Here is a 144,179-nt window from a genome sequence, read left to right as displayed (position 1 = left end):
TTATTTCCTTTGTCACACATTGGTTTATGATGGAGATATTGAAAGTCTAATCACATTCTTGATTAGTAAAACCTGTATTTTACCTTCTAAGTAAGAGGAAATATGATATCCTTATTCAAACTTAAGTTTAGAATCCGGAATATTACTGTTGCGCTTTTTGGTATCCTGAGTTTCCATAGGGAGCTATTGGGTTTAAAGTCACTGTTAGAACTACACTGTGTGATCTTATAAGCTTATGTTCCCTGGCTATCACATTCTTGGCTCAGAACAGTATTCCCCATTACTATCTTAAGAATTAAGGCATTCATGGCTCACGCCTGTAATCCCAACACTTTGGGAAGCCAAGGTGGGTGGATCACGAGGTCAGAGTTCAAGACCAGCCAGACCAAGTTGGTGAAACCCCGTCTCTACTAAAAATACAAAAATTAGGTGGGTGTGGTGGTGGGTGCCTGTAATCCCAGCTACTCGGGAGACTGAGGCAGAGAATTGCTTGAACACAGGGGGCAAAGGTTGCAGTGAGCCAAGATTGTACTGCTGCACTCCAGCCTGGGTGACAGAGCAAGATTTCATCTCAAAAAAAAAAAAAAATTAAGGCATTCATACAATTTAGTGATTTTATTTAGTAGTCGGCTATCAATTGCTTTCAAATATAACACATTGCTGAAATCAGCAGTGTGACTTACCTTACTATTGTTAAAATGTTACACAAAACAACATGACAGATGCTACTGTCATTTTTTTGCTGTAATTCACCAATAACAATCAAGCATGCTAACCCATATGGAATGATATTTACTTGTAGATATTTCTTCCTCTCCTTGAAATTCTCCTTTCTGTGGAAAGCAGATGAATCCAAGAAACGGATGGGAAATGTGGAATGCTCATGCAGATTTAGCTCTGAAGGCATATTTAATAACTAGTATGTCTTGACAACAGTTTTAGATTAAAAAGAATTTTCATGAAAACATTTAACAGAAAGAACTAGTAAAAAGAAACTTTGGGTTAGTCCAGGCTTAATGTGCAATACTGACTCTATACTGATCATAATTTATTTATGTGATTATATTAAGGCATCTAATTTCCATAAAACAGGTAGAAGATTTTTCAAAAGAAAGATGATGTTTCAAAGTTGGTCTGCCATTCCAGAGGAGCCTCCTTGTTTATTCAAGTTCCAGTAGGTGTTCAAATGTTAAATGTTAAACGTAGGTCATCTTTGCTTCTGCAGGGTTTCATCTTGCATGTTTAAGAGAACTTTGCTTTATTTTGAGCGATTAATTCTCTGCGGATCATTCTTAAAATATAAGCCTTAAATCACTAATTTTGGTAGCAATAAATGTTAAAATTGAAATGGTGTCCTTGAAATTTCTATAAGCTCACTATAACTTTGGAACAAATAAAGCAGCAACATTTGTTCACAAGATGATGCAAGTTTAAGAAACACACTCTGCTTGTCAGGAATTAGCATTTGCGCCAGCTGTGGCCGTGGTGGCTCACACCTGTAATCCCAGCACTTTGAGAGGCCGAGGCGGGCGGATCACTTGAGGTCAGGAGTTTAAGACCAACCTGGCCAACATGGTGAAACCCCATCTCTACTAAAAATACAAAAATTAGCCAGACATGGTGGCGGGTGCCTGTAGTCCCAACTACACGGGAGGCTGAGGCACGAGAATCACTTGAACCGGGGAGGCGAGACGGAGGTTGCAGTGAGCCGAGATCGCACCAATGCACTCCAACCTTGGCAATGAGACTCTGACTCAAAAAAAAAAAAAAAAAAAAAAAAGAATTAGCATTTGAGTGCACCCTAGCATGAGAAGCCTTAGGAATTTGAGTTCTGGAACTATCAATATTGTTGCAGGCTAATGGTGTGACTGAGTCAAATTCCTTCTCATACATAGACTAAAATGTATCATTTTATTAATTTTTGGACAGTGTATCCTTTTGAGAATCTGATTAAAATGCTTAGTATGACATACAGCACATCCCTACAATTTTGGGGAACCTAGAAACACACTCCAAAAAGAAGCACACTTGTTTAAGAACCTCTAAACAAAATGGCTATTGCTATATGTGTTTCTACTCGTACACCTCTTTTCTTTCTCTTGTCTGTTTTTTTTTTTTTTTTTTTTTTCCCCTGAGACAGGGTCTTCCAGCCACACTGGGATGCAGTGATGCGATCTCAGTTCACTGCAACCTCCACCTCCTGAACTCAGGTGATCCTCCCATCTCAGCCTACCAAGTAACTGGGACTACAGGCACAGGCCACCACACCTAGCCAATTTTTTTATTTTTAGTAGAGACAGGGTTTTCACAATGTTGACCAGGCTGGTCTCAAACTACTGGGCTTAAGTGATCTTCCCACCTTGGCTTCTCAAAGTGCTGGGATTACAGGTGTGAGCCACCACTCCTGGCCCAAACTACCAATTTCTATAGGATTATACCAAGACATTTATTTTGTGGACAAGGGCGTTCTCTTTATATGTTACCAAACAGATAATTCAGTAGGACTTTCCATCGGTTTTTAATCTTGCTGTATCACCTGATTTATGCAAGGGAAGACTATCATTTTTACATATAAATAATTCTTAAAAACTATGATTCATATGCACACACACTCATACATATACACTACATAAATCTATACATATACGTACATACATTTGGGACTTCATTTTCTTTTTTAAAAATTTCAAGTTAAAAGTGAAATGCTTGATAGTTCTTCATTCAGTGACTTTAAAATGCCAATTGGGTGACTATGGTAGTCTAGGCATTTAAAACAATAGCGTAAAAGCAATGTAGACAAGGAACAGGCTGAATCAATTTAATCTACACAGCCATGTGATTTATAAACCCACAAATCGGTGTTTACTTGGAGCATTCACAGCAGGTGATGGATTTAAATTATGAGCCGTTGTTAAAGAGATTCACTGGCGGCAAATGGACTGTTGTCATTAATAGATAATGCTAGTGATGAAGAATATTCATTATATAAAAGAGAAGAAATTTTAAGAAAAAATGTTCTGTTTCTTAAGGACGGTTAAGCTAGCCAAAAAGTGAATTTTCTAAACAAACCCAGGGGAAAATTTTTAAGTTGCTATTCACTTTAAGAAGTTTCCTTTTCTTGTGCTAACTAGGACTTTTTCCCTACACAGTTATATTCCTGAAAATAAAATACTGAAAGTAGAAGTAGTCTTATTTTACAATTGGGAAAACTAAGGATCAAAATTGCTACAAGTCATCCATTGAGTTTGTAGCAGAGCTGAGCCTGGAATTCAATTTCTTTTTCTTTTTTTTCTTTTTTTCTTTTTTTTTTTTTTTTGGGATGGAATCTCACACTGTCGCCCAGGCTGGAGTGCAGTGGTGTGATCTAGGCTCATGCAAGCTCCGCCTTCCAGACCCACACCATTCTCCTTCCTCAGCCTCCCGAGAAGCTGGGACTACAGGTGCCCACCACCACGCCTGGCTAATTTTTGGTATTTATTTATTTATTTTTTTAGTAGGGACAGGGTTTCACTGTGTTAGCCAGGATGATCTCGATCTGCTGACCTTGTGATCTGCCTGCCTCGGCCTCCCAAAGTTTTGGGATTACAGGCGTGAGCCACTGCACCCGGCCTGGAGTTCAATTTTTCAAATCTCTTCTACTGAAAGGCTCTTCACCTCCCCATGAAATCTTCATCTAATAAAAATATTTTGCACTGTGAGTTTGAATCTCCCAGTTAAACCCGATTTAGTGTCATGTGGAAAATAAGACACTGAGTGTTAATTCCAGATTCAGATTCAGAAAATTATACTCTTCTGATGAATCTATCTTCTTATTCTAAATGTGTTAGTCTTATATGTTTTGCTAACATTTTCATATGCCTGTTTTAAGTATGATAATTGTGATAAAGGGATTGTGTTCTCCAGAGTTTTGCATTGGAGAAATCTGTAATGTAGTTTCTAGGAAATGCTAATATTATAATTTTAAATTCAAGTTCATAGATGAAAATCATAACTTCACCAGGTTTCTAACCACCCAGGAAACGCTGGTATCAAAACAAATGACTATTATTCACTACTCACATGACCATAACTCACTTTTTGTCCAGGAGAAAAGAGTCAGCATTTTGTAAACTAGTGAGACAGGAAATAAATGAAATCAAATGTAATGAGATTGACATTTACTTCAGCCACCTCAGGACAATGAGAACTCACTGTTATTTCTCTTCTAAATATCCTCTCTATTGCACTAACTTTATTATTCTATTCTGTAAGACTCTTTATTCTATTCTATACTATTATGTTCTTTATTCTCAAAGGACACAATTGCAGAGACTAGTAAAACTAAATTTTCTAAAGAGAAAAAGCAGAAAACATCTAATAATTAGCAAATAGGGGTTTATTGTAAGAGAAAAAAAGGTCATGTGGATCTTTTATAAAAATGAACAGAAAGCTTAATGTTGCTTTAGAACAGAGACCAACAACCTGATGCAAAGTGTTAAAATTCACATTTCAGAACTAGGAAGGGCAAGAAATGTCTCATAGGAGGAATAAAACTTGTCAGAGAAAGCAAAATCATTGAATACATCAGGACATAATAATGTTTTTCCTTTTATATCTCAAAAGATGCTCAAATACTTGGTAAACTGGCTATTTCTCTGGTTTGGAAGAATATAAAAGAATGTGATGTATGGCTAGATTTTAGGGAACCTTTCACATTTTCACTGACATTAGATTTTTAGCAACAAGCTTTATCTTAGATTAAAATTATATCTAGGTTCTTTAAGAAATAAAGCATTGATGAGCTGCTGTTTGACCTAGAGAAGACCCCGACACTTAGATGAGAGCCAGCACTGCAAAATACTTTAATATGTATGGCAATAAAGAAGGCCAGGATGCCATGCACTGCTTTAGTCACATACACAATGCATTAAAATTCTGTCATTGCAAGGTCATATTTCACAACCCTTATCCTTCCACCCAGGGAATGAAAACCTTCTTAACAATTGCAGACATTGAGAAACATACATTATCTCTGTTGTAACATAAAAGTATATATATTTACTTATATCAGCATATTCACTTGAACCTAGCATCAATTTTGTATGACTATGTAACTCATTTTAGTGGTGAGAAATATTCACAGTGCATCAAACAGGAGCTTTGCTTACTTGCTTAAAAATTTACTTCAGCCAACACATTGGCTAAAGACAAAGCCATTAAATTTTCTAGGCTTTTGTCTGCAGCTGAACCTCAAAGGAATGTAAAATACCTTATTGCACCTGTGTTGGAACATGGCCTGGGACATACCCTACACTCTGTGATTAGATGTGCTGCGCAGTTTATTCTTTAGGTTCCCAGGGACTAACAGGTTTAGGAAAATACAATCTCTTGAGTCAGCATGGAATCTTTAATGGCAGAACTGGGTGCCCACCAGATGCAATTACACCTTTGTTTAAATAAAACAATTATCTGTTTACCGAAAGGCATTAGCAGGAGATTATATGTTTTTTCTCTTTTCATTAAAATTTGTTTTAAGTCCAGGCAAGGTGGCTCACACCTGTAATCCCAGCACTTTGGGAGGCCAAGGCAGGCAGATCACCTGAGGTCAGGAGTTTGAGACCAGCCTGGCCAACATGGTGAAACCCTGTCTCTACTAAAAACACAAAAGTCAGCCAGGCATGTTGGCGGGCACCTGTAATCTCAGCTATTCAGGAGGCTGAGGCAAGAGAATCCCTTGAACCTGGGAGGCGGAGGTTGCGGTGAGCCAAGATTGTGCCGTTGCACTCCAGCCTGGGGGACAGGAGCGAGACTTGGTCTCAAAAAATAAAAATAAAATAAAAAATAAATTAAATTAGAGATGGGAAAAGTAGAAATCACTTTAAAAATTAAGCATACAATTGGATGACAAGCTGTTCTACCCTGAGAGCGTGCCAGTGTTACCACTGTATTCAGCCACATTCAATGGTTATGAAGAAAACAGGCTTCTGAGAGAGAAATCAGAAAATTTGGAGCCTTCATCCATGAAATATATTAGACCACTTACGTAAAAATGGGAATAATATCTACCTCTGCTTAATTGACAGGGATATAGTGTGGCAAAAATGTGGAAGAAGGGAGGAGAAGTATGGTGAAGAGAGAGATTTCCTAGGCAAATCTCCCTTAGTAGGCTTTTGATAACAGAGTAAATATCAAACACTGTTGTAAGAAAGTAAAATTCAGACTTTTATGAGTTGCAGTCCATTGTACCCGAGAGATTGATTATTTAATTTTGTTTTCTGGACAAGTAGGGAAACACCCACAGCAAACCAGCACCACTATCTGTCTTTGTTCCGCTCTCCACAAAGAAAGTCTTTTGTTAAATCTAGTATATGTTTTCTGAATTCCTCTTAGCTGGTTTTGGCCAGGCCCAGTGTGGCTAGAGATAGTTGTATTCACTTACGAAAATTAAGTTAAGAATTGCAGATGGTAGCATGAGTTATCCCACTTATTTAGGATTTGATGGAGGAAAATTTCAGTGTTTATGAGATATTCTACTGAATTAAATTCAAGACCTATGTCTTAGCACTAGAAATCCTTCTATTTACAAAAATTGCAAGACATTTTATCTGCTTTTTCTTTAGATGGGAATAAAGTAAATGTATAGCTTTCTTACTCTCACTGGAGATATTTTACATTGTGGGTTTTCCTCAAAGCTCATGGTATTTTCTAGATTTTTATATTTAAATAATGTGTGTATGTGCATGTGTGTATTTTTATGGTGGATTATTAAAAAAATCTCTTGAGTGAAAATGAAATTCTGGAATAATGTGTAGCAACACCCTTCAGCTTTCATAGCATTCAACAATTTCAGGTTTGCAATTAGAGAAAGTATAGTCCTCCCATCCAATTGTGAGATGCTCAGCAATCCAAGTTTGGCATTTGATCCTTGTTATCTAGTTAAATGGAAGTGTGGCATGATACAGTGCTGAAGAGAAAGCACTAAATCAAATTCAATATTCATAAATAATTGAAAATATGCATACATTTATATATAATTTTATTGCTATAAAGTCATAGTACGTAGGAAAACCTTTATTGTTTTGGAACATGACACAGTGCTTACAATTGAAACAAATAAAATTTGTTCAAACATACTTAAAATCTCTTTTCATTGGGAATTATGCGCTTTTGGCAATAATAATCAAGAATTTTCTCTAGGATTTTAAGAACAGCATAGTGTTGTTTTCATACTAAAGAAGGACCAGTCTTACATGTGAAGATAATAAAAAAGTAGTATCTAAGGACTGCTCCTTTGAAACACTTTGAAAATATTCTAATTTCCAAGCCACTCAACACTTTTGTGATTTTCCTTACAGCAGGACATGTAATTCGGAATGATAGAATTCTGATATTTAAATTTAACATGCTGGATTTGGGATTTGGGTTTTATTTTTGGTTTGTTTTTTGTTATTATTTTTAAATCTCGTAATTGTACCCAGTAAGATTGGAACATTAAATATTCATATAATTTTAAAATATTAAAATATCTATATATTTGCACAGAAAATTAATAAAATGTAATATGTTCATTACGAAGTTTAAATGTTGAGTTTTTATGTTTGATCATTGGGGAGTCAATTTTACCTAAACATTGAGTATACTGTACATATTTACACACATGTAAAAACTCCTGCTTGTAGATTTTTGTTTATTTTATCCAGCACATCACAATCTCCCTTTTTTGAAATCTTCAAATTATGCAAAATAAAGAATAATAGTAAAGTTACTGTCAGGTGTGCCTGACATTTCCTAAGGTGGGATATGAGCCATTTGCCATCAGCCCTGTCCTAGAGACCAGTGTTCTGATACCATCTGAAAACTGCTTTCCCCATCAGTAAAATGCGGATCAGACTTTTTTCTAAAAATGCTCTCTGAGAATCATTATATCTTGTGTTTCTATGTTGACTTTGACTCTCTGTAGAATTGATGATTTTATAGTGGATAGGATGAGTAAAAATGCTTCAGTATATATGACTGTGATCACTTTTAGGTCCTAAGATATGCCTAGGCTATACCAAGTTGAAATGCGTTCCTGCATCAGCAGTATGAAAATGTATTTGCTGACTGGGCATGGTGGTTCATGACTGTAATCTCAGCACTTTGGGAGGCCGAGGTGGGTGGATCACCTAAGGTCAGGCATTCAAGACCAGCCTGGCCAACATTGTGAAACCCGATCTGTACTAAAAATACAAAAATTAGCCAGGCATGGTGGTTCACGCTTGTAATCCCAGCTACTCAGGAGGCTGAGGCAGGGGAATCACTTGAACCTGGGAGGTGGAGGTTGCAGTGAGCTAAGACTGTGCCATTGCACTCCAGCCTGGGCGACAAGAGCAAAACTCCGTCTGAAAAAAAAAAAAGAAAGAAAGAAAAAAGAAAAAGAAAAAGAAAATATATTTGCTTCAGAATACAAGACATTTTATTATTGATGTTTCTAAATCTATGCTCTTTACATTAAATTATTAGTCATTATTTTCTTTAAGAGTCATTCATGGATTAAATTAGATGCCACTGAGCTCTAACTTATATAGCTTTTAGAAGTAGTGACTTGTTTTGTAGGGTTTAAGCAGGTTAGTTCACTATGTGGTACTGTATTTTTCTTAATCAATTCCTACCACGTTGCAGTCCTTCAAGTGATTTATTTTCAAAGAGTCTGCTTTCCTGAGATGGTGTCTTGCCCCCTGTATTTGTCCAAGCTGTCATACATTCTGTAATGGGCATTTCAACAGGTCAAGTTCAAATGCATTTAAAGGGCAAGATTAACAGTTGTGTGCTTGCATTTGCTATGTGCACTATTTGCTTTGTGTCACAATGGGGTCATGAGTACATGCTTTAATAGCACTAGTGTTGTAAAATTACTCATCAGCAGCAGCCAGCGAGAGAAGAACACAAAAGATAATTGAGGAAAAAAATACTTGAAGGATGCACAAATCAGTGAGTCATTGATGCAAATCTCAATTCTGAAGACCAAAAGTTTCTATGAAATGTCTTCCCTTATTCGTATTGATTCACCTGTCAGAATGTGTTTGCTAGGGCTAAAAAATATGAAAATATGTGACAGTAAAAGTTTCTCATCAGACTTTTTATTAGGCAAGAAAACTCTGAGAAATCTTTTCAAGTAGCTTGTGTTGCAGAGGCCACGTTTGTAGCTTGCTGATAAATGTGTAATCAACTGGGAGATGTAAGCATACATACCAGAACTGACTTTATCATTTTAGATATAGAACCAACGTATTGTGTGAAAAAATACACTTAGAGTAACTACTAATTATGACAGATTTTATATGCACATGCATTTTGACAAGGTGATTTCTGAAATTAAATTTGTGTTTTATTTTGATAAAAGATAAATGGAGGTGTTGACTGGTAAATAAACTCAGATTCAAGATTTTTAAATAGCAGTCCCTGTGCCTTGGTTTTCTGTTATACCGATGGTAGGAAGTGATTAGTTTAGTTATTTATTTTAAATATCTAATGGGACACTTGGGAAATACTGAGGACATAGTTACCTTGCACCTGTCTTCCAAAGCAGATTGAAACGAAATATCTAGTAATATATATTATAACCATGTGGGCATTGTTAAGCCCTCTCTTTTGGGGCGGTTGCCCCTTCCCTCTAACCCATATCTGCCAGTCATAAGAAGAGTGCTTCAAATTAAGAGCCAACAGACAGCCAGAGAGCCCTCAGAGCCACAGTTATACCCTGAAGTTGTACTATGACTACATCTTTTCTTTTGTTTTCTGATATAAACTCTTTTCCTCACCTATTTCCTTGAACCTAACTTTAAACTTGAACCTTGTTTTTCCCTGTTGGTTAATAACCCACCTACAGGCTTTAAGACCCAAAGTTCAATGCCACACTTGGCAAAAGTCTATTTGTTTGGGTTTTTGGATTAATCCAAGCTCTGAGTTTGTTCCCAATTCAGTGCCTGAATTAGCCTATTATCCTTGATTCCGAGTTTTTCTCTGCCCCAGGGCTCAGAGGAGTCATTGAGGCACTGGCCCTTCCCCGTCACAGCCCCTTCTGTGCCCATGGTTGCTATAGCTCCCTGACATACACAATGTGCTGCGGAACCCGGTGACTTTATGGTAGATAGAGGTTCTTTGTGTATGAAGTGATGTTTGAAGGGGAGTCAATTCTCGTTATTTATGGTAGTTTTGTTCTACAAAGTTGCCACACAGACTGATTTAGTGAATAGCAAACCATTACTCTCAGATAGGTTCCCATGAGCCTCTGATCAAATTTCCATCAACCTTTAATATATAACATTATATATGTGTGTTTCTTTTTAAAGACACCTTATTTAATATATATTGTTGATTCATTAATATTGAACTCATCCCTGAATAAAGCTTATCTACTATATACATCTTTATCTATATCTATATCTAAATCTAATCCACAAGACAAGAAGACAGACTTTTGGTTTTATTCTGACAAAAGACTTTAATTGGAGGTCCTTAGGAACTCTAAACAAAACTTCACTACACTTGGGGCTCAGCTGGGAATGTCGACCTGGAGAGACAAATGTTTGACTGCTCTGCTCGTGACTGCAAAAAACTATGAAAGTGCAGCAGGTATTAATTTGGGGGTCACAAAACTTTTTAGCAAGCAGGTGATTTGCAAATATGGAATCTGCATATAATGAGGCTTGACAATACCTATTTTTTCTGGGTGTGGTAAATGGGAAGGAAGATTCTGTGACTTTTTATATTTTTAGTTTTTATTCTTCACTTACTGGTTTTGAACCAACTTGGGCATTTCTGTAGGAGACAGAGATGCTTTTCTATTTTGATTGGTCAGCTTTTATTATCATCCCTTTCTTTCTTCTGCCTTCAAGAATAGAGAAGAGAGGATAATAATTTAGACAGAGTGTGAAATTTTTATTGGTCCACATTTATTAAGGGCTATGATTCTTGAGTGTAAAGGATTATGCATATATCTGTGTGCAGAAAAAAAGTTAATATACCAGGCCTGAGACTGATATCCTTCTTAGAAAAGTATGCTTGCAAGCTTGTCTCTTGGCTGGCATTTGGGAACTTGAAATTTCAGGACTATTCTCACTGTCCTAATTGATAACAATGACTGAATGTTACAACACTTTTGTGCAAGCAATAAGATTTATACTGAACACATGCTTTTTTTTCTGGGACTCTGGAATTGCGATAAGTGCTAGGCAAGATGACTATGCGATCAACCTACAATGCAAACCTTGGGCACTGAGTGTCTAAAAAACTTCCTTTGTAGACAACACTTCATGCAAGTCACAGCTTGTTGCTGGAGGAATTAAGTGTATCCTGTGTGACTCCACTGAAGAGGACTTTTGGAAGCTTGTGCCTGATTTCCCCTGGACTTCACCCCACACACTTTATCCCTTTGCTGATTTTGCTTTGTATTCTTTCATTGTAGTAAATCATTGCTGTGAGTAAAACTATACTGAGACCTTGAGTATCCTTAGAGAATTAATAAACCTAGGTGATACTGAGCACCCTTGACACGATTTGCATGCCCCTTAGTACTTTGATCTCTCATTGTCTTTTGTTCCTGGGAGAAAAGTGGATGCAGGACCTTATCCCACATTCTCATTCTCTCTTCCATTTCTTCTATGCCATACATATACTAGAATGTCAATGAGGTTGCTGTCATCTTTGTTGTGCTTCTTTTCTCTCCTTGCCTTCCTTTCTCAATTTGATAGACTAAGGGTGGTAAGTGCCCCAGATTTGGAGTCATTTTTTTCTAACCATTGAAAGTTTCACTTGAGACTATTGCTTAAGTCTTGTGCACCAACCTAGCTTTAGCAGAGAACCCCAAACTGGAGTTAGTCACTGATATCGCTGTTAATAGAACCTTCTCTCCCCTTTGCATATCGTTTATTGTATATTCCTCTGTCAGTTCCCTAACACAAAACAGAGGTGATTGGCAGGGCAGAATTAAAACATTATATCACCAAAGCCCTAATATTCCTTGCTTTTTTATCTCTTCCTTTTTGTTTTTGTTTTTTTTTTTAATTATTATTATACTGCTTGAGTTAAAATCCTGCCTCCACCAGTGTGAGCTCTGTTACCTTGCACGATGTTTTAAAAATGATTATCAGCTTTAGTATTTTTATCTACATAATGAGGGTTACATGAGTCAATAATATGTAAGGTGTCTAGGGTCACAAAGTAAATTATAAATGCTATTAATAAAAATGATAACTTTACTAATTAGACAAAGATGAATTTGAAAGTCAAGGAAATAGTATGGATAGCAGGAAGGATGAAGTTGTAAAATCAGGAATGTATGAATAAAAGTCCTGGTCTCTCTATTTTACCAGTTGTGTGACTTTGGGAAGTTCTCTGTTCTTCAAGTGTCCTCCTCATTAAAATTGAAATAACATACTCATGTCCAGGGTGTATATGACAACTATATGGAAATTATATAGTAATAGTGTTTGAATCATGTCTAACATAGAAAAGATAGAAAGGAATCTATTATAGTAATTATGAAAGAAATTGGACCAACCGGAAGAAATAAGATAATAAACTATGGATAGTTTGTTATTTTTTCTATATTATAAACTTATTTACAAAAGTGTGTTTTTAAAATATTTTTCAGAAGTGATTACATTTTCATTACAATTTCATGGGTATTTATCAGCTTGCCTGTCACCTCCAGTAAGTGTGGATTTCTTCAAAGTAGCACATGGTTTTATAGTCTTAATCATCTTCTCACCCCTGGGTCCTAGCAAAATTTCTGATTTTCAATAAGTTCTCAGTAACTGGTAAATTAAATTTAATTCTCATTGTGTTGTTATGCCTAAAAGCCACGTCTAATAGGAAATATTGAGTATTGTTAGGAGTACTTAGAACCATAAAAATAATCTTAATAGTTTTCCTTAAAAATATTATAAAGAAAAACTAAAAGGAAACAATTATGTATATGATCAACACATTACATTTTAGTACTTAGAATTTAGGTATTAGTGTAGTTAGAGAAAGAACATTAGTTATTAGTCTAGTTAGAAAAAAAGGAAAAGTTAGGAAAAAACAGACTTTCAAGTTGAATGTGAATTTTGATTTTTCCTCTCTATTATTTATGTTACTAAGTCCTCTTAATTTTATCATTTTGAGGCTTCTCACATCTGTCCTTTTCTCCTTCCATGTCCACCATCCTAGTTTTAGAGATAGTTTAACACCAGCTAGTTAATTCATTTTCTAATATAGGGTAACATTAAATTCAAGACTACTAACATTAGACTACTAGCAATAAAAACTGTTTTTTCCATGTGTACTTGAAAACGTTTTTCATAAAAATTTTAGTATCTATAGCTCATGGTCTTCTTTTTTACTTAATGTCTGTGCCTACACTCAAAAATTTTTTAGACATCAACTAAGTATGTACCAAAATGAAGTTTTAGAAGATGCACACCCCGGTGACCTGTAGTTGTTGTTTGAAGGGCAGGAGAGCTGGTTTGTTTTTTTTGTTTTTTTCCCTAGAAAAGCTACATTTTTACCAAAGGACACGAACTTAAAATTCTCAACACACTCTTTTGGTATTGGTCTTCAAACCTTGATTTAAGATGCACCAGTCATTTGAATAACCAGAAAGATCAGTTTAAATGTAATTACTTCCTTGATTTTTCCTTGATGCTACTACCAGGTATGTATACACACATCAAACAATCACACACACCTGGCAGTAAGCTATACCAACATGGTATGTTGGAAAATTTATCAGCTTTGAGTTAAGCCTTAGGTTTGGATCTCAATTTCATCATGGCAGCATGACTTTGGGCATGCTACTAAGCCTCTTAGTGTATCAGTTTCCTTATCTTGCAAGTGATGATAATAATACATTCACAAAATTTTAGTGACAATGCAATGATATCAAATATGTAAAATACCCAGATCTTGACATATATTATAAAATCCTCCCAAAGTATTAAGTCTATAAAATCTTTCATCTTGCATAACTCTTCTTCTATAGCCCTAAGCCAAATCTATCATATTTTTATAGCTTGGGAGTATAAATATTTATTATATTCTTCCTGGGCTGAAACCATCTTAAGGGCAGAGCTTCTTTCTAGCTACTTCTGTAGCCCCACATAACCTGGTATTCTAATTTCAACTCATGTTTCATCCATTGATACCTGAAAAGATTTTTTTTGAATGAAGCTATTTTTAGGAATTATTCCAGTATTGCCTATTATTAATAACTTTTCTTTATGATCTGTCATGCTATGGAAGGTCTGATGGAAATGTTCACCATCTGCATCTAAGAACATTGTCTTTTAGAGTCACTGGAAGATTTACCACATCAGGATGCCTTCAACTCATACTGAGGACTTTTCTATAAGTAGCTCCCACTTCTCAGTGTCACTATGTTTACCAATTTGGGTTCTCTATTTCCTTTTAGTTGAAGTATTACCTAGTTTAATGCAACCTGGACTTCTTTCAGAACTATAAGCAATCTTCACTTTTTGGAAGTCCTTGAAATACTGAAGTGAGGGCTAGATCTTACTGTTTTTTAAGCATAAAGTATGTTTATTCTGTTTTTACTTTTCTCTATTTGCTTAGATTTAATTTTTAATGAGTTTCACTTTCATTCTTCCATTTAATATTTATCCTATTCTTACTAGGGATCAGACATTGGGAATATAATTTCTCAAAATTAATGCAGAATTTGTCTTCATGAAATTTATTATCTAGTGGAAACAGATGCATTGAATTTACTTGCCAAAGTACTGAAAGTAAGGTGCAGAATAGCATGAAATAAAACTGGAAAGGCAGGCAGGGGCTAAAAAAGGAGGTCTTCGCTGAGGACTTAGAATTTAACTGGAGAGAAATGTTAAGCTTCTGAAGTGTTATAAGCATCCTTTTAAATGGTCACTTTAATTGCTATGTGGATTAGAAGATAGCAAGTGAGGGGGTTAGAATTAAGTCAAGTGGCTATTGCAGTAGTTTCAACAACAGAAGATTATGACTTAGTCTAGAACTGAAATAGAGAGATTGCTGTGATGTGACAGTGAGGTCATGTTAGAATGAAGTGGAGACATGCCAAAGTCATTGCATGTTTTAGGCAGAAATAGGACTACTGCAAATAGATTAGATGTGGGGGAAACTATATCAGAGAAGACTTCCAAGTTTATTTCGTGAGAAATAACTTGGGTACAGGTGCCATTTATTAAGTTGTGGAAGTTTGGAGGAGAAACTATTTTTTTTTCAATAATTTTAGGGGTACAGTAGTTTTTGGTTATATGGATAAATTGTATAATGGTGAAGTCTGGGTTCTAAGTGTACCCCTCACCCAAATAGTATACATTATACCCAACAGATAACTTTTTTATCCCTCATCCTGTTCCCATCCTCCCACCTTCTGAGTCTCCAATTGTCCATTATACCACTCTATATGCTTTTGCATAGCATATGGCTTAGCTCTCATTTATTAGTGAGAGCATATGGTATTTGGTTTGTTCCTGAGTTATTTCATATAAGATAATAACCTCCATCCATTTGCTACAGAAGACATTATTTCACTGGGAATTGATTTTTAGAATGATAGTAAGAGTTCACTTTTAGATTCATTCAATTTTAATTCTTGTAAAATATTTAAGTAAATTTTAAAATGAGCAATTGGATATATCAATTAGAAGCTCTAAGATGAAGCTTGGACTAGAGATGTAAGCTTGGGAGTCATCAACAATTCTGGAATTTTAGAAAAGGAGACTTAAGTAGGGAGTAGAATGAAAAGATGAGAGTGATAAAATCATCCACGTGTAGTGGATGCTCTGCTGTATTGAACAGATTGTTCCTTAAGGACAACAGCATTCATTTCCCCCAGCTACTATTAGTGTTGGCTGCTGATTGCTCATAGCTGAGTCCCTCTTCAGGAACTGTGTTCACAGAAGGCAGTCTCTTGCCTGAGTCTCTTGTCTGGGGCAGCTTATATGCAATGACTGGACAATGTGGGAAAACAAATACTGAAGCTTCCTGCTTTGATGTGGGACAGTTCTGAAAGACCATCCCAGCTGCAGATAGCTGTCAGATCACCTGAGTCTTCTGGGGACCCTGAAGACTACCAGTGCCAAAAGTCGTCTTAGAAAGAAGTCTCTAAAATAGGATTTTGCTGCTGGATAATCCACCAGTTACTCGGCAATGAAAACTCCATCACTAGTAGTAGTTGGAATATGGATAGCTCCTAGCATGCTGTAGTGGGCAATTGTTAAAAACTTTACAGTATTAACTGGAATGAGCTTATAGAAGAATTGAATGCACCTGTAACTAAAGTATATTTAGGGGTTTGGGAAGTTCAAAGGAAGTGGCTCTTGTTGAGTGCTATTGATACATTGATGCTGAAAAATGACAATGAAAGTTTAGGGATCACTAAAATGAATTGTAAACCCAAGAGATCTACAATTTAAGCTGAAATCTGGAGCTTAATCCATTGGAAAGTCTTTTAAAAAGGGGTTTGGCCTTTCTTTGTCAAAGAAACTCTCACCTGTGCATTAGCTCATGTCCTTGAGGTTCCAGTTTCAGTCAGCTTATCTTCCCTTCCTGTTTGTCTACAAAGTTCAGACTGGTTTAGTCAACCCCTATAATTGTGTGAGGCAAATTTCTTATAAAAAGTTTATACGTATGTTTATACATATGTTTATATGTTTGTATATATATTCATATTTCTCCTAGCTGCAGAGCTCCCTGAAGGGTTGGCTGAAGTCTCTATTACATTGCTTTTTCTCTTCCTTCCACTCCATACTTCTCTTAATCCATTAGAGATATTAGTTCTGCAAGCATTTTACCTTTTCTTCTTTTATTATTTCCTTTTGCATTTGAAATTTTGTTTATTTATAATCATGGGATACAAGTGCAATTTTTGCTACATTTGACATATTTCATTGTGAAGTCAGAGCCTTCATTGCATCCATTACTGGAGCAATGTGCACTGTACCCACCAAGAAACCTGCCATTATCCACCTCCTCCCACTCCTCAACCCCGTGGATTCCTCATTGTCCATCATTCCAAACTCTGCGTCCATATGTACACATTATTTAGCTCCTACTTATGAGTGAGAATAAATTTTACAAACACTTTCTAAATACCACCTCCATGCAAACATCTGCCTTAGAGAACCCCAACTAAGAAAACATCAATGTTTAGAGACAGAAGAGTTGAATCTTTTGGAAATGCCAAGAAGGAAAAAGCGGAAAGGAAGAAAACACCAACAGGTGAGTTACTGCTCAGAAACCATAAGGAAAGAGTGTTTAAGTAGAAGAGAGAATCAAGTTAAATGAGTACCAAAAATGTCATCTAATTTGTCAATATGGACAGCTTTGGTGACCATGGTAAGGAAAGTTTCCATAGAGAAGCAGAACAGAAAACAAATTGAAGTATGTTAAGTAGTCAGTAAGAGACATAGCAGTAAATACCACAAATATAAATAGCCTTATTAAGAAGCTTGGCTATCGAAAGAAATAGGGCAAAAGCTGAGTGAAAACGCAGCTTTTTTAATTTTGGCATTTCTTGGTCAAAGAAACTCTCACCTGTGCATACCTCATTTTAGCTCATGTGCTATTAATGGAGAGTGATTTTCTTTTTTAACTTAAGCATATCTGAATGCTGAAGTGTTAAGGACCCTACAGTATGGGAAGGGTTGAAGACACGGGGAAGAATGAGGAAAACTAATCAAATAAAAACTCAAGAATTTCAGAAGGGTTGGGTTCCTAAGGTTACAAAGAGATGGGTGCTCCATAGGAAGGACACTTAATGGCAACAATAAGTGATATGGTTTGGCTGTGTCCCCACCCAAATCTCATCTTGAATTCCCACGTTTTGTGGGAGGGACTGGTGGAAGGTAATTGAATCATGGGGGCAGGTCTTTCCCATGCTGTTCTCGTGATAGTGAATAAGTCTCATGAGATCTGATGGCTTCATGTGGTGGAGATCCCCTGCACGAATTCTCTCTTCCTGCCGCCATCCATGTAAGATGTGATTTGTTCCTCCCTGCCTTCCTCCAACATTGTGAGGCCTCCCCAGCCACATGCAACTGTGAGTCCAATTAAACCTCTTTCTTTTGTAAATTGCCAACTCTCGGTATGTCTTTATCAGGAGTGTGAAAATTGACTAATACAGTAGGGAATAAAAAAGAAGATGAATAAAACAAACATCTCGGAAGTGTGTAGATTTGCTGGCAGAAAAATATTTAAAATCCCACATTCCTTATTCATATTATTCAGTGTGTGTCTGTGTGTGTGTGTATATCTGTTACCGTATCTGTATCTACATATCTGCACCAAAGCACTTTATATCTTTAAAATAAACCGGCAAATCAATAGAATAACAAAAACCCTAATCAACTATTGTTGTCTCAAATGTTAAGGTGAAGTTCTCTTTCATGATTTTTTACCTACGTTGATCTGTCTTCACCTAATCTGAATTTTTCTGATTTGGTTTATGCCAGGGGTCAGCAGACATTTTCAATCAAAGGCAAGTTAGTAAATACTGTAGGCTTTGGGCCATATGGTTGCTATTGCAACTACTTAGCTCTACCATTGTAGCATTAAAACATCAATAGACGATAAGTAATGTAAATGAATGAGTTTGGTTGTGTTTCAACAAAGCTTCATTTACAAAAACAACTGGCAGGCAGGAGTTAGCCCATTAGCCATAGCTTGTCGGCACTTACCTTTGCTCATGTTATCATTTTGCTCAGATGATTGATCACCTTGTCTACCTGGTGAACTTCTGGGAATACAATTCAATTGTTAGCTTTTCTTTGAAATCTTCTATAGCTCCCCTGATGATATTGTACCCCTGCAGTATCAATTGCATTACTTCAATAAGACATGGATTATTCCTTTATGATGGTATTTATAATTTTGCAATGATTTTCTCAGAGGCTTGTCTCTCAGAGTACTGTGATTTCACTGTGAATAGAGACTAAATCTTATTAACATTCGTATCTGTAGCAAAGTGCCAGTACAGAGTAGGTGTTTTATGAAGACTTGTTCCTTGAATAAATGAGTGAATGATTTAAACTGAACCAACACTCTTTAGCTCAGAAGAGTTTATCCTGCTAGGGACTGTTGGCCTAGGATGTGCATTAGGTTCAAGCCCAGTACCACATCATAGATGCTTTAATAGCCAACTTTTGTTTAGGAGCTAGAAGTCTATTACTTGAATGATTAATATTTCTATGCCCCAAATGTTTCTCTGTCTTAAAAGTACATTTATCATAATATCATTTTATTACATAGGTACATTACTCTTCATGGTTTTGCAAAATTATTATTGAAAAACAAAATGTGTGGTTATATTTTTATCTTTCTTTCTTAAAACAGGTAACATGCTGAGTTAACATACTCTATGAGAACTTGTGAAATAATAATGAGTATTTATGCACTACTGTAAAGTCTTTAGATTTACTCTTCAGGACATGTTGAGGAAAGTACTATTATTACATGCATTTTAACAATGATAAAACTGAGGCACACAGAGGTAAGATAACTCACACAAGGTTATACAGCTAGTGAGAGATTGCACCAGGAATCAAATTCATAGAGTCTGACTTGAGATCCCAGACATGTTAAAAATTTTCTCAAATCTTTAATGCACTTACTATCACAGCCTATGCCATGTTAAATTCACATGAAGTTAAGGCTCTAACTTAAATAAGGCTCTTCAGTTCACCTTCAAAGAGAATTGCAGTATGTCTTCTTTCTTCTAAGTTCTTTACCTGTTAATTTTCTCATTTATTCTTTCTGTTGTCCTTTTTTTTAGACTCTTTTCTTTGCATTTTTAAGTCTACACAACCCTTTCCAAAAGTGCTGTGGCAGTCCATTAGAAAAGTTATAAAAATATTCATGTGCTTTGACCCAGAGAACCTACTCCTGGAAAATAATTTAAGATAAATAAAGTGGTATATGAACCAAGATTTGCGTTACAATATTAAACAAAACGATAACAACAAAAGCTAAATCAAAACTATTTAGTAGCAAGGAGTTGGTTATTACACTTCAACATAATTGAGTAAAATATAACGATTAAATTTATAATAAGAATCATCTAGGAATAACTAAACTCAAATCCAAGATAAATTACCTAAACTACTGAGCAGGCACGTAAACTTGGGAAGGTGTTCACCCTATTTCAACCAGTTTCCTCCCTTGACAATATGAATAATACTTATTCTCATATTGGTAACATGTAGATTATTAAATGAGTTAACATACATGAAAGTGCCTAGCACAGTTCTTTGAATATCACAACTACAGACTAAATTGTAACATCTTTGTTATTTTTAATTGAAAAACTAGAAATCATAAGAATATGCCGTATAATCATGATTATGAAACATAAAAATTGGAAGATGAACATGAAGTCATAAGAATAATTTCTTACATTGCTATTAAGAAAAGAACTCATAAAACAAGAAAAAGATGAACAATATAAGTTTTAGTAAGGCTTTCTTTAAAAAAAATACTTAAATTCTTCCCATATTGTTTTAAATAGCTGAACAATTTGAAAGCTCTTGAGGTCTAAGTGATTTCCATAGCCAATTTTAATTTTCATTACATTGTACAAAATGGCAAATGATTTTCAAAATAAGCAATAAAAAGTTTATTAAGAAACAAAAACAAAACTCTTTTCACATTTGCATTTCAGCAGCTTTCAGAAGGCATCTAATCAGAGGGGGCATGGAACTTTGTTCTACTGGCATGCCCTCCGAAACAAGCTCACAATAGGTGGCTCCAGTAAGGCCCTTTTTAGGATGACAAAGAAACCCCACAAAATCAAAGCCTACACAAACAAGGAAAAAGCTAAAAACATCCGCCACTAATGCCGGTTGTTAGCCTGCTGGAGACACTGGCTGAAATGACTTGTGCCAATTGTAAATGTAATTTCTACAGATGGAGAATTATATATTTGACTTGTTGGAAAGGTCGGATACTAAAAATACTTTTTTTTTTTTTTACAAAACACAGAAAGATTAAAAAAGAGTGACAGCTGCTTATTTTATATTTTTTTCAACAGAATGTGGCTTATAATGTAGCAATGGAAAATGATCAGAGCGGAAGCATAAAATGAAGCAATTTATAAAGGTCTCAGTAAAAAACAAAGCTATAGAATATAATGTTGATTATAATTTAATGGACCTGTCAGTTTGATGTATCAGTCATGTAATTTCTATGCCATATTGAGAAAACCATGGAATTAAAGTGATGATGGTTTTATCATAGATGCTACTTCTATACAAACAGACACCTCAAGCCTCTAGAGAAACAAAACGATGTTCTATATTGAGGTGCACTGATGGAGGGAATTACCTGTGAAAAAGGAAAAAAATGACTTTATATGGCTCCCTCTCAGTAACAATGACAATTTCTTAAGTGGACTTTTATTCAAAATGCGTTGCAAAAATGATTTAAACGTATGACCCCGGACTAAAATCTTGCCTTCAAATCAATCCTAAATAAGTGACCCACACATGGTTGTTTTGTGGTGTCCACAACACCTTGGCCCCTGTTAGGTAAGCCATACCCACCCACATGTGTGATCTGTGACTAAAAGTGTCCCCCAATCACTGTTACTCCTTCTTCAGAATCTTCTACAGACTATTGTGCAAATTTCTTTTCCCATTCCTTCTTCTTCTTCATTTAACTAGCTTCAATTCACATCTATAATTGACTCTAATCCTCAGACACCATTGTGAATGATCTGTTTGAAATCTTTTTTGCTGATTATGTACTAAGTTGAGGATATACTCCCTGGTATTTATCGTTTCCTCCCACAGACTTCCACTGTGTCCACGTGTGCTGCTCCCCACTTCTTGCCAGAGTTTCCTCCAGTCGGTATCAGAAATTAGACATGCTAGCTTAAGTTTGACAACTAATGGGAGTCAGAAGATGACTGCTGCTCTATTACCAAGTTTAGTAATGGTTAGGAATTTCTGATAATTAATACAATAACTTTAGAAATAATTGTAAATTTTTACTTATTATAGATTTTAAAATTAACCACAATGTATGGTTAGGACATGTGTGTTGTTAGGACCTGTGTAAAGCAGGATGATTTTTGCCTCTCTTTGAAATCTAAAATGGGACTAAATGAAAAGTAATCATTTGAAAATTATGCGGTCTTGATTTTAGGTCAGTCTTATACAGATAAAGGTGTTTTCAAGAACTCAAATTTTTCAGCCAATTTATTTTTAAATGCATTTATAAACTATCAGAATGTATGCTTCAGACCTTTTAGTAGTTACAGAATCTTGTGACGGAAAGGAACCCATAAAAACCCGTGTGTCTCATCTTAACTACCTTCCCAGAGATGTAGGGCTCAGATGCCAGACCCAGAGGGGTTTCTAGGAGCCTGGATTGAGTAGATCTGCCTTTAATATGCCACCAACGGACAGAGAAAGTATGGTGTTCAAAGATGACACTGGAAACAAAAGCAGTCAAACTGAAATACTATTTGAAAATCCTAAGCAGACAAGCACAGCTAGGTATAAGGAAACTGAAGAGCTGGGAACACCTGGACAAAGTAAATAAATTTGGTTGGAAGGCTGGAAGAAAGAATGGTGAAACACCCTGAAATAATGTGGAAGAGTACCAGGGACTTTTTATAGAGCATGGTTAGCTTTGGTTTACAGTGGGGAGAGAGTTGGCAAGAACCCTGAGCCAATTTAAATGACTCACTGCTTAAATTTTCTCTATAGATTAGCCACCCAATCTAGTATGTGAAGACGTCCAGTGGTAACCACTTATTATTGTCCAAAGATGTCCATTTTGATTTTGGAACTCTGAGTATTGAACAGTGTTTCCTCTTATTGAACTAAAATTGGGCCCACTATAAATTCTACCCACTGGTCCTCATCTTTTATGCTATATATAGCCATAATACAAATGTAATATCAATTGTACATTTTTTTTTTTTGGAAATCAATAGGGCCCCAAAATTTAAGTAGTAGGATTATCTGAACATCCTAATTTGAAATCTTAATAAGCAAGGAAAATGGAAATGAGTTATTTTACTAGAACTGCAGAAAGGCTGATAGTCAGAGAGTTGTTCAAACTTCAAATGTTTGATTGCATTTTAAACTTTCTCTAATAAAATACTTTTAGAAGGTGAAAATATGTTAATATAATTATCATCATTAACATATTTAATGGACACATCTCGAGACAGGCATTTAGCTGGATGTGTTGTTGAGGCTGGGCCCTTGTTCTCAGTGACCTTGAAAAATATCGTCAGAGCTATGACAGGAAAGAGCTAAAGGTTGTTTTCTATTTGAAGTTTATAATATATTTTGGAGCAGAAATGTAAAATATAGGGGAATATCATACTTTCTGAAGAAAAAAAATGTGTTTCTGAAGCCTAAAGGAGTCAGTTAATGTAGATTTGTCACTGTTTTATTAAAATAAAAAAGGAACCAATAAAACATATATATAAATAATCAGAAGGCAAAAATCAAAATTATTTCCTTTTTGTAAAATAAGAGCACTTTAATTCAGATACAAATAACAGTTCCTCATTACCAAATAGCATCATTTCCTTAGACATGTGGGCTTAGGGGAAAATGTTAAAAGGGCTGAGTGAAAACAGCAAGACAAAGACAGGCATGTTCTACCTGAGCTGGAAGAAGGGTACACTTTGTATTAGCTTGCAATTTTGCAAATGATCTTTACAGAAAAATATCAGCAGATATTCTGTGGGAACCTGGACATTACTTTGAGTTAGAGTGAGGTCACTCTAACTTTTGACCCTACTCTATTGCCTAAGCCTTTTATAAATGGCTCTGATACAACAAGTTGTGGTAATCCTCTTTCTCCATGAGGAGTGGCTGCCTTTCTTCAGCAAGCTGCTTTCTCTTGTGACCACACAGCAAGCTCACAAGCCCTGCCAGCAGGGCAGTGAGGGCGGCTCCTACCATCGCCGCCCCAAGGAGCCATGACCAGATCCGACCGGCTTGTTCCAGATAGGACTTAATGTAGTCTTGAAAAGAGTCTGAGTCTGAAATAGAAAGACATCCCATTGTTTTTATTGTTACCACCATTGTTACGATCACCATCATCTTCAACCTTTCACAGTCCTTTGAAGGCCAGTTCTACTACTTATTAGCTGTAAGAGCTTGGGAAAGTTATACCTAATACTCCAAAGCCTCAGTTTCTTCATCAGAAAAATAGGAAAATAATACCCCCATTGTTGGAACGTTTGAATTTTATAGATAACATCCGCAAGTGATTCAGAGCCTAGTATATAGTGTGTACTCAATTAAATGTTAGCTGTGATTTTTCCATCTTTTTCTGTAAAAGGATCTTGTAACTATTCCAATTATCAATAGAACACTGTTACATCATTAATCATTCACTAATCCAGTCTTTTAATTATTTGACAAACATTAATAGTAATGTTGGCAAATGCTCCGTAATCTTAGAAGCCTCCTAAGAACCCCAGGGCATTTGAACAATCTCTATATTCACAGAGGTCACAGTCTTAAATCTTGAAACAGATTTTGGCTCATAGGGTTGTCCCTCTGTCCCAAGGCTTCGGTGGTGGGGGTCGCTCTTGGTTACCGGGCCGCAGGGGCACAGGAGCGGGCCCCGTGCCGCGGTACCCTGGAGCGCCCACACTCTGGGCCTTTGTTTCTCCTCGGAGATGCGCGGACCAAGAACCCTGCGCTCCCTGGTGGAGGACGGGAGCCTGGCCTTGATAGGCCTCAGGACGCTGAAAGTAAAGCCTGGAGGGGCGGGGCTTAGGGGAGCTGATATCTGTATGAATAATGGCCCTTCAGGTGTGCCGAAATCAAACAACAACCAAAACAAGCAAAAAAAAAAACAAAAACAAAAAAAAAAAAAAAACAAAAAACAAAAAACCTCAAAAGCCTTAAATGAAACTACATTGCAAAAAATAAAAACAAATTTTTTAAAAAGGGAGGAAAAAGAAAAAAAAAAACAGAATGAAAAGAGTAAAAAAGTCGAAGAGGCAGAGCCTGAAGAATCTGTGGAAAAACTACTGGATCCAATTGTAGCAAAAGGGAAGGTGGAGCATTTCCTGAAGTGGAAAGGATGTCAGATGTTGACAGTACTTGGGAACCCGCAAAAAATTTAGATTGTCCAGAGTTAATTGAAACATTTCTTAATTCTCAAAAAGCTGGTTTAAAAAAAAAAAAAAAAAGGTACAAAAATAAAGAAAGTCTTTATCTGACAGTGAATCTAATGACATCAAATCAAAGAAGAAAAGAGGTGCTGCCGACAAACCAAGAAGCTTCACCAGAGATCTTGATCCTGAAAGAATAATTGGTGCCACAGGCAGCAGTGGAGAATGGATGTTTCTCCTGAAATGGGAATATTCACATCAGGCCTACTTGGTGCTAGCAAAAGAAGCAAATATGAAGTTTCTTGAAATTGTAATTGCTTTTTACAAAGAGATAGTAAGTTGGCATTTTTGTCCAGATGATGAAGCTTAATTGTTTGTACTGCAAGATATATATATATATATAAAAAATATAAATATACACATAAATATATATATAAATATATACATAAATCTGGGTCTTGGCTTTTAATTAACTAGTGTGGAAAAATAACTACATTCTAATGAAAATCAGTTTTGATATGTTCATTTTAAAAGTAGTATTGGGAGAGTTGAGTTTTTTTGGTGTGTGTGTGTTTTTTTTTTCATCAATACCATTGGTTACTTTGAATAAATAAAAGCTTTCTGTAATTGCTTCCTTTATCATAAAAGAACGTTTGATATCATGATGTATTATTTCCTCTGCATTAGAGAACAGCATTTCTAAATGTCGCGGAAAATTTCCATAGCCATTACTCAATCAGAACTTGTGTTCAGCCTAAGGAACACTCTGGGTTGTGTGTGTCTGTGTGTGTGTGTGCGTGCATAAAATGCATGCGTAAATGGCTTTTTGTGTTGTTTTTAAACATTCACCAAAACAAAAATCATGGGTAAGCACATGTTTTTGAGATGCCATCATTCTGAGCAACCTAAGAAATAAATCACATCAAATTAAATTCAAAATTTTCCTGAAGCCATACATTTCAAATACAACAGATGATTCTATAATTAGTTGGATAATTTAAATGAATCATTTAAAAGCAGTCATATAAGAATCCCTATCTACACCCTTGGTCATATAAATGAACAGGCTGTTTGCAAAATTCCTAAAAGGAATAATTTTATTACTACCAACAACCTCCCCAACCAGATGAGGGGACTAGACAGATCCTGCTGTGTTTTAATTATCTAAACAAGACTTAGTTTAATGGACATTTAAATATTCCTCTAGCAAGCCATTCCTTTACAAAAAAGTTGAAATCCCTGTGCTATATTAACTAAAAGGTCATGATTCATGGTATGTCTAAGATGTGGCTTATAGGAACCCAATCAGATGGTTGGAGATTTGGCAGTTTAGAATCTGCTGCCATAAATGGATGAACAACTTTTATAATGTATTGACTTGGATATTTTTTCTTCACCTTATCTCATTCCTTACATGTAGACTCAGTCTTTTCAAAATTCGATTTGCTGGTTCAGCAGAAACCAGGATAAACAATAACTTTGTAGTAATCAGAATGTTATCCAATTGTATACTGATTCCTTTATTGTAAATAAAGGTGAATAGTGGTGAATAGTTTTACATTACTTTAAAAAGCAACAACAGATTTTGACCATATATATTTTAAAAATAAATCTGAACAAGGAAAAGTCTTTAGCCTCCTGATTATTTATATTCCTCAAACCACCATAAGAACATGGCACTGGGGAGAGACAGCATCCAATATGTTACTGGCTTAGCATTTCCTCTATTATCACACCCATCACATTATATTCCAGCTATCTATTACATGAATATATTTTTTTCTATTAAAATGGTTCCTTGAAGGCCAATAGTATGTTTTCATCATTGATATAATTCTAGAATCTGATACAGTATCTGAAACACATATGAGAGAATGAACATGTTTACTGAATGACTGAATGTGTTATTGTACCCAGAAGATATGGTGAAGGAATGTCCCTGAATGGCAGGTGTGGAATGAGAAGGGGAGACCTACACAAAGGATGTCACCCAGGTGAAAAATGTATAAATTGCCCATATTTCACTCTGTTATGAAGTGGTATTTACAGTTCCTTTTAAAATTTGGTATAAACAGTGATGGGTGCTTTAAAATCAAAAAGATAAAAGTCTTAATTCCAATAGAATTGGAATTAGGAATGTAGGAAAACAAATGTAATCATAGCATACTATTTGGTTGAATTGTAAATAATATTGTAGTAGTGAAAACAATACAATTCCTAGATGTGGATTTGCCCCCAAATATGATAATACTATACTGAGAAGTTGAATGAAAGAACAGGGAAGCTGTAAGTGAGTTAAAATCATTATTTAAATATGAGGAACTCTAGAGATAAACTTGATGAATTAACAGATAGTAATATTTGCCTATTATTTAGAAATACAGAGCAAAATAGCAGAATAAATAGCTAAAAGGGTTACAGTAGCTGATATAGGGGCATAAGTCTTTTGTTATACGTCTTGGATCACTCTTTGGCTTGTAAAATAGCATGCATATATTATTCAATAAAATTAAATTAATTAAAACATATGCTTAACACCTTATGTGTATGTGGAAAAAAGTATAAGAAAAAGTACAATGGAGACTAAAACAACACAAGTGATCAATCTAACAATAAGATTATAGGTGATTTTTATTTTTGTTTTATTCTATTATTATTTTTCCAAAATAAAAAATGAATGTCTTTTTACTGATACAAGTAGAAAGCATGCTACTAAAAGTACCTGAGGCAATTAATAAATGATATAACTATAGGAAATCCATCATCAGATAATGCATATTAAAAAAAAATAGCATACTGCTAGATAAGGATTACATAGATTAAACTTCCCTGTGCATCAACAATTAACCTAAAAATAAATATAATGAAAAACAAATCTCATTATCAAAATCAACTGCATATTAAAGGCACATAGTAGTTAAGGAGGAATGTTTAAATTTTATGTAAATATAACTATAGAATCTATTTAGGAGACTATAAGATTTGAGTAAATGAGGAAGTTTATACTGAATATCTGTTCAGTAAGAGCAAATGGATTCTTTCTAACAAAACAATTCCTCTATAGAAGTTGCTCTCTATAATGCATATAGAAGATATGTATGTAGAACATACACAGAAGATACTACAAATTTACTTTTTGACATAGCAGAAAGAAGAGAGTGCATCCGGGGCTTACCTTGCAGCAAGTCATGGCTATGTGACTCAAGTCTAGAGCAAAAATATATGTATAACTTTGGGGGAAGTTCCCTTAAAAAGAAAAAATATATCTTTGACCATTTACCTTTTCCTTTCTGACTAGCTATAATATAGATGGGTTGTTGGTGAACCATCATGGAATCTATAATCCAGGGTAAACCCTAGACCTTGAAAGTTACTGTTTTTAATATATATTAAAATTATTTTGAAAATGGGACTACAATACCTAGCTTAGATTGCTGTTAGTGGCTTCAATACACAGTACACTTACAATGTCCAAAAAAGGCAGGATACATAGAGGCTATATAATAAATATTTTCTTTTTTTTAAAGACTCAGCTCAAGTGTTTTCACAGCTTTTAAACACTATTTCTATGTCAGTTCTGTTCTCCAGCTTCTCTTATTATTGCTCCACTTCAATTCATTCCAAGTGGTCTCAATATTTACTGTCACCAAGGGACTATCTTTGAAACACTTTTACTTCTCAATGTCTTTAAACTAAAATTCAGACTTTCTTTCTAAGCTATCTGCTTTTGAGCCCCAATAGTGCACCTTTTTGTTCTTTTCCAATGTCATAATTTTTTTATCATCTTTCTCTATGTGAAGTCCTATTTTTCTTGTCATCCATTCTTTTCAGAATAATTATGTAGATTTTTGTTTTATGTGCTGTCATTTCCAAAGTGCATTAACATGCCCATTTATTCACAAAACAAACACATGAAGTAGTTAGGGGCCATTACTCTAATGAATTAGGAATCTGCCTGGAGCTATTAAACCAGACAATGTATATATAACCATTGGTACAATGTCTACCATATAGAAAACAATTTACAACTGCTGTTGATTCTTATCATGATAAAATAATAATTTCATCAATATTTCAACTAAATCAGCTTACAATAGGAGTTTTTCTTTCCAAACTTGCTTCAACTGCTGACTCAGCTCCATTCTCTCTTCTGGATTCTCAAACTAGTTTCTTTGCTGCCTTGTGACATTTGGCACAAATGTCCATTTATTATGATTATATCTATTTATATATATCTTACTTTTCAAGCTTGTCACAAACTCTCAAGAACAAGTATTATGTCTTACATGTTTTATCTTTCATTCTTCTATTCATTTATTTAAAAAATCACATATTCATTGAGATACACTACCTGTCAGGGGACACTCTGTCTCATTTACCTTTTCACCCTCAGCACCTGGCAGGTAAACAAATCATTTCGAGAGTAATGTTCTGATGAAGATACAAAGGGATCATGGAGAAGAGACCTCCTACATCTCTCTGTGAAGTCAGGGAAGGCACCAAGAAGACTGTCCCACTGAGTAAAAGAATGAGTTAGACTCTGAGCATATAATGTTGATGGCAATCCATCCTAGGCAGAAAGGAACAGCATGCACAGAGGTGTACACATAGCCAAAAAGAGCTATTGAACAAATTCACAAATGATAGAAGTGTCATCAAATTCCATTGGCAGAATGGGGCACTGCAGTTACTATGAGCATTGTTTCCCCTTCTCATTTTTGAAACCAAATTTCCAGGTCTTTTGTAATGTATGGGAAGAAAGATGCTCTCAACAGAGAACTTTTCTGCTACCCAGAAAGCAAGATTACATTTATCAACAACATTGAGGATATAACCCTTCATTGCCAAAGCTTTTTGGCCTCACCTTGTAAATTAGTTATACATACAAGAAAATTACCTGCTACTCAATTTTCTAAAGAATCACTAAATTTAATTATAAGAGAATGTTTTATAAATGGCAGAAATCAGCTGCCCTTTTACAGAAATCACTTAAGTAATTATAAGCATGAGTACCTACCTGGATGATGAATAATAATCCCTTTGAACAAAATTATATCAAGACATTTAAAATAATTTTTAAGTAAGCTTAAAATTTGGCTATGAATAGAGATAAATTTTAAACTTCTTGGAAGTACAACAGAAGCAACAATATGGAAAAATTCATAAAACAGAAAATAGGCAATTGCTGTTACTTAGTTTAGCTATTTTGTTTTGTTTTGTTTTACTTTACTTTGTTTTTAGAGATGAGTCTTGCTGTGTTGCCCAAATTGGCCTCACATTCCTGAGTTTAAGTGAACCTCCTGTCTCAGCCTCCCAAGTATCTGCTGTTGGTTACTTTAAAGTCAAACTTCTCTAAAATTAACTTTGTAAATTCAAAGCTGTATGAAAATTACTCTAAAGCATTCAAATAAATTTTGTTTATTTAAATTTAATTGGAAATAAATACCTTCAAGCCTCTAATATGACTCATTGAGCTTCTTTTCCCCTGGCTCATCCAGGCAATTTTGTTGCCTTTGTAGTAAAAAGTATTCATTTGTACACTTAGGGAAGGAACAAAGAGGTGGAGCATATGTGTAGAAGACAATATAGGGGTTAAAGGGAACCCTCCTCTCTGTGCAGTGATGGAGTGATAAAGTTTTGGATTAAATATTTGACACTTATTAGCTTTGTAGTTTAAAATTAATCACTTTATCTTTCTGATTCTCAATTTACTTACCTGTAAAACAGAATAAAAATCACCCCTTCATAGGATTTTAAAAATTAGCTGAGTCAACAGTTTGTATGCTGATGTCCCTCACATTTGGATCTGAGGGCCAGACACCACTTTTGAGTTTCAGGCCTGTGTATCCAACTTCCCAAGAGACATTTACCTTGCCGTCCCATATAACTTCTTTCACTGTATAACAAAACCATAAGCCTTCCTCCAAGTCTTTCTTTGCTCCTCTTGTTATTATATCAGTGAATTATTCTACCATTCATCAGTTTCACAGGCCAGAAAGCATAAAGCCATTCCTAATATCCTTCATCTGGCATATAAATCATTTTCCAAGTTCTGTAAATTTTGCCTTCAAAATAATATCAAATTAATCATGCTTTCTATCTCCCTTCCTGCCACTACCACTGCAACTCAAACTACCTTTATCTCTTCCCCAGACTCTTGTAATAGCATTTACACTGCCTTTCTGCATGTGCTTTCCAACTGCTAAAATCTTTCTACACGCTGAAGCTGCAATAATCTTTTGAAAATTCAAATTTGATTATAACCTGCTTAAAATTTATCAGTGGCTTGCATTATTCTAACAATATGGCCCAAAATCATAATCATGCCCTCCTTTTCAACTAGTTAATTCTACCTGTCATATTGATGTCATCTGAAATATCACTTCATTGACCCCTGGAGTTAGACATATCTCTACATAAATGAGATTTTAAGGAAGCAGTTATCTTTTCCTTCCATTGTAAACTTTATGAAGATAGAGACTATGTTGTTTACCATTGTATCCATAGTATCTAAGGCAATGTCTTGTTCAAAGTAGTTATTCAATAAATGTGTGTGTAAATAATAAACAACTCAGTGCAGACACATAAAAAAAAAACACCTGACATGATAGAATACTTACAGTGTTTAAAAATATATATCCAAAAATGACCTGAGTATAAAGAGGTATGACATTTTTCTAGCAAACTTCACTTATATTAGTTAAGAGAAATGACACTTCATGATAAATATCACTTGCACTCAAATTGATTTATTGATTTCAGTCCATACCAGATAAAATGTGATGCTTAGAATGGAGAAGCTTGCGAGATAAATTCTGATCTTGGGGGTCTGGGGAAGAATAAAACCCAGGACAGATTCATACATAGAAAAAAATACTATGTAACTATGAGAAAGGCGTGAGTAAACATGACTATAAGTGTAAAATGATTTTTATATCTGAGAGTTTGACAAATGGAGAAATAGAGAAATCCTAAATGGAAAATCTTTGAAAAATAGTTACCAGTAAGCTCTCTTCTTTATGTACTGTGGTTTTCATAGAAGGAAGGGAAGACCTGTTACTTGAGACTTACAGGAAGTCCCTCCTCTTATCACACCTCCACCCTTTGCAAACTTCTCTGTTCTTAGTGATCTTAAGATTTTTATTAAACGGGTAATAAATTAAGGATTATAATGCACTTTCTCGATTTAAAGCATTCAGGAATAACATTGTAGAAGCATAAGGTTTTGTGCTATCTCAAAATAAATTGGTAACACTAGATTCAGCAATTCCTCTGAAAGAAAGTAAACTTTACCTGAATCTTGTAGGTAGCTATAGTCATAGCCCAGATCTTTGGATGAAATAAAGAAATCACCGTTTCTGTACAGTGGTATAAAAGGAACCATGTAGGATTCCCGGTTATGTCCAATGGGTGCATTGGCTTCTGGATAAACTTCTTGAAGAGGATGGTGCCTTCGGAGCCACTGCTCAAAAATACTGCAGAGGAAAGGGTTATTCAGATTAAGAAACATATTGTGTATAAAAGACATATTTGAAAATTTTTAAAGTAAAGTAAGGCATATATTAAAATCTGGAGACATGGAAAGATGTCGAATATATTCTTTATACTTCAAAAATATTTCATAAAGTATCAGTTTATTCTTTCAGGCCTTGAAGAAGTTCACTCATTTAAAATAAATATTGAGGCTAGCTTTGAAACAATAATTTCTTAGGAGGTGAATAAAACTTACACATTGAGTTTTGAACCTTCAGAATGCTGCAAAATAAAGGTAACCATTGGTTGAGTGACAATCATAGTTGCAAATTAAATATATTGCTTGTCCCAAAGAAAGACCAGAGAAAGAACATATAAAACCAAACTGGAAACAGTGCTGGAATTTGGTCACTTTTTTGGTTCTGGTGGGAGGCTTTCAACGATTTAAACATCCATGTTGTGATAGGTGAAGTGTGGGCTTAATGAGTCTTGATGGGAGACAGAGCTTACCTCCAATGATAATGGTTTAAATACTTGTACTTTGTTTCCCGGCTTTTCCTAAAGTTAGAGTATGACCATATGATAAATATTATGCCAATCAGACATACTCATTCATGACTTTGAAACAGGAGATAGTGACACAAAGAAGCAGGGACAATCGGAAACCATCCTAGAAATGGGCAGTGGCAGTTGATACAACAATATTTAGTTTTCAGGGGCAGCAAAGCCAGATGTACCAGCAAAGGAATCCATTGCCCAAGAAGTGCCCTGTGTTCTATAGCATGGTTTTGGCAGCTGTCTTAGCTGATGCCCTTCTTGCTTATTCTCACCTGTTTCTGAACCTGATGCTCCATGATTTTGTGAGCTACCCAATAGCCTCTCAGCAAATTCTTTTCCTACTTAAATCAGGCAGAGTTAGTTTCTGCTTCACGCAACTAAAAGCTTTGACTAGAACAAAAACTAAAAAGTTAAAGGATTGAAAAACTCCAGTAAGAATGGAGTAGAAACTCAAGATGTAGGATAATTTATAGGGGACCATTAACAATATGACAAAGAGAATGGCCTTGCATTATCGAGTCGTGTGACATACAAGAAAGGAACACAAGAACTGGAGTTGGGGAACTCTCCTTGAGGCCTAGCTCTGTGTTTTCATCTGACTGTATGACTCTAAGCCAATCATTGAACTTGGAGACTTAGCCTCCTCATCCCTAAAATAAGAGTAATAATATCTGTCCTACCTGTTTCCAATATGATAGTTTTTGTGAAAGTACTAAATAAGTAAGCTATCGTTACTTAGCTGTACATTTTAAGCTAGCAGGTCAAAGGTTGGTACATGGTAGAAAATGTGGTATTGAAAAAGAAGTGATAATGCTTCAAATAAATTGAATACAATTTTAGAAAACCATTTTCAATATTTTGAAGCACAAAAACAAAGAGGACAAGGAAGCCAAATGGAAGAAATGGTGATCATTTTTTCCATGACAGAAAACAATTTTGTTTATTAGAGGATCTGAACTTGAAACACTACTTGTGGTCAAAGTTGGTTTTCAGTTGTGAATTTAGTGAGTAATTGGCAGTCCACTGAAAAACACTAAAAATCTGGTTCATGCATACCAAATACTTTCTAAATTAGTGCAATTATTAAATGAATATTTACTGAGTATCTACTGTAGGTCAACCTACACATAGACCTGTGTAAAAATCTGAGTTCTATAGGTTACGACAAGGAAGATTTGTAAAGTTTTATAATCTGTTTGATCTTCTTTATTCTACAAAATGTGAATTATGTTTATGCCATGAAGGTAATGTGAGCATTAATTAAAATAACACAAAATACACAGTTAAGTGCTTGCCAAATGGTAAGTAAAAGCTATTATCTTTCTCACAGCTCCTCTCTCCTCTTCTTCCCCCTCCTCAGTATTATGACTATACTGGAAACACTTTAAAATTGATGAGATATAACATAAGCTGTAATAGAAATGCCAAAGCCATGTATATGTGAGCAGTGCCTTTGGTGATGTTTATTATTCTGATAGGCAAAAATGAGAAATTATAAGATTTAAGATTAGTTTTTTTGTGCTTCATTTTCCTCAACACAAGAAATTAGAAACTGGCTTAACAAATAAACCTCAATTTCGTTAAAGTCCTATGATTTTATAAACTAGTCCTTTTGTTTTAACTTCTATGGTTTTCTTCTCTTCACAAAAGCAGTACTTGTTTGTTATATAAAAAAGAGAAAATATAAACAAAAAGGAAATCATATTACAAATAATTTTTAGTAGACATTTGTACTAAACCATGTATTTTCAATTGGTAAATTAATTTTTTGAAATGAGAAGGAGGCTGTCTGATAATCCCTCCACCACCCCTGTCAAACTTCGACTGATTTTGGAATAGCCTGATATACAATGAGCCACTAGATAAGGGCTTGAGGCAAAAATTGTACCTTTTGTCAATTGAGAAAAATTACTATTATAGTTCAATTTATAAATAATCTTGTTTCTGCCATGAAATAAAAATTCTTTACCTAAGTAGGGCAAGGACATCAATTCTCAGCACCAAGTGATTTAATGGATGGAACCATTAATGTGCTCACCCACCTCATCAACCTTTTCAAATGAAGGTATTAATCTTGATTAAGTTCTTCACCAGTGACTCTCAACTTCAGTTAATTTCACCAAACCATGTCTAGAATAGCTCACATGGGAATACTAATGTTTAACTTAGATAATTACATTGACATTTAGGGAGGAGGGGGTAGTCATCATTTTAGCAAAACTTAATTTGAACTGAATCTAAATAGTTTTCTGAACATCTTAGCAACAGTGAAATTCACAACAGAAAAATTAGAAAAATGTAAAGATGACCACAGATGGAAACATGGAAAGATACGTTTTTTAAATGAAAGCTGGCATGGGAACTCTGATTTCAGGTCCGTAAAGACTCTAGTCACTCTCATCCTTAAAATAAGGAAAAAATAGACAAATTAATAATCAACAAATTTTCTTGGACCCATGAGAGAATTGAAGTTGTGGGTCAAACTGCCATACTCAAAAGTGGAGAGATGGGTTCATCCAGAGGCACATAGCTGAGATCTGCTTACCAGGGGCAGGAGCAGCTGGATTCCTAAAGTGGTAGGAACGCTGAAACACTTCCATGAATGACTGGAGACTGAGTCTAGACTAGTGATGATAGTGGGAAATTCCTGGGTGCTGCTGTCTTAAGGGAACTTCCACATGTTTGGGGCTTTACCTCCAGGAACTCCACCAGGTTTTCATGGTGAAGACCTCAGAAAGATACTCTCCTTATTCTGTCACAGAGAGGAGGAGAGTGACCATTGTGAAATATGCCCAGGACATTATCCATATCAAAACCCTATGATCCAGGGGAAATGGTTAGAGCCTTATCCCAGTTTCAGGAAGAGAATTCCTTTCAGTCCAGTCTCTTTCAGTTTTCCTGTCTCACCTAAGGGGAAGTAAATATAAACCACAGGTGTCAGAGTTTCAAGGAAATAAATAGAAATACTGCAGTCAGGGAAGCAAATAGAGGGGCAGAGGCAAAAGAAGAAAAAGCTGTATTGTGAAGCCCCAATGCACTGGTCTACTAAAGGACTAAGATTTAATTAGAATATTTTGAACACTGCCCTCCCTCATACTTTACCACCATCCAACAAAGCTTCAGTATAACAACAGTGGATTGCAGCTAAAAGAGCTGAAATACATAAACTATCTCTAAGGAAGAGTATGTAGGGGAACCTAAAACCAAAAATAGAGACAAAAACAAATACTCTAGAGAAACTTGAGGCCTCTGATCTCAAAACCATAACAACTATGACAAACATTTAATCATTGTCCGACTCCTTGCCAGAATATCATAAATTTGTACACTAAAAGCCCATTTACCTTGGTTTATCTTACCTAATAAAACCTATATGGCTTTTAATAAACAATTACAAGGCATGGCAACAGAGAAGAAAAAAAATCTGAAGAGACAAAGCAATCATTAGAACCCAACTCAGATATGATATAGATTTGGGAACTATGAGACATGGAATCTGAAATAATTTTGAATAATATGAATTTTAAATAACTATACATAATATAAAATTAATACATTAAAATAACATTTCTAATAAAAAAGTAAATAATACACCAAAAAACCCATGAATAATGTAAGCAGAAAGATGGAAACTCTAAGAAAAAATCGAAAGAAAGGCTAGAAATCAAAAACACTCCAACAGTGTTGCACATATCACTAGCGTTGATATGGTCAAGAAAAGAATCAGTGAACTTGAGGCTAGGTTAGCAGAAACTTCCCAAACTGAAATGCAAAGAGAAATAATAAAAAATAATTAAGAATTGTGGGATAATTTCCAAAAAATGTAACATATGCATAATTGGAATTCCAGAAGAAGAAAAAGTAGGCAGAACAGAAGAAATATTCTCCAATAAAGAGAACTGTGGCTCCTTGAAGAAATGGAAGCCTCTAGGGCTGGAATAAGAAACATGTAAGATGAATGTTGAGCATCTTGCAGTGCCATAAAGTAAGGATATGTTCAAAGAAACCACAGCCATCCACAATGTTAGAGATATGTCAAAGGGACAGAGGAGTCAACTGAAATCACTCCTAAAGGCTAAAACTGGAAGAGTTTGAGCCACAAAATAAAGCCATATAAAATAAATATAGAGGAGTCTATACAGATATAATCTATAAACATATAAGTTAATAAATGGAGAGAAATATATAAATCTATCATGTAAAAGAATTCAAATAATTATGATCATGTAAAAGAATTCAAATAATTATGTAGATACTCTGCCCTGAAGGTACTATCTGTAACTCCCCACTCACTAAGTATGGGATGCACACAGTTACTTCTTTTCAAAGAGTACAGTATCAAAACATGGTGAAATCATTTAACAGTTTGAGAAAGTTGACCAACACTACCTCTGACAGGTAATCAAGGTTAACATTCACAATGGTAAGTTATGTTAATAGCGTGGCCCTTGTGGGGTGATAGAGGTGTGATAATTTCTCTCTACTCATCGTAAGGGTCATGGCCAACACTCCTATAACAAAAGACAGATTAACAAGAGAAAAGCATAATAATTTAATCAAAGTTTTATATGACATGGGAGACTTCAGACAAAAGAAACAAAGACCCAGGGAAAATTGTCTATTTTTATGCTTAGATTTTATGCTTATGTCCAGTGATGCAGAAATTTGACAGGACAAAAGGGTATGATCTAATGGTAATAGACTGAGAGAAACAATCCAGTGAGACCTATCTGTTTGTATTCTTTTTGACCTTTCTGTGCAGCAGTCCCTCCTCCTACATATAGGGCAGGACCTTAGAAATTAAGGTTTTATGATCTACTATCAAACAACGTAGGTCAAAGTATTTCTTTATGGCCAGTTGCTACACAGAAAGATGAGAGAAGATGATAGTAATATTTTTAGGGTTTATGGCTTGTTTTGGAAAAGAAAGGTTCTAGTTTTCATGAACTTGGGGAAGAAGTTGTCTAGTTTCTATGGCTTCTTTCCCAGGAGAAAGAGGGGACAGAGACTTTGCTTCTGAGGCCTTCCAATCTCCTTTACTTCAAAATACTCGGCATCCCAAGGCACCATACTTTGGGGTACATTTTGAGTCCTTATACACCTGTGATATGATGTGAAGAGAACGGTGCTTTACCTCTATGGTTGTCCATCTCAAAACACATATCCCAGTTTAATCATTAGAAAAATATCAGACAAATATCAAATGTGGGACATTTTACAAAATACCTGAGCAGTACTCCTCAAAGTTGTGAAGGTCATCAAAAAACAAGGAAAGTCTGAAAAACACTCATAGGCAAGAGGAACCTAAGGAGACAGGATGATTAAATACAACGTAGTATCCTGGGTGGGATCCTGGAGCAGAAGAAGATATTAGGTAACTACTAAGTAATCTAAATAAAGTATTGATCGGAAGTATGCGACAAATTCAAGGAACTAAAAATTGACCAAAATGTCTATGGGGATCAAGGAGCAAATAGCTCCAGATGAGGCTAGGAAGGTGAACTGAGGCCAAATCATGAAGGGTAGCAGAGGCCACATTAGGGAAATTTGTATTTTTTTCCTAAGAGTGGTAAAAAATCACTGTTTGTATCTGGGATGGTGAATGATAACATGAACAGTTTATCATTTGTAAAAGACCAGACAGATTTCATTGCAAAGAAGCGACTGAGGAAGAGTAGGAGTTGGTGGATATGCAGGCATCAAGGGAGATAAATCAGTGAGAAAATTATGTCCAGGAAAAAAGATGACGTCCAGAAGTCCAAGCAGTACAACTGAGAGGCCAGGTGCCACAGAAAATGCCTGATTTTCTGGCTTATGCTACTGAGCAAAGTGTTTGTATTACCAGATATAGAAATCCCTGAAGAAGTGGAATATTAGGGGAGGATGTTAATGTCATGATTCTAGATGTGCTGTGCTGCAAGATGTTTTTGAGACATTTCAGTGGGGACGTCAGGTCATTAGCTAGATATCTGGGTCTGGATTTCAGAGTAAGATTAACTTTGGAAGCACAAATGGAGAACCCACCAACCTCTAGCTAATAACTGAAGCCATGGGAATAATGAGATAATGAAAATACAAGAGAATCTGGAGTTATTTTTCTTAGATGTCATCTTTCTGAAAGACCAGGACAGATGATGTGACAATCACACTGTCTTTGAGAACTACAGCTTGAGATGCCTCCAGCCACTCAAATTTCTAGTCACTCAAAATTTATTGAATTGTAGTTGTATAATAGCAAGGCCAGTGCATTCCTATATTTTTTATTCTTTTTTGTTTGTTTGTTTGTTTCTTCATGTAGTACTTGTTTTGAAGCAGTTACTTGTTAAAACAAATTTGTAATTTTTAAATGATAACAAACATTTCCATTTAAACTTAATCCAATAAAACTCTCTAGGCCTCAGTGTGCTCATTTATAGAAAGCAGATGGTACTATCCATTTTAACGTAGTTATGAGAACAAAAATAAAATAAGGAAGTGAAATGTCGAGTAATAATACTTATGGATAAAATGAGAAAACATAAATGATTGACTCAGTTCTGAAGAAGCAGTAGTTTGTTTTCTTCCCTTCCAAACCCCTCATTTTACAGAGGCAAAATAAAATTTGAATCCAAAGGTCACAGTTAACGGTACAACCAATACTGGAATCAGGAGGTCTTGGCTACCACTCTGTTACTAATAATAGTAAATACCCTGTTCTCTGTGTGTTTACACAGGATGACAGGGGTGTTTCTGCAGATGTGAGTATGCATATGCTTCTACCAAAGTCTGATGTGTAGATTTTCTCTCTCTTGGAAGATGCTCTGCTTGACCTTCATCTTGAAGTGTAAGCTGTTTATCCAACAGACACCTGCATTAATTAGCATTAAACACCTTAAGTGTTCCTTTTCTCAGAGGACTCAGGATTCACACTCTTTATACTCAAGGAGTAGCAATGAATACATTGCAAGATCAGGAAAGGGTATGTATTAGCATAACAAATACAACGAAGGAGATAACGTGAAATCATACTTAAAAAAAAGGGCAGAGAGAAAGTAGTGAACAAAGTTGGTAAGGGACTGAGTTAACATGAGAACCCAGTTCTTCTGGCTGACCTATCTGGGCTTGTTTCTCTGACACTCTCATGTTCCCTATCTAGGTTTCTGTTCTTTCCTTCCTTTCTCTCCATGAGGAGGTTTCTGTTACTTTCTGACTAAGCTTTAAGCAATGTAGATGGAGGAGAATTTGTCAACAGGGTGGGAAAGGTACAGAAAACAGATGCTAGATTATCTGTTAAACACATTCCTTATTTCAGAAATTCAGGATCACAATCACTTTTTTTTCTTTCACTGTGAGGGAACAAATCCAAATAGAGGCAGAGCATTGTTGTTTTCAGAGCAGGCACAAGTACATTGGGGGAATATTAATGCTGCCAACCAGCTGAAGAATAGCAGCTTTTTATCTTTTGTTTTCTCAGGGCCATGCACACAGTAGGTGCCAACTATTTACCCAATAATCTTGAGTTTATAATCTAACCCAGAAGACAAATGTAGCAATAAAGCAATTTCTATAAAATAAATTCTTAATGTATTGTCAAATGAAGTTTAGCTGAAAACTGTCTCCTACATATTTTAAGTTCAGCCTAAAGGTTTCTCTGTACATTGTGAACTATAACCTAAATGGACTTGTAAACAGACTATAGTCTATTCTTTCACCAATCACTGAGTTTTGTCTAATCAAAAGTTGCCAGCTGTTCAAACCGTGTTCAAATAAGTCAAACACCAAGCTATAACCAATCTGTTTCTGTACCTCACTCTCATTTTTTTAATGTTATTTTTCTTTTTCTGCACATAAATCTTCTTCCACCATGTGGCTATGCTAGAGAATCTGAGCCTACTCTAGCTCAGGAAGCTACCTGATTTATGAATTGTTCTTTGCTCAATTAAACTCTTTTAAATTTAATTTGGCTAAAGTTTTCCTTTGAACAATATCTTGCTTACTATTTTATTGTTTCCATTTTACAGAAGAAAAAATTAAGTCAAAGAATCTAAGAATTTGCCAATAGTAACTCAGCTAGAAAGCAGTAGGAAATCTGGGGTTCCATTTTATATTCCTGTGACTTTTATTATAACACTCAGCTGGCAGAGCTAGGACCAGAATCACGGTGCTCTGTTCCAAGTTTAATGCTTTTCCACTAACATGCAAGAAATTAGTAATTGGGAATTAAAACAGAAAGGTGGACAAGGCTTTCATGTTTTGTTCCAAGCATTAGCAGGCCTTTCAAAGCTATACACAGAAGTGAGAACTAGGCATCTTCTGATTTCACCTCACGTGACAAACAGATATTTGATTACAAAATCTCTCAGAGTATGTAAGAAAGGATGACAGCATAGTTGTGAAACACTAATATCAGTAGTCTAAAGACATATGATTTATCCTTGTGGAATTGAAACCCTTTTTTATTCACAGGCCATGAGGACCTGTAGACCAGCACTGGCTTAGTAGGGCATGAGGTGGCAACAGATAAGTAGGTCAAAGAGAATGCCATAGACATGAGATTCTGGATCTGGGCCTAGACGTATCCATGATGACTAGCTTAGAATACCCTCCTGAAGAGGGCCACGGAGTACTTGGGAGGTGACTTTAAGAGTGCTGAAAGGGACCTAAACAGCTCACATCACAACAGGCAGTGAAAGTGAAGGGAGTTGGGGAAAGCAGTACAATATATCTTGTTACGAACATGGGAAGAACCTGCCAGATGAACATACAAGAGGGGAAAGTCCAATTTCCACAATCACAAAGGCTTCTACAAGGCATCCTAACTTTACCCCTGGGATGTGGGAGCACGAAGAGAAGCCAGAAATACAAAACCTCCTCCTAAGAAACCTTGTTTCAAATTCCTGTTATTGGTTTTTGTGAGGAGAGAGGAGATAATCTCTGGAAGTTTCAGTTTGCTCTTCTGTAAAATATGGATAATAACAAACTGTAAAGAGCTGTGAGACATAAATGAGATGAGGTGTACAGTACACCAAGGACAGTGCCTAACATGCAGTGAGATTAGTTGTGGTCATAATACTTGCACAGAGAAGAAACCATTAGTTCTACAGCTTAATACAGGAGCCAATTTAATTTCCTCAGACAAGACATTTTATATATTTGCTATTTGGTCTCCCATCCAAGTACTAACGAGGCTAGACCCTGCTTAGCTTTCAAGAAATTGGTATGCCTATGGTACAGACATAGGCACATTTTTGCTATTTGTGAATTATGGTTTACCACAAACAAAAGAGATATCCTAAAATTTCAATAGGTCTGTGAATTTTGTTTCTTATTTTAAAATATAAACAGAGAATCATACAATATAAAGGCTAGCCTCACAGATTCTGGAGCTAGATGATTGTGATACTTAGTAATTCTGCAAACTGGGGCAAGCTACTTAACTTCATGTACTCCACTCTTCTTTTCAGTGAAGTGGGGATTATAACATATTATGAGCTAAACTGTATCCCTGTAAAATTCAAATGTTTAAGTCCTAACTCCTAATACTTCAGAATGTTACTTTATTTGGATATAAGATCTTTAAATAGATAATTAAGTTGAAATGAAATCATTAGCATCGGCCAGAATCCAATATGAATGAAGTCCTTAGAAGAAGAGGAAATTTGAGCATGGGCAGGGACAGAGAAGACTATGTGAAGATGCAGGAAAAAAGATGGCCATCTACAAGTCAAGGGAAGAAGCCTTAAAATAAACCAACCCTAGTGATACCTTGATCTCAGACTTTAATTTTCCAGAACTGTAAGACAAAAAAAAATTCTGTTGCTTAAGCTACCCAGTCTGTGGCACAGGTATATCACATTTGATTACAATTCAATTTATTGCTTTATGCAGATATTACATTGTTTCCAAATTGAAGGTTTGTGGCAACCCCACATTGCAGAAGTCTCTCAGTGACGTTTTTCCAACAGCATGTGTTCACGTCACGTCTCTGTCACAGTTTGGTAACTCTCACAATATTTCAAATTTTTCAATATTACTAAATCTCTTATTATGATCTGTGATCAGTGATTTTTGATGTCACTCTTGTAATTGTTTTGGGGTGCCACAAACCACATCTGTATAAGATGGTGAAGTTTTGTGTATGTTCTGACTGCTCCATCTGCCAGCCGTCCTCCTTCCCTCCCACCTCCATCGCCAACAGTCCTTCTCCCTCTCTTCAGGCCTCCCTGTTCTCTGACACGTAGAAATACTGAAATTATGTCAATTAATAACCCTACTGTGGCCTATAAATGTTCAGTTGAAAGGAATAGTCACACATCTCTCACATTAAATCAAGAGGTAGGAATAATTACCTAGAGGTAGGAATAATATTAGATAAATATTAGAGGTAAAAATAATAATGAGGAAAGCATGTCCAAAGCCAACATAAGCCAAAAGCTAGGCCTTTTATATGAAATGTAGTCAAGCTGTAAATGCAAAAGAAAAATTCTGGAAGGAAATCAAAAGTGCTACTCGTGAACACATAAATGATAAGAAAGTGAAACAGTCTTATTGCTGATATGGAGAAAGTTTTAGTGGTTTGGATAGAAGATCAAACCAGCTACAACCTTCTGTTAAGCTAAAGCCTAATCCAGAGCAAGGTCCCAGCTCTCTTCAATTCTGTGAGTCCTGAGAGCAGTGAGGAAGTTGAAGAAGAAGAGTTTGAAGCTGGCAGTGGTTCAAGAGATTTAAGAAAAGAGTCCATTTTCATAAAATAAAAGTGCCAGGTGAAGCAATAAGTTCTGATAGAAAAGCTGTGGCAAATTAACCAGAAAATCTTGCTAAGATAATAGATGAAAGTGACTACACTAAACAACCAATTTTCAAGGTAGACAAATTGGCTTCTATTGGAAGATGCCATCTAGGACTTTCTTTGCTAGAGAGAAGTCAATGCCTGGTTTTAAAGCTTCAAAGAATAGGCTAACTCTCTTGTTAGGAGCTAAAGCAGCTGGTGAGTTTAAGTTGAAACCAGTGCTTATTTAGTTGAAGCCATTCCAAAAGTCCTAAAGCCATCAAAAATACTAAATTTAACTCTGCCTGTGCTCTTTAAATAGAAAAAGGTTTAGATGACAGCACATCTGTTTATACCATGATATACTGAATATTTCAAGTCCATTGTTGAGACTTACTTCTTAAAAAAAAAAAGATTTCATTCAAAATATTACTGCACATTGACAAGGTCACCCAAGAGTGCTGATGGAGATATACAAGGAGATGAATATTGCTTTCATTCCTACCTACACAACATCCATTTGGCCGCCCATGGATTAAGGAGTAATTTTGACTTTCAGTTGTTATTATTTAAGAAATACATTCTGTAAGGGTATAGCTGACATACAGTGATTCCTCTGATGAATTTGGGCAAAATTAATAGAAAACCTTTTGGAAGGGGTTAACTATTTAGATACAATCAAAAACATTAATTTTCATGGGAGGTAGTCAAAATATCAACATTAACAGAAGTGTGGAAGAAGTTGAATACAAACCACATGGATGACTTAGAGGGGGTTCAAACTTCAATGAAGAAAGTTATTGCAGATGTGGGAGAAATTGCAAGAGAACTAGAGTACAAGTGGAGCCTGAAGATGGAAACAAATTATTCAATCACATAATAAAATTTGAATGAATGAGGTGTTGCATCTTATGGATGAGCAAATGGTTTCTTGAGATGACATTTATTTCTGGTGAAGATGCTCTGAACACTGTTGAAATGACAAAAAAGTACTTAGAATATTCTATAAATTTATCTAATAAAGCTCCAGCAGGGTTTGAGAGGATTGACTCCATATTTGCAAGAAGTTCTACTGTGGGCAAAATGCTATCAAATAGCATCACATGCTACAAGAATACATTTTTTGAAAGGAAGAGTCAATCAATGTAGCAAACTCTTTTTTTTTTTTTCTTGTTTTAAGAAATTGTTGCATCCACTCCAAACTTCAGCAGCCATCACCCTGATCTGTCAGCAACCATCAACCTGCTAGATCTACCAGAGGTCTGACCTACCAGAGAAAAGATCACAACTTGCTGAAGGTTCAGAATATTCTTAGCATTTTTTAGCATAAAGTATTTTTAACGTAAGGTATATACATTATATTCTTAGGCATAATGTTATTGCACCATAAATATACTATAATATAGTGTAAATATAACTTTTTATATACACTGGGAAATCAAAATATTAATGTGACTAACTTTATTAGAATGTTTGTTTTATTGTCATGGTCTGAAGCCATGTCTTAGAGTTATAACTTCCATATCTTAGAGTTATGCTTGCACTCTATTATGGAAGCCCTAAGAAACCAATAGGTAATATTACTTACTACAAGGGATTATTTTTAGCATTAACTGAATTAATATATGTAAAATCAATTACAGTAATGTGTAGCATAGAGTAAGTATTGATGTTATTATTATAGTTGTTAAAATTATAAATACTTCGTTTTGGGATTTTTCTTCCTTATGGGTTCTTTAAACTTTTATATTCTCCTACATCTTTTGCCCCTTTAAGATTAGCTCAATGGCTACATTTATGAAAACTTTTAAGAGTTGACATTTTCCTCCTTTGATTATCACATTTGTCATATTGCATTGCAATTATTTGATCATGTGTCATTTTTCAGCTATATGGGAAATTCACTGAAAGCAATGATGTTGCCTTATTGGTCATTACATGTCGCGTGTCCATTACAGTGCCTGCCAGTTAAAAAAATGAATTCAACCAGGAGATTGAATTCATATTATTTATGAAGTCTCATAAACCATACATGAAATACATAGGAATTGTGTATTTTTCCCTAGAGATTCCAAAATGTTTTCAAATTATTTAAGAGAGTATGAAACATTTTATGAATCACTAGTGTTTACATATCAGAACTTGGAGAACAAAAGATCTAAGAGATGTTGATGATTTGGGTTTGAATCTTGGTAGATTGTACCATTCACTAATCCCCATCAATTAGGACAGTGCCTGGCATGTAATAAGCATTGCATTGAGTGCTGGAGATACAAAGCCAAATGAGGAAATGTGCTTGTTTTACAAAGAGCTGAAGTCTGGTCAATAATTCAGCACAGTACAGTGCGAATGCCAGCAGAGAAGGGCCTTTCATGCCTTGGGAAACTAGAGAAAGAGGAGATAGTATCCGCTTGGATGAGGGATGAGTGGTGTCGGTCAAGGTGCCCCTTCGGTGACGCTTGAACTTAAGTTTTAAAAAATGAATAGTAGAGATCTGGGCAAAGTAATAAAAGGGGAAAAAAAAGCACTCTAGGAGTAGTAAAGCACAAGCATGAAGGAACAGAGGTATGCTTTTGGGACCCTGCAAGTAGATCAGATGGATTGAAAGGCAGGATATTATGTGGATATCTGTGGGTATATGTGGTTTAACCCAGATAATATAGGTTTGCATGAAAGGTAATTAGTCAATATTAGTTTAAAAGTTGTGAGAAGCCATTGGAGGATTGTAGGCCATGGAGTGACATAATCGTGCCTAGTTAATGTACAATTCAATGGACTGACAGCTGAGTTTGAGGGCTCAAAGGGAGCAACGCAGTAGTAGATCCACAGCCTACTTCTACTGAGACCACTGGGAAAAACTTGGAAGCTCTATCTAGGTTTGAAATAACAGCGTCCCAGGAGCTCTATTTCCTCCTGGCTCCTGGCTAATGATGAAACACATTTGAGAGTATCTGGAAACTTTCACTGATAAACAGCCCTTTTAAGAGAACTCGACACTCTAAGAGTAGAGATTGTCAGGAATAAATAGCTTCAAATGAAAATCCTGTTATACAGCTAAGAAATTCAACTGGGGCCAATCTCAATTAATTTTAAGTGTATAGTCTAGAAGTTCTTAACTTAGTTGAGAAAAGGGGAAACAAACCCTTGGGGAATGAGTAAGGGAGTTAAAATCAGATTAAAATCACTTAAACTAATTATGAAACTTGGAGGAACTTAGTATAAGAACCAAAAAGTCCTAAAGAATTAAAAGTTTAAGAAAGAAAGTCAGTTTCAGTGTTTTTTTCTCCCCTTTCCCATAAACATTTAAGCATTTCATTGAGTAGCAGGCACCCTGCTATGAACTATTTAATGTGCACCCAGGATTGAGAGACACTGCATTAGGCAGAAATTGCACTCAAATAAAATGAGCCAGGCCACACAGGGCACAGTAGTCAGGATGAATCTAGAAAAGGTCTCCTAAAGGGCCAGCCCCTACAGACAATGCTGGGTGCAAATGAGAGGTCTGCTATTCACTTAGCTTTCAATAGGAATTACTGATGGACCCTCAAAGCCTCACCGCTCTTACCTCTGAAGTGGTGATAACAAAACTTACCTCTCTCCCTTCACTGAGTTGTCCGTTTATTTATTCAGTAAATATTCTATCATGTTAAGGATCATGACATGTCAGGCTCCAGTGATGTAGAAGCACAGTCCCTATCCTCATTGATCTCTCTCCATGTTGTGATAAATGCATACATATAGTGTTAAGGCAATGTAAATGATGCTTTTAAAGATGTGTATAAAGCCTGTGGGATCACAGCAGGAGCAGCTAACCAGATGGGGAAATGAGGAAGTGGTATTTAAATTGGATGAGTAAATTATGGGAAAGGTATCACATAGAATGTGTAGACCAACAGGGACCCTGGGCACTGATGTAATTGAAAAATAAAAGTGATCTGGTGTGGGATGCAATGTATAGAGCAGTGCAGGATCTACAAGAAGTGAGCCCGGAAAGGTGGAGGTGGGTCACACTATGAAAGGCCTTATGCATATCAGGGTGGGGAGTCTGGGCTTGATCCCAAGGGTTAACTTGTACCTAAGTATTTTAGATAAGAAGTGACCATTCCTGGATTTTAATTTTGGAACTATAATTATAATGGATGTGTGTATTATATTAAATTATAATAAATCAAAATATAATACTTCTGTTTAGTGTAGATCATAGTATGCCAGGGGAGCGATAGTGACTAAGACAACTTCTACATATGACAAATAGCTATTACTTTTTTTTTTCTTCGCAATTCGGATATTAATTTATTACTTTTCTTTTTCTTTCTTTCTTTTTTATTATTATACTTTAAGTTCTAGGGTACATGTACACAGCATGCAGGTTTGTTACATATGTATACATGTGCCGTGTTGATGTGCTGCACCCATTAATTCGTCATTTACATTAAGTATATCTCCTAATGCTATCCCTACCCTCTACCCCCACCCCACGACAGGCCCTGATGTGTGATGTTCCCCACCCTGTGTCCAAGTATTCTCATTGTTTAGTTGCCGCCTATGAGTAAGAACATGCTGTGTTTGGTTTTCTGTCGTTGTGATAATTTGCTCAGAATGATGGTTTCTAGCTTCATCCATGTCTCTACATAGGACATGAACTCATCCTTTTTATGGCTGCATAGTATTCCATGGTGTTTATGTGCCACATTTTCTTAATTCAGTCTATCATTCATGGATATTTAGGTTGGTTCCAAGTCTTTGCTATTGTGAATAGTGCCACAATAAACATATGTGTGCATGTGTGTTTATAGAAGCATGGTTTATAATCCTTTGGGTATATACCCAGTAATGGGATGGTGGGGTCAAACGGTATTTCTACTTCTAGATCCTTGAAGAATCGCCACACTGTCTTCCACAATGGTTGAACTAGTTTACAGTCCCACCAACAGTGTAAAAGCATTCCTATTTCTCCATATCCTCTCCAGCACCTGTTGTTTCCTGACTTTTTAATGATCACTATTCTAACTGGTGTGAGATGATATCTCATTGTGGTTTTGATATGCATTTCTCTGATGACCAGTGATGATGAGCATTTTTTCATGTGTCTGTTGGCTGCATAAATGTCTTCTTTTGAGAAATGTCTGTTCATATCTTTGCCCACTTTTTGATTGGTTTGTTTGATTATTTTCTTGTAAATTTGTTTAAGTTCTTTGTAGATTCTGGGTATTAGCCCTTTGTCAGATGGGTAGATTGTAAAAATTTTCTCCCATTCTGTAGGTTGCCTGTTCACTCTGATGCTAGTTTCTTTGGCTGTGCAGAAGCTCTTTAGTTTAATTAGATCCCATTTGTCAATTTTGGCTTTTGTTGCCATTGCTTTTGGTGTTTTAGACATGAAGTCCTTGCCCATGCCTATGGCCTGAATGGTATTGCCTAGGTTTTTTTTCTAGGGTTTTTATGGTTTTAGGTCTAACATTTAAGTCTGTAATCCATCTTGAATTAATTTTTGTATAAGGTGTAAGGAAGGGATCCAGTTTCAGCTTTCTACATATGGATAGCCAGTTTTCCCAGCACCATTTATTAAATAGGGAATCCTTTCCCTATTGTTTGTTTTTGTCAGGTTTGTCAAATATCAGATGGTTGCAGATGTGTGGTATTATTTCCGAGGGCTCTGTTCTATTCCATTTGTCTATATCTCCGTTTTGGTACCAGTACCATGCTGTTTTGGTTACTGTAGCCTTGTAATACAGTTTGAAGTCAGGTAGCGTGATGTCTCCAGCTTTGTTCTTTTGGCTTAGGACTGCCTTGGCAATGAGGGCTCTTTTTTGGTTCCATATGAACTTTAAAGTAGTTTTTCCCAATTCTGTGAAGAAAGTCATAGTTAGTTTGATGGGGATGTCATTGAATCTATAAATTACCTTGGGCAGTATGGCCATTTTCACAACATTGATTCCTCCTATCCATGAGCATGGAATGTTCTTCCATTTGTTTGTGTCCTCTTTTATTTCATTGAGTAGTGGTTTGTAGTTCTCCTTGAAGAGGTCCTTCACATTCCTTATAAGTTGGATTCCTAGGTATTTTATTCTCTTTGAAGTAATTGTGAATGTGAGTTCACTCATGATTTGGCTCTCTGTTTGTCTGTTTTTGGAGTATAGGAATGCTTGTGATTTTTGCACGTTGATTTTGTATCCTGAGATTTTGCTGAAGTTACTTATCAGCTTAAGGAGATTTTGGGTTGAGATGATGGGGTTTTCTAAATATACAATCATGCCATCTGCAAACAGGGACAATCTGAGTTCCTCTTTTCCTAATTGAATACCCTTTATTTCTTTCTCTTGCCTGATTGCCCTGGCTAGAACTTCCAACACTATGTTGAATAGGAGTAGTGAGAGAGGGCATCCCTGTCTTGTGCCAGTTTACAAAGGCAATGCTTCCAGTTTTTGCCCATTCAGTACGATATTGGCTGTGGGTTTGTCACAAATAGCTGTTATTATTTTGAGATATGTCCCATGAATACCTAGTTTATTGAGAGTTTTTAGCATGAATGGCTGTTGGATTTTGTCAAAGACCTTTTCTGCATCTATTGAGATAATCATGTGGTTTTTGTCTTTGGTTCTGTTCATATGATGGATTACGTTTATGATTTGTGTATGTGGAACCAGCCTTGCATCCCAGGGATGAAGCCAACTTGATCGTGGTGGATAAGATTTTTGATGTGCTGCTGGATTCGGTTTGCCAGTATTTTATTGAGGATTTTTGCATCAATATTCATCAGGGATATTAGTCTAAAATTCTCTTCCAGGCTTTGGTATCAGGATGATATTGGCCTCATAAAATGAGTTAGGGAGGATTTCCTCTTTTTCTATTGATTGGAATAGTTTCAGAAGGAATGGTACCAGCTCCTCCTTGTACCTCTGGTAGAATTGGGCTGTGAATCCATCTGGTCCTGGACTTTTTTTGCTTGGTAGGCTATTAATTATTGCCTTAATTTCAGAACCTGTTATTGGTCTATTCAGGGATTCAACTTCTTCCTGGTTTAGTCTTGGGAGGGTGTATGTGTCCAGGAATTTATCCATGTCTTCTAGATTTTCTAGTTTATTTGCATAGAGGTGTTTATAATATTCTCTGATGGTAGTTTGTATTTCTGTGAAATCGGTGGTGATATCCCCTTTATCATTTTTTATTGCATCTATTTGATTCTTCTTTCTTTTCTTCTTTATTAGTCTTGCTAGTCATCTATCAATTTTGTTGATCTTTTAAAAAAACCAGCTTCTGCATTCATTGATTTTTTGAAGGGGTGTTTGTGTTTCTATCTCCTTCAGTTCTGCTCTGCTCTTAGTTATTTCTTACCTTCTGCTAGCTAGCTTTTGAATGTGTTTGCTCTTGCTTCTCTAGTTCTTTTAATTGTGATGTTAGGGTGTCAATTTTAGATCTTTTCTCCTTTCTCTTGTGGGCATTTAGTGCTATAAATTTCCCTGTACACACTGCTTTAAATGTGTCCCAGAGATTCTGGTATGTTGTGTCTTTGTTCTCATTGGTTTCAAAGAACATCTTTATTTCTGTCTTCATTTTGTTATGTACCCAGCAGTCATTCAGGAGCAAGTTGTTCAGTTTCCATGTAGTTGTGCTGTTTTAAGTGAGTTTCTTAATCCTGAGTTCTAATTTGATTGCACTGTGGTCTGAGAGACAGTTTGTTATAATTTCTGTTCTTTTACATTTGCTAAGGAGTGCTTTACTTCACTATGTGGTCAATTTTGGAATAAGTGTGATGTGGTACTGAGAAGGGTGTGTATTCTGTTGATTTGGGGTGGAGAGTTCTGTAGATGTCTACTAGGTCTGCGTGGTACAGAGCTGTGTTCAATTCCTGGATAACTTCGTTAATTTTCTGTCTTGTTGATCTGTCTAATGTTGACAGTGGAGTGTTAAAGTCTCCCATTATTATTGTGTGGGAGTTTAAGTCTCTTTGTAGGTCTCTAAGGACTTGCTTTATAAATCTGGGTGCTCCCGTATTGGGTGCATATATATTTAGGATAGTTAGCTCTTCTTGTTGAATTGATCCCTTTGCCATTATGTAATGGCCTTCTTTGTCTCTTTTGATCTTTGTTGATTTAAAGTCTGTTTTATCAGAGACTAGGATTGCAACCCCTGCTTTTTTTTTGTTTTCCATTTGCTTGGTAGATCTTCCTCTATCTCTTTATTTTGAGCCTATATATGTCTCTGCACATGAGATAGGTCTCCTGAATACAGCACACTGATGGGTCTTGACTCTTTATCCAATTTATCAGTCTGTGTCTTTTAATTGGAGCATTTAGCCCATTTACATTTAAGGTTAATATTGTTATGTGTGAATTTGATCCTGTGATTATGATATTAGCTGGTTGTTTTGCTCATTAGTTGATGCAGTTTCTTCCTAGCATTGATGATCTTTACAATTTGGCATGTTTTTGCAGTGGCTGGAACTGGTTGTTCCTTTCCACATTTAGTGCTTCCTTCAGGAACTCTTGTAAGGCAGGCCTGGTGGTGACAAAATCTCTCAGCATTTGTTTGTCTGTAAAGGATTTTATTTTTCCTTCACTTATGAAGCTTAGTTTGGCTATATTTGAAATTCTTTTCTTTAAGAATGTTGAATGTTGGCCTCCACTCTCTTCTGGCTTGAAGAGTTTCTGCTGAGAGATCTGCTGTTCATCTGATGGGCTTCCCTTTGTGGGTAACCCGACCTTTCTCTCTGGCTGCCCTTAGCATTGTTTCCTTCATTTCAACTTTGGTTATTCTGACAATTGTGTGTCTTGGAGTTGCTCTTCTCGAGGAGTATCTTTGTGGCATTCTCTGTAATTCCTGAATTTGAATGTTGGCCTGCCTCGTTAGGTCAGTGAAATTCTCCTGGATAATATCCTGAAGAGTGTTTTTCAACTTAGTTCCATTCTCCCCCATCACTTTCAGGTACACCAATCAGACATAGATTTGGTCTTTTCACATAGTCCCATATTTCTTGGAGGCTTTGTTCATTTCTTTTTACTCTTTTTTCTCTAAACTTCTCTTCTCATTTCATTTCATTCATTTGGTCTTCAATCACTGATACCCTTTCTTCCACTTGATCGAATTGGCTACTGAAGCTTGTGCATGCATCACATAGTTCTCATGTCATAGTTTTCAGCTCCATCAGGTCATGTAAGGACTTCTCTACACTGTTTATTCTAGTTAGCCATTCATCTAATCTTTTATCAAAGCTTTTAGCTTCTCTGTGATGGTTTCGAACATCCTCCTTTAGCTTGGAGAAGTTCATTATTACCCATAGTCTGAAGACTTCTTCTCTCAACTTGTCAAAGTCATTCTCCATCCAGCTTTGTTCCATTGCTGGTGACAAGCTGAATTCTTTTAAGAAGAGGTGCTCTGATTTTTAGAATTTTCAGCTTTTCTGCTCTGGTTGCTCCCCATCTTTGTAGTTTTATCTACCTTTGGTCTTTGATGAAGGCAATGTATTGATGGGGTTTTGGTGTGGATGTCCTTTCTGTTTGTTAGTTTTCCTTCTGACAGTCAGGACCCTCAAATGCAGGTCTGTTGGAGTTTGCTGGAGGTCCACTGCAGACCCTGTTTGCCTGGGTATCACCAGCAGAGGCTGCAGAACAGCAAATATTGCAGAATGGCAGATGTTGCTGCCTGATCCTTTCTCTGGAAGCTTCATCTCAGAGGGGCACCTGGCTGTATGAGGTGTTAGTCGGCCCCTACTGGGAGGTGTCTCCCAGTTAGGCTACTCGGGGGTCAGGGACTCACTTGAGGAGGCAGTCTGTCCATTCTCATATCTCACTCTCGGTGCTGGGAGAACCACTACTCTCTTCAAAGCTGTCAGACAGGGACATTTAAGTCTGCAGAAGTTTCTTCTGCCTTTTGTTCAGCTATGCCTGCCTCCAGAGGTGGGGTCTATAGAGGCAGGCAGGCCTCCTTGTGCTGCTGTTGACTCCACCCAGTTCAAGCTTTCCAGCAGCTTTGTTTACCTACTCAATCCTCAGCAATTGTGGACTCCCCTCCCCCAGCCTCACTGCCGCTTTGCAGTTTGATCTAGACTGCTGTGCTAGTGTAGTGAGCAAGGCTCCATGGGTGTGTGACCCTCTGAGCCAGGGGCCAGATATAATCTCCTGGTGTGCCCTTTGCTAAGGCCTTTGGAAAAGCACAGTATGAGGGTGGGAGTGTCCTGATTTTCTAGGTTCCATCTGTCATGGCTTCCCTTTGCTAGGAAAAGGAATTCCCTAACCCCTTGTGCTTTCCAGGTGAGGTGATGCCCTGCCCTGCTCTGTGGGCTGCACCCATTGTCTGCAAAGCCCCAATGAGATGAACCTGGTACCTCAGTTGGAAAAGCAGAAATCACCCCTCTTCTGTGTTGCTCATGCTGGGAGCTGCAGACTGGAGCTGTTCCTATTCAGCCATCTTGGAACCTCTCCCTATTACTTTTCTTAAGATGGCTATGTTGCCTCTCTTTCTTCCAAAATATCTCTTCATTTAACATAAATTATTATCCTACTATTCTTCACTAGAATGATGCTTCTGAGGCTCATAGAATAATAAAAAATGACTGATTGCTTCAGTAATAATTTCAATTTTTTGGATGACAGTCATGCATCCAGTGCTATGTTGAGAATTTTGATATATATCATATCTAGTTTTCCAACAAAACTGCAAGAATTGTATTAGTAATGGTAGTAGTAGTGATAGTTAGCTCATATAACACTGTATGCCAGGTATTATGCAAAGTACTTCACATATAGGAACTCATTTGATCCTCAAAACAACCATATGAGGTATGTTATATTTGTATTTTACAGATGAGAAAACTGGAGGACAAAAGGGATATAAAACTTGCCTAAGGTTACACAGCCATTAAGTGTGAAGTGGCAGAATCAAGATTTGAAACTTGCAGTCTAAATATGATAAGTGTTCTTAGCTTTAATGAGGTATTGTTTTATAAAAGTACTCCCATTAAAATACACATAAAAATAGGCAAACAAACAAAAAGTGAGGGTTTAGGCAACTTTCTTCTATTTAGTTAGTAAATGGAGCAGTAGGAATCAAATCTGAGTCTTTTGTACTTGGCACTTTCCAGGACACCAAGTGCTTCCAATTGTGTATTCTGCACATACACACACACACACACACACACACACAGAGTAAGCCTACATGACTTGCCCATTTTTTTATGTTAATCAGGAAAAAGAAAAACATTGAAAAAGATCTTTGAGTAGAAAACTATGTGGCATTTTACATTAGAAATAAAATCTTCATCTGTTCACTGCTACATCCATAGAAAAGAGAATAGTGCCTGTACACATTTGGTACTCAATAAATATTTGACAAATAACTATCCGAGAGGGTTTTCAGAATGTATCCCCTGGGAATCAGGAGAATATATTATGTGTTTCTTCAAAACATATTCAGAAAATAGATACTTACAAGCTATTACCTACAGGCAAGTACAGGAAATGTTTATAATAAAATGGGAGATCAAAAGCTTCAGAAAGCAGAGTCCTTCCCTTAAGGAATTTTCAGAGAAGAAAGTCACTTAAACCATTTATATCTATTTATCTCTTTGTATATCTTTAATCATTTATATCATTTTTATGTCTTCAGTCAAAGATGAAGAACCTGTATCTGATGGAGAAAGGTGTCTTCAAGTGCTGTAAAGTAAAAGTCATTATTCAAGGTAATAATAGTTAAGTAAGTTCAAAGTGAGCATATGTAGTACTTTCACATACCCAACACTCTTGTCATAGCAGACAATACTTTCTGGTTTCCAACAACCTCACTGAAATATTCCCAGTACTATATCCCTAAGCCGTAACCATTGATTTTCATGTGACATTAACAGCCTTACTGCTCTCCCCCAACTGTAGTAGATTTCACTTGATTCTGAGAATTACAGTGGAAGAGTTTATCATATATCTACTATCTGTACAGATGTAGAACTCCTTTATTTTGAATGACAAGTCTTCCCCCCAGACAAAAGAATATTATTCCTTTTGCCCTTTGTGCCCTTCAGACACAAACTCTAACACTTGTAACCTCCCCAGTAACTGACATGGTTTGGTAGGAATCCAGAGGAATTATTCTTCATGTAATAATCTACATGATAATCTTCATGTAATAACCTACATGATAATCTGCATATGAACAGGCCAGGTTTCCACCTCTGCTTCAGAAAATGAGAAAAATGAGTGCTTAGTTTGGTGCTTATAGACTAAAAAAATAGTAGAAAAGTGGGCAGGCAAGAACAAAATAGCAAAAATCTATGGGTGTCAGTCTGAAGTATTTGAATTTATTTTGTATGTAATATATATGCAATAGAAGACTATTGCCATTTGAAGAGTGGAATCGTGTGAAAAAAAAAAGAGTTGTGTGAAAATAGAAAGAGTTACATGGAGGTGTTATGCAGAATGGATTTTTTTTGTTGGAAAAATTAGAGTCAGGGGACCAATACATAGGATGGGGCTAAATACCTATGGCCCATACTAAATGTAAGAAAAATCAGAGGTAATATCTGTAGATAAGACAAGAAAGCAAAGAAAGTAAAAAAAAATACGTGAACACAGAGATGTCATCTAAAATAAGCAAAATTCTCTATGAATTATCTATGAACTCAAATGCTTCCTTTCAAAGAACAGCAAATATTCTATGCATGAGTAAGAGTATTTATGATTTACAATTATAAAAATATACAGAACACCAATACACAAATAATTTATGTAATAATAACACTAGTATCATTGGCAATTTATATAAGAAAAAGCATGATGTGTTAAAGTCTAGCCTAATGAACAAAGAAGATAATGTAAAACATTCTTCAGAGAGCAAATTCAACTCAAGCTGACAACCTGACATCTTAATCACAACAAATGATCTGGACCTGCTGGAAAAAAGGAGCCCAAGAAAAGATCGATCAAATGCTGGAAAACAGACTATTTTCTTTGCATTTTGCCCAAAAATAGTAGCTAGATATCCTCCCATGTACTTACCATTTACTTCCTTCTCCAGCCAAAATTTTTATTTATGTAATATTTCTTAGCTTTTTTTCCTTTTTCTACTCTTCCAATCCTCTATTCCAATTGGAAAAATTGACAAACTAAAGTATGTCTTAAAAAAGCTAGTGATTGGAGCATCATTCAATCTGGAGTTAAAAATATCAATTGCCACTCTCAGGGAAGGAAAAACTGATTATTTTATTTTTATTAAATCTCCACTATGGAAAGGGAGATAACATGGAGGAAAGGATTACTCTTTCTTGTGCTAATGAACAATTTCTGGAAGAGTGAGAGATTAGTGAAACCCCCTCTGACAATGAACAAGTAACCAAGGTAGAACATCAACAGAGAAAACTCAGAAACATCTCAAGAAGACTCCAGAATACAAACCAAATGGACTTAAGACTGTTAACATTTTGAAATTTCTATTAAAATCCCAAGTTGATTGCTTATTACCTATTTTCCCCAAGTGATTAGTAGTAAAATTCATGAAATGAGAAAGGCCCAGTTAAGAAAAATCAAGAGTTATAAGGAACTCTGAAGACATATTTAACTCCACAGCCAAGTGGTGAAGGCAGAGGAATTCTGAGGGGTGGAGTGGTTGTGATAACTCTATCAACAAGCTCCTCCTTGGGCCTGTCTGAGAAAGCTTATCCTTTTATCAAAGGTCAAAGGAGTAAACTCCTTGTTTGAAGGCTTTCCCCTACCCGCTTATATATCCTTGGACAGTGAGAATTAATCATTGTTTTTATCTCCCATATCCCTGATGATTTGCTTGTTTACTTTTAAAAGCATCAGCGAGGGTTCAATTTATCATTTTTTGTTGTTGTGTCCAAAACATTTGAGAATCTGTAGTTGTTTAGAAGTGATTAGGTATAATCATTGAAAAAATATGAGTTTCTCAGAGGCCTGATTACCTAATGGACCTAGACTCAAAACTGACATAACTCAATAAAGCTTGAAAGAATTAAATATGCACTAAATACATAGATATCATTTACTGAGGAAAAAAAAGAAAAGTGAAGAGATTTCCTTAAAGAAGTGGAAGAAAAATGGCACTTAAGAGAAGTGATTTTCCTTACAAGGGAGAGAGGAAAGTTCTTAGATATCTAAACAACATGTTAGACACTTCACAAATATTAGGGCCTGAAAGAACACTGCTCATGCATGTCCCTGCAAAGGACATGATCTCGTTTTTTTTTGTTTGGCTGCATAGTATTCCAAGGTGTACATGTACCACATTTTCTTTATTCAGTCTATCATTGATGAGCATGTAGGTTGATTCCATGTCTTTGCTATTGTGAATAATGCTGCAATGAACATATGTGTGCATTTTTTTTTATAATAGAACAATTTATATTCCTTTGGGTATATAACCAGTGATAGAATTGCTCGGTCGAATGATATTTCTGTCTTTAGGTCTTCGAGAGGTTGCCACACTCTCTTCCACAATCATTAAACTAATTTACACTTAAACCAACAGTGTACAACAACTCCCATGACGTAAGTTTACCTGTGTGACCAACCTGCACATGTACCCCTGAACTTAAAACAAAAGTTAAAAAAAGAAAGAATACTGTCATCTAATCTAAGAGTTGATAAATAAGTTGCCTAGAGTCCATGAAATGTTTGAAGACTTGCCACGCAAATGAACTTCGGAGACTTTACTGCAATCACAATTAGAGCAGTTCTACTTGTATCTGTATTACATGTTAAAATGACATTCAGTGTTGGAATTTTTTTAAAGAAGGGTTTCTGGATTTCCATTTCTGGATTGGCAGTGGGAGAAGCTTCATGGATCTTCTTCTTTGCAAAACAAGCATAACTAGTAACAATTATGAAAAAATAATACTCCCCCACTTAAAGTCCCTAGAAGTTATTCTAAGGGTACACAGTAAATGCTGAAACATTTATTTAAGAAAATCTACTAAAACAGAAAGAATATTGAGACTCTGTAGCATTTGAATTATGAATGATGATCTTCTAACTTCCTCTCACTTGACAGAGATTGCGTTGAATTTATAGACTAACTTAGAAAGTATTGTCATGTTAATGAGAGTTAAGTCTTCCAATCTGTGAACAAGGGATGTCTTCCTGTTATTTTATTTGGATCTTTATTCATTTCTTTCAATAATGTTTATAGTTTTCAGTACTGGTCCTAATTTGGTTAAAATTATTCCTAAGTATTCTATTCTTTCTGATATTACTGAAATTGTTTTCTTAATTTCCTTTTCAGTTTGTTTGTTGCTAATGTTTAGAAATACAACTGATTTTTATATATTGATTTTGTATCTTGCAAGTTTTCTAAACTCATTCCAACTATTTATTTGTAGATTCTTTGGTTTAAGACAATGTTATCTGCAGAAATCGTTTTAATTTTTCCTTTCCAGTATGGACAATTTTTGTTCTTTGTCTTGCTGAATGGCCCTGGCTTAAACCTTCAGAAGTAGCATAAGCAAACATCTTTACATTGTTCTTTACATTAGGAAAATTATTTGAGGTTTTTTTTTTTTTTTTTTAGTTTTTAACAAGTAAGTATGATGTTAGCTGTGGCTTTTTCATAGGTGTTCTTTATCAAAATGAGAAAGTTCTTTTTTATTCCTAGCTTGATGTATGTTTGTTTTTTAAATCATGAAAGGTATTATCTTTTTCTGTACCTATTGAGATGACCATGGGTTTTTATTTTCTTTTTTATATTAATATGGTATAATACATTTATTAATTTTAATATGTTGAGCCATCTTCGTATTCTTCAAATAAATCCAATTTGGTTTGACATAAATATTTTTTATGCTGCTGGGCAGTTTTTCAGTATTTTGCTTAGAAATTTTTTCCATTTATATTTGCAAGTGTTATTGTTCTGTAGTTTTCTCTTGTGATGGTTTTGTCTGATTTTGTTCACAGCAAGGAACACTCCTCATAGAGCGAGTCAGGAAATGTTCCCTCCTATTCAACTTTTTTTAAAAGACTTTAATTGGTGTTCTTTAAACATGTGAGAAAATTAATTAATTAAACTACCTTGTCGTGAGATTTTTTTTGTTGACTTTTTTTTCTTTTTTTTTTTTGGATGAGTAGCTTGTATCTTTACTTATTACGGGTCTGTTTAGATTTCTATTTCTTATTGAGTCTGTTTGGGTAATTTGCATGTTTCTAGGAATTTATTTTATCTAGTTTATCAAGTATCAATTGCTGCCATACAATTATTTATAGTATTCCTTTTTAATTTTTTCTCCTGTAAAGACAGTAGTAATGTCCCTTCTTTCATTCCTGATTTTAGTAATTTGAATCTTCTTTTTTTTTCCCCTTGGCCAATCTAGTTAAATGTTTGTCATTTTTGTTGATCATTTTAAAGAATTAATGTTTGCTTTCATTGATTTTCTCTACTGTGTTTCTATTCTCTATTTTGTTTATTTCTACTCTAATCTTAACTATTTTTTTCTTCTTATTTTAGTTTGATCTTTTATTTTCTTGTTTCTAAGGCTGGTGGTTATGTTATTAATTTGTGATATTTCCTTTATTAATGTAGTCATTAATAACCATAAATTTCAGGCCGGGGATGGTGGCTCATTCCTGTAATCCCAGCACTTTGGGAGACCAAGGCGGGCAGATTACCTGAGGTCAGGAGTTCAAGACCAGCCTGACCAACATGGTGAAACCCTGTCTCTACTAAAAATACAAAAATTAGCTGGGCATAGTGGCAGGTGCCTGTAATCCTAGCTACTCAGGAGGTTGAGGCAGGAGAATCACTTGGACCCAGGAGGTGGAGGTTGCAGTAAGCTGAGATCATGCCCTTGCACTCCAGCCTGCGCAACAAGAGCAAGACTCCATCTCAAAAAGAAAAAGAAAAAAATGAAAATTCTCTCATTTCCACTTTTGCTATTCTCCATGGCTTTGGTATATTTTGTTTTTAATTTAATTCATCTCAAAGCATTTTCTAAATCTCTTGTGATTCTTTCTTTAATTCAACTATTATTTAGCAATATGTTGCTTAATTTCCCCATATATTCATAAGTGTTTCAAATTTCTTTTTATTATTAGTTTCTATTATTTTTTCCATTGTGGTTGGAGAATATACCTTGTATGATCTCAATCTTTTCAAAGTTTTAAGACTTGTTTTATGGTCTCACATGTAATTAATCCTGGAAAATACTCCATGTGCACTTGAGAAGAATGTGCACTCTGTTGTTGGGTAGAGTGTTCTATAAATGTCCGTTAGTCTCATTGGCATATAGTATTGTGCAAGTCTTTCCTTGCTGATTTTTGGTCTAGTCCTATCCCTTATTGAAAGTGGGGTATTAAAAAGTCTCTATTATAGTTGACTTGCAAATGTTTCCCTTCAATTTTGTCAGTTTTTGCTTCATGTATTTTGTGGCTCTGTTGATAAGTGCATACATATTTGTAATTCTTGTATCTTGTTCAGCAATTGACCTTTTTATCATTATATTATGTCTTCTTTTGTCTCTTGTTAAAATTTTTGCCTTAAAGTCTGTTTCGTCTGATATTAGTATACCTGTTCAAGCTCTCTTTTGAATATTTTTTACATAAAATATCCTTTTCTTTTCAACCTATCTGTGCATCTAATGTGAGTCTCTTGTAGACAACATATATTGAGGTTATTTTAAAAAATTCAGTTAGCCAAATTGTGTCCTTTTATTGCAGAAATTAATCTACTTACATGTCATGTAATTGCTGATAAAATGTCATTATTCTTGACATTTTTCTATTTGTTTTCTATATATCTTATGTCTGTCTTTATTGTTCCTTAGTTCTTCCATTACTGCCTTCTTTTGTGTTAAATACATAATTCCTTCCCCAACCTTTTTGGTGCCAGGGGGCTAGTTTCATGGAGTATAATTTTTTCATGGATGGAGATTGAATGGATGGTTTTGGGATAAAACTGTTCCATCTCAGATCATCAGGTGTTAGATTCTCATAAGGAGTGTGCAACTTAGATCCCTCACATGCCCAGTTCACCTGCCGCTTAGCTGACAGGAGGCAGAGCTCAGGTTATACTCACTTCACCACTCACCTCCTGCTGTGTGGCCTAGTTCTTAACAGGCCACAGACCAGTAGCAGTCCATGGCCCAGGGATTGGGGACCCCTGTTGTATGGCGCATGCTCTCATTTTTATGCTGTTATTGTCCCACATTTTATCTGTATACATTATATGCCCACCAACCTAGATTTATAATTATAGCCTTATATATTTTCTTTTAAATCAGATAGAAAAAGTAAGTTTCAAACTAAAAGAGCATTTATGTTGTCTTTTAAATTTATCTATGCAGTTACTTTCACAGTGCTCTTTACTTTTTCTTGTGGATGAGTCACTGTTTAGTGTCCTTTCTTTTCAGCTTGAACTGCTTCCTTTAGCATGATTGGAGGAAGTCTACCAGCAATGCAATCTCTCAGTTTTTCATTTATTGGGAAATTTCTTTATTTCTCTTTCATATTTGAAGAATAGTGTTGCCAGATATAGAAGTGTGGGGTCACAGTATTTTCTTTCAGCACTTTGAATATGCTAATCCTTTGTTTTCTGACCTTCATAGTTTCTGGTAAGGAGTCAGTTCTCTCTTCTCTCCTTCTAGCACTTCTGTTACACGTATGTTGATATAGTTAATGATGGTGCTCAGATCTCTTAGGTTTTGTTCATTTTTTAATTTTTTTTTTTTTTTTTTTTTGCATTTTATTCTTTTAAGTGGCTAATCTCAATGGAATGAGAAGTTCAAGGACTTGTCTAAGGTAATGAAACTGTCTGATAGTAGATGAGAAACTATGGCACACGTCCTTGGCTTAACCCAGTTATTTGCTCATTCCATTGAGTTAAAAGAAGATAAACTAAAAATATGCAAGCTCTTTTTAACCATCAAAGAATATCTACAAGTGGATAATTTTAGTTCTCAGAGAAAACATAGCACCTGGAAAATAACATGTCCAAAGTTACATGAATAGTAAATGGCAGGGCCGGGAATTACACCAATGTTCATCTGGTTCTTAAGCCCATAAACTCTAACTAAAAAGAATAATATAATTAAATACGAGGGAATAATTATTAATCAAAATTAAGATAGATTCAGTGTAACAATAGTGCTATGTATTTTTAAGAAATTACATATGGTTCTGTCATTATGCATTGATGATTGTCCAGCAGATATGCTGGGAAATTGGTAGAATGCCAGCTTGGAAGAAAAGATGTGGGGTCACAAGTAAGCTTTGCCTAAAATAGTATTCTGGTTTTAGGTAGGGTAAGCCCCTGAACAGGGGATCCAGGGGTCTAAAAATGAGCATTTCAAGGAATTTTATGAACTCTGGTTTGACTTTGGCTTACTATTTTATTTCTTGGTCCTATTTCTTCCAACTTCTCATATATTTTTTTAACCTAACTACATTAGCTACTTCAGTGTAGTAATATTTGATGTTATTTCCAAAAGGACCTAATTCAGTGTGAGATCTATTGTTCAGAAACAGGTGGCTGAGGTTATAGTTTTGGGTGATCTGCCTGCTTGGCATTACTTTCTCAGTGATAGAAGTTTAAATAGTGTCAACCTTTTGGGGAATAGACTAAAAAGAATAAAGCCAAATACTAATGTTCTAGCCAAATATTCTACACAACAGGGCATAATTTGATTCTCAGTATGGGAAGGAAAGTGCTAAGCTTGCAAGGAAGATGTCTTGGCTGTGTAAAGAAGAGATTAGGGGAATGCTATAGTCATTGTCTTCTTAGAATTCATTTGTGCTTACGTAAATGTTACGAATTCTAGACCCATTCATTTTGGACATGAATACAATGGTTCTTAACCCATTATAATACTGATGCCCAGACTTCCATATCTGTTAATTCAGAATTTCTGTGTTTGTGGCTTGCACATGGATATTATTTAAAAAACAAAAAACAAAAAACAAAACAAAAAAAAACACCCATTGATTCGTGCAGCAAGGATTGAGAAATACTTTTGCAATAGATTACCTATTCTGGTAGGTATGACTTAGAAAATGGATGAAACAGACATAATAACAGTGTATCTCCAGCTGAGTGAGGCTGGCAAAGGCACTGGCTGCTCCCCACTCTGCTCTGAAGGAATGGTGTTTTATCAGAACCTCATAGTTGGTCTCTGGTATTAGATTTGGCACTGTATTGTGGGAATAGGTAAGTCAGTCTTTGGAAGGAAGAAAGCCATATTATTGAACCTACACAAAGGCTTAGAAAACAGACCAGTGCCTATTTACGTTGTTTACAATTAAATGTACAATAAAAATACTTTGTTTTTCTTAAATTCATCCAATTTCTGTCCACTTGTCATTTTTGTTTCTTCATCATAATTTCATGGAAATTTTTTCCTGTATATTCTATGATGCACATTATCAAAAGTGTCAAAGAAGATGATCATAAATTCTCATTTTTTCTAATCTAACACCTAACTTAAAAATCTTTTCATACTTCACTCTGAGCCAGAAACAGCCCCAACTTATTTCATTTTTTTTTTTTTTTTTTTTGCACATTTTCATTTGGCCAGATGTTGCCATATAGATAATAAGAGATTTCCTTTACTTTTCCTTTAAGGAAAAGTTGTTACATCCATCAGACTTCTTTTTTGTTTTTGCCTGATTTGATATAGATAGCTAATATAGAAACACATATTTTCTCCTTCACCACCTTCAAGGTATCAGGTGTCATAATTCTTCAAGTTATAAATAGCTAAAAGAAACATAAAAAAGTTTCTTGTCTGTGTTCAGATAGAATCCATTTGAGAAGAAAATTTTTCACCTTTCACCAGAGCAATCAATATACACTCCATTGTCATAATGCCACACCTTCAAAATGAATTTAAAGGCATAAAAATAAGTGTTGTGGAATCAATTGGCACAATCTTTTGGGACTTTGTACCAAAACACGATTGCACATTCTTAAGTTTTATGAAGAACATGATTTTTTAAAAAATCCATATTTCAAGGTACATTTGGGGTATTGCTACATAGTAGTGCAGGAAATACTATATGCATGAAATTAAAGGCCTTCTTTGAGGAGTTTTTAGCATTTCTGTGTTCAGTAATTTAATGGAAGACTGCAGTAACCAAAGAAAGGTGAAAATCACTCAGAATTCAAATTCTTTAGGAAAGAAAGTTTGAGTCATTTGATAGATAAAGAGCCTTAGCCAGCCAAAATGCTGGCTGAGTGCAAATATAACATTTAATAGGTAGTAAAAAAAAATAAAATAAAATGAAGTCTGCAGCAGCTATGCATCTTTTCTTTCCTGGTCCTTCTGTGTTTTCACATATAACCTAATTTGTGTCTGTCTGTGTGTATACATATACAGTATTTTTATATATTAACATTTCATGTCTCATTATTTCATATGTGTTATCAATGATATTTAATCTTATAATTCACTCTTTAGAGTACAGAATGTTTATGTAAATCATGACAAAATTTGAAGTTTATATAACATCTCCCAGAGAGGGCTAATATGGCTATTAATCAGAAAGGAATAATTAATCAGAAATGGCTTTTGGGACATTACTTACATCTTTGTGGGGATAGGACGAGATAATCTTGGTTTGAAAAAATAGCATAAGTTTGTTATTGTGTGAAATTTAGCTATGTGTGGGAGAGTAAATGTGTATCAATGCCTGATAGACAAGAGGTGGACTGTGCCGGTTTTTAAGCTATTTAAAATGATGTCCAACTGTATTCCACTTTGGGATACTGGGGCTGAGAATGTGTAAGCTGCATTTCTCTTTTGCTAGTTGAATCCCTGCCAGACACCACACACAGGCTAGAACAGTAAAGGACTTGTTCCTTCTTGTTTATTTCAGTGACTGTTCTTGACCCTAAGAAGAGCAGTAGAGTCTAGCTTCCAGCTTTCTTATCAGCACACCCAGAATCAGCATTATCAGCATTCCCCTTAAGAAGTTTCAACATGCTTTAAGCCATATTCCTGATTCCCTAACACCCCTACATCCCTCTCTGTTCAAAAATCTGAGATCTAGTTCTGTAGAGCACTGGTATACTCCTAAGCTCTCAGTACCAATTCACTAAAGCCTCCTACTCAGGGGTTTGAATTCCTGCCCTGTGAGGCTCCTCCTCCAATATCAAGTGATATGAGATATCACTACTAAGTAAACAATGTCCTCTCTTTGGAAATCTGAGTCCAGGTTTTCAAAGCCCTTCCCCAAATTACTAGATTCTAATATCTCTTACTACTTTGTTATTTTTCCCCAGCCCTAGGAGTGGTACTGCTTCCTCCAGTGCCTATCTCTGTATTTTTTCAGTTTTTTTCACTTTCGAATTTTCAGATTTCTATTTAAGCTATTATTTATTATTATATAAACAACTGACACTATTAAAACAACTAGCATTGTTTCTGTTTTTCTCTCATTGAATCTTGACTAATACGAAACACACACACACACACACACACGTACACACACGTATCTCATTTTGTGTAAAACTATAGAAAACAAAGTTCTTAATAGCTTGTCAAATGTGGGTTAATGTGATTTTTTTAATACAAAGTTAAGAAAAACTTAGTAATGATAGAGTATGCATTGAAGGCATATGACATAGGACAGTATCAGAAATACTTGATGTATATTTAGAATTCATACATTTTACAGATGAAAACTTACGTTCACACATCCAAGTTACTCTAAAAATATTTGTAAGTTTTTCAATAACAAATATCGGATTTTAAATTAAAGTTTAAAATTATATTCTTGAGTTTTATTAGCAATATTTTAAGTGCTCATTAGCCACATGTGCAGATATAGGTCATTGTCTTTATTACTCATATTTCACCCTGATTCTATAGCAAACCATATGTAAAATTTTTTGAACAATATATGGCAGTTTAATGATGTCAAAGATGAGAACAGAAATAAAATGCCACTGTTTAATTAAAATATGTGACTCATTTTGTCAGAAGATACTAAACTAGCAAGTAATATTAATAATACATATCAAAAAACACTGAAATATATAATGGAAAAACAATAGAGAGAATCAATTAAACTAAAGCTGCCTCTTAGAAAAAGACAAATAAAACGAATAAAGGTCTAATTAGGCTGGTTATAAAAAATTAGAAGAGACAAAAATTACCACTATCAAGAATGAATTAGAGGCATCACTACAGAACCTACAGATATCAAAAGGATAAGAAGTAGACATTATGAATTATTGTATGCCACTAATTTGACAATTTAAACAAAATGAACTACTTCTTTGAAAACTACAAACTATTAATGTTTATTCAAGAAGAAACAGATTGCTTGAATAACATTAAATTTATTAAACCAATTGAGTTTTAATTTTAAATCTTTTCTACAAGGAACATTTCTAATCTAGCTGACTTTATTGGTGAATTCTGCCAAACATTTAAGAAAGGAATATTGCCAATTAAATACAAACCCTTCCTAAAATTAAAAGAAGGAGGAACATTCATTTTATTTTATTTTATTTATTTTATTTATTTTTCACTAGACAGGTCATCAAGACAGAAAGTCAACAGAAAAACAATGGACTTAAACTGTACCCTAGAACAAATGGGCTTAAGAGAGAATTACACAGCATTCTACCCAACAACCACAGAACATACATTCTCTTCATCAGCGCATGGAACTTTCTCCAAGATAGATCATATGATAGGCCGCAAAACTAATCTCAATAAATTTAAGAAAATTGAAATTATATCAAGTACTCTCTCAGACCACAGTGGAATAAAATTGGAAATCAACTCCAAAAGGAACCTTCAAAACCAGGCAAATACATGGAAATTAAATAACCTGATCCTGAATGATCATTGTATCAACAGTGAAATCAAGACAGAAATCTAAAATATTTTTTGAACGGAACAATAATAGTGACATGACCTATCAAAACCTCTGGAATGCAGCAAAGGTGGTGTTAAGAGGAAAGTTTACAACCTTTAATACCTACATCAAAAAGTCTGGAAAAGCACAAATAGACAATCTAAGGTAACACCTCAAGGAACTAGAGAAACAAGAACAAACCAAACCCAACCCCAGCAGAAGAAAGGAAATAACCAATATCACAGCAGGGTTAACTGAAATTGAAACAAAAGAAATGCAAAAGATAAATGAAACAAAAACCTGGTTCTTTGAAGAGATAAATAAAATTGATAAAACATTAGCAAGGTTAACCAAGAAAAGAAGATAGAAAATCCAAATAAGCTCAATTGAAAACAAAATGGGAGATACTACAGCTGATGCTACAGAAATACAAAAGATCATTCAAGGCTACTATGAACATCTTTATGCACATAAATTAGAAAACCTAGAGTAGATGGATAAATTCCTGGAAATATACAACCCTCCCAGACTAAATCAGGAAGAATTAGAAAGCCTGAACAGACCAATAACAAGCAGCGAGATTGAAATGCTAATAAAATTACCAACAACCAAAAAAAGGTCCTGGACCAGACAGAGTCACAGCTGAATTCTATCAGATGTTCAAAGAATAATTGTTATGAATCCTGCTGACGCTATTCCACGAGATAGAGAGTGAATTATCCCTAATCATTCTATGAAGACAGTATCACCCTAACACCCAAACCAGGAAAGAACATAACAATAACAACAAAAAACTACAGACCATTATCCCTGATGAACATAGATACAAAGATACTAAACAAAATACTAGCTAACTGAATCAAACAGCATTTCAAAAAGATAATCCACCATGATCAAGTGGGTTTCATACCAGGGATGCAGGGATAGTTTAACATACACAAGTCAATAAATGTGATATACCACACAAACACAATTAAAAGCAAAAATCACATGATCATTTCAATAGATGCAGAAAATGTACTTGACAAAATCCAGCATCACTTTATGATTAAAACCTTCATCAAAATTGGCATACATAGGACATGCCTCAATGTAATAAAAGCCATCTATGACAAGCCCACAGTCAATATAATACCGAAAGAGGAAAAGAGGAAAGCATTCCCTCTGAGAACTGGAACGAGACAAGGATGCCCACTCTCACCCTTCTATTCAACATAATACTGGAAGTCCTAGCCAGAGCAATCAGACAAGAGAAATAAATAAAGGGCATACAAATTGGTAAAGAGGAAGTCAATCTGTTGCTGTTTGCTGATAATAGGATCATATACCTAGAAAGCCCTGAAGACTCTTCCAAAAAGCTCCTAGAATTCATAAATGAATTCAGCAAGGTTTTGTTATACAAAATTAATGTACACAAACCAGTAGCTCTGCTATATGCCAACAGCAACCAAGTTGAGAATCAAATCAAGAATTTAGTCCCTTTCGCAATAGATGCAAGAATAAAATAAAATCAATTACTTAGAAATACACCTATCCAACAAGATGAAAGACCTCTAGAAGGAAAACTGCAAAACATTGCTGGAAGAAATCATAGACAACACAAACAAATGGGAACACATTCCATGCTTGTGGATGGGTAGACTCGATATTGAAACATTCATTTTAAATGGTCACCATTACCTGGATACCAATACTTGGCAGGGCTGTGTGTTACCTGGAAATGAAGCATTATGTAAGAGCAGAACTCAACAATACTAAGTAAATACCTCAATAAAAACAGAGATTTGAAAAAAAAAATCTTCAAGCAGTTAACATTTGTAGTTGGCAAATTCTTGTCACCTGTATGCAATGCTTATAGGCTAAGAAGTCTACTTTTGCAATAGGTGCTGACTTAACTATAAAGAAAGAAAGTAAAAGGATCTTTCATTGACAAGTAAAGAAACAGAACATAAGAATTAAGGGAAATTCTAATCCAGCTGAAATGAGTTAGAATGCTGAAGTTTAAATTTGGAAGTATGACTAATTTGCTTGCCACGTGAGAGAAGAAATAAAGTCATGTAATATAGAGCAATTAACCTAGATTTGGGATCAGAAGATTGTGGTTCAATTTACCACTTAACTACTTTGTACTTCAGAGGCACTTTTCCAAAATACTACTCAACTTATTTATTTTAAAAACAAATAACTGCAGGAGACTGTTTCTATAATTAAATGAAATAATAAAGGAGTGTTTCCTAAATGTTGCTTTCCTTTTCATGCTGAAGCATGAAACTCCTTAAAATGATCCTCGAGGAGCCTCATTACATCCCCAATCTTATTCTCCTGTACAGTCTCCCTAGTTTACAATGGTCCAGTTATTCTAATCTATCTGTTCCTTGAAATTCTTAGTTTGTTTTAATTTCAGAGGTTTTGCACTTGCTTTTTCTAACTCAGTGCTTTGTTTAATTTCAAAACACAAAACTTACATGGAGTGCAAGCACCAGGTTTCTAATTTTTCAGGGAATTGTTTTTCTATCCAGGTCTTGAAGGCTAAAATCTTCCTTTGACTTGTAGTGGATTTTGTTTTTCTACTATACTCATTCATGAATGATGCAGATTTCTAGGGTCTTTGATTTATATGGACATTTTGGTCCTAGCCTCGGGTGGGCTGAAGTCTTTCATTTCTGCCCCATCATGGGCTTTAAAATCTTATCCCTTGGGTTACTGAGACCAAAACCCCAACAGCCAAGGCAAGGTACAGGCCACCTTCCTAGCTTGGTACTCCTGTTTTTATTTATTTTTTCTTTCTGAAATCTGATTAGCCTTACTGTATAGAGAGATTGATAGGCACGTAAAATACATTTTCCCATTATATTTTTCTGCCTTTGTACTGATCGTCTCAAGGGAATTTTCAGATTCTCATAGTTTAATATCTTGCTAGAACAGAAAGCCATATGTCAACTTTAAGAATTGCACATAAAATATCTTAAAAATAAATCAAATATCTTCCTTACTCATAGAACATGAAAAAATAGAAGGACATTGGAAATCAGAAAAGCCAATGTCCTCATTCTGTAGTGAGGATAAAAGGAAATATATGGGGATGGCATAACTAAGGGTGATGCAACTTAAGAGTGACACTACTACAATAAGGGCCTTTCTCAAGGCCTGCTTCCCTCACCTCCATACCTCAACACTGAGTACTAGAGTTAATTACATTTCAATGATTTAACTGATATGAGCAACTGCCTGATTAGTATCAAGGGACCTCACAGAACAGGGATCATTGAGGTTAAGGGATTTCAAAAATGTTATTTCCATTCTCTAAAGCAATTGATTCCTGGTTTGGTAAAAGAAAATCCCATCATGTGAATCTTGCAGCTTGTTCTGGCTGTCTTATTTTACCCTGAGGTACAGGAACTGTGCTGCTTCTTTTTCTTTTGGGGAAGCACTTTTTCTTAAAAAACAAAAACAAAACCTTTTTCCTTTCAATAAATATGCTTTGTATGAGGACACAGCTACAGAAAACTTCTTTCAGCTGCCATTTCCCCTTTGACTTTTTGAATTTAGTAATATTTCTTTCCTGAGAATTCAACAGATTCTTATCCTCATTGTTATTCTAGATTATTGTGACATTTTGTACTTGACAAGATATATCTTGGGCATACTTTAGGATAAAAATAACATTTGTATTGTGCATGCATGTTATTATTTGTCCTCTGCTGTGGCAATTCGACATACAGAAATTTGTTCTGATACTTCAGGAAACCCTTATGTCATCAAAATTACATTAATAAACAGTCATGTGATAGATATGTTATGAATAATTTGGCAAAAGAGGTTTTCAAAATAGCATTTCTTATAGATATTTTATACATTAGTTAGTGTTCTTTAATTCATTTTTCCTTTGAGGAAAATCTGAGATAATTTCCCTACAGAATGATATCTTTTGGAATTAAAGCCATATGTTTTATAGTACCTATTTAAACATTTCAGCATGCTTTAATGTTTTTTCTCTCATTTCTTCAGCAAATTTCACTTAAACTATAAATTCAGTCACCTGTATCTTAAAATTTTAAAAAATCATTCTAAAATACTTTTTTCTTAATTCTTGCTCCCTTCAAATGATTTGTTTTCTTATTTTTCTATTTTATCATCACAATTATAAAAGCTAGGTCTGATTTAACATTTTCAACTACAAGTCTGTCATTATTCCACTACAGTTTGACTTTCATTCTCACTACTTGCAACAGGCTGAATTGCTTCCCTGCAAAATTTGTATGTTGAAGTACTAATCCCAAGTACCTCAGAATGTGAGTGAATTTTATGATAAAGTTTTTAAAGAGCTTATTAGGGTGAACTCTAATGCAATATGACTGGTATCTTTATATGAAGAGAAGGTTAGGACACAGACACACACAGAGAGAAGACCCTATGAAGACACAGCAAGAAGATGGCCATCTACAAGTCAAAGAGAGAGGCCTTAGAGGAAATTAACCCTGCAAACACCTTGATCTTGGATTTCTAGTTCCCAGAATTGTGAGAAAATAAATTTATGTTGTTTAAGCCACCTAGTCTGTGGTATTTTGTTATCGTAGCCCTAGCAAACTAATATACCACTCTATAAATAATGTTTTTGATATGATTATCAGTTACTTCCTAATTGATACAATGACAGAACCAAAACACAGGGACTTTGAAATAAGAGAGAAGTGAGTTAAAGTCTTAATTTTAGTCAATGAATAGCGCTAAAACTTTGAGTGAATTATTTAATCTTTCTTTGCCTCCGCCTTCAGTCTTTAAAAAAGGAAATAGTAAGTATTCATTTTTAAGGATTAAAGAGAATGGTTATATGGAAATTCCTTATGTAATATCAAACAGATAATAATGAAACTCATGACACTATAGTTCTTTCCTGTTGTCCAGACCAGCATGCTTCCTAAATTCAGACCACTGCTATATTTAATGACATAAATAATGGATGATTTGTCTAATATTGTTTTCTCTAACTTACACAAACTCTTCCTTTCTAATTCTTATTCTCCTAGTCAGCCCCCAGGCCCTTAATAACTGATGACCTCCCTTCACACTTGAATAAGAAAATAGAAGTAACTAGATCAGTATACCCTAATTTTTCCAAGAACAATACATGCATCTGTACTCTATCCTCTGTCTCCATTCAGGCATAAAGGAAGATTCCTCCCAACTCATGGCAAAAGCTCATCTCTCCATTGGGCTTTAGATTTCACATCTCAAATACCTTGCTGTGGCAGTTTTTTCATTTTTCTCCTGTGTCTCTTTCCCTGAATGTTTTAATTTTCAGCAACATATAATCATTCTCTAGTATGTATCCTCTCTCTTAAAAATAAAATCTCAAATCCTCCTTTTCCACTCACATCCCCTTTCCTGCTTCCCACTTAAAATGCTCTTTTTTTGTGAAAACTTTTCAAAAGATTTGTTTAGAATCTGCTCCAGTCTGGCTCCTGAAGCTTCCATTCTGCTGAAACTTTTCTGTTGCCAAGGGCATGAGCATCCTTGTATTTTCAGACCCAATAGATACTTTTCTCTCCCCATTTTATTGATCTCTTAAGAGCACTTGATTTATTTTTCCACTTTTTTTTTGGTATATGGCTTTTGTGGCTTAATGTCCTCGTTTCCCTTCTTCCTCACTGGTCAATGACCCTCTGTCTTCTTTGCTGACTCATCTGTATCGGCTCATCCTCTTAATGATGGAGTATGCCAGACTGCTTCCTTTTCTTCTGTATTTATACTCAATTCCAGGACCTCATTCATTCCATTGATTTTAAATAATGCTAAATAATTAAATTTTAAAAATTAAATAATTAAATAACATGAAGTGATTAAATAATGTTAAATAGATAAGGCTGAAATTACCAAATACATGTATATAAACTGGTTCTCTCTTTTTAGCTTGATACTCCAAGATTCAACTGACTACTTGGCAGCCTCTTTTATCTATTTGCCCTATCCTAAAAAGACCTAAAGATGTTCAAAGACAACTTTAGTTTATTCTCTTTGCTAAATTTATTGCTTACCTGTCCTTTCTACTTCAGTAAACATCTCCACTCTTCTCTCTTATGTTTCTAATTATTGGAGTAATCCTTGATTCTTCTTTTTTCTTTGTTTTTAAAATTATCATATCTATATTATAACATAGTCCATTAACAAGTCCTGTTAGTTTTACCTCTGAAATACATATGATGCAGTTATTTTTTTCCCAATAGCTCCATTGTCACCTCTGTGATTGAAATCACTATCATTTCTCATTTATACCAATGCAATAGAGTAATCTATGTCACTTTTGAAGTTTTCACTCTAACAGTCTATTTGTCACAATAGCCAAGACAAGTTTTAAAAATGTCAATCTAAAAATTATTCCAGTACCTGGATTAAAATAATTTTAAGTCTTTCCTCTGTACTATACTTAGGGCTCTGTTGATCTCTGTGGATGTCTTCAATATCATATTATACCAAGTTCCTCTTGTTTACTATATTTAGCTTTGCTAGTCTGCTTTCCAAACTTGAAACAAGACAAGCTCTTTTTTTGCCATGGGGCCTTTGAATGTGTGCCTTCTGCTTCCTAAACAAAACTTGTCCCAGAGGGTTTTCTATGGCTATCTCTTTTCCATGGCCTCAGTGTCAAGTTATAGGTCATTTCCTCAGAGAAGCTGGCTACAAGTAGCCTATCTCAACTGGAACCTTCTCCCAAGTAATTCTTTATAAAATATTAGATATTATATCTCATCATAGTGGTTAACTGAATTTTGTGCTTATTTCTTTCTTTTCTGGTTTGCTTATGTTTCTCCTCACTGCAATGCAAATATTTTAATGGCAAGTTCCTTGTCTATCTAGTAATTGCGTGCTAAGAACATTGTTACATGTATTTTTACAATATCATACTAAAATCAAAGCTGTAACTTTAAATGGCTACAATATTAGCACCATTTTATGGCTGAGAAAAAGAAGGCCTAGAGAAGAATAAGCAGCTTGTCAGAGATTATGTAGCTAGATGTAGCAGCTTTGGGATTCAAAATGAGGCAGGTCTGATGCTAAAATCTATGATCTTAATCACATGATTTACTGCCTCTTAGTCTTCTGATTTCTGGCCTTTTGATTTACTTTAGAGCCCTGTTCATCCCTTGAATCTGATATTTTGTGCTATTTCAGTGGGTCTGACCTTTGGCTTTCTAAATAATTATGATAAAAATCTATCCTACAGTCATGCTGCTTCTGTCTGCCTAAATATCCTCCTGCTATGTTAAGTATATTCCACACTGCACTGCCCCCAGGATCTCCTAATCTGCAGGACAAGAGGTTGACACACTGTTCCCTCTGCTTTGCGGAAAACTGTGTGCCTTTGGGCACATCATCTTCTCTGGGTCCCAATTTTGTTATTTGTAAAATAAGCAATTTGAATTATGATCTTGAAATTCTCTTTCAGATTTCAGCAATAATGATGACAAGCCATATTTCTTTATCCCCCTTCGTTTATGCTTTTTAAGTTATCAATATTTTAATTTAAGCAATTTAACTTTCCTAGTACTAAAATATATTCATCCTACAAAGAGCAGCTACATTGTTGTAGGAACATTCTTTAGGTTGTTAGTAATAGTACATGATGTCTTCATCACTTGGATAGAAAGCAATTCAACTTTCTTAGATTAATATTTTACTCCACAACAAAATGTTATTGATAACCCAGTCGATGCCTGCCTGCCTCAAAGTTATCAATTACACAACACCTCATCTAATAAGTACGTAATGAATGTCTCCTATGTGCTGGATTCTACGCTAGGTGCCAAAAATGATCGATACATAGATCCTGTCTGCAACGAACCCATGATTTAGTGGGAGAGATAGACAAACCATGAGTCAATCTAACAAACGCAGAGTGGTTTAAGAGCTAAATCTAACAATAACATCAAAAAGAAAAACAGCTGTCAGAATACAGACAAGTATATCTATAATGGTATAACTGCTCTTTGTTCTAGGGCATTAATTCTGCTTTAGAGAACAAATCAGGGAGCGGTTTTTAAAGCTGGTCACAATCCAACAGTGTGAAAAGAAACCCAGAAACAGACAGGTCCCCCTCTGCCATCCCATCTGATTGCTAGAATAGACTTTAAGACATTTTTCTGGTTTCCAAGCTTACCTACCCCCATAACCCTGAGATTTCTGCCTTTCTGAGCAAGCTTCAGCCTTGCAATCACCAGCAGGGAAGCAATCTGCTGTTCATTCCTGAAGCCCCGGGGACCTTCCTTGCTGCCACCCTTCTGGTTGGGCTCTTTCTGGGCTGCCAAGTTGGCAAGGCATCTGGTCTGAGGGCATGTGGGTTAGGACAGTCTTCTTAGCAGGATGGCCCAGGGGAGGCTTGGGGAGTAGAGTAGAAGGGAAGCCTCACTGGAAAATACAGCCAACATGTCACTCCAGAAGATGTAATTAATCTGTAGCTGAGGAGGGAGGCAGTCTAGCCATCCCTGGAATGTATTGTTTTAGGTTTGCACCTAACCTAGATTCCTACACATTTAAGAGACACGCTATAGGAGAATCACTGAGGTGTTGCCAATACTGGAGAGCATTTAGAGTATAGTGAGTAAAGAACAAAAGCATTGAATATTTTTTAAGCCCCTTATACTCTACCCTCTTTACAGGAGCTAGTCTTTGTTAATGCATGTTATAGTTTATAAAGTATAAACTCAGGTTCTTATGAGGAAAGTAGTGTTATTACTGCCCTTTTCTAAGTGAGGAAAACGAGGCTTGGAGATCAGCAACTTTCCTAAGATGACACAAAAGAAGCATGAAGCAGACCCAGGACATAATCACAGAACTTCTGACTCCAGGTCTCATGATCCTTCCACTATAGGATTCCTCTTTGCAGTTAGAATTTAGTATCTAGACTGTGAGCTCCTAGTGGTGGATATCATGTCCTGCCTTTCATACCTCAGTCTCAGTTCCTAAGCCAGTGCCTGTCCAGTCAGGTTGACTCCTATGAGCCCCAGACACATCAGAGTATTTAAGAATCAGTTAAAACTGCTGGCCCAAGTTTCTGAGCATGCTAAATGGCAAATCTCCCCACCCTCCTATTTTGACCCAGTGTTTGTTCCTCTTCAGATTCTTTTTTTTTTTTTTTTTTTTTTTTGATGGAGTCTCGCTCTGTCACCCAGGCTAGAGTGCAGTGACCCGATCTCTGCTCACTGCAAGCTGTGCCTCCAGGTTTCACGTCATTCTCCTGCCTCAGCCTCCCAAGTAGCTGGGACTACAGGCGCCCGCCACCAGCCACCATGCCCGGCTAATTTTTTACATTTTTAGTAGAGGATTTACCATGTTAACGAGGATGGTCTTGATCTCCTGACCTCGTGATCTGCCCACCTCGGCCTCCCAAAGTGCTGGGATTACAGGTGTGAGCCACTGCACCCAGCCTATTCCTCTTCAGATTCGTCTTAATCCTCATTTCCCTGCCTGCCTGCCCCATCTGATCATGCTAAATTTTTTATCAACTTGTTTTGCTTGGAATGGCTCCTGCAGCAGTAACTGCACTGCTTGACTAGTGTTCAGAATAATCACTTATCCTGACAGTTCCTGCTCCCTTGTTGGAGGAAGAGTACACTTTCTTTGTCTATATCCAATACACACTTTCCTTCTATTAAGCCTCCATCTAAACCCTTTATGAAGCAGTATTTAGTACGGGTTTCTTAACCTCTCTGAATTTCAGTCTATTCTTCTGTAAGTATTGATTGAATGAGTCAATTCATGTGATGCACTTAGAATTTGGTGTGTAGTAAGCACACAATAAACCTTAGTTTTGTTTTTAGTTTTTTTGTAATGTTGTAACTATTGACTGTTTTCTTAAGTCTCTTTCAGCCGCATATTTCTATACCTTTTTGTTTTGTTCTCTCTGTATTGACTGTTTTTACACGCAAATGTCACAAGTAAAAAGTCTACTCATTCTTCATAGAACCACCAGTCATAAAATTGTATTCTGAACAACAGTATCAAACAGCTATTAATTGACCATCTTATGCTAGACATAGTGGTAGGTGCTGCAGATTCAGGGGTTAAAGAGGACTACTCCTGTGGTCCCTATTCTTTGGTGCTCTTTTTCTCACTTCCAAATATCCTGTCCTTGGAGCTACTATTACTGCAGAATTATATTTTGCTTTATGTTACTTAGTTGTTGACATATCTGCCCTGGGGGAAACTAGGTGGAGAATAATAGTATTTAGAGAGTACTTAATGTTAGTTGAATTAACAGATGAAGGAATGCGTATGTGCAAAGGTGTACTTTTTTTTTTTTCCTGTATAAACCATTCTTGAATGGGAATGTGCAAAGAAGGAAATATTTCTAAGGCCCCTTTTTTGCTGTTCTGACATTTATCGAAGGTGCACCATCTAGCATCAACCCTTTACTTTCTTCCTGAGGAAGCTATGCACATAAAAGCTTCCAATCAACTGCTAAAACATGGACAATGTGTAGCATAAGACAAAATAGTTCACACAAAAGTGAGATGTGGATTTGCAAGAGTTAATTCCATGCAGAGAATTACCAAAAGGAGAATTTAAAGATCTGCAGAAATAAGGAGGAGCCATTGAATGTATGGTTCTTGCCATAAGCAGGCCATGCTAAGCTGAGAGGGCATTTCAGAAGCTGGAGCTTGACAGAGAGTAATACAGGTATGTCAAGAGAAATGCAGAACCTGGAGCTCAACTGCCTAGTAGAACTCTTTATTCAATCAATCTATAAGAGAGATAATTCTGGAAAATATGAGTCACCAGTAATTACTTTAATAAAAATAGATGAAAGGAAACAAACACAATTTTAAGCAACTTTAAGAGTGTAGGCAAATGATAACACATCCCTCTCTACCCTTTTCTATGTTTATTGCTTATTTTTCTGTACAGTTTTGGAAATAGGCTCTATTTTTGGTATTATTGCAAAAGTGTACATATCCATTGCAAAAAAGTTTTAAAATTTGTAAAACACAGAGGAAATAAAGTTTATGCATAATTCTACCAACCAGAGGTCCATTACCAACATTTTTATACCCTTCTCACCTCTATTAATAGATATATTTGCATTTGAATACACATGCATATGCTTTTGAAATGGAATATTATTAAATATCTTATTCTATAACCTTTCTTCCTTATTTAATAATAATTAACAAATATTTTAAAACCCAACAATTATAAATACACATCATTTTAATGGTTACTGAATTTTCCATTGTATGCAAGAGTTCACTAAATGTATTTATAGTTTACTTTGAGAAACGACAGCAGAGAATATATTTCAACTACATTTCTTAGCCAGTTTGCTAGTTAACACACTGCAGTTGGACATTGTTATACTTTATTAATTAAACTAAATATTGTGTGCTGGGAATTACCCTGAGCACAGAAAACTACAGATACAAAGATGTGATAGATAAAATGAGAGATGAAATTATAATTCAAGATCTTGCTAAGTAAACTGGACAATTATAATTCATAATAATACAATTCTAACACAATGTCTTAAGCTTGACATAAAAGGTCAACCCCCAAATTCTTGGAGACCCAAAAGACTGGAGTAAGGGCCTTGGGGAAGTGGAGAAAGCTGCACTGACAAGGTGATGCTTGAACTACCTCTTGACTTATAAGTATAGGTGGAACTCCCAGTTTATGTACATTAACAAGCCTGTTTAGGAAGGATGCAGAAGCTGAAGTGTCTAGTGAGTGGCCCACACATGCTAAATAAGTATTTATTGAATTAATGTAGAATGACTAGATAAAACAATAAAACGGAATCTTCTAAAACATTAATACTAACACTACCCTGTAACATTTAGATCAATTTATTGGGACCTCTAAGCCCCAATAAAGCACTGTATTCCTTTGCCATGCCCACTCTGGAATCATGTAAAACCTATAAACTTTTGAGAATAACATAATTTTTGAAGAATAGGTGTTCAAATTTTTGGAGAATGATAATTATTGTAACATCTTATTATTCAGTATCAGCTAAGTATTATTTAAAATACTCCCAACACCCTGACAAAGATAGTATCATGTGATATCCATTATATAGAGCAGAGGCTCTGTGATTGAGTGCTTAACTGACTCATCTGAGTCGAGGTCTCTCTGACTCTTTAATTCATTACCACACTATGCTCCCTACTGTTTATAGAGAACATTTAGATTCATATCTTCTTTGATTTCTGTAACTTCTGAGTTGGTCAGGACCTCTTTAGAGACTCCCATTTTAGCAATGGAGAAAAGTCTCAAAAAAGCTACACGATTTATCTGAACTCCCAGGGATACTAATTAACAGATTCTAAATGTAAAAAAGTTTTCTTTCATTGGCCCACACTGCATTAACCACTCCTGACACATTGTGCTATATGGAAAAATTTCTGAAATGCTAGTTGTCAGAACAGAACCCTCCAGTTAATCTCCAAGGTCCAAATGACCACCTTCACCAAAGTCCTTCCACACCAGTAGGTCTATATGCTACAAAGTCAGTAAAGAGGCCGGGCATGGTGGCTCAGGCCTATAATCCCAGCACTTTGGAAGGCCAAGGTGGGTGAGGAGTTTGAGACTAGCTTGGCCAACATGGTGAAACCCTGCCTCTACCGAAAAAAATATCCAAATTAGCTGGGCGTGGTGGTGGGTGCTTGTAATCCCAGCTGCTCGGGAAGGTGAAGGAGAATGACTTGAACCCAGGACGTGGAGGTTGCAGTGAGCTGAGATTAGACCACTGCACTCCAGTCTGAGCAACAGAGAAAGACTCCGTCTCAAAAAACAAAACAAACAAACCAAAAAAAACCCAAAAAACAAAGTCAATAAAGAGCCAAAGAAGTCCCTTCTGAAATTTTATCCCGGACACTCATCTTTCTCTGAAATAATAACATATCTTTATCTTCTTCAGAAATATATCTATACCTGGGTCTTTCCATGTTCTTCACTATGCCAAAATATTTATAATATCATCTACGGCAGGACACATTGTAATGTGATTTAAATTCCTCAAAAAATCTGTGTTCAAAAGCTGGTTCATTTAAAGAATTCATTTAAAGAAAACTGAATTTTTTTTCTCTTTATCTTCAGTTTTCTCATCTATAAACATGGACTGCAATACCTTACATAATTTTAATGAGACAATTTCACTATTATATTAATATGAAAAATATATTATATATAATATATACTATAATATATATTATAGTAATATAATACATAATCTACTAAAATATATAATAGTAATATAACATATATAAAATACAATATTAATATATTAAATTATATTAACATCTATACAAATGAACTGCAATACTTTATATAATTGTAGTGATACAATTTTAGTTAATTGTAGTGAAAATTAAATGAAATAATATTAATAATAACTTAAGCTTTTGAGGTTTTTGTTCACTGCTATAACCTTATTGCCTAGTATAGTGTCAGGAGCTCAATGAATATTTTCTAATTGAATTAATGAGTGAACAGATTCATTGAATTAATAAATGTGAATGAATGATTGAATACAATATTTAAAGGGCTTAAATATTTATTGGACACATATCAGATTTCTTGACATTTTGCTAGGTCCTAGAAATCAAACTATGAACAAACTATATGTGATCCATGCAGAACTAATGGGGAACACTGTTAAGGAAACAGGCAAGTAAGCAGAGTACAGCATGATGAGGATGCACAGGGTAGTCAAGAGTACATAGGAGGGTAATTTAAGTGTAGGAGGCAGACATTTCATCCTGAGGCAGGTCACATCTATAGAAGTAACATATGAAAAATTCCTGTCACAGGACCTGGAACTTAGTATGTTCTTAAATAGTTCTTCATACTTTCTTTTTCTTTTTTTCTTTTTTTTTTTTTTTGAGACGGAGTCTCGCTCTGTGTCACCCAGGCTGGAGTGCAGTGGCGCGATCTCGGCTCACTGCAAGCTCCGCCTCCCAGGTTCACGCCATTCTCCCGCCTCAGCCTCCGAGTAGCTGGGACTACAGGCGCCCGCCACCACGCCCGGCTAGTTTTTTGTATTTTTAGTAGAGACGGGGTTTCACCATGTTAGCCAGGATGGTCTCGATCTCCTGACCTCGTGATCCACCCGCCTCGGCCTCCCAAAGTGCTGGGATTACAGGCTTGAGCCACCGCGCCCGGCCAGTTCTTCATACTTTCTACACTTTCTCCCTATCATCCAAGCTGAAGAGCATTGACAGACACCATCAGCTTTGCTTGATGACTGTTGTAGTGTTAGGGTGATTTAACAACCCAGATGCCCTTGTGTTTAGTTTTTCCCAAATCTTATATTTGTATAGACACAGAATAAACAACTCTTCAACCTATTCTTTCTTTCGGAGTCTTCAGCCTCCTCAAACTTTTTAACCCCGTCTCCACGCCAGAGAGTGTTTTGTTTGTTTGTTTGTTTGTTTTTACAAACCTGAGAACAGCTTAGAGTTCCTTGTCAAACCTTAACCTGAATAGAGGAGAAAAATAATTTTAACTATAAATTGAACTTCTCTATTTGTAACTTACCTATTGATCATAACTAAAAGCATGATTAAGCTGTAACTAAAAATCCCAATAAAGACCTGCAACTGTACTAATGTATTACTGTCATTTGTTCAAAAAAAAGAGATGATCCAGTTGTAAAGTCCAGAAAGGAACTTAGAGATTTAGAGCAATTCACTCTTTTTAGAGACAATACTACTGTATAAGAAACAAATGTTCATGACCTTAAAGCCATGAACAAACAACTGAATTAAAAAGAAACCATATGAAAAGGAATAACTTCTGAATAGCAAAAAAGTACCATTAAAACATTAAAACATTTAGTCATCACGCTGTACAACAGATCTCTTAATTTACTCTGTTTTTTTTTTTCCTTTCTTCCTTTTTTTTTTTTTTTTTGAGATGGAATCTCGCTCTGTTGCCCAGGCTGGAGTGCAGGGGCACAATCTCAGCTCACTACAACCTTGGCCTCCCAGGTTCAAGCGATTCTGCTACCTCAGCCTCCTGAGTAGCTAGGATCACAAGCTCACACCACCATCCCTGGCTAAATTTTTGTATTTTTAGTAGAGGTGGAGTTTCACTGTGTTGCCTAGGGTGGTCTCGAACTCCTGAGCTCAGGCAATCCACCCATCCCAGCCTCCCAAAGTGCTAGAAGTATAGGCATGAGGCCCTTCGCCTGGCCTACTTCTTATACGTAACTGAAATTTTGTATCATTTGGCCAACTTCCCTCCAACCCACACCAGCACCAGCCCTTGGTAACCATCCTCTACTCTCTAATTCTAGGAGTTTAAATTTTCTTTTGACTCCACAAATAAGTGAGATCATGCAGTTTCTGTTTTTGTGTGCCTGACTCATTTTATTTCACATACCGAACTCCAGGTTCATCCATGTTGTTGCAAATGAGAGGGTTTTCCTTTTTTATGGCTGAATAGTGTTCCATTGTGTATATATACCACATTTTCTTAATCCATCCATCATTATCAATATTTGGGTTGGTTTTGTATCTTGTCTTATATGAATAATGTTACAATGAACTTGGAAGTTCAGATATATTTCCCTTTGGATATATGCCCAGGAGTGGAACTGCTAAATAATATGATAGTTTTATTTTTAATTTTTTAAGAAACTGCTCTGTTTTCCCAAATGACTATATTAATTTACATTCCCATGAGCAGTGTACAATTCCTTCTTTTTTTTTTTTTTTTTTTGAAATGGAGTCTCACCCGGTCATTCAGGCTGGAGTGCAATGGCATGATTTTGGCTCACTGCAACCTCCACCTCCCAGGTTCAAACAATTCTTGTGCCTCAGCCTCCCGAGTGGCTGGGATTACATGCATCTGCCACCACGCACGGCTACTTTTTGTATTTTTAGTAGAGAAGGGGTATTACCATGTTGGCCAGGCTGGTCTCAAACTCCTGACCTCATGATCTGCCTGCCTTGGCCTCCCAAAGTCCCCCCCTTTTTTTTTAAACATAGTCTCTAACACTGCTTGTCTTTGTCTTTTTATTAATAACTGTTCTAAAAGGTGTGAGATAATATTAATATTATCTCATTGTGGTTTTGATTTGTGTTTCCTGGTGATTAGTGATGTTGAGCATCTTTTCATGTACCTGTTGGACCTTTGCATATCTTCTTTTTGAGAAATGTCTATTCACATCCTGTGCCCAATTTTTTAAATTAGTTTTTCTGTTTTCTAACTATTGAATTGAGTTTTTTATATAGTTTTAATACTAACCCTTTACCAGAGGTATGGTTTGCAAATATATTCTACTATTCTGTAGGTTGTCTGTCTATCATGTTAATTATTTTCTTGGTTGCGTGGAGATTTTTAGTTTCATGTAATCCCATTTGTCTATTTTTGTGTTTGTTGTCTATGTTTTGGGGCTCATATCCAAAAAAATCATTGCCCAGACCAAAGTCTTGGAGCTTTCACCATATGCTTTCTTCTTGCAGTTTCACAATTTCTAATCCCTATGTTTAAGTCTTTAATTCATTTTGAATTGGTTTTGGATATAGTGTTAGATATGGGTCCAATTTCATTCTGCTGAATGTGGATATCCAATTGTCCCCAAATGACTAATTGCAGAGACTGTCATTCCCCATTGTTTTTGGCATCTTTGTCAAAATTATTGGATTGACTTATGGGCTCTCAATTCTGTTTCAATGAACAGTAAATTTGCTTTTATGCCATTACCATGCCATTATAATTACTATAGTTTTGTAATATATTTTGAAATCAGGGAATGCAATGCTTTGTTCTTTTTGCTCAAAATTGTTTTGGCTATTCAGGCCCTTTTGTAGTTCCATATGAATTTGAAGACTGTTTTTCTATTTTTGTAAAGAATGTCTTGGTGTTTTGATAGGATTACATTGAATATGTAAATTTCTTTGGGTAGTATAGTAATTTTAACAACATTAATTTTTCTAATCTATGAATAGAGGATATCTTTTTATTTATTTTTGTGGTATATAGTTACTTATATCAATATTTTATAGTTTTCAGTGTACACGTCTTTCATTTTCTTAGATAAATTTACTCCTAAGTATTTTATTTTTTGATGCTGTTGTACATGGGGTTGTTTTCTTAGCTTCTTTTTCAGATAGTTCATTGTTATTGTACAGAAACACTACCAATTTTTGTACGTTGCATTTGTATCTTGCAAGTTTACTTAATTTATCAGTTTTAACAGTTTTCCTGTTAATTCTTAGGCTTTTCTGTGTATAAGGTCAGATCATCAGTAAACAGAAACAACATCTTCTTCCTTTCATATTTTGATAGATTTTCTTTTTTTTTTTTTTTGCCTAATTGCTAATTGGGTAGAACTTTTAATACTATATTGAATGGAGGTGGCAAGAGTAGTCATACTTTATCTTTAGAGTTCACTGAGTAGTTCTAGAGATTAAAAATGGCAAAAATTTACACCAAAAAGTGATATAAAAATGACTCTTTAAGAAGCGTTCAATTTATCTTTTCTGGTAACATTTTATTCCAGCACTATGCTTTTCTCTCTTATATATGAGTATAGGTGGTTGTGATGTTGGTATTGGCACCAACATTTTGGTGTTCATACATGTTCTTATACACTGATTTCTGAATAAAACTTAACATAGACTGTTACTTAATTCTCATTATATGAGAATTGCCATGAAGCCAATAAAAATCTGCCTAATGATTTTCCTGGATAATGGTCATTTTCTTATTTGATATTATGTCCATGTTCCTGTGGACATGAGTGAAGAGAAGATGTTGATAAATTAAGTAAAATCCTTAATTCTCAGTTTCAGTTTCCTTATCTTTAAAACATGAAAAAAAGTCCTCTTATTTTTACCCAAGAGGATGATAGTATTATCTTCATGGCAGGTATTGATCTGTGCCCTTTATGCATTAACTCTGGTGAGAAAATTACCATAGAGGGAACAAAGAACACTCCACAGCATTTGTCAGTCATGATTTGATGCTTTATTTTCTCCTTTCTTCTTGAAAAATTTCAAGAGTAGGCAGCTGACCTTCCTCTGAACAGTTTCTTTTCTGCTATCATCACCTACAATTAAGTCTAAAACTTAATATGTCTAAGACATTACACATGTAATGGAAGAGGGTTAATAAGGGGAATAAAAGCTCCAAGAGAATTAAATCACATTAAATAGGACAGTTGGGCCATAGTGCACTCTGTCTGGAGAATTAACAATGTACTGTTCAGGCTGGTGGAAGAGATCAGTTTGTACTTCCTTATATGTGAGTGTGTTAGGTTCAAAAAGAGAAGAAATAATACAATTTCCAGAAGGAAAGATATATTGATGACGGATGTAGTAGGTTAGTGCCAGGCCCACATGGCCTTAAATTCCTATATCAGTTCTGTGTGTCCATCCCCCTGCTTTCTCATTTTTTGCTCTTAACCACTTTCTCCTGAAGCCTTTAGAAGGCTGCCCTTGGGTACTGGGGCCATATCTGGAATCAAGCTCCTAAGAGTTTTACGTCCCCTACCTCAGGGCAACCTGTAGCCAATGGCTATTTAGTGTGGAAGTCCAAAGACTCATCTCTTTTTCTTTCGGTAGGACAAACTAGGGTATACTTTACATTCTACCAAGATCTAGTGGAGTCTGGGATTTCAATTGACATTGTACCCTTATTTTGCTTTTCTTTCTTTTCTATCTTGCCTAATCCACCTTCTTACTAATGTATCCTTATAAACACTTTCTTTATTATACATTTGCATGCAAATTCTTAGCCTAAGGTCTGTTTTGGGGACAACCTGAACATAGACAATAGACTACCATAACTTCTTAGCTTTTATTTAATAACTTAAATCACACTTGATAGGCACCCTCTATTTAAATCCAATGAGCACATACTTTATAAAGAAATATTAACCAACCTGTCAACAAATGCATGGTGAAGAAGGAAGATGGGATCGTTGGCAGATCCCTGTACCTGGGACATTGTTCCATTCATATAGATGTGCAAGGCATTGTGCATGCTGCTTTGAGAGGCATCTGCTATCCCAGTAAGTGGACTAGCAAATCCTGTTCAGTAAAAAAAATGAAAAAAAAATTTACTTTAATGACTAAAAACCCAAGTGATTATCCCATTTGATTTATAACTATAACTTAAAGCCCAATTCACAATATAAAATCAAAAATAAAATTCATTCCTCATTGAGACTCTTTACATTCTGGATACCCAATGTGTATTCAATAAATATTTGTGGAATTAAATGGCCTCAATTTGGGTAAAATAGACTGCTTAACCAGATAAAAGAGGCTGAGCCAGTTTGTGTTCCCTCCTGTTCCTTCTGCCTATAATTTCTGTTTCAATATGCACAAGTCATAGGAACATTTTATAATAACCAGCAGTCACTTTCACTTCAGTCTGTAACAACACTCACAGCAGATCTTTTCAGACTGTTATGTATCCCCTTGCTTTCCAGTTCTGGAGAATACTTTACGTTTGGTTTCTGGTTCCAGAGAAAGCGTAAAATTTGTGACTTTTCACATTTCAATTCCTCTTTCACAGGAACATCTTTCATATCAGTTCATAATGTGTTTGATTTTACAAAACATTCATTTCAAAAATAATCAGAATTCCAATAAATATTTCTGTTTATTACATCAGCATCAGTAATAATGGGAAAATGTTTAAGAAGAGCTATTATTTTCTAAATGTTGAGTATGCTAAATGTTTATTGTGACATATGTTCTTCAATCTTTACAGTAACTGTGTTGGTGAGAAATTATTATCCCTATTCAAAGAAAACTGAGGTTCAGAGAAGTTCTGAGTTTACCAAACTACCCAGGTAGAGTTGGGATTTTAATCCGTATCAATTAGACGCTAAGATATGAGCTCTTGGAATTTTATGTTCTCTCTCATATGCCCATTAACAAGAGGAAGAGGAAGGTGACTTTTTGTGCCCACTCAGGCAAAACTGAGAGTTAGGACCAGAAAAAGAAGTTTGAATAACAAAATTGAATTGTAAACAGGAACCAAGTTGGGGGAACATGACAAAGGTCATTCAGAATTTAGAAATATCAAGCAAGCAGAAATTGTGAATAAGATTGTAATGTAAACCAGAGTTATATCAGAAACAGTGAAAAAAATTAGGATTTAGGCAGGGAGGTTCTAGCTTTATTTCATACAAGTAGAACTATTTTATTGGCAATCTCTTCCTTATTAAATGTGCAGTTCTTAATTTTTGCATCACATGCCTTGTGCTCTCCCACTAATATGGCTCATAGTGTTTCTGCCCCTTCAGGTAGTTGTGTTTTTCCCTCCTTTTACCTCCTTTTGAACTTATTTTATTCATTCTGGGAGACCATATCAATCCGTGATCCCTCTGAAAGAGTAGCCTAAGAACATGCATGCCCCTCTCCTTTATACAGTTTTGTCTATGACAACTTCTGTGAATATATATATACATGACAATCTGTGTAGAGATTTTTCTAGATCTTGACATAATTTTATGTGACATTTAGAAAGATCTGACCAATTAAGTACCTCCATTGTTATAGAAACGGGAAAAAGGGCTTAGAGGGGGCAAAGAACTTGTCTAAGGTAAAATAACAAGTTGGAGGTTAAGGTTAGAGCAGATACCTGTTTTAGTATAGAACTTATGCTCCTAAATACAATGGTTTACTTCCTTTGCTATGTAGCAATAAATCATGTCACTGAGGACAATGTTCTGCATAGAAGTTGTTTTCAAGATTTTATCTTTGAGTAGCACCAAATGAAAAATTTAAAACCACTTACACTCTCACACTTTTTAAAGTAGGTCCCAAACTGATTTTTTTAATTTAAAATAATTTTAAATAATTTTTTAATTTTTTTATTTTTCATTGGTATTTAACAATTGTACATATCTTTGGGGTACATGTGATATTTTGATGCCTATAATGTACAAAGTATAATGATCATACCAGAGTAATCGGAATATCGATCACCTCAATCATTTATCTTTTCTTTGTGTCGGGAATCTTACAAAGCTTCTCTTCTAACTATTTAAAAATATACAATAAATTGTTGTTAACTATAATTTTCCTACTGTACTATCAAATTGTTTTAATCATAATCATAAATAGTTTCAGAGGATATAATACAAGGATATTGCAAACAGTGTCAATTTAAAATGAACATATATTATTACTTTCCAAAAATGTATCCACCATGATTGTTTGATACCATCATCCACATCAAAAACAACTTAAACTCTTCTTTGATAGTCTGTAACTTTCTGGAGTTACCTTTTTATACTTGAACTTGTATTTGCATACTATTTGTCTACACAATTATATTTAAATGTTATATATGTTTTGCTTAAATTATTTAAAACATATTAGTGATGATTAATGAGATGTTAGTCTAAGGATACAAAATTTTTGTTAGATAGGAGGAATAAGTTCAGGAGATCTATCACACAACATAGTGATTATAGTTAATAACAATGCATGGTATACTTAAAAATTGCTAAGAGAGTAGATTTTAAATGTTCTTACTACCCAAATAAGTATGTGAGGCAACAGATATTTTAAGTAGCTTGATTTAGCCATTTCCCAATGTATACATACATCAAAGCATCATGTGATGCACCATAAATATATGCAACTTTTATTTATAAATTTTAAAAAGAGAAAATAATAAGCAGCCTGCCAAAATTCTCTGTAACAAAAATAGGTATATCAAGTATATTCTAAATTTTAAAAAATAAATAACTGCCAGGAAACTTTGTTCTTATAAATAAGTAGATAAGGGTAAAGAAATTTTTTATACAAATTTTACTTACTTTTTAGAACTCATTTGAGCTAAATAAGCTAATAAAGATACAATCCAGCAAAAAAATAGTTTTTACAATTTGATCCATCAACTGACAACTCAAGCAAAACATATTTGATAAAAGCAATTTCACAAATGATGAATTTATTTATAAACTACTCAACTCTTAAGAAGTTTGTTGCCTAGTAATTGAAGTTATACATGTTGGCAATACTAGCACAAATATTTTGGATTTCCCACTTGTCAAACACTGTGGAAGTTTTTCCCATTCTGGGAGCAGATTGTATTGCAAATGAATTCAGAATAGGTGGAAGATAGGCTCTTCTGAAACATCGGAGAAGGGAGATTTTGAAAGGAGAGTGGGTGAAGGAGAATCTTCAGGAGTCTTCTCAATAAGATTCATTTGGAAAAGTATACTTGGAAGGATGAGCTACCCCTTAGAAAGTCTTTGTGAACCTGCAGTAGTGTATCTATGCCACTTTGAAGATACTGCTGTAAAAAAGATTTTTAGAACTGAGTAGAACTTGGCTTACATTCTATGTTACATACTGGAAGTATAATCCTTGTCAAGTTATTTATATTTTGGGGGCTTCAGTGGTAAGAGAGGAAGTAAATAATGTCCACTTATCAGTTGGTAGCAAGGATTAATTTTGATAACAGGTATAAAAGCAACTAGTATAGATCTGGTGCAAAGTGAATACTCCCTGAGTAGTAACTATTATTTCTCTAATCATGTTGCATGTGATAAATGGGTGCTGCTAACCAAGAATATGGTGCACTCCCAATGCAAAACTGTATCTTTTGCTGCAACTCCACACCATTAGGTACCACTCTAGCATCACGCATCTCCCTCCTTCCTGAACTTAATTGTTCTGTAGAAACCTGGCTGCTGACTGTCCACATCCTGTGTCAGGTGCTCTTAGGTGTCTTAGGAACTAGAACGGACTGACATTTTAAGAGCGTTTTCAGCCAGGCTAGTATTTCATTATTCACTACTATACTGACCTGACAGATGTCACATCGAGAAAAGCCTCTAATATTATTAAGAAAAAAAAAAAAAAAAAAAAAAACAGCTAAAGAAAAAGTACACAGAGTTTGTCAGAATATATTGTGATATGTGCTTAGAAATAACATAAAGCCCCAGGTTGAACCAAGATTCTTTTAATACATACCAGATTAATATAAACAGTTGTAAACAGTTTTATTATATTAACAATTTTAAACAAACTATGTATATATTGTCTCTTCAAATAGACTAGAAACACCTCAGAATTAGAGATCAAATTGTTTATTTTGATTTTTGATAATTGAAATCAGAGACTTGAACATCTTCATATTTAAAAGATAAACAAATATAAAATACTTCTCAATCTTTCACTTATGTATCCCACAGAGATTGGGAAGAGGAGAGAGAATTTCCATAAAACCTACAAGGTAATTTTAGAGAGCTCTACTCTGGCACCTGTCAAGTGACAAAACAGAGAAAATGTTATGAATGACAAATAATCTAAAAATATGAAAAACTCTTTTCTATTTTATCTTTTTAAAGAGTTCATTTTCTTGGTTGGTAAAGTCAACTTGAAAAAAAAATAGAAATAATTACTCCAACTTCAGTGGCTTCTCTGTCTGAGATTTGACTCAATTTTGGAAGAATAAGTCAAAGAGGAAATTCTAGGTACCCCAAAATAGTGCCCATATATATCCAGCTTTTCAAATATCTTTCATGTAAATAATCTCATTTGAATCTCAGGGCTACTTGTGATATGAATATTATCACTACCTCAATTTTACAAATGTGAAAACTACGGTTTATAGAAGTTAAGTAACAAATAATTAAAGCTAGTAATTGGGGAATCAATGATCTGAACCATTGATTCCAATACCTGTGCTCCTGTTTGCATATACTGCTGGGTAGTGTCTGTACTGACTTACCCTTGGAAATTTCTTTGCACTATACCCCTGCAATGAATTTGTGGACTTGTCGGTTTTAGCTACCAAATTACAGCAAGGTGCAAAATGTGTTATTATCTCAACCTTGTCCAGGAATTCTCCATGGAAAGAAATTTTAATGAGCCAGTAGGGACATTGTTAGTCACAGATGCCAAAATAGCTCAATGTTCTTTGTGAAGGGCAGTAAGAGTTCCCCCAAATTATGTTATGCCTTAACATTTGCAAGTTACATTCCTATACGAAATTAATAAACCCAGTTTCAGATCAATGGCAACAATAGAATTTCTTTTTTTTTTTTTTTTTTTGAGATGGAGTCTCGTTCTGTTGCCTAGGCTGGAGTGCAGTGGTGCGATCTCAGCTTACTGAAACCTCCACCTCCCAGATTCAAGAGATTCTCCTGCCTCAGACTCCAGAGTAGCTGGGATTACAGGCGCAAGCCGCATGCCCGGCTAATTTTTGTATTTTTAGTAGAGATGGGGATTCCCCATGTTGGCCACACTAGCCTCAAACTACTGACCTCGTGATCCACCCTCCCTGGCCTCCCAAAGTGCTGGGATTACAGGTGTGAGCCACTGTGCCTGGCCCCCAACAATAGAAAATTTCAACTAGTTGATCTCTTTTTGCTCTTTTCTTCCCTAATACCACTCTGAAAAGTTTATGTTTGTTTCTTTTTAATATTGATGCTTATCTCTCACACCTGGAGATTCAGATATAACTGGTTTAGAATGGGACTCAGGCACTTGGAGTTTGAAAACCATTCTGGGTCGTTCTAACATGTGACCAGGGTTGCACTGCACTAAATTAAGCTAAATTGATCTCCATTCTCTAAACCTGAGCTCATGCTTCAAAAACTTTACCTCTGGATATATGATTTCCTTGGTGTGAAATTTTCACCTTCTATATTCTGACACCAAAAATGTTTCTACCTTTAAAATCTTACACTATAAACTTATGCCTTCACATATTTTCTTACTGGTAACTCTTCCATGTTCCTTTGAAAAGTAAGAAATTGAGCAACGACTTTGTAACAGTCACTGGCTAGGCATTGGCACATATATCACCTCATATAATTCCATATTTTTCTGTTTAGGAAGATGAGTTACAGATGTTGCACTTTAATCACACCTGTTAAGAGTTTGAAATGTGAAAACGTGTGTAGTTAAATCTTCAGAAGAACAGAGCACATTTAATTTAGTGAATTTCATTTAAGTGCATTTTAACCTATTTTAACATTTCATAGTGTTTCAGAGATAGAACTGGAGAAAAGGAAATAAAAAGAAGATAGAAAATGTATATTAGTGCATCTGAAGATTTTTTTAAAAGTGACTTTAGACCCACTGACTTATATTCCTCCAATTTACTCTCCTAATGTGCAACTTGATTGAGGAATTAAGTACACAGCTACAAAAGGTTACGCACAATGGTTTTAGGAGGCTGTATTTGATGGCTGAATACTTTGAAAAGGCTTGTAATTTAAACTACTTACAGAAGAAATACACAATTGCAGATCAAAAAACATTTTTGGATCTAAGCACGTCCCTAGATACACGAGAAGCATTAATGTTCAACCAACTTCCAGTTTGCTCAAAGTGCTAGCTCTACAGCCATAAATGTAATTAATTAACATTTTTGTTTATTAGAAAATACTTTTGACTCAGGAGATTTCTTTGATTATGAGGAATAGAGTAACAAAGCAAATGCAGTGGTGCATGAGTGTTTCATACTATGTAATTATTATAGCATAGCCCAGGGCACAAACACTCCACGTATTTTGTGGTTTTCAAAAATGTGGTCCCAGAATCAGCAGCATCCCATGTAAACTTGTTACAAATACAAATCCTCTAGCCCTAACATTGAATCACTGAACAGAAAGTCAAGTGGGGACCCATCACATGTGTTAACCAGTTCTCCAAGTGATTCTAATGCACAATAAGGTTCAAAAACAGCTGCTTTCATTCTTTCCGTTGTTTGCACAAAGACAATGATTAATCACAATGAATCATAAGTCATCTCTATAAATTCAATAAAGTTTGTGTTATTAAGGTGTTTATTATTTTAAGTGGGTTTCTCTACTTGTTAATCTCGGGGTTTGTGTTTTCTCTACTACTTAATTACCTCTCTACAACAAAGATTACTGCTATTACTACACCTTCTATTCCTATGTGGTAGGTGCTAGAATGTGTTTCCTTAAGTTTTTATGGAACTTCATCTTCATAGTAACTCTTTTTTTGTTTTGTTTTGTTTTGTTTTTGTGTTTTGTTTTTTTGAGATGGAGTTTCGCTCTCGTTGCCCAGGCGCTGGAGTGCAGTGGCACGATCTCTGCTCACTGCAACCTCTGCCTCCCAGGTTCAAGCGATTTTCCTGCCTCAGTCTTCTGAGTAGCTGGGATTACAGGCACCTGCCACGCCCAGCTATCTTCATAGTAACTCTGTAAAGAAGATACTATTCAACCAACTTTCAGATGTTGAAACTAAGGCCCAAAGAGGATATGTGGTTTATCTAAGATTATTCAGTAATGATATAGTTTGGATATGTGTCCTCGCCCAAATGTCATGTTGAAATGTAATCACCACTTTTGGAGGTGGGGCCTGGTGGGAGGTGATTTGATCATGGGGCAAATTTCTCATGAATAGTGTAGTACCATCCCTTTGATGCTGTTCTCACAATAGTGAGTGAGTTCTCGCAAGATCTGATGATTTAAAAGTGTGTGACACCTGCTACGCTTCACGCTGGCTCCTGCTCGGGCCATATAAGAGGCGTGCTCTCTTTGCCTGCTACCGTAATTAGAAGTTTCAGCCTCCGTAGAAGCCAAGCAGATGTTAGCACTATGCTTCCTGTACAGCCTACAGAACTGTGAGTAAATATGACCCTTTTAAAAAAAAAATTACTCAGTCTGAAGTATTTCTTTAAAGCAATGTGAGAATGACCTAATACAAGCAGATAAGTAGCAGGGTCAGAATTTCGGCCAATTATCTGCCAAACTTCCAAGCTTTGCTCTTAATTATTCTGTTACATTCTTTCAGTTAATATAAAGCCATTAGTTGCAATAAAATTTAAAATAGACAATAGATGTTCTGTTCCAGTTATGATAGTCTCTTTATTTCCCTTAATTCTTGTCATATCCATTGGGATAAAAAGCTGAAACCCAGCTTTTTCGTAATGTACTCTCTTGGGTTAGAAAAGGCCCTATCATGGTGGTTCTTACTCTCTGGATGAAAATTTCATCAGCTTCCTATCACAGGACTCCAGGGCACATGGTCGACTGGATCAACCAGACTCCTATTAAGTATCAAAGAAGGCAAGAATTTTTGGCAGTGTCACCAAGATATTGTATAAGACCAAATGCCCACATACTTTTGCCTAATTTTTGTTCTTATCAAATTTAATTTTTTTACTAGATTGTAAGAATTTGTAGAAGGATATAATTTCATCCTAAAGGTTGCTTTTAAAAGCATTCTGTCAGGCTGGGCATGGTGGTTCACGCCTGTACTCCCAGCACTTTGGGAGGCCGAGATGGGTGGATCACTTGACGTTAGGAGTTCAAAACCAGCCTGGCCAACGTGGTTTCTCTACTAAAAATATAAAAATTAGCCAGGGGTGGTAGTACATGCCTGTAGTCCCAGCTACTCAGGAGGCTGAGGCAAGAGAATCGTTTGAACCTGGGAGACGGAGGTTGCAGTGAGCCGAGATCACAGCACCACACTCCAGCCTGGGCAATAGAGTGAGATTGTCTCAAAAAAAAAAAAAAAAAAAAAAAAAAAAATCATTATATCATTCTGCTGCTCTTTGCTGCTCTTTACACTTTGGATGTAAGCTTAATTTGGGATTAATATTTTCCTGAAACAATTTTTGTCCAGTTTGAGTCTCAAATACTAGTCTATTATTTAGAATTTGGTTTCTATATAGGGCTTGAAAATTACAGTGTGTGCATCAGCATGCAAGACAGTAATTTTAAGGAACTTTTACTATTGCAGTAAAAGGATGGTTCTAAGAAATTTACAAATACTGACTTATGTAATATTCACAACATATGAGGTAGGTATTGTGATTATCATCACTTTGTAAGTGAGGAGCCTCAAGCAACGGCAGGTTATTCTTACAAAAGTCATTTAACTAGTAAGTGATAGTGCTGGAATTTAAACCCAGGTAGTCCAACTCTTAACCACTTCTCTCTAACTGCATCTAAAACTTGGCTTTTCTATTTGGAACACTTGAGGATATGATCTCCCTTGCTAATGATCCAAGTTTTCTACCTGTTAGCTCTGTAACATTGTCAAGTTAGATAAATTCTCAGAATCTCAGTTTCCTCATTTATAAATTGTGCTTAATAATAAATATGGCATAAGACTTTTAAGAGGAATAATTAAGATAATGGATGTGAAAGGTGTTTAGAAAAGTAGGATTGTAGTGATGTTAACAGTTGTTATTAATTACAGAGGCTATCTGGTAATTTGTAAGCTTATTTTGTAAAGATATAGGAAAGCATTTGTCAATTTTCCTCCTTTTCTTCTTTGTACTTTACTGAAACTGTTCCAGCTCATTCTTGGTGATATCAGATCAACAATAAAAACTTCTCTGACAAGAAATATTTGGTTAGGTTCCTTCATTTAATGACACTTATATTTGCCTCTTTTAATCATTTATTTTCTTTGGATTATAATTAGTTTTTCACAATCTAGTTCTTAATTATACTAAGTTTCAAGAGGGCAGAATCTGTCATTATTTACTCTTAGTATATTGCAAAGTATCTGTATATAGTAGATACTCTGTAAATGATTTTTAATCAATAAATATGAGGCATATATTTCTCTTTCTAAAACATGTAGCTTTAGTTGCCGGCATAATTTTAAAATCAATTAAGTTAACTTTTGAAGATTCCCATAATGTTCTAAGGTTTATGTCTTTGAGTAAGATTGATGATGGCTTTGAATTTGACCCTTACGTTTTTATGTTATAGATTTTTCTCTCAATAGTCTCCTGATGGAATGATTAAGTGAATAGAGACAAAACCCTGAACGACCTACATGAAAAATAGTTTTGCATTGTTCAGCATGGAGGAGATAACAGTAGATGTTAGGATAAAAGAGATAGGTGATTCTTCACTCTAAAAAAGTAGTTAATAGAAATAATTATTCACCCGTAAAACATGGAATAAATTTTTGGGAAATACCATGGGGAAAGAAGAATATATAATGATTATGGAAAACAGAATAGCATGACCTTTTTCCATGTGGTAGCAAATGGAATAACATTGGAAACTATTTCAGAAAGAGTAGGGCAAGTAAGCAATGGTAAGAAAGAGAAAATTATCTGTTCTTTCACAGTTAAGAATTGAGGCCTCAATGAAAATGAGGCATCCCAGCCCAGACCAGAACTAAAGTTCAGGAATTACTGGATCCTAGAGGGAAAAATAAAACAATGAAGAGACTCAGAAAGACCCAAGACATATCCGTTCACGGTGTTCAAAAAACCAATTTCCCTTAACTCCTGGATGCACAACCAACGTCACATTTATATGTGGCCCTGTGAATAAGTAGTGGTCAATGACATGTGGGCAGAAGGTAGGTGGGCCACTTCAAGGCTTGGCCTATATATTTCTCACAATTCTTCATACATCCTCATACTCTGTCTCCAGGAAGATGGAGAAGATACGTCAGATAATTGGGGGACAGTAGACTCACTAACATAGCCATAGGAAAAGTCACTCACCAACCAGAAACATGCAAATTGGACTTTGTATGAGCAAGAAATTCATTTTTATTGGATTAGACCATTAAGATTTTGGCATGCATTTGTTACACTGCGTAGCATTGCTTACTCTAATACGTTCCACTTCCTAAGTGATATAGTAATAAATGCTCACAATTTTAATAACTTAAAAGGTCTAGAGTTAGAGAGACTTTAACACTTCATTTCTACTATATTTCTACTGTAGTAGAAACACTTATTTTTACTATAGAACTAATGTTTTACATGAAATTTAAAACAACACTGTGACAGAACATTATGGTAAGAGTGTTTGCTTTTTATTTCAAATATTTTACAAAACACGGGTAAAAGATTGTGGCAAAGACTACTACTTTTTTCACAAATACTATTTTTTTCTTTTTTTCCTAATAAATAATCTAAATGTTGTTGGACACACGGCCACTGGTTCGAGATAACATCTTCCAGTTTAAGCTAAATGTTACCATGTCTGTTTGATCATGATAAGAAACACTTCTAAATAATTCCTTTAAAGAAAAATAGTAATTCACTATTCTGCCCACTTTCACCTTTTCAATTAGGGTGAAAACATTAGGATGAAGATTAAGAGATGGAAGCTATGAGTTAAGGATGACGGAATTGCACTACTAGATCTTGAAGATCTAACTTCATGTCATTTCATAACAGCAAAATCAACTTCTGTTTCTTTAAAGGCATATTATTTGGGTTTTCTTTTCTTTTTCTTTTTTTTTTTGGGGGGGTGGCGGTGGGGAGATGGAAGTCTGTCTGGACCTCCCGAATAGCTGAGACTACAGGAGTGCACCACCATGCCTGGGTAATTTTTTTTGTATTTTTAGTAGAGATGGGATTTCACCATGTTGCCCAGGCTGGTCTCAAACTCCAGAGCTCAGGCAATCAGTCAACCTCAGCCTTGGGTTTTCAATACCATAAAGTGAGCCCCACTTAATAGAAAGTGAAATAGGCTAATTCAGCAAAATTCCATGAAATGAATGGCAGATAGAAACTCAGAAGGAACAATTTGAGCCACAGTTGCTTTTAGTGTACATACAGTAATATTCCTTACTCTGCTTAACTGCCATCCTTTAAGTATATCACCTATAAATCTGATGCTTTTTCTTAGTGCATTTTCTTCTGTTTATTTATACACTAAAGTCACAATTCCAGATTCATAAGCTTTCACACCTTGTATTGGTAAGTGAAGTCATTCACTGCACAAAATCTGAATTTACTACATGATGAGAAAGAAAAATAAATATGGTTTCAATTAACATTATTGATGAAAGATACCAAAATCCTAGTATGTTATATACATCCTAAAAATTATTTTCTTTATTATAATATAGTAACAGAGGTTTTCTATATTTAACAAACATTATCTTAGTTGATACTTACATAAACAGAGATAGAACAGAAATACTATCTTTATAAATAAAAAACATGAGCTGTATGAAGTTAAATGACTTATGGAGGGTCTTGTGTCTTTAGTATTAATGATCTCTCTCCAAAAATGGTAGGATTCTTATGACATTTCTAAACATTTCTTAGTAACAGTATGAACACTATTTGATTGACAGGTGCACTCAAAGCCCAGACTTCACCACTGGGCAATATATCTGTGCAACACAATCACAATTGTACCCCTAAATCTATAAAAAAAATTTAAGTTAAAATAGATTATTTTAATGGATTGCTTAGACTCAAATTTTTAAAGCCAATGGGATGTAGCCATTTATTTTTTCCCAAAGCAATAATTTTTATTTTATTTTTATTATACCTGGGTACATGTGCACAATGAGCAGGTTTGTTACATAGGTATACATGTGCCATGTTGGTTTGCTGCACCCATCAACTCATCATTTACATTAGGTATTTCTCCTAATGCTATCCCTCCCCCAGGCCCCCACCCCCAAACAGGGCCCGGTGTGTGATGTTCCCCTCCCTGTGTCCATGTGTTCTCATTGTTCAGCTCCCACTTATGAGTGAGAATATGTGGTGATTGGTTTTCTGTCCTTGTGATATTTTGCTTAGAATGATGGTCTCCAGCTTCATCCTTGTTCCGGCAAAGCACATGAACTCATCATTTTCTATGGCTGCATAGTATTCCATGGTGTATATGTGCCACATTTTCTTTATCCAGTCTATCATTGATGGGCATTTGGGTTGGTTCCAAGTATATGCTATTGTAAATAGTTCCGCAATAAACATATGTGTGCATGTGTCTTTATAGTAGCGTGATTTATAATCCTTTGGGTATACCCAGTAATGCGATGGCTGGGTCAAATGGCATTTCTAGTTCTAGATCCTTGAGGAATCACCATACTGTCTTCCACAATGGTTGAACTAATTTACACTCCCACCAACAGTGTGAAAGGGTTCCTATTTCTCTACATTCTCTCTAGCGTCTGTTGTTTTCGGACTTTTAATGACTGCCATTCTAACTGGTGTGAGATGGTATCTCGTTGTGGTTTTGATTTGCATTTCTCTGATGACCAGGGATGATGAACATTTTTTTCATATGTCTGTTGACTGCATTAAATGTCTTCTTTTGAGAAGTGTCTGTTCATATCCTTTGCCCACTTGTTGATGGGGTTGTTTTTTTCTTGGAAATTTGTTTAAGTTCTTTATAGATTCTGGATATTAGCCCTTTGTCAGTTGGATACATGGCAAAAATTTTCTCCCATTCTCTAGGTTGCCTGTTCACTCTGATGATATTTCTTTTGCTGCACAGAACCTCTTTAGTTTAACTGGATTCCATTTGTGTATTTTGACTTTTGCTGTCATTGCTTTTGGTGTTTTAGTCATGAAGTCTTTGCCCATGCCTATATCCTGAATGGTATTGCCTAGGTTTTCTTCTAGGGATTTTATGGTTTTAGGTCTTACATTTAAGTCTTTAATCCATCTTGAGCTAATTTTTGTGTAAGGTGTAAGGAAGGGATACAGTTTCAGCTTTCTACATATGGCTAGCCAGTTTTCCCAACACCGTTTGTTAAATAGGGAATCCTTTCCTCATTGCTTGTTTTTGTCAGATTTGTCATAGTTCAGATGGTTGTAGATGTGTGGTGGTATTTCTGAGGCCTCTGTTCTGTTCCATTAGTCTATATATCTGTTTTGGTACCAGTATCATGTTGTTTTGGTTAGTGTAGCCTTGTAGCATAGTTTGGAGTCAGGTAGCATGATGCCTCCAGCTTCGTTCTTTCTTGCTTAGGATTGTTTTGGCTATGCAGGCTCTTTTATGGTTCCATATGATCTTTAAAGTAGATTTTCCAATTCTGTTAAAGTCAGTGGTAGCTTGATGGGGGATAGCATTGAATCTATAAATTATCTTGGGCAGTATGACGATTTTCACAATATTGATTCTTCCTATCCATGAGCATGAAAGGTTCTTCCATTTGTTTGTGTCCTCTTTTATTGAGCCGTGGTTTGTAGTCCTCCTTGAAGAGGTCCTTAACATCCCTTGTAAGTTGGATTCCTAGGTATTTTATTCTCTTTTTAGTAATTATGAATGGGAGTTCACTCATTATTTTGTTCTCTGTTTGTCTAATATTGGTGTATAAGAATGCTTGTGATTTTTGCATATTGATTTTGTATCCTGAGGTTTTGCTGAAGTTGCTTATCAACTTAAGGAGATTTTGCGCTGAGACAATGGGGTTTTCTAAATATACAATCATGTCATCTGCAAACAGGCAATTGGACTTCCTCCCTTCCTATTCCAATACCATACCCTTTATTTCTTTCTCTTGTCTGATTGCCCTGGCCAGAACTTCCAAAACTATGTTGAATAGGAGTGGTGAGAGAAGGCATCCTTGTCTTGTGATGGTTTTCAAAGGGAATGCTTCCAGTTTTTGCCCATTCAGTATAATATTGGCTGTGGGTTTGTCATAAATAGCTCTTATTATTTTGAGATACATTCCATCAATACCTAGTTTATTTAGAGTTTTTAGTATGAAAGGCTGTTAAATTTTGTTGAAGGCCTTTTCTGCATCTGTTGAGATAATTAAGTGGTTTTTGTGATTGGTTCTGTTTATGTGATGGATTTACATTTATTGATTTGCATATATTGAACCAGCCTTGCATCCCAGGGATGAAGCCAACTTGATTGTGGTGGATAAGCTTTTTGATGTGCTGCTGGATTCAGCTTGCCAGTAATTTGAGGATTTTCCCATCGATGTTCATCAGGGATATTGGCCTAAAATTCTCTTTTTTTTTTTTTGTTGTGTCTCTGCCAGGCTTTGACATCAGGATGATGCTGGCCTCATAAAATGAGTTAAGAAGGATTCCCTCTTTTTCTATTGATTGGAATATTTTCAGAAGGAATGGTACCAATTCCTCTTTGTACCTCTGATAGAATTTGGCTGTGAATCCATCTGGTCCTGGACTTTTTTTGGTTGGTAGGCTATGTATTGCCTCAATTTCAGAACCTGTTATTGGTCTATTCAAAGATTTGACTTCTTCCTGGTTTAGTCTTGGGAGGGTGTATGTGTCCAGGAATTTATCCATTTCTTCTAGATTTTCTAGTTTATTTGTGTAGAGGTGTTTATAGTATTCTCTGATGATAGTTTGCATTTCTGTGGGATTGGTGGCGATATCCCCTTTATCATTTTTTATTGCATTTATTTGATTCTTCTCTCTTTTCTCCTTGATTTGTCTTGCTAGTGGTCTATCAATTTTGTTGATCTTTTCACAAAACCAGTTCCTGGATTCATTGATTTTTTTTTTAAGGGTTTTTTTGTGTCTCTGTCTCCTTCAGTTCTACTCTGATCTTAAGTTATTCCTTGTCTTCTGCTAGCTTTTGAATTTGTTTGCTCTTGCTTCTCTAGTTTTTAATAGTGATGTTAGGGTGTCAATTTTAGATCTTTCCTGTTTTCTCTTGTGGGCATTTAGTGCTATAAATTTCCCTCTACACACTGCTTTAAATGTGTCCCAGAGATTCTGGTACGTTGTGTCTTTGTTCTCAGTGGTTTCAAAGAACACCTTTATTTCTGACTTCATTTTGTTATTTACCCAGTACTCATTCACGAGCAAGTTGTTCAGTTTCCATGTAGTTGGCAGTTTTCAGTGAGTTTCTTAATCCTGAGTTCCAATTTGATTGCACTGTGGTCTGAGAGACAGTTGGTTGTGATTCTGTTCTTTTACACTTGTTGCGGAGTGTTTATTGGTCAATTTTACAGTAAGTGTGATGTGGTGCCGAGAAGAATGTATATTCTGTTGATTTGGGGTGGAGAGTTCTGTAGATGTCTACTAGGTCTGCTTGGTCCAGAGCTGAGTTCAAGTCCTGGATATCCTTCTTGTTGATCTGTCTAATATTGACAGTGTGGTGTTAAAGTCTGCCACTATTATTGTGTGGGAGTCTACATCTCTTTGTAGGTCGCTAAGAACTTGCTGTATGAATCTGGGAGATCCTGTATTGGGTGCATATATATATTTAGGACAGTTAGCTCTTCTTGTTGAATTGATCCCATTTCCATTATGTACTGGCCTTCTTTTTTTCTTTTGCTCTTTGTTGGTTTAAAGTCTGTTTTATCATAGACCAGGATTGCAACCCTGCCTTTTTTTTTTTTTTCTTTCCATTTGTTTGGTAGATCTTCTTCCATCACTTTATTTTGAAGTTATGTGTGTCTTGTCATGTGAGATCGGTCTCCTGAATACAGCACATTGATGTGTCTTGACTTTGCAACTTGCCAGTCTGTGTTTTTTAGTTGTGGCATTTAGCCCATTTACATTTAAGTTTAATATTATTATGTATGAATATGATCTTGCCATTATGATGCTAGGTGGTTATTTTGCCCATTAATTGATGCAGTTTCTTCATAGCGTAGATGGTCTTTACAATTTGGTGTGATTTTGCAGTGTCTGGTACTGACTGTTCTTTTCCATGTTTACTGCTTCCTTCGGGAGCTCTTGCAAGGCAGGCCTAATGGTGACAAAATCTCAGCATTTGCTTGTCTGTAAAAGATTTTATTTCTCCTTCACTTATGAAGCTTAGTTTGGCTGGATATGAAATTCCAGGTTGAAAATTATTTTCTTTAAGAATGTTGAATATTGACCCCCCACTCTCCTATGGCTTGCAGAGTTTCTGCCAAGAGATCCCTTGTTAGTCTGATGGGCTTCCCTTTGTGGGTAACCCAACCTTTCTCTCTGGCTGCCCTTAACATTTTTTTCCTTCATTTCAGCCTCGGTGAATGTGACAATTATGTGTCTTGGGGTTGCTTTTCTCAAGGAGTATCTTTATGGTGTTCTCTGTATTTCCTGAATTTGAATGTTGGCCTGCCTTGCTAGGTTCGGGAAGTTCTTCTGGATAATATCCTGAAGAGTGTTTTCTAACTGGGTTCCATTCTCTGATCACTTTCAGGTACACCAATCAAACATAGGTTTGGTCTTTTCACATAGTCCAATATTTCTTGGAGGCTTTGTTTGTTTCTTTTCACTCTTTTTTCTCTCATCTCATCTTCTTGCTTTATCTCATTAATTTGTTCTTCGATCACTGATATCCTTTCTTCTGGTTGATCGAATCCACTATTGAAGCTTGTGTATGTGTCACGAAGTTCTTGTACTGTGGTTTTCAGCTCCATCAGGTCATTTAAGCTCTTTTCTTCACTGGTTATTCTAGTTATCCATTCATCTAACCTTTTCTCAAAGTTTTTAGCTTTCTTGCAATGGGTTCAAACATCCTCTTTTAGCTCGGAGATGTTTGTTATTACCCACCATCTGAAGCCTACTTCAGTCAATTCATCAAACTCATTCTCCATCCAGTTTTGTTCCCTTGCTGGTGACGAGCTGTGTTCCTTTGGAGGAGAAGAGGCATTCTGGTTTTTGGAATTTTCAGTCTTTCTGATCTGGTTTCCCCCCCGTCTTTGTGGTTTTATCTACCTTTGGTCTTTGATGTTGGTAACCTACAGATGGGGTTTTGGTTTGGATGTCCTGTTTTTTTGTTGTTGATGCTATTCCTTTCTGTTAGTTTTCCTTCTAACACGCCCCTCGGCTGTAGGTCTGGTGGAGTTTGCTTGACGTCCACTCCAGACCCTGTTTGCCTGGGTATCACCAATGGAGGCTACAGAACAGCAAATATTGCTGCCTGATCCTTCCTCTGGAAACTTTGTCCCAGAGGGGCACCTGCCTGTATGAGGTGTCTGTCAGCCCCTACTGGGAGGTGTCTCCCAGTCAGGCTACATGGGGTCAGGGACCTACTTGAGGAAGCTGTCTGTCTGATGTCAAAGCTCAAACACTGCTCCAAGAGCCACTGCTCTCTTCAGAACTGTCAAACAGGGACATGTAATTCTGCATAAGGTGTCTGATGCCTTTTGTTCAGATATGCCCTGCCCCCAAAGGTGGAACCTAGAGAGGCAGTAGGTCTTGCTGAGCTGCAGTGGGCTCCACCCAGTTCGAGCTTCCCTGCTGCTTTGTTTACACTGTGAGCATAGAATCACCTACTCAAGCCTCAGCAATGGTGGATACCCCTCGTCCTGCCAAGCTCCAGCATGCCAGGTCAATCTTAGACTGCTGCACTAGCAGTGAGCGAGGCTCCGTGGGAACGGGACCTGCCGAGCTAGGCATAGAAGGTCTGCTGGTTGCGAAGACTGTGGGAAAAATGCAGTATTTGGGCAAGAGTGTACTGTTCCTCCAGGTACGGTTACTCACAGCTTCCCTTGGCTAGGAAAGGGAAATTCCCCGACCCCTTGTGCTTCCCGGGTGAGGTGACACCCTGTCCTGCTTGGCTCGTCTTGCATGGGCTGCACCCACTGTCCAACCACTCCCAATGAGATGAACCACATACCTCAATTGGAAATGCAGAAATCACTCATCTTCTGCATTGATCTCCCTGGGAGCTATAGACCAGAGCTGTTCCTATTCTGTCATCTTGGAAACTCTCCCAAAGCAAGAATTTAAACTAAACTGAAAGTCGAGCAAAATGTCTTACGTTTGTTCTTACTTTACAATAACATAAATAGTGGACATAAAAATTGATTGATATGGAAAATCTTTTTTTATATACTAAACAAAAATAAAAAGCAACTGCTAATGCTGGTGGATAAATAAAAACAATGTAAGTGTATCTAAGAAGAATGATTACAAAGATCATTAGATATGTTTTAGAAGTACTTATACAATTAGGGATTTGGGTATATCGTAATGACTAATATTATAATGCATATTTTAAGGAAATCTCTGTAAATGATCCATAGATTCAGATGAATTGCATACAAATTATTGAGTAATTATTTTATTCTCTAGCACAATAATTATTCATCTCAAATTGGCAGGAAACAGAGTGATAATATCTTACATTATACATTTTTGTATAATGTAAAATTTAGAATAAAATCTGTATTGGAAGTCCTCCCTAAGTCTTTTCTCACATATATTGATAACTGTTGATATTATCTTGGATGGTGTTACACATTGGTTCTCTTCATGTTTATGCATCAAGAAAGTTCAATACATAAAAGTAAGAATTGCTCATTGCTTGACTGAAATAGGGTTCTTAATACTGCCTTTTATCTCATCTATCTATTTAAATGTAAATTTCAAATATTTGCCTTAACTTTGTCTTTTTAAAACTTTTTATTTTGAGCTAATTATAGAATTATATGCAGCTGTAAGGAATAATAGAAATCTGATGTGCTCTTTATTCAATTTCCCTCAATGGTAACCTTGAAAAAATATTATGTAATATAGTAGAATATCATAGCTAGGATATTGGCATTGAAAGGGTCAAGACACAGAATATTTACATTTTGAAGCAGTTTTGTATTTATTTTTGGAAGAAATTTCACTTGTTTCAATGCATAAAATTCTTTTTATATACAGCTGAATTATATTCGTCAATATTTTGTTAAGAATTTTTACATCTATCTACATGAGGGATATTGATCTGTCTCATTTTCTTGGCATTCTTTTATCTGGTTTTAATATCAAGGTAATACTAGATTTATAAAATGACTCAAAAAGTGTTTCCTTTTCTTCTATATTCTGAAACCGATTGTATAGAATTTGTGTTAATTTATTAAATTCCTGACTGATTCTCAAGGAAAACATTCTTTGCCTAAGGATTTCTATTTTGGGAGATTTAAAATTACCAATTCAATTTCCTTTACATTTATAGGGCTATTTAAATTGTCTATTTCTTATTGGGTGAGTGGTATAGTTTGTGCTTTTTTAGGAATTAGTTCATTTCATCTAAATTGTCAAATGTTATGTACATAGAGTGCTCATAGTACTCTTTTATTACCCTTTTGATGTCTGCAAGATCTGTAGTGATATCCCCTGTTTGATTCTTGATATTGGTAATTTGTGTGTTTTCTCTTTTTTCCTTTGCAATCATGCTAATTTGTCAATTTTATTAATATTTCCAAAAACCAGGTGTTTGCTGTATTCATATCCTGTATTGATTCCTGTTAATTTCACTGCTTTCTGCTCCTATCTTTATTATTTCCTTCATTCTTTGTGCTTTAGTTTTATTTTGCTCTTCTATTTCTAAGTTCTAGAATTTGAGTTTGTATTACTGACTTGAAACTTTGCCTCTTTCCACATGTGTGCATTTAGTACTATACTTTCCCTTCTAAGCACAATTTTATAGTATGTCTGACAAATTTTGGTAAATTTGGTTTTTAATTTTATTTATTTAAATGTATTTTATTTTCCTTAAGTCTTTCTCTTTACTCCTTGGGTTATTTAGAAGTGCTTTGTTTAGTTTCTAAGTGTTTGAAGATCTTTCCATAATGTTATTGATTTCTAGTTTGATTCCATTATGGTAGAATACAATCTGTATAATTCCAATCCTTTTAAATTTGTTGATGTTTGCTTTATGGCTCAAGGGGCAGTCATATGTTTAGCATATGTTTTATCAGCACTTTAAATAAATGAGTATTTTTATCATTATTGAATGGAATGTTTTATCAATGTTGAATAGATTCTTTTGACTGATGGTGTTAAGTTCTTCTGTATCACTGCAGAAGATGTTTTGCCTAGTCCTATTGGTTAAAAAGAAGCATTGAATTCTCCAACTGTAATTGTGAATTTGTCTATTTCTTCCTTTTAGCTCTACCAGCTTTTGCTTCACATATTTTAAACCTGTTTGGTGCCTACACATTTAGGATTGCTATGTCTTCTTAGTGGATTGACTCATTGATCTTGATAAAATGTGCCTCTCTTACTCCAATGATTGTTTTTTCTCTGAAGTCTATTTTATTAGATATTAATATATCCACTTTCACTTTGTTTTGATTGTTTTATAATTTTTTTTTCCATCCTTTAACTTTCACAAATAATGTTATATCTAAAGTGAATTTCCTCTAGGCTGAATACAGTTGGGTTATTTAAGAATAAAATCTAATCTACCAATCTCTTATTTGGTATTTTTAGACCATTCACATTTAATATAAGTACCATATAATGTTATGGCTTAAACCAACTTTTTTTTTTTTTCCTGTTTGTTACTTTGCTGAATTTTTTGGTTCATTTTTCATGTCTTCATTTGAGTTGCTTGAACATTTTTACAAATTCCATTTTTATTAATAGTTTTTTAAAATATATTGTATCACTTTGTTGGTGATTTATCTAAGTATTATGCTATTTTTACAAAATTTCTCTCTGCTGGAATCCTTCAACTAGTTCAAATTAAGTGTAAAACCTTATTTGTCTTAAATATTTCTCTTATGTTCATTGAGATGAATGACATAAAATTTTATTTTTGTTTCAACCATCAAATCACAATTTAGAAAACTCGAAAGAAGTCTATTGAATTCCCTATATTTTTGCATAAGAAAGTTTTTTATTTTATCATTTCCCTTCTTTTAAAGAAACTTCTATTAACTTTTTTTTTTTCAGGGCACGTCTAGTTGGTGGTGACAAACCATTTCATTTTTCTTCATCTGAGGAGATCTTGATTTCTCCTTCATTACTGAATTATTTTCCCTGGGCATAGAACACTGCATTAACAGTTCATTTTTTTCAGCATTTGAAAAATGTAGTGCCACCTTCTGGCCTCCATGGTGTCAAAGGAAAATCTGTCAGTCATTTTTTCCACAAAATCACTACTTTCAATATTTCTTTAGTTTTTGGAAGTTTGTAGTGATATATTTTAATGTGGATTGCTATGGGATTTATTAAATTGGGTTTAACTCAGATTCTTGAATTTGCTATTTCTTTTACTAAATTTGGGAAGGTTTCAGTCATTTCATTGAGTACTTTCTCAGAACTGCTTTTTCTCCTCTCTTTCTAGGATACTAATAACACAAATGTTCAATCATTTTCATGTAGTTATTCAAGTCTTTGAGCCTTTTTAATTTTTTTTCAAATCTGTTTTCTGTTTTTCAGATTTGGTAATTTCTATTTTTCTGTCTTCCAGTTCACTGATTCTTTCTTCTTTCCTCTTCATTCTGCTGTTGAACCTAGTATTGAGACTTTTATTTTGGTAACTGTATTTTTTAGTTCTAATTTTATTTTGTTCTTTGTGATATCTTCCATTTTCTTGATAAGTCATTCTATTTTTTTAAATTTGTTTCAAGTATGTTTATAATTGTTCATTGAGGAATTCAAAAATGACTGTTTTGCTGGGTGCGGTGGCTCACGCCTGTTATCCCAGCACTTTGGGAGGTCGAGGTGGGCGGATTATGAGGTCAGGAGATTGAGACCATCCTGGCTAACAAGGTGAAACCCCGTCTCTACTAAAAATACAAAACATTAGCCCGGCGTGGTGGCAGGCACGTGTAGTCCCAGCTACTCGGGAGGCTGAGGCAGGAGAATGGCGTGAACCCAGGAGGCGGAGCTTGCAGTGAGCAGAGATTGCGCACCACTGCACCCCAGCCTGGGCAACAGAGCCAGATTCCATCTCAATAAATAAATAAATAAATAAATAAATAAATAAATAATAAAAATAAGTGACTGTTTTAAAATCTGTTAACTTGATACAAAAGTAATTGTGGTTTTCGCCATTCTGTTCAATGACGAAAACCACAATTACTTTTGCTCCAACCTATTATTTGAGATAATTTTAACATATCTGTTACTTCAGTGTTGCCATCTACTTTTTTTTTTTTTTTTTTTTTAAATTCAAGGATGTAACTTTTCTTGGTATGAAAAGGGATTATTATTATTATTATTATTTTGCAACCTGGACATTTTGAGTATTTTATGAGACTTATTAAATCTTCTGTTTTATAAAAGTTTATAATCTCAACTGGGCACAGTGGCTCACACCTGTAATCCCAGCACTTTGGGAGGCCAAGGTGGGCTGAACACTTGAAGTCAGGATTTGGAGGTTAGCCAGGCCAACATATTAAAACTCTGTCTCTACTAAATACAAAAAATTAGCTGGGCTTGTGGGTGGGCACCTATAATCCCAGCGACTCGGGAAACTGAGGCAGGGGAATCCCAGCTACTCTGGGTGTGGAGGTTGCAGTGGGCCGAGATCACGCCACTGCACTCCAGCCTGGGCAACACAACAAAGACTCCATCTCAAAAAAACAAAAAAAATGTATAATCTCCTGGCTTTCTCTGACTCAGCTCCAACAGAAGGGAAACGCTGCATTATTACTTTCAAGTAGCAATAGAAGTCCAAGTTCCCCACTGACCTGGCTCCCCACTAGGCCTCTTCTGGTGTCTTCCTTGCTAGGAGAGGTAAGAATACCTCATTACTTACTGCTCCTCAACTAGTTTCCCCTAATGCCATTGGGTGGCCTAATTACCACTAGACAGTGCTAGAAGACCTAACTCTCCAATAGGCCCCCTCTGACAACAATCCAGAAGGGAAGAAAAGATTCATCTTTTTATTGCCTAATAGGGATAGAATTGTAGGTCCTCCAAGTTGCCTCCATATAAAGTAGAAGAGTGGTTAATTCCTCCCTGGTTAGAATGCAAACTGAGCCTTCTCTTACACCACCGTGGAAGGGTATTGAGGAGGCACCTTTTATAGCCTAGCAAGGGTGGAAGTCTAGTCTCCCCAATCAACTTTTGCTGACTTGGGTGGGGATTGTGCCTCAGTTTTTCTGTTTTTGAATTTGATGAAGTAGAGTGGTTACTATTTAAAACTTGTCTGCACCTTTCTTTGTCCTGTGACTAGAGAGAGAAGGCTTTTGTTGGTGTTTTTTTCTGTTTTTGTTTTGTTTTGTTTTACTTTTGTTTGTATATACCTTTAGGTGTTTCTAGATTACAAGCTTCTTCAACTCCAAATCTTGAATATATGAGGTAAATAAAACCCAGGGGACTCACCATCATACCATGAGATCCCAATATTCCTAGTTGATCTGCCTTCTTCTCGCCACTATTTATATTCTTTCTGCTTCTTTTATATACAATATCCAGAGACTGTGGTTGTATTTAGAGGGACTAATAGAGAAAAGTGTACCTACTTTACCTTCCCAGAAGTAGAATTCTGTGTTGAATGCTTTTGTTAGTTTATTTACGATTATGTTTCTGTTAGCCCACCAAAATTTCATTGTTTTCACACAAGAATTTCTTTTAGATACCCTCTCTGAGCAGCGTGGTTAGTGTTGGGTCATATACCAGAGGCAGGGTTGGGAGTTTATCAGAGTCCTGAGCTTTACTTTAGCAAGCTGAAGAAAGCTTTGTAGTGAAGTGGAATTTGTATCAGCCTTGGAGTCAGATGAACTTGGAATAGTAGACTTAACTGTGGTTATTATCAACCATGTGACTATCAGGTTCCCTATCTGTAAAATCAAGGCAAAACCGATCTCATGGTGTAGTTGCAAATTTCAAATGATTTATTTGAAAATGTACAAGGCATCAGATGCTCAACAACTACTAATTTTGTTTTCTCTGTTGCTCAGTTATAAAGTTGAGATGCAAGTATCTATTACTTTCTTACTTTAATATAGTCAAGCTCTTTAGATATCAAAGAAGTCTATTTATGTTATATGAATCAAAGGCTAATGATCAGACTTGCAAATTGAAAATAGGCCACTCTTTTTACACTAGAGATTTTACTGAACAGAAAAATCTTTTCATAGAAACAGCATCATTTTTTTCTGCCCTTGAGGTAAGACAAGCTTGCAATGAAGACAAATATAAGCCATGAAATAGTTTTTATAGCCATATTTCTACAGTTGATTACAAAATCTGCTCCCCCACCATTACTTATTACATCATAAGAAAAGAAATGTGAATACAGTAACCAGCTATAGAGCAGAGCTGCCCTGTATGCCTGATCATAAAAATCACCTGAGGCATTTACTAAAATTAAAGTTTCCTAGGATCCAGTTATAGAGAGAGAGTGTGAGTGTGTGTGTGTGTATTATGAAAATACATTCTAGTTTTGGCCATGAAACATTATCAACATCAACATGTTAGGATTGCCAAATTGGCATATATGTAAAACCCTAGAACCAAGTGAACACTAATCACATCTGGAATCAATATATGTGCCAGATAATTTGTAACAGCCAATTAGATCAAGTTTGGGAAACACAATGACCTACTATTTACCATAAAATCTGCCTCATTTTCATAGCTCAGCGTGCTTTTACTGTGGGATTTTCATTCTGTCCTTCAACTTTCCAAATACTAGAAGGTTATGTGTGGACCTCATTCTGTTGAAGGCCCTCAGGATGCACCCAATCCACTGTAGACAACCTCAACAGTCACCAGGGAGAGAAGCAAGGTGATCAGTGTACCATTGCAGGAAAACACCTTTTACCCTGCCCCCACAAAAATATGTGTGTGTGCATGTGTGCTCTTTGTATTGATAATAGGGTTTAATATATAAATAGAAATAATTGTGTGGAGATGTGTGTGTGTGTACACACACACATACACACACACACACATATATATATGTATATAAACATTATTATATGAGTCACTGTGGCTCACTGGAGGTCATAAACACCCCTACTTCCACTGCCAGACCTACTGAACCAAAACCTCTAGAGGAAAGGCCTGATAATGTACGTCATTAGCCACCATCTCTTTGGATTTAAATGTGCATTTACATATCAACATTCTTTGACATTTCATCCTGAAAATGCAGAATTATGTTTGAAATTAATAAGGTCTTCCCAGATGCCCTTATGTTTTAAAAAGAAATTATTCTACAATCCCAGGGTTTTCTTGGTTAGCAAAATGTAACCAACAGATCCCTTGAAGTCCCTGAAACTCTTTGAGTATTTGCAATGTCAAAACTATTTTCCTAATAATACTATGATGTGATTTGCCTTTTTCCGTGTTCACATTTGCACTGATGGTGCAAAAGCAATAGTGGGTAAATCTTCTGGTGTTTTAGCACAAATCAAGGTAGTGGCAACCAAGTGTACTGTAATTATTACATTCTTCACCAGCCACAGACTTGCAGTAAAACTGAATACATGAATGCTAGTTTCACTTAATGTCCTTAATGAAGCAATACAATTTCTTTTTAAAAAAACTATCTTCTTTTATATGCCTCTTTATTTTTCTGTTCGACAGAATGGAACCTACATATGTACTATTTATGCTGCATTTTGAAATATGTTCATCTAGGGAAAAAACACTTGTGCCATTATTTGTGTTGAGAGCTGAAATAATCATGTTTCGCACAGGAAATCATTTTGACTTGAATGTAGAATTCAGAGATAAACTGGCTATTTAGACAGGCATTTGGCAGACTTCTTCTTATGTGAACAAAGCAAGTCTGTCACTTGAAAAAGCTAATGGTATTTTTTTTGCCAGTGCTACAATTTGAGTTTTCAAGCAAAAATTTAAATTAAGAAAAATTGATACCATCACTATGAGCTTGATAAAGTCTTCATACTTAAAGATATTTCTGATGAGATTGGTGGTGATATTAATAATGTCATTTTGAATATTGTATAATGAGATATTTTAACATTTGGAAGATTGTGTAACTCAGTATTTTACAAATGACCAATGCATGATATTATAAAATCACTAATGAGTAAAATACTCATTCATGATGCTAGACAGATCAACGGACTTTAATGTGGCAAGGACAAAAAGGTCATTTACAGGATTTCAGATTTGACAGTGTAATTAAACTCTGAGAAAATTACCATTTGTGAAGTTTTAGTATCAAAAAGAAAGGATTCACAATTATCTGAAAGTGTTTTTAAAAATACTTCTCTGTATTCTGATTACATAGTTGTGTGAGGCTAGATTTTTCATCAAGTTCTTCAACCAAACAATAAATTATAATATATTCAATGTAGAAGTAGTCATAAAATCCAGATGTAGCCTGTTTGTAAAAATAAAAAGTAGTTTCATTCCACTTAGTATTTTAGAAATTATTATTAAAATTATATTATTTATACTATCATATAAGAAATTTATTTTTAAATTAATACAAATATGCAAGATCTTTACAGTTTTACAAATGAGAAGTAGTCATAAATATAACCCACATAAATAAAAGCTAGCAGAAATTTTTCATATATTGTAAGAGTTGTAAATGGATTCTGAAACCAAAACACTACAAATCATTAGTGTAGAAGAGTACAATGCAGTCGTATGTTTGCATCAGACATTGTTAATTTATCTTTGATACCCTGAATTTAGGCCAGGCTTGGTGGCTCAAGCATTTTGGGAGTCTAAGGTGGTGGATCTCTTGAGGTCAGGAGTTTGAGACCAGCCTGGCCAATATGGAGAAATCCTATCTCTACTAACAATAAAAAAAAAAATTAGTAAGGCATGGTGGCACTCACCTGTAGTCCCAGCTACTCAGGAGGCTGTGGCTTGAGAATCCTTTGAACCCGGGAGGTGGAGGTTTCAGTAAGCCAAGATTGCGCCATTGCACTCCAGCCTGGGCTACAGAGCAAAACTCCTAAAGTCTTTTAACTCATATTTGTTTAATTAATAACTGCATAAAATAGAGTTATAAATTTTCTTTGCAATATTTATTGCTAGTGTGTAGTGATATTTTTCCCAAGACTTATCCCAAGGAAGTGAGATGTCTATATGTTTTAATGCCTGACTCTATACTTAGAAAAGAAGTATTATTTTGAGAATACTTAAATAAGTATATTTATTATATAAGAATACTTTATATTATATATAAGAATACTTAAATTATATAAAATACTTATATATAAAATACTTAAATTATTTTGAGAATAGTTAAAAAATAAGAAAAGTATTATTTTGCTTCATAAAGATCTTCTAGGACCCTCAAATGAATTCTTGGAAAATGAGATTATCCTTCTGTAAATAGCCATTTTCCACAGCAGTGAGTTCAAATCATGAAAAATTAAACAAAAGTTCTTTAGCATGGATAAATACACATTACGAAGACTGATAGCCTATGCTAAATTATAACAGAAGTTGAGAAGACCATTGAAGATTACAGAGAAGGTGGGAGGAGAAAAGGGGAAACATTTTTGTGTATGTAATAGGAGCTAGATGTACATAAATTATCATACGTAATTATTGAACAAATTTTACAAATTAGGAAGTAGATGCCCAGAATTTTAGAACTGATACTGAAATACAGTTCTATATGTCTTCAATATCAGTGTTTTCATTGACTCTAAGGGGCTCTGCACTAATCTGGGGAGTTTCTTTTTCTCTTTCCAGTGAATCTTCCTAAGATGGTACTTGCCATAAGATAATACCTGCACCTTTTAATTCAGAGTGAAGATGACACACGGCTTACATAAATTCACTTTAACTTTCTCAGTATTCACATTTGGCAAGAACAACAAATTGCATGCCAGTATAACTAGAGGAGTAGAAGAAGGACTAGGTAGAAGAGTCAGTTTAAAATGTATAAATATATGGGGACAAATGCTGCTTTTTGTTTGTTTGTTTTGTTTTTGTTTTTGTTTTTGTTTTTTAACACAGAGAGCCCCAGCGATACCATTAGTGCACTTACTACTTAGAAGTTACTGAGTATCATGCAATAATACCCTCAAACTTTAAACTATTCTAAGTCCTCTCTAAAAGAAATAGAAAACAGTGACTTTCTACCACTCAGATGTCTCAACTATGTCACTGGTTCTTAAGAACTCTGTTTCTGCAAAAATTAAAATGCCCCATAATCTTCAAATACTCATCATTTCTAGTAGGCTATCACTGCATGCTAACTAGAGAATTTCTAAAATAACCAGATGTGATAAACGTATTCTGGTCCTCCCAACCTTCTGCTTTGAGAAATAAGATATTGATTAAGAATTTGACAGGAATTTTCATATGTAGTAATTACACTTGACTTGTGTGTGTGTGTGCACATGTGTGTGGGTGTGGATGTGTGTGTGAACCTATAACATAAATATTAACTCTTCCCTGAGAGCAGCTTCTGCCTTCAATAATTTAAAATATACATAAATATCTACAAAGATCTTATTCACAATAGAACATTCCCTATTTTGTTCCAGAATTTTAAAAACAGTAATGTTATTTTCTGATTAAAGAACTACATATAAAGCAAATCTACTTGGATAACAATACAATTGTCACTTGTTGAATTCCCTTCATGTTATAGGAAAGGTTCTATTTGCTCTGAGAACTTGAAGAAAAGAGAAAAAAGTTACCTTTTGAGTGAAATAAGTGGAATGAGCTTATAATATAAGGACAGAGACTGTCTCCTAAATTTATTGGAATAATTACTTTGCAGAGAATGGTGCTTTAGTTTAATCAATGAAATATCCTAGGACTGTTATGAGGAAAAAATAAGATAACATGTGAGAAGTATCAACGTCTGGCACATAGGAATTTTTATTGTTATTATCAGGATTATTGCCTGATCAGAATACCAATGTGGTTATCGAGGTGGTAAATCTGGGGGATTAAGTAAAACAGGCCCAGAAAGGTTTTCCTGATCTGGATTAATCATCTTTTCAAACCTTCTGCCTCTCTCTGAGTCAGGGTACACCGAACTACTGAGTTTCTGATTCCCTCAGAATTAGTGAGGAATATACTAGGGAAATAATTTAGCCTTCCAACTACTAGAATGTGTCACCCCATGTTAACTATCTCCTTGGCTACCCAGTTTACACAATTAGTGTCAAAGGAATTTGTTTTTTGAATCTGAGTGACGTATTGTATTGTATTGTATTGTATTGTATTGTATTGTATTGTATTGTATTGTATTTTGCTTGAACTAAGAAAGTCCATTTCTCAGGCACGAAGACTGAGAACTAGATTACCTATGGAGGCTTCACTGTAGTTTCCCAGCTGGCTTTTCTCTGCAAATACACACACTACTCATGTTAAAATGTCATTAAAAAATGCAAAACTTCCACTGTTTCTCATTAAAGCTCAGAGCTCATTTACCACTTTCTAGATTGCTCCTTAAAAAAAATCTTTGCATGTGAAGTGGTGAAATACTTCCTACTGAAGTGCTTGACAGTCACATTGAAATAAAAAGGACTGAAGGGCGGCAGAAAAAATGTTAAGGTTCTAGAGAAGCATAATATCAGTTTTATAAGGGCGGTTACATGAAGAAAAATTACATTTTTAAATGATGTATAACTTACTAGGACAAAAACAAGGACCAATTGTTAGAAATCAATCACAGATGTGTCAGAATCATCCTGAACTTGTTACTTTCCTTGCTGCCTTACAGTCAGTCACCTGAGCTTCTGATTCTATACACTAACCAACTCATCTTCATCCTCATTCTCACTACTTTAGATCTAGCCCTCATCATCCATGACTCCCCCAATAGCTCACTGATTATCTTTTTGCATTCTACTAATGCCACTAGCATCATATCTTTTGAAGAATATGTAGGATAATATCAATTTCCTGCTTAATAACCTATCACAACTACCCTTGTCGATGGCAATGTTTTCAAGACAAATTTTTCACACATACTTTTGAAGATATGAATGTTGTGGATTTTAAACATTAGGTTTTTATGGTGATGACAGCTAATGTTTAATGTAATACTAATGAATTTATAACTCTTTTAAAGTGAAGGTTTGAAAGAATCTTAGAATAAACTTCAGTTTCTTAATTTTCTAGGGATTTGTGAACATATTCCTAGAGGCCTATAATGTGTTTTTTTTCCCTCAAGAAGATTGAGAGACACCGGTATACATGGATTTTTCTAAACTCCTTACATCTCTTGTTATTTCCCACTACAAACTCAATATTCTAGCCACGTAGAACTTCTCATTTTTTGGTAACTCGTCTCACACTTTCACACCTCTACGTCATTGCATATGTTGTTCCCTCTGCTGGAAATGCCTCTCCTCCTCTTCTCTGCTCAGTGAGCAGTTAATGATATTTCAAGATCCAATTCTATTTTCACCTCCTTGGGAAATATTTCTGGTGTATCTGGGTTCCTACCTCATTTTATATCGATTACTATTTTGTGTATTCCTTATGTATTTGTGTGGTGTTTCTTCACTTGATGGTGAGCTTTTCAGTGAGATAAACTGTGTAAGTTATCTTTGTATTTTTTTGTACTTCCATAGTATACCATAATACCAGGTTCATAGATGGCTCTATTTAAGTTGAATGGAATTAGATTTTGGTTTATCCTAAAGAACTTCTTATTTTCCCTTGTGGGGTAGGTTTTCCCTTGATGGGTCACATAGTGATGTTATCCCAGTGGGCATCTTAGCATAGTGTGGGATGTCGGACTGAATATACTGAAAAGTCTCTTCCAATAATAAGTTTCCATAGTCATAAATTGCATTTGTTAGAAAGGGGTGGTTTGAAACAACCCAAGATTGACTTGGCCCTACCTATGATTAATTTGATTTTACACTATTCTTGGTATATATAAGTTTTACAATGAAGGCAGCTTTCCTTTATTTATTGATTTATCAGTCTGTCAGCCAGTACTTAATGAGCACCTACTATAGGCAACCACTGTGCTCAGAGTTGGAAGTACACCATTAAACACCAACAAGTTGTTCTTTGTTCCTGTCTCCTTCTTCCCTTTTGGGTAACAGAAGATACCTTTGCTCCTGCTGTCACCTCATTTTTGAAACTTGCCCTGAAATCCTGTCTCCAGAAACATTATTTATTTTGGGGTCTATCTTCATGAATCTTCTTTTCCATCCTCCCCTTTCCCTTATTTTTCCACTAAATGTAGGCCTTTATAATATGCTTTCTCAGAACTCAATGTATACTTACTTTGTTAAGCTAATTGCCAGAGAAGTTAATGATTGCTAACTAAGTTGTCAGCAACTAACCACAGCTTAACACAATAGTGTTGTGCCCTTTGTTGAAAAAAAATGTTCTAAGTACCTTTCATATATTACATCATTTAATTCTTTGAAACTTATACATTATTATGTTATCCGCATTTTACAGATGATAAAACTAAGACCCAGAGAAGTTAAATAACATACCCAAGGTCACACATCTAGGAAGTGGTTGAGCTAGGATCTAATCCTAATCAGTTTGATTACCTTTAATCAATTCATTGAACTTTCAGTTCGCATGTCCCACTCCCCAACAGTGCTATTAAAAAAAAAATTCTCTTGTAAACTCTGATATACAGGACATAATGGATAGGCAGAGATTTTCATGAGAGAAAATTGCTGTTTTAATGTGACAACTGACACTGCACAGGGTTCCCTATTTAACCTAATCAGAAAACTGCTTATAATGCAGACTTATTTGTATTTGCTTTATCTAGAAACATGAGGTTTTAATTTAATTAATTAATTTATTTATTTATTTTTGGAAAGAGTCTCACTCAGGCTGGAGTGCAGTGGCATGATCTAGGCTCACTGCAACCTCTGTCTCCTGGGTTCAAGTGATTCTCCTGCCTCAGCCTCCTGAGTAGCTGGGATTACAGACATGTGCCACTATGCCCGGTTAATTTTTGCATTTTTAGTAGAGATGGGGTTTCTCTATTTTGGCCAGGGTGGTCTCGAGCTCCGGACCTCAGGTGATCCACCTGCCTTGGCCTTCCAAAGTGCTGGGACCACAGGCGTGAGCCACCGTGCCCGGCCATGAGGTCTCTCTTATACAATTCACAAATTACACATCTTCACTATTTCAGCAATGAAATCTAAGAGGAAAGCTGAGGTTACTTAAATAACTTCCATAGACAAAAATACAATAGTTCCTTTGTCCTAGCAATGACTATGAATATTTTGTTCCATGGGAAGTGCATTATACACTTCTCACAAGACCAAGAAAAAAAAGGAAGCAATAACTTTGAGGTTTAATCAAAAGCAACAATTCCATTTCATGTGCAAGTATTGAGAGAGCAGGGTGTAATTGTGACATTTGACCTCTTCTCAATTCCTATTGTCCTCACTGCTATACTCACTTGAGTAGTCCTTGTAGACCAAGACACCCCAAGACTGGATTCTATTTTGGAGAAGAAAACTCCCTGCCCTATTCATGTTGTGAGATAAAATGTGTCTCTCTGGTGAGCAAAACTTGCTTCCAAATCTTGACCTTGAATTTCCTTCCAATGAAAGAAAACATTACTCCTTAGAGTCATGGCTAATTTCAGGCCTGGAGCATTGTAGGTACAAGATGCTGTAGAATAATTTACTTACCAGAGAGAGTGTGTGTTTTAAAAAAAATGTGTATATGAAATGGAGACATAAGAACAAGCTTGAAGGTGTACCATGGGCAAATTCTGGAACCACTGGCACACAAAGATAATTAAGCACATCAATGAGTTATATACCATTAAACAATGGAAAGCCTTTACTCCATACCATTATTAGATAGGTAGACAGATAAATAAATAGAAAAAATGGAGGATTCTTGCTAATAGTAGAATCCTGAATATTGGCTAATAAATTTAAAAGAAGTGCTGAAGCTGAAAAATCATACATTTGTAGCCATCAATGGATGGCAACTGTAGGAGAAATTGTGATAAGAGGTGGTTTATTTACATAGTCTTAAAATGTCTCCATGTAGACAGTTTATTAAACAGGGGAAAGAAGTAATTATGCAGTGGGAAAATTGAACCACATCTGGAGTAGGCGATCAAAATTAACGTCTCCAACGTGAGACAGATAGTCATCATGTGCCTCCAGATGTGACAGCATCTCAGAAAGATGCATAATGACCTATGTAGAATTTTGGTTAAAAGTGCATTATCTGGATCTAGTCATGAGGAAATATTAGATGCACTCAAAATGAAGAACATTCCATTAAAAAATGAGGAGGAAGAGGAGGAACTGTATCCTCCAGAGCTGTCAATCACATAAAGACACATATGTACAGACTATGGAAATATTTCAGACTAAAGAACCATGAAAACTAAATGCTATGTGACCCTAGACTGGATTCTATTTTGGAGAAGAAAAATACTGAAAAGGATATTATTGTATCTATTTTTAAAAACTGAAATATATACAGTAGATTTGGTACAAGCATTGTATCAATATAGAGTTTACTGAAGTTGAAAACTGTTCTGTGGCTATATGAGTCTATCCCTATCCTTAGGAAATACACACTAACATATTCAGGGGTAAAGAGTTAGTCTATGCAATTTACCCTCAAAATGGCTCAGACTGGGAGATAGAGAGAGAATCAGGATAAAATGTAAGTTTGGGTAAAATATATATTCATGGTTTTTGTATTGCTTTCATTTTCACAATTCTGTAAGCTTAAAATTATTGCTGAATACAAATTTAAGGAAAAATAATTTTAAAATGTGTACCTACTAAAGAAAAGTTTTTCTTGGTAGCTCAGCTTAATGGTTTCTCACATTTTGCCTCATGACATGGACTTCATGCAACAGGCATAGATAAGGTAAGTGGTGGGTTAGATAAAATTTGAAGGATTCTAACTATTATTTATGTATTCGGTTATCAGATACTTATTGAACACCTACTGTGTGCCAGACAATATGCTATGTTGCGTCTTTTCTCACACACTTTGCCTACTAAAGTGTGTAAAATTAGAATAAATTATGGGAAAAAATAATTTACAAATATAAATTATTTGTAGTAGCAAATTATTTGCAGTAAATTTGCTGTTCCCTCTTTACCTGTGTGTATTAGACTCTCACTTGAAAACCACTGGCTGAGTTGACACATCTTGAGTCACTTTTTTTCTTTGACTTGAGACCCTAGACGACTGATGTTCCCCTGCCTTATTTCTGTGACCAACCCATGCTTCGTAATAATAAAATATATGCTTTTGTCACTCATGGCTGAAAAGTTTGCCTGAAGAAACAGAAAAATACTCCAATTTCCTTAAAGATGTAGCTTCATTTTGCAACATCATTAATATCAGCTTTCTGAGTACTATTGTTAATCCCTAAAGTGTAGTGGGTCACCCAATCCTCCCAGATTGTGACTTTGAAATTGTGTACTTTAGATTCGTTAAATAGGCTCTGAAATTCCCTGGTACTATGTCTTGCCTTCTTGTATCAAAAGACCAAACTGGTATTGTCCACTTCAAAGAAACTCTCAACCCACTGTTAATCATCAGAGTGCGAAGGAAAGAACTTGGACTTTGGTACGTGATAAAGCTGGGTGCAGATTATCTCTGCCGCTTATTCAATGAGAAGCAATAACCAAAAGATGAATATCTCTGATAATGTTTCCTCCCTTAAAAGTGGGAATAATAAATGCAATCTTCCTTAGAGGATGGTTATAAGAAATTGAGTGAGATAATGCCATACAAAGTGTTTGACATGGCGCTTTAGATATGGTTATTACTTTAAAAAGTTAATCATGAATATTACTGTAGAAGAATAAACCTAATTTCTGTTTACATAGCTGGAAAACAGAATTCATCTTTAGGATGAGACTCTCGTTGCTTAAATTGATTCTGGATGTAAGACCCTGAGACTATGGTTTTGAGTAAAACAAGGAAATGAACAAAACAGTAAAACCGTTCTGCACAGTACAATAACAAAAGTTAGGGTGTAAAACAATGACAAAAAAGGGGGGAAAAAAAGAACAAGTTAAGGAGAAAGGATTACAAAAGAGAGGAAAGTTTTTCTATGTGGTAAGGTGTTACAGGTCTTTAAGGAGGTGAGATGTCTAGTGTTAAATTTTGAGTTGTCTGCCTTGCCACAAGTCAGTGCCTATGTCTTCCCCAAACTCCTCTTAAATTTGTGACTTGAATGAGTGTTTTTGTTTTTGTTTTGTTGTGTTTGTTTGTAATTTTGTTTTCCTAATGGAAATTTATGTGAATGGAATGGGTTTCATGACTGGGTCAGCTATGAGCAGAGAAGAATGAACAGATGTTGAATGCAAAATGCAAGCAAGGTGAAAGCATTTGTAGGAGAAATATTTAGGAGTTAGAAAAGATCATGAGATGTAATCTCTGATGAAGAACAGAAAACTTAAGGAATAATGATATGGAGGCTTGACCTATGTGCTGTGTCCTTATTACAGTTAAATGAATGAACTTACCTCAAAGAACACAACTGCCTAGAATATTTTAAACAGGAGAAAACTAAAACACTAAAATGTAGGAAAATACTATCAGTCCATAGACTTATATCTGAAATTCTACAATACAAAATTGTTCTGGAAATGTAATTACTTTTTCTTTTTTAATGGAAAAAACTGACATCACTCACCATTAGGTTGCCTATTGCCTGTATTTATTCATAAGATGAATATATTCATATATTTCACTAAAGCGGCGGCTGCTGCTGCTGCTGCTGCTTCTGCTTCTACCTCTTCTTCTTTCCTCATAGACTCTCTCACTTTGTTACTGAGGCTGGAATGCAGTGGCACAGTCATAGCTCACTGCAGCCTGAAACTCCTGAGTTCAAGTCATCAACCTGTCACAGCCTCCCAAGTAAACTGGGATTACAGGCATGAGCCACCATGAAGCTAAGATGTTGAATTATAACGTGCTGACCAGTGTTGGCTAGGGTCATTGTCAATATAAGTATAGACAACACATATTCTTGGTCAACTCAGAAAATTCTGAATTCTCAAACATCTCCTCAGACTTTGGATAAGAGACTGTAAATACAAATTCAGAAAAAAAATTAAAAGTGAAAAGAAAGAGATTACCTTCCAGTGTATTTCTAAAGCTGAAATTGGCAGCTTTATCCATGGAACCAGATTCATACTGGGTCAAACTCAGGCAAAATTCTACGTCAGCTGAAGAGGGGAGCCTTGGGGTTCTGGATTTGTCATGGTTTCCAGGATTGCGCCGTAAAGGTCCCTCGGGCATTCCATTGCATAAAGACTGATGGCTGTTGTACTCCTCCAATCGGCTACAGATAATCTGTACAAAACACCCTCATGTTAAACAAATTGTCACCACCTCTGAGTCCGTACAAGAAGGGTAGAAATGTTGGAATTTCTAATTACCATTGTTAGACTTCTCCTTAGGAGATTACCACAATTGTGTGTCTTTAATGACAGGGATATATTCTGAGAAATCCATCATTAGGTGACTTTGTCATTGTGTGAACATCATAGTCAGCGTACTTGCACAAACCTAGATTGTATAGCCTACTAAACATCTTGGCTGTATGGTAAAACCTACTGCTCCTGGGCTACAAACCTGTCCAGCACATTGCTGTACTGAACACTATAGGCAACTGTAAGATAATGGCAAGTATTTGTACATCTAAACCTATCTAAACATACAAAAGGTACAGTAAAAATACAGTATAAAAATTATTTTTAAATGGCATACTTGTACATACAGGACACTTACCATAAATGGACCTTGCAGGAGTAGAAGTCGCTTTGGGTAAGTCAGTAAGGGAATAATGAGTGAATATAAAGGCCTAAGATACTACTTTACACTACTGTAGATTTTATAAACACTATATATATAGGCTACATTAAATTTATAAAAATATTTTTCTTTTTCAATAATAAATTAAACTTCCTGTAACTTTTTTACTTAATTTTTTAAAACTTTTGGGGTCTTTTGATCATAGCACTTAGCTTAAAACACAAACATATTGTCCAACTGTAGGAAATATTTATATCTTTAGTCTATAAGCTTTATGTTATTTAATTTTTTACTTATAAACATAATTGGAATTTTGTTAAAAACTAAGACACAAGCATATATACTATCGTAGGCCTACACAGAGTCAAGATTGTCTATATTATTGTCTTCCACCTCCACATCTTGTCCCACTGGAAAATCTTCAGGGACAATAGCACACATGGAGCTGTCATCTCTGTGATAACAATGGCGTTTTCTGGAACACCTTCTGGAGATCCTGCCTGAGGCTGTTTCACAGTTAACTTACTTTTTTATAAGTGGAAGAATCACATTCAAAAATAATGATAAAAATATAGAATAGTAAATACATAAACCAGTAACATAGTTGTTTATTATCATTATCAAGTATTATATAACGTACATAATGGTATGTACTAGACTTTTATACAACTGGGATTTCAGTAGTTGTTTACACCAGCATCACCACGAAGACATGAGTAATGCATTGTGTATAACATTGTGACTGCTATGATGTCGTGACAGGAATTTTTCAGCTCCATTTATAGTAGTGTGGGACCACTGTCATATATGTGGTCCATCCTTGACAGAAATTCCATCGTGCGGCATATGACTACATTTTAAAATGTTGAAGAAATTAGCTTTTTAAGGTTGCAGAATGAGCCATGAAAGTTAAAACCTAGAACAGGATTCTAGTGTTGCATCTACCACTTAAGAAACTGATTTAACTGTCTAGACCTCATCTATCAAATGAAGATAACAACTACTTCACATAGTTATAGAAAATAAAATATTTATTAATTACCTATTATATATTAAGCACTGTGCCAAGTGCTGAGGCTAGGGTTGGTAACAATAGAGATAGTCATCTCTCTATACATAAGGCCCATAGCACATGGCATGACCGACAGAAAACACTCAAACAGTAGCTTTAAAAACATTAATCTATATTATATTTAGAATGTCAAGGACTAGAACTACTTTCACTTTGTGCTTTTTTGTTCATAAAATGTCCTATTATTGTCTTTTTTTTTGATGTGCAGTACAATACTCATGGTTGATTGTTTTTTAAAAACTAGAAATTTCTCTGAACTTTAGCTAGAACCGAGGTGATTTTCATTGCAGAAATACCATCTTAAAAATAAGAATTTCTCACCTTTTTATAAGCAAAACTTTTTAAGAAAACATGGTGCATGCATTGCCTTATTTAAATCACAAAGCAATATTTTCCACCTCACAAGTAAGGAAAATGAGACTCAGGTTAAGTGGCATTTTCCAGGTTATATGGCAAATAAATGGCAGTGTTGTGACTGCAACCCAAGTTTTCCAACTTCATCTGTAGTGTATTTTGTGCTTTTACAACTAATCTAGCACAGCTCAACATTCAACATTTTTTAAAAGTAGGTTCTAGGTTAAAATAGAGAGTTCTAGTCCTATATCTCGGTTGTGGTTGACAACAGGATGTTGTTCTTTGTTGATTTCCCTAAATCTTGATCGAATTTTTCTAAATAAACTGTCTTAATATAACTTGATTTGAGTATCTATTTTCTGCTGAGAACCTGTCTGATGCAAACATTATTTCCTGCTGATCTTTCCCTTTCCCTCTCTTCTATATCTTCATTGGTCTCTTTGCACTTCCCAGAACTCACCAATCACTCTTATGCAACATGTTCCTGTATTGGTTATTTTTTCTAGGTAGACCGTTTTCTCCTGATACCTGCTTGGGTTATTCATATCCTCATTATCTTAATGAGTTCTACACTAAACATCTATTTAACATCATATTCAGCCTTACTCACCCACTTTAGCAGTGTAGTAGAGCTGGTTAGCACTAGCAAAATTCAATGTGTGTAACCCTTCTCAGTATTGGAATGTTCAGCAATATCTCATCATTAGATGGAAATCTACCATTGTCAGTATTTACACCACAACAATTGGAAAATCAGAATCGTATCTCCCTACCTTCCCACTCCCCATTGAGAACAAGTTATTAAACATTTACTGTACACCACTAATTTCTGCTTTATCTGTGCACTTAGCAACTTCTAACATACTATATAATCAAAAGAACTCCTCTCATAGAATAATTGATTTATTGTTGCTGCATTTCAAACCAAAGTTTTAAAATGTCTATGTGTCAGGCATTATACCAGAGCACAAGAATACATATTGAACAGGATAAACACAGTTTTTATTTTTATAGAGTTTACAGTCTAATAGGTATGGTTATAAAGATTAAATGTCTATACCATATTGCCTTATTCATTGATTTAAAATGCTTTTTAATAAGTATTAGCATTTTAACTATTGAGTACTTTATGTAACATACATAAAGTGTGTGAGAGAGACAGTAAAACAATATATATATAACTTATATTTTTAACTCCTTCAACTTTTTAAAATAATAAAATATTATATATATCATTTTACTGTCTCACCACACACACTTTCTAGACCTACTCCACTAGAAGGTAAGTTACATGAAATACTCAAATTGCTAATATTTTTGTAGATGAATTTTTAAATCAATGAATAAGGCAATATGGTATACATATTTAATCTTTATAAACATACCTGTTAGACGATAAACTCTACCAAAATAAAAACTGTATCCTGTTCACTATGTATTATTGTGTTATGGTATGGTGCCTGACACAAAGACATTTTAAGACTTTGGTTTGAAATTCAATAACAATAAATCAATTATTGTATGAGAGGAGTTATCTTGGTATTTCCATCTCATCAATGAGAAATTAGGCTTATAGAAGTTAAGTGACTTCATCAAACATATATAGTTTATAAAACTGGGGGAGTTAATATTTGAATATAGACTGTGTGATTAAAAACTCAAATCTTAACAACTATCTTAAATGAAACTTCCATTTCCTGGCTATTCCTTCCCACATAAAGGCACTCTAGTCATCTTCCTCTGTCATCTCTTGACCAATGAATTTGTTATGAACCTTCAAAGACTCCATATTATAAAATCCAATTATCCCTGCAGGTCCTAATGTTAAAATAGCACTGGGCACAGTTGACCACTTTCACTTTCACAAAACACATTCCTCTGTCTTCCTCTATCTATTGATTTCTATGATCACATCCCTTTTGATTTTTGCCTTTCTCTCTTGCTGTTACTACTTGGTGTGTCCTACTAGCTCTTCCTCGTCTATTTTACCTGTAAATATTGTGCTCTAGGCAGGACTGGCTATGCAATTTGCAGCACCAGGTAAATGTTGAGACCTTGGTTGTGGGTAGAGAAATCAATATTTACTTTCTCAATCTACAGGGAATACGTGGCCCACAGTCTCAGTCTACAGTGAATAGGTGACTCCTTAGGGATTGAAACCTCCATGCTAAGACTTGTTTGAGTAGGTGGGTTCAGGCTGCCATAAGAAAATACTACAGACTGGGTGGCTTAAGGAGCAGACATTTCTTTTCTCAAAGTTCATGAGTTTGGAAGTCCAAGATCAAGCTGTCTGGTGAGGTCTCTCTTATGTCTTGCAGAGGAAACCTTTTCTCCATCTTCAGAAGGCCGTTTATGTATACATAAAGAAAGAGACAGCTCTGTCTTTTTCCTCTTATGAGGACACCAGTACTATTGGATTAGGACCTCACTGTTATGACCTCACTTAACTTTAATTACTTCCTTAAAGCCCTACCTCCAAATACAGTCACATTGGGAATTAGGGATTCAACACACACGTTTTTGGGAGATGCAATTCAGTCCATGATGCTGGGTGAGAGGCCCATATGTAATCACCTGTGCACCATGCTAAGGCGCAGCCAGTCTAAGTAGAGAAGGCCTCTGTTTTACCCTGAATCAACAAATCATGGGACCAACACCCAACTTCACACCTCTTCTTGCTTGCACCAAGGAACCAACCAGGGTTGGAGAGTGATGTGGAATGTTGACCTCTTTCCTCCTACCAGTGGCCTTGGACAGAGGGTGAGGAAGTAGAAACTAGATGGGGCTGGTGGATGGGTTAGTGGTAGCCGAGACTCATCCCAGGAAAAAAAAGAACAAAAGGTCTGCAGGACACATATGAACCAAGCATATGCTCCATTGTCCCTATAACTTCACTTATAAAGCACAAACTCAAAGATAAGATTAATAAGAATTTCAACATCAAGACCACAGATCATTAAACCTCAAATGTGGGGTCTGCTTCTGAGCGTGGAGCATCATATGATGGCACTGTTTTTATATTGTCAATTCTACCTCCAAAACATCTCAAGTCAGGCAACCATTCTCCACATGCTGACATCCTGTGTGATCCTGCTGCTAAAGTCAGATGGTCTACTCTTCTCTGACACTGCTTGTTCTTTTCCATTCTATGACTCTGACTGTGGCTAAGCATGCCCACTTTTTGCCATGCATCTAATATCCTACCCATTCTTTAAGGCCAAGGCAAATAATTAGTAAAAAAAAAAAAAAAAAAAAAAAAAAAAAAAAAGGCATTGTTGACTCTTACTTAAAAAGTAACTCAAAAGGGACTGACTCTGAATGTAAAAAAAATTCAAGAATCCTTCACCAAATTATTTTTCTTATAGTTTCGTTTATATGTAGGCAGAGGAATAAACTATGATAAAAATGTATGACTACATAAGCCAAAAAGAGCTCTTAAGAAAAACATTAATTTTACTTTTTCTTAGTGTTACATAAATTAATGCATCACTTAAATTCATTGATACCTTACATTTAATAAAATGGAGTAATTAGGTAGTGAGAGAGAAATTCAAAGCAAAAGATGAAATTTAGGAGAGTCCACCCTGCCATCACTGACTGTCCACAACAGGTGCATGCTTCTGTGGGAGGCTTGGGACCACTAGGGAGATAACATTGTTCTTTACCCAACTTATACTTATTCATTTTCGTCTCTAATATACAATGATTATTATATCCCTTATAAAAATGCATCCTTCATGAAGACACATTTATTTTTACATTGTTGTTTATTTCTTTACCCTCAGAATCTAGTTCAGTTTCCAGCAATCTGTAGATGTGCAATAAGTATTTGTTGGATGAATGAACAGAGTCAATGAGCCAAAGAATCTCCTACAAAAAGTATGTGTTGAGTGCTCATTTTTCTCAGTCATGTTGTTGGTACCACCTCTACCATAGAATATATTTCTAGAACTTATTTTTGTAAACATATGTTGAGTCCCTACTCTGTCCTAGGCCATAAGGGAGCTATCTCTGTGAACACTAAAAATTGAAATTCTCACAACTACCCTGTGGATTTTTATGATTTTATCTCCATTTTCATGATGAGGATACTAAGCCAGACTGTGAAAGACTACAAAAGGCTAATGGGGTATAAAGTCCCATGTTATGATTTATAATTTTGTGAACAGTAGATGAGGCACATAGAATAGTAATTTAAAGGTAAAATGTCTTACTGGTCAACTGTTTGCATCACATTTGAAAATAATCAAGACTATTTTATTAGTCCCCTATCCCACTGAATTTACTATCTATAAGCATGTATAAACAAATTTAGTCATCTCAAATAGAATTGAATGGGCAGTCCCCCACCATAGATGGCTGCTACTGTGTTAGATAAGAAATGCTTAGAGAAGTTACTCTTAATTTTTGGTCACTAAGATCTAACTTATGAATTATGCATTGTGTGGGGGAGAAAAAATTGGGCTCCATAATGCAGGTAGATGTGACTTCAATTCTGGCTAATTTTCTTACTAGTCATGGGGCAATGAACATGTTTTTTAGGCTTGTTAAATCTCAATTTTTTAAAACTGTACTATGACATGATATATGAAAAGAAACTATTCAACAAATAATTTCTGGCTCAACTAATGCCAGTTTCTAGTTTTCCTTATACTTTACAACATTCCTAAATCCTTTCATCTGTATGTAATTGAGAACTGGAACTGTTGAGTGACTTGTCTTAGGAACATATGATGTTTGGAGTCAAAACCAAAGTACTAAAACACAAGCTTCCTGATTCCAAAGCAATACCCACTACATTTATTATGATGTGTTAATAGTTTAGGAATGGTTGAATAAAACTAACCTAACTTTTACATTGAATGTAGTATGTTGGATGCTTTTATAATTTTGATTAACTAGACACTACAAGTATATAGACTAAATCATTTTTATTCCTCTTTGAGTAATCTCAGGATATTTTCAAAAGATCCTGCTGCCTTAAAGACTCCTACAGCCGATTCAGTTAAATTAGAGAGGCTTGAATGAAACTATTTTTGCTGAAATGCCAACTGCCAAGTGACTAAGTGTTCAGATGACTGGAGGTATTACTAACGAGGAGGAAATCTACCCTGTTTCCAGAAATAATTTGAAAAACTCCAAACCTTAGTCTTTACACTGCATACAGGAAAGGAGGCAGGCTAGGAGAAATTGTTAGCATTGTGCTTATGATCATGAAGATTCTAGTCAGAAAGACCTGGTTTCCATTACTGACCCCATTAGTTACATGGCCTGGGGGCAAGTTACTTTAGCTCTCTGAGTATTAAGTTTTTTCATCTGTAAATGGGAATTATGCCTTTCTATCAATGATCAAATAATCTAACATGTATAAAGCGCTTAGCAGAGTGCCAGGTGTAAAGTGTTTGATAATGACAGCTATTATAATTATTTTTGAAAACAAGACCATTGGGCAGGACACCAAATTGTTTTTAACTTTGGGTGTATCACACTGTTTGAATATTCATTATTATAATATCTAACTTTGATATATCATTTAAAAATATATTAATTATTTCCACACATGAAACTCAATATGTCAGATCCTAACAAGCCATATAAATACATTTTATTGAATCCCTTCACAGTAATGCTTTAACCTATATTCTAATTTTAGGGACAAAAATCGTCTCAGAATAATTAACTTGCTTAGGGTCTTGTAGCTAAGTAAGTATGGAAATTCACTCAAATTCATGCTGACGTGACTGAAAAGACTATACTCTTTGTACTATATTGTTCTGTATTCCATTCCATTTAATCCTCCTATTAACACACACATAAAATAAGTATAGATGGTAATTCTACCTCATTTTTTTTCTCTCGGGAATAAACAAAGGTCAAATATTTTAAATAACTGGTCCAATGTCATCGACCAAATGGCAGGGGTAGAATTTGAACCTGGATGTTCTGATGATGACTGTGTTCTTTTTCTATTTCAACACAAGTGATTTATAACATATATAACATATGCTGGGGGAGGAGATCAAGTGTTCCAAGTCAAAGCAAAAAAGGGGAGATACAAGAAAGAGATATGTTAATGAGGAAGGTGAACCTAAATATTGTTTTCTTAAATTTAAAGAAATAACATAAACTGCCAGCTATTAAAAGCTTTTGGGAGCAAAGATTTTGTTATAACATTAGAGGTTTATCTGGGGCAAAAAATGCAAACCATATGACATTCCACAAAATGTTTTTCATAAAGGAAAAAGAGAAGCTGTTATTTCACTGAGCTGTTGTCATGGTTACCTAAAACCCATGACTCTCTGCTGAAATGTGACTTTTTTTCTTCCAACTGTTTGCTTCCATGTGATGTGCTTTTCACCTGATGAGTGAATTCCCTGGTCACAATTTGCTCATGTCTATCAGCTAGGAAATGTTTTTCATCTTTGTTTCAGTTCATCATGACACCTATTCCTGATACCCCTTTTATTTTTATGGCTAGCTTATCTGTTGGTTGCATAACATTAGATCTAATTATGTTGAGCACGGGTAGTTTGTACTTAAATGTTAAGCAACCCTCCACCTCCAAATATAATGAACTATTTTAATTGATGACAAACATGGCCTCTACTTTAAAAGCTTTGGTCATTAAACAAATAAATGAGCAAACAAACAACAGACATGAATTAGGAACACAATATTTCCAAATAAATTAGTTACCTGATTTTAACATATTTAATAGAAAACTCTGACCAATAAATGTTAATTTCATTTAATCCACACTCAGCTATGTTGCAACTTGCTTCATCTTCTTTCTTGTATTCTTACTTTGCATGCACACACACACATACATATGGAACTACCAGAGAGAACTACACAAAATATCTTATACCCAAATTTAAGTAAGTGGCTACTGTTGACATTGTTGTATCCTAGGTATTGGGAATCCAATGCTGTAAAAAACTGCAGTGAACGGTCCTAGAAATCTACCCATGCAGAGTTTAATATTTGATCTATGCTAGCACTGGAGCTAACATTTCTTTGATGTTAAATTTTGTTAAATTCAGCATGTATTTATAAAGCCTGTTACATGTATATATTATAGTCCTGTGTTCTGTGGATACAAAAATATTTAGAAATGATCTCTACCTTGGAGGAGCTGACAGGCTGGTAGATACAGACAGGCTTGAAAACCATTGCATGTAATGAAAAGTTACAAGTGCTATGATATAAATCTGTATAAAGTACAATGATAGCACAAAGGGGAGAGGGTCAGCTCTACTAGAGTAACAGAGGTGGATCAGTAAAAGTCTCAGAATATTTTCATTATGATATAAATTAAAAGGATTACATCACTGTGTCTGCCTATGTTGTCTTGGGCAGGAGAATTTTCAGGGCGTCAAAGTGTTTACATGTCAAATTATACATCTAGAAATTAGCGAGTTACTTGAACCCTTCTGAACCTAAATGGATCCTTATAAATAAGAAATAACACTGTTGACTTAAAAAGCACTGCAGTCAGAGCCGCTCGGTTTTAGTCCTCAGATGTGTGACTTTGGACAATCATCCTACCATTTTAGACTTTTCTATAGTTTTTTAATAAAATGCAGACGCTACCCTAAATACCATTGAAGATCTCTCAGCTCAGAGTTAATAAATGCTATCAAATCTCTAAAATCTCAATTTTGGGGTCAAGTAAAATGATGTCTGAAACCAATAAAAAAAAGAGGGCTTTATGTGAAAGGTGAATCAGCATAGCTAATTTGGAAGGTCTTAATTAACTCAATCTAGAAAGTTTTTGATCTCATCTCACACAAAATAGTCTAGTTCTTAATTTAAGCATTCAATTTGGGCAAAGGCATTCAAATTAATGGTGTGTTTATTACAGAACCTGCATTTTTGTAAAGCGAAAGTAAAGAGATACCAAAACAATCTCCATATTCATTAACTCAATGATTCTCAGTGCTGGCTGCACATTAGAATCACAAAATGAGGGTTTAAAAATGCAAACACTTGAAGGCCCGGCATGATGGCTCAGGCCTGTAATCTCAGCACTTTGGGAGTCTGAGGCGGCAGATCACTTGAGGTCAAGAGTTAAAGACCAGCCAGGCCAACAGGGTGAAACCCCATCTCTACTAAAAGTACACAAAATTAGCTGAGCCTGGCGGTGGATCCCTGTAGTCCCAGCTACTAGGGAGACTGAGGCAGAAGAATCACTTGAACCTGGGAAGTGGAGGTTGCAGCGTGCGGGGATCGCGCCACTGCCAAAACAAAAACAAAAAAAGCAAAAACAAAACAAACACATCCGGACGCTTTTACACTTTTACAGCCTCACGGAAGACCACCTGAATCTGAACTTCTGCCAAGAAATTAGGTGCATAAAAATCTTGCAACAGTTTTTATTTTTTATTTTTAATGGTTTTTTGGAAGCTTCCTAGGTGATTTTGACATTGAAAACTCTGAATTAAATCAATGTAAGCAATCAATCTTAACTTTTATAAGGACTTTGTAACCAGAGAGGCTGTGTGAAGGAGTGGAAACAGCCAATGTGAGTGGGGTTTGACTGTCACCTCTGCCACTAATAATCTCTTGACACTACTAAAACACAGTAGGTGAGCAGCAAATGTTCATTCATTTCACCTTTCTTTAACTGTGATTTCCTTGTTTCTCTTCAATCATCTTCCTTCCACTCTGTTTTCTAATTTTATTTTTGAAACCTGTTTCTACACAGAAATTTAATCATAGAACAAGGTTGAAGTTGATAATTGTAGCAATTTCAGTTCAGGGCTTACCCACTTGACACATTTTTTTTTTTTCTAGAAAGTATTAAAATTGAACACATTCATGAAAAGAAAAAGGAAAAAGTTCCACTTGACAATAAGTAATTAGGAAAACAATACGCATATGGCCGTGGATATCATCTCGTATTACACATCTCATGTAATTAAAAATCAATGTGTATCTATTAAGCTTTCCTGTGGATGTTGCAGCTTATTTTAGTAATTTAGACAGTCCTCCAACCTTTCTGGGTCAAGTTAAGCCACATAGTTAAACAAAGCGTAACAACTGACTGAAAATCCCATGTCCAATCCTGGCAGTTTTTTTAAACAGGAACACAGGATATGAGAGCTAGATGAGAGTTTGCACATTATAGATTAAGGTAGGAGGTCTGAAAGCTCATTGAAATAGATTTTTTTTCCGAGCACATTTTTCTAGCCTTTCCTGCATAAAACCCATTACGTTTGGTAAATAGCTGACTAATAACACCAAAAATTATACAGTGGCCATTTTTTAAATGAACTTCAGTAGACTTCATTGGGATGGGGTACAAACTTGGTTCGGTGGAGAATGCGATCTACATTTCAAAACTGCAGATTTTGAGAAATCGAGTGCAAGATTCTTCTCATCCCATTCACACATTGGGCTTAATTTCATAGAGCATTGCTAGTCAAAAGTGCTGTATTAGAAAGTTTTGGAAGACAGACAGAAGAGCTTTCCTTTAACATATGGTTTTAAATGATAAATAATTAAACACATATTTCTTTGGTTACCATTTGCCGCTAATTCAAAATGAAAAATTCAGAATAGATGAAATAGGAATTCAATTCCAAATAGTAATCCTTCATATTTTATCTAGTTTTCAAGGACTGAGAAAGAAAGCTAACTTCTAATGCAGCCTAAAGAAAAAGTGAGAAATGAACCAGATCCTTTAGCTAAAGATATCACAGCAGTTACATCCTTGGAAATAGGATACGGTGGTCATATAGCCAGATTATTAGAGAATAAATGTTTTTTTTTTTTTTTTTTGCTTCTTATTAGCTGTATGATCTTATGCAAGTTACCTGATACCTTTATAACCTCTAAAATAGAGAAAGATTGATAAGAGCATGAAATGAATGAATGCACAAAAACATTTGCCACAGGGTTTACACATGCTAGATGTTCAATGAATATTAGCCATCTTCATTATTTACCTGTTTAAGCCTCGGGATCTTCATACTTTCAAAAATGAAGATCTAATCCAATAATTATTTCCCAAACATTCCTGATTAAAAGAATCAACATAGACACTTAGTAAATTGTGCCTTCTCAGGACTATCTCCTGAAGATTCTGACCAATGAGTCTGGGATAGGGCCAGGAATTTGCATTTTTAATTTGTACACCATATGAATCCTGTTGTAATAATTTTATTTTTCAGAAACATTAGTGCATATCATTTTTTTAATCAAATATGCATTCATTCATTCATTTATTCAATTCACAAAATACATAATGTGCTATTGCCATTTCTAAAGGCACCATACCATGTTCTGGGAAATACAATAATGAATCAAGTACTCTGTTCATTGCAGTTTAGAAACCTAGTAGAAGTCGTTAGACAAATAATTACAGAAATATCTAAAGTGTGCTATAAATGAAAAATACAAGGTACACTGAGAGTTCTTAACATGGCATCATTTCTATTCTTGATGGGGGCTGCAGTGGGGTGTTCAGAAGAGAAGTTTATATCCTGCCTGAAGAAGTGATTGTTAAGGTTCCTCCCTGCTCTGACATCATACATCCAGCACATCTTACCTGCCAAGAGGAGAAGAATGATGCTGGGCTGAGTAGGTTAGGATTTGTGGGGTGCTGACCTCCCATGTACTCATCTGTGCAAATGTCACACTTTTCTGCATCCCGCCAGTCCCAATATGGAATAGTGAAGTTTTCATCTCCTGTCAGCTTCTGGATTTCTTGTTCCCACCGCAACAAGAAGAGTCTATGCCAAGGCAGAAAAGCTGGTGCTTCATGGGCAAAATCAATGTCTCTCCAGATTTCAGATCCCCCAAGCAGTGCATCCATTGACACATAATAATGGATCCAGACAAAGAGGTCATAAATGTTGATATCACTAAACATGGGTGTTGACCCATTTTTCATTTGGCCGTAGGTCCCTATGGGGATGACATAGTCTGAGCTGATGGTATGCTTTGCTAAAGTGAGGTAGGCAAAAAATTTGTCCTTCTCTGGGGCACTCAAATCAAAGATGTTTCTTCTCACCAAGAGTCGTCTGTCTGTGCAGTTGGGTCCCCAAAAGCCAAACTTGCAGTTTCCACAGTCGAATCCTGTGAAGTTGCCAGAGCACTGGCAGGTCCTATTATAAAAGATGGAAGGCCACGACTCCCGGTCATCCACCCCTGTGAAGGGAAATTGAGGCCCAAGTGGTGCATTGGACAGAAGGATATTCTGACAGGAACCTCTGCCTGAAAGTTGGCCACAGGGACTCCCGTCCCCACTCCATGGTGGGCAGCATTCCTTTTCCATCAGGTTCTTAGAGGAGACACAGGCTCGAGGGAAATGTCCAGCGGAGGTCTGGAAACTCCACAGCAGGCAGTACAAAACAGCCAGGATCATTCTTCCTCTAGTCCTCACAAGGTCTGCTGAAACTGGCTAATTGGAGTCACAGACTTCTCTTTCCAGCTACTCCTACAGTGATTATCACATGTCTTGGCTGAGACCTATATAATACCACTCCCACCTCCAGCATCAAACACTTTTAGTCTTTATCTTAAGCTTTCATCCTCTGAAAAGCACATGACTGACTTTTCTTTGGAATTGGCTCATATCCCACCAGTGGGATAGGTCTATGTTAAAGTGAAAAACTCTATTCACCATTAATAGTTTAATTCTTACGGTTAGAATATTAACAATAAGATTAATAATAATAATGCCTGACCTAAGCAAACCCAGTTAATAGACTAGAAAATTAATGATGATTTGAACTTGCAGATGAGAGGTAGTGTCAGGAATAGAGCTTCTCTTATTAACAAAGTTTAGGAAGTATTAAAGATTATGGGTTTTAGCTGGTTATTTCCCAGAGACCGTAAACAGGCTACAATATTTGAAGAACTCCATATGCAGAGAGAGATTGTCTTCAGAGTCCAGAGATAATTCCTTATATGTTATTGAATTTCAGTTCATTTATTTTATACAAAGGATCAGAAAAAAATCTTATACTTTTACCTGATAATCCTGATGCATTTTCTGACAACTCCTAAGGATAGCTCACTTTGATAGCTGGTTGATTTGCTTCATTGTGGGGATATCCCATGGCAAAGAGCGCGCGTTCTCTCTCTCTCTGCTTCTCTCTCTCTGCATCTCTCTCTCTCTCTCTCCAATGCTGTAGACATGTTGTTTTTCCTATAAATTCTAGAAATTAGGAATTTATTTGAAAATGTTTTTGCAATGTGTTTTGTGCAAAGAAATTCTCAATTAGTGAGTGAATGAAAAAGGAGAAATATATTTCTTCGCAAATATTTTTTGGTCATCTCAATTATTTCAAAAGTTCCTTCTCTGTGTATAGTGAGCTAGGGAAACTGAAATTCATGGCTAAAAAATATAATTTAACTATGTTAGTTTTCAAATGAGTAGTATAGATAATAAGTAAATCAAACTTTTAATGGAAGAGATGTATTTGTGGGCTGATACTAGAAAGAATTGCATAATTTTGGATAATATGCAAGTGTTATCAAGGCAGTGCCCTTGATTAATACCTCAAGGAGTGGGCATAAGTTGGACAGACAATTCAGAATAGATACAACACCTGAGACAGGGGAAACGTGTAGAGATGGGAACTGTGTTTCATCTGTCGAGTTGGAGCATTACACTCAGATAGGCCTCTACACATCATAGAAAATTAAACCTGGGGCCAATACATGGAGGGGCTTAAAGACTTAGTGGTTTGAACTAAAGTGAGCCCTTTTGTGAGCTGAAGAGTGACAAAATGAGAGTAGTCAAATCAAAGTTGCCCCTCTGAAGCTTCCTTCTTTGTCCTCCTCCAAACTTAAAGCTGGGTGGTCCACTGAAATTAATGAAAAAGGAAAAGAGGAGATCATTAGTGTTTGGGTCCTTAGCTGAAGCATTCTAGGAAAAGCTGTCACTATTTTGATGATGCCAGAGTGTCAGACTGTTCTGCTTTTTTCTCTTTTTGCTGGAGTTTTCCTCATTATTTAAAGAAAAAAAAAAAAGAAAAAAGTCACAGCTCCTCCAAACAACTTTTTTGAGACAGAGCAGGCTTTGCAGGTACATGGAGCAGTGTGTGGGTGAAGAGGAAGAGAAGTTTCCATGGAAATACTGCCTCTGGCTGGGATCAGGAAGTCATCACATGATCTCCACAAGGAGGCTTAATCTTTTCTCTCTTTCTTTCAGAGCCACAAAGAGATTAACACAAGACTTCTTGTCCCTGGGAGCCTTGGTTCTGCATTACTTGTAACCACATGTGGCATTTCATAATTCTTTTCTATATACTCGCAGACAGAATTCAACTTCTCATGTTCAATTTAATTAAGAATTTTGCCTTACACTTGCCCCACTATCAGGCTTCCAGTGAAATAACTTAGAAAGTCTTCATCATGCTCTTTAAGGGCGTTTGTGTCTGTTGTCCTGTCTATTTTTCATAATCTGTAGAGCCTGCTTAGAGGAATTACTAAAATGTACTTTGTCCTATTAATTTCCTTTACAGGGTTGATGTTCTTAAATAGACTTCTTTATTTGTTCCCAGTATAGGCCACTGTCTCCTCTGGCCTACATGTGTTGTAGTCTTCAGTCTTATTGCCAATCTTGGGTTCCTAAATATTAAATTCCATTTAGAGTGCTTTCTTCCTGACTCTAGATGTGCCTTCTTTAGATATCTTCAGGTTGTACGATTTGAAAGGGTCCTATCCTGTTTTGGGAGATTATTGTATGACTTGACATGAAATTAGTGCAATGCCCTATAAAGTAGAATTAGGGGTTCAGTAAATACTTGAAGAGTTTACCAACTATCAGACATGGGGAGAGATGGGAATGCTATGGTAAGCACAACAAAAATCTCTATCACCATGAAGGATATTGTCTCTTAAAATACTATTTTAATTTTAGTAATTTGAAATAATATTTTAACTACATGTACTTTAAATAACTTTTTTTCTGGATTAAATTACTTTTTAAGTTGCTATAAGAGAAAATTAGAAATTAGGGAACGGACAGAAGGACCTTTCTAGTCTCACGAGAGAAGGGATAGTCAGGGATAATTTTATGGGAAAAGTGACATTTCAAGTGACACTTGAGGGATCAGTAGAAGTCTGTTTGATGAAGGGGAGAAAAGCAGGAGTGTGAGCTTTCCAGGTAGAGAGAATAGCATGTTCAAAGTCTCCGAAGTGGAAGTAGGTTGGTATATTCAAGGGATTTAAGGACAGTTAAGGTGGCTGCAACCCCCAAAATGGTAGAAGTGTGATATAAGTATGAAGGTGCATGTATTGACCAGCTCATAGTCCATAAAGGCTTTGCAGCAAAATTTTGGATAATCATACATGAATTTAAAACTTGTCACTCAAGCTACTGAGGTGAGAACAGATGTGGGGTAGGGAGCTAGACTAAATGTAGAAATAACTGTTAGGAGATTATTGATATAAACCAGGCAAAAATGACATTGCTTAGACTAGAGTAATGATCTCTGAGATGGACATAAGTTAATGAATTTGAGAGATATGTAGGTGATAAATTCAAGAGCAGTAAGAAGCAAAGGGAAAGAAGATTTAGGGCTATATGCTAGGATTTGGCTTGTGCCATTAACTAAAATAAGAAACAATAGAGGATAAATGTTTGTGGGAATTGAATATGGGCTCAATTTTAGATATGTTGAGTTTGAGTATAAACTAGCCACAATCACTGGTCCTCTTTTTCTGGTATTTGTATAGATTATTCACCCACTCACTGGTGTTAACCTGGTCGATCTTCCTCTTTTTCCTCACTCAGATCACTGGTATTTGCTCTTCTATTTGGTAGTAGTTTGAATCCATTTTCTGTCTTTGTTTCTCAGCCCTCCTTTCAATTACAATAGTAGCTACCATTTATTAAATACAACTAATATAATTATCTCAGTATCAAGAGCTACCATTTAAGGAAACAAATTTACTATGGAAATAAATATGCTGAAATCAGTAAAAAAAATAATATAACAAACTAGCATTTACTTACCTCCAAGTTTCAACATCCAGTATTTTTCTGCTTGTTTTGTTTCTATTAGTTTAAAAATTCTGGAATATTTTAAAACAAAACTCAGATAACATATTCTACCTCTAATTTAGGTATATATAGCTAACAAGAACATAAAAACAAAACCATGTATCTGATGCATAAAATACATCTCAAACAAAAAGAGAACAATAATTCTTTAATATCTGCTTTCAAATTTATGGTTAATTTAATTATCTCAAAAGTATTTTTGTCAAGATTCAAACAGGTATATACCTTGCATTTTGGTTGATCTAATTTATCAGTTTCTATTAATCTGTAAGTGTCCTTTTTTTAAAAAAATGCAATTTATTTTTAGAGCAAACTGAGTTTTTGCCCTACAGAATTTCTCATATTTCAGGGTTAACATTTCAGGGTGAAATTTATCTCTATGAATTTAACATGCTCATTATCCTGTATTTTCCATCATTTTATACATTATCAATAATAATATCTTGCATTTTGTACAATTGGAATTAGATCTAGAGATTTTATTATATACAGGTTGAATTTTGTTATTGCTTTTGTTAACAATTACTTCACAGGCATTGTTATGTACTACCTACTTTGATTTACTAGAGAACATATTATCTGGTTTTCTCAGTATTTGTTTTTAAAATTGATCAGCAGCTTGAAGTGAGGTCAGACTGTCCTTTCAATTACATAATTCTTTAACAAATTTTTATATGGTTTTATTTTCACTGATAATTATATCCTACGTTTGGTATTTTATTAAAGCTTGCAAGAAAGGTTATTTTTTTTTGTAAAGAATAACTTTCCTCATTAACTATTTTGTTACCCTGTACAAGAAAAGTGGAATAAATGTTTGATTCTTGTCCTTCATTTTTCAATATTCAGAATAACAATGTGGCTCCCTAACAACCTCTAAACGTGATATATTTTTAACTATCGTGAAGACTTCTAAAGTTTTATGTATTTAGTACCTTTCTTTTGGGAGAGAAATTGTTGCATCTTTGTTCAATATTTTGCTAATAAGTGGATATTAGTCAGCCTACATTGTGATTTGTTGGTCAATGATCATCATGATTATGTTTGTGTGTGCATATGTGGAGTTCAAGAAAAAATATGTAGCCATCAACTCTTTATATTTGAAATTTAGACTCATTTGTTTGTTCAATAGATATTGAACATCTATTATTCCTAAGATCTTATAGTAAATACCTAGGGCATAAACAAATTGTATAAGTCACCAACCTTTAATTTGATGTTACGAAGTCAGAATCTCTGATGTAATATCCAAGGTCTGCCCGTTGTTAGTCTCAGGCCCCATGACAAGAGAAAAGGGGGAAGAGAATTAGCATATATTTAAGATTTGTTCAGTAATTTCACTTATCACAACCTGAGTGTGCTCAACTCTACCACATGGGGCTATTTGGAGTTTTAAATAATTTAATAGATATTAAACATTCAATATAAGGTCTGACACATATTAAGCACTTAATAAATGTTCACCATTTTCATTAAAGACCATAAATTTGGTGCTGTTAGTGTTCATCACTATAATGCTCTCAATACCTCTGGCTATTTTTGGTCTAGAGGGCTAGGGAATAAGTATTTTATTGGATATAATTAAATATCATTGTTTTAAATTGGCCTCTCCTTCTCTCGTTAGCAACCTCAATTGCCTTTTTTTCTCCAATTAAAACCTTGTTCTTTAGGATATTGAACTTCTGCAATAACACTGAGATGTCATACTTCTATAGAATTCAGAAATTAGCACATGTTATTTCTCTTAACAAATAATGTTTTTCTCTTTTATTCCCTTGCATAATTTCTATACATACTGTAAGATACATCTGAGGTGTCATAGCTTCAAGAAAGCATTTTCTGATCTACAGCCCTTCTCTGAGGATAGGCTGGAGGACTATCTTGCATATTCTCATTCTACTCTCAATTCACCTTTGTCATTGCACTCACCACAATGCATATAATCTACCGATGTTTCTCATGCCCTTTCTATATCATGAATCCTTTAAGAGTAAAAATGTGGTTTCACAACAAATGCCTAGAACATTGCATGTTAAATGTATCTTTAGTAGATGGAGAATGGATGGATGAATGAATTAACAATTAAATCTCTTCTTTTGTTTTCCTTATTTTATAAAATATATGTTCTAAAATATTTCAAACATGCAGAAAAATATAAACAATGAGCACTAATGAATTCATTACTTATTTAATACATTTTAAAATTTTAGAGTAATGGATGCACTTCTAAGATCACATAGTATCATTTCGGACACATGAAAAACAGAGCTAGAGGAGGAAGGGTAAAAGTATGAATGAGACTCGCCCTTATTTTGAATGAAGTGTCATGCAAGGCAGAACCCATCCATCCATTCAGCATAGAGCAGAGAAGGTGAGAAGGCCCAATATGAGAAGAGACTCACAAAACAGAATTAGGGACGCATTATACCAGAACCTTGGTAGAAGTCTAGCTAGAAGGAGGAGACTAGTGTTTATCTAGGATTTATTCAACTATCATTTTCATTCAACATTATTTATTGAATGTCTACTTTGAGATAGGCATTTTGCATACATTTTTTCTGATTAAATCTTCAAAACAAGAGTGTGAGGTGCATATTGTATCCCTTTATAGCTAAATAACCTGATGTTTATGCTTAAGATTAAGCAACTAGTACATTGCAGAGCCATATCTTTCTGCATACTTCCATGTCGCACAGATATTCTATTTCATTGTGTTATCTTCCATGCTAATGTTAGTTTTGCTTGCTGGTTGCATTTGACTATTCTAATCCAGCCTCTAGTTTTAGACTTCATACTTTTCATGTTCTATATTCTCATATCTGTTCTGAATGTCAGCTTTAGGTACTTGGCTACATTTTTGATAGGCTTCTAGAATACAGATGGGTCTTTAGCCACCCCTGCTCCAGTTTCAAAATGTTATTTTTAAGTGACATACAACCTCGGTCATGCACTAAAGCCCCTCCCAAAACTGATCCTCATAGTTTGTTGAAGTGTTAAGAAAGTTGTGGTCACCACAATGTTTAATGAATTATATTTTGTTTGCTTCAGTTGAACTGTCTATAATTATTTTAATGGTAGAGGGTATTGATATCTGGGAAGCCAATTTCCTGATTCCATATATTCTACTACATGCAGAACTAGTTTTGCTATCACTTAATGCATATACCACTTGTAATTAAATTCTATTCAAATTATTTAAATAGCATTACCAAAGAGCAAAATATGCTTTACAAGAACAGCAAGAATAATCGAAGACACATTATGGAGAAAATGGGCTGGCAGGAAAATGTAACTGTAGAGTTGAAGAATGGCTGCTGAGAGCCAGCACAACCTCGGATGAATTCAGAACAGAACTAGCTGATGAACCAACATGTAGAACTAAAGTGTGCAACCTTCACAAGTTTAAAAAGCCCACTCGTTTTAATGTCAACGAACTGTGCAGATCCTCTAGCAGAAAGCACATGGCTTTCAATATTTATTGAACATAAATAATGACACCAACTGTCAGTAAAGTAATTTTATCTGAGAGCACAGAACATGATACCCCCAAAGGATGACTTCCTGGTGTGCTGAGTATTTTCAGCTGAAGGAGATTGGGAGTGCCACGGAAACAAGAAGGTCTCTCTGCCCTTCTCCTGGCCTCTTTTCTCCCTTGAAGTGGGTCATAGAAACCGGAACTCCTCTTCCCAAAGCAAGCCATAAAACCTGGGAATGTCATTCTCTGACCTCCTTCCTTTTCCCCAGAGGACCTTCATGTGACAGGTGGGTCTTCAAGGGGAGCAGGCCTTGCTTGTTTAGATTATTCTTTACCCCAGAGGTCTAATTCTGAGCATTACAATATCTGTATCATAGAGATCATTAGACACTCAGGCACAATAGGAGTTGCTTAGGCATAGACAAAGGACAACAGGTTTTGAGTAGCCAATCAGAAATTGTGAATTGTGATAGGGACTCAGATTTGGGATAAAATAGTTTCACCTTTCAAAGTTTAAAATTTCTACCAAATTGGCAAAATTAACATACCTCCTATGATGAAAAGAAAATAACCTCAGTGATTAAGCTTCAAGTGATATCTTTTCAAATAGATGCATCAG

At 35.4% G+C, this 144,179-nt stretch overlaps 1 protein-coding gene and 1 pseudogene across 1 annotated transcript; one reads left to right on the top strand and one right to left on the bottom strand.

Annotated features, from left to right (window-relative positions):
* Positions 1 to 23,387: 23,387 nt before the first annotated feature.
* Positions 23,388 to 136,939, bottom strand: TYR (tyrosinase). Its single transcript, XM_025356739.1, has 5 exons — positions 135,619 to 136,939; positions 122,962 to 123,178; positions 86,541 to 86,688; positions 32,384 to 32,565; positions 23,388 to 24,004 (listed from the first exon to the last, which is right to left on the bottom strand). Exons 1-5 carry the CDS (start codon positions 136,435 to 136,437, stop codon positions 23,778 to 23,780), a joined length of 1,593 nt encoding a protein of 530 aa, XP_025212524.1. The 5' UTR covers positions 136,438 to 136,939; the 3' UTR covers positions 23,388 to 23,777.
* On the top strand, positions 24,650 to 25,460 carry LOC112607264 (annotated as a pseudogene).
* Positions 136,940 to 144,179: the final 7,240 nt, after the last annotated feature.

Source organism: Theropithecus gelada, chromosome 14 (assembly GCF_003255815.1).
Source record: "Theropithecus gelada isolate Dixy chromosome 14, Tgel_1.0, whole genome shotgun sequence".
Taxonomy (NCBI): Eukaryota; Metazoa; Chordata; class Mammalia; order Primates; family Cercopithecidae; genus Theropithecus; species Theropithecus gelada.
Note: the sequence above shows the minus strand (reverse complement) of the source record. Positions and strands in the feature narration are given on the sequence as shown.

Excerpts from the sequence above, each read along its gene's own strand:
- TYR (XM_025356739.1), bottom strand. The coding sequence starts at position 136,437 with ATGATCCTGGCTGTTTTGTACTGCCTGCTGTGGAGTTTCCAGACCTCC. Across the intron at positions 86,689-122,961 it reads CTTTAGAAATACACTGGAAG|GATTTGCTAGTCCACTTACT; the intron begins GTAATCTCTTTC and ends TTTACTGAACAG. Across the intron at positions 32,566-86,540 it reads CACCATGCATTTGTTGACAG|TATTTTTGAGCAGTGGCTCC; the intron begins GTTGGTTAATAT and ends TTTCCTCTGCAG.